General features: G+C 38.5%; 4 protein-coding genes and 1 long non-coding RNA gene across 5 annotated transcripts in view; 2 read left to right on the top strand and 3 right to left on the bottom strand.

Moving 5' to 3' along the window:
• LOC139714238 (calcium-transporting ATPase type 2C member 1-like) overlaps positions 1 to 29,667 on the top strand; it is a 31,224-nt gene extending 1,557 nt beyond the window's left edge. The window contains exons 2-23 of the mRNA XM_071625954.1: positions 11,226 to 11,423; positions 12,627 to 12,716; positions 13,959 to 13,994; positions 14,417 to 14,478; positions 14,882 to 14,990; positions 15,647 to 15,802; positions 16,650 to 16,718; positions 17,138 to 17,280; positions 18,579 to 18,589; positions 19,240 to 19,337; positions 19,766 to 19,861; positions 20,411 to 20,500; positions 21,053 to 21,329; positions 22,071 to 22,241; positions 23,094 to 23,191; positions 24,231 to 24,281; positions 24,829 to 25,064; positions 25,414 to 25,530; positions 26,876 to 27,023; positions 27,803 to 27,898; positions 28,712 to 28,853; positions 29,376 to 29,667. Of these exons, the coding sequence (XP_071482055.1) occupies positions 11,226 to 11,423; positions 12,627 to 12,716; positions 13,959 to 13,994; positions 14,417 to 14,478; positions 14,882 to 14,990; positions 15,647 to 15,802; positions 16,650 to 16,718; positions 17,138 to 17,280; positions 18,579 to 18,589; positions 19,240 to 19,337; positions 19,766 to 19,861; positions 20,411 to 20,500; positions 21,053 to 21,329; positions 22,071 to 22,241; positions 23,094 to 23,191; positions 24,231 to 24,281; positions 24,829 to 25,064; positions 25,414 to 25,530; positions 26,876 to 27,023; positions 27,803 to 27,898; positions 28,712 to 28,853; positions 29,376 to 29,500 (2,619 nt within the window). The 3' untranslated portion in view covers positions 29,501 to 29,667. The remainder of the gene's footprint in view (positions 1 to 11,225; positions 11,424 to 12,626; positions 12,717 to 13,958; positions 13,995 to 14,416; positions 14,479 to 14,881; positions 14,991 to 15,646; positions 15,803 to 16,649; positions 16,719 to 17,137; positions 17,281 to 18,578; positions 18,590 to 19,239; positions 19,338 to 19,765; positions 19,862 to 20,410; positions 20,501 to 21,052; positions 21,330 to 22,070; positions 22,242 to 23,093; positions 23,192 to 24,230; positions 24,282 to 24,828; positions 25,065 to 25,413; positions 25,531 to 26,875; positions 27,024 to 27,802; positions 27,899 to 28,711; positions 28,854 to 29,375) is intronic.
• Positions 29,668 to 38,590: 8,923 nt separating this feature from the next.
• On the bottom strand, positions 38,591 to 41,600 carry LOC139714237 (N-terminal EF-hand calcium-binding protein 1-like). Its single transcript, XM_071625953.1, has 5 exons — positions 41,481 to 41,600; positions 40,872 to 40,981; positions 39,912 to 39,989; positions 39,480 to 39,571; positions 38,591 to 38,647 (listed from the first exon to the last, which is right to left on the bottom strand). Exons 1-5 carry the CDS (start codon positions 41,598 to 41,600, stop codon positions 38,616 to 38,618), a joined length of 432 nt encoding a protein of 143 aa, XP_071482054.1. The 3' UTR covers positions 38,591 to 38,615.
• A 5,859-nt stretch (positions 41,601 to 47,459) lies between these two features.
• On the bottom strand, positions 47,460 to 48,944 carry LOC139714234 (uncharacterized). Its single transcript, XR_011709688.1, has 3 exons — positions 48,811 to 48,944; positions 47,912 to 47,936; positions 47,460 to 47,579 (listed from the first exon to the last, which is right to left on the bottom strand). It is a non-coding gene; the product is annotated as an uncharacterized lncRNA (long non-coding RNA).
• A 31,299-nt stretch (positions 48,945 to 80,243) lies between these two features.
• On the bottom strand, positions 80,244 to 121,869 carry LOC139714236 (NXPE family member 3-like). Its single transcript, XM_071625952.1, has 6 exons — positions 121,688 to 121,869; positions 101,927 to 102,169; positions 101,193 to 101,390; positions 93,438 to 93,604; positions 88,266 to 88,327; positions 80,244 to 81,040 (listed from the first exon to the last, which is right to left on the bottom strand). Exons 1-6 carry the CDS (start codon positions 121,865 to 121,867, stop codon positions 80,250 to 80,252), a joined length of 1,641 nt encoding a protein of 546 aa, XP_071482053.1. The 5' UTR covers positions 121,868 to 121,869; the 3' UTR covers positions 80,244 to 80,249.
• Positions 121,870 to 136,190: 14,321 nt separating this feature from the next.
• On the top strand, positions 136,191 to 138,901 carry LOC139714235 (uncharacterized; the record flags this gene model as incomplete). Its single annotated transcript, XM_071625951.1, has 3 exons — positions 136,191 to 136,254; positions 137,281 to 137,613; positions 138,567 to 138,901. Coding segments are annotated over exons 1-3 (732 nt in total), but the record flags the coding sequence as incomplete, so codon positions are not given.
• Between the last annotated feature and the right edge of the window lie 5,278 nt (positions 138,902 to 144,179).

Genomic DNA, 144,179 nt, shown 5'->3' with positions numbered 1-144,179 from the left:
TATGAGCTAAGTTGAATGAAAAATAAAGTTCGTAATTCACACAAATTGCTAAAATCATGACATTTTTTATACCCCCGCCAAACGAAGTTTGAAGGGGGTATATAGGAATCAGCGGACGGTCGGGCGGTCGGTCGGGCGGTCGGGCGGTCGGTCCGTTGCAAATCTTGCGTCGCGAACTACTTCCTCAGTTTTCAACCGATTCCCATAAAACTTGGCACAGATGTGTGCCTTGGGTTGTAGATGTGCAAGACGTATTTTTTGACAGTACCCAAAAGTACGTTGCCATGGTAACGGCATATTATGGGCAAAAATGGGTACAAATCTTGCGTCGCGAACTCCTCCCACAGTTTTTGATCAATTTTTATGAAATTAGGTACAGATGTTCGTCTGAATAGGTTAATGTGCAAGACACATATTTCCAAAGTGGCAAAAAGTGCGTTGCCATGGTAACGGCATGTTATTGGTAAAATACAGGGCAAAATGCTTCATGGCAAAACTGCTTCATCATTGTTCTTCCAATTCTCATGGAATTCATATTGAATGTTTGTCTTAGGATATAGGTCAGCATGACACATTTCTTGACAGTGACAAAAAGTATGTTGCCATGGTAACAGCTCACATATTATGAGCCAAAATGATGGAAAATTTTGTGTTGCAAACTACTTCCTCAGTTTTTGCCCAATTTCCATGAAACTTGGTACAGATGTGTGCCTTTGGTTGTAGATGTGCAAGACGCATTTTTCGACAGTACCCGAAAGTACGTTGCCGTGGTAATGGCATATTAATGGCAGAAGATCAAGGAAAGATCTTGCGGATTTAACTACTTCCTCAGTTTTTTGACCAAAGCTTATGAAATGTGGCTCACACCTTGATCTTGGTGGGAAGATGTGGAAGACATATTTTTCGGACGTGTGGGAAGCTGCGTTGCCATGGTAACGGCATATAAATGGCAGAAGATCAAGGAAAGATCTTTCGGATTGAACTACTTCCTCTGTATTCGACTGAAGCTCATGAAATGTGGCACACACATTGGTCTTGGTGGGAAGATATGCAAGACATATTTTTTGGACGTGTCGGAAGCTGCGTTGCCATGGTAACGGCATATTAATGGTGGAAGATCAAGGAAAGATCTTGTGGATTGAACTACTTCCTCAGTTTTTGACAAAAGCTTATGAAATGTGGCACACACAATAGTCTTGGTGGGAAGATGTGCAAGACATATTTTTCGGACGTGTCGGAAGCTGCGTTGCCATGGTAACGGCATTTAAATGGCAGAAGATCAAGGAAAGATCATTCCTTGGGTAAGACTGTCGTCACGGGGCGTGGGTATTAATCACCTTAAGTGATATTTCTAGTTTAATTTAGTTCCCGCGTAAATTCCCCGTTCGCACAGCACTAGTCGGCTAACTTCAGTTTTAGATTGTGCATATCGCGTTTACCAAGATCTCTTGCGAAGAGTGAGGTTTTTTTTAGTGACATCTTGAAATTCGGCGTCAATATTGATACTTCTCGATTACAGATTTCGTTCAAATATAATACGGTATTTTGAAATATGCTTAGAAGTATATCCTGTAATTTTGGTGCGATTTGGTTCAGCGAAATTTGAGACAGCTGCATGGATAGGACAGTACACAAGTGCCGCCTGCTAGCTAAAATTGGGCCTAAGCGTCGTCTGCTACTCGGCACGATTTAACGCACGCGTATGCAAGGGCTTGTAATCAGTGAAACATTTGGCACCTGTGACATCACGACATCCGGGCTCGTCAGCTCATTAGCATAATTCTCGCCCAAAAATTTTCATTTTCAACATGAAATTACGGACTAAATCGTTATGAAATTTTGATTCTGTTTGCACCGCTGGGTCTTTTAGAATTAAAAGAACAACATATAAAAAAATAAAAAACCGGTACAATGCCCTTTTAACATAAATATTGTGTGTGCACTATATCTATCAATGACCTCCTTAGATATTGCCTGGAAATGGGTGGTAAGTTTGAAAGGGTTTCATAATCATATACATTGTAGAACTGATTTCAAACTTTTCATGCACTGGAATGTCACAGCATCAAAGTAGAAACACCCATTATTGGCTTGTTATTTTGAGTGACGTGAAGTTTGTGAAACTGTGATGCTTTTTGATTGTATGAAGACTTCTCACACGTTGCATTCTAATATTTTTTTTTTTTTAATGTCAGAAATGTTAGCAAATTCTAGTGGGAGCATGCTCACAATTAAACAGTTCTGATCAGGATCATGTTCTCTACAGAGTTTTGAAATTGTTTTTAATTACCACAATATCAACGTACATGCTCCAGGCAGACTGGTTGTTTGGAGCTGGCTGCAGCTATAGTGAGTGCGAGTTTTCCAACTTACGATATACCAACTTACAATATATCTTCTTGCAATAGGCTCTGTTGTATTCGTGAATTCTGACCGAGATTTAAAATATATATATATATATATATAAAATAAAAAGCAATGTTTGGGGTTTAAAACTTTTAGCACTAACCTCATTTGTAATGTCAGTTCATTTTTTAATCAGATATGTCATTTAGTATGTGTGTCTCAGCGAAGTACCTCACATTTGTACTGTACAAGCTGTATTGTAATTACGTGATCAAGACAGCCTTTTTTGCCATTCAGAAAATGAGGAATTACAAGTGTTGATATTACATATAGGATTCATGATGTTTCCATTATTTGCTGGACATACCCAGATTTGTGCTACCTGTATTCAAACTTGTCCTTCAAATGAAAGATCCCTTTCTAACCTCTCAGGGATGAACTTCTTTCTTCACAAATAAATTATGTGACTGATTTGCATAATGCAAGAAGACAACATGATTCATATCTATGCAGTTGTCAGGTTTTAGCTGGGACTTGGATAGATGGAACTAATTAAGGAAACAACATTACTCTGACACTTGCAAGGCCTGTCAATATTGCCACTTATATGGGACAGAAAGTTGATTAAACAGGATATATTTTTCAAATGATATTTTTGCAGAACATAAATTTTGTTTAGGATTTATTTCACAAAGACAAATAATCAGTGATTTTACTTAGACACATGCATGTACCTAAAATTGTTGTCTTTGATGAGCGCATATAGGTACATATATGACATTCTGAGCATATTAGTAATATTCATCAAAGTATCGATGCAAGCTATGGTATGATGTGAATGCCTATTGATATGTATTGAACTTTGCATAGTTTGTGGAAAGCTCAATTTTTAGATTGGGACAAGGAGAAAAGTCTATACCTAAGTTGCCCTAGTCATGGCAACTGTACACACTTTTGTGGTCATTGATCTAATGCCACATGTGCAATATGTTGATTAGATTCATTGGTTTGTAGTACAGCTGTACGTATGATTAAAGTGTTTGTCAGCTACAGTTGTACAGCGTATGCATGATGTACCTGTGCCATGCCTGTAAAATCTATGAAGTATCACTGAAAAGTGAAAGCTGAGCAAATTGTTAACATGTGGGCACCAGTTATGACTCAAAGGGTCTAATAAAAACTGCTGAGCAATGTCAAAGTGAGTTTCATGCTGGCATGCATGGTTGCCAGATGTGAATTGATTGATTGACTTTCTTGAGCAGATGTTCAGCAGAAACATTGTAGCACCTAAGAGATACAATGTACATGTGCAGCACTCAACTGTTTCGTCATATTATTTACCATTCCCATCAAGATTTGTCTAGATATTGGGAACACCCTTCTAGTTGTAGATTCTATTCTATGGATATCAAATAAGACAGTTCGTACATGTAGTTCCACTTTGCATATGAGCAGAAAAAGGTCATTTGTACCAAGAGGCACGTTCGTTTTTAAATTCACTGAGATAAGCATCTGTCATATAATGATTATTCATGCAATCCTTGTAAATGTTGCTTGCTAGTTATGTATCCACCTGACAGCAAGCCTGGTATTTGGCAATATGAATAATTAGTTTTTTAATGCATTCAATGCAAAGCAATGAAATGGATGCTTCCCCAACGGTTGATTGAGGGACCATTCTGGTCACCTGGTCTATGCAAGTTCATTCATTCTTTGAACACGTATTCCATGAATTGTTACGTTGGGCAAGCTTAACGGTAAGCATAATGTCTCTTTGAAAATGAATGAAGTGCCTAACCAACTGAGAAAAAAGAAACGTCATTTGTACCAACAATGGCAACATGCCCATGAGCTAATTACGAACTGGCTTATAGATTTGGTTTGATTGTGGCAAGGTTCCACATTATTTCATCCTTTCATATTTATATTGCATTAATCGTTCACACACAATGGAATTGTTCTCTCTGCAAAGATGAGCACAGGCAAGTCCTGAGTAAGCAGGATGTAAAGTTATACTAGTGTTGTAAACAATAGCCAAGGTTATCACAGGATCACATACGTGTACAATGTATGGCAAAGAATGATTGTATCATGTACAGTATATCACTGTAAACTGATCATGTGTAACCACCCACCCCTACCCTTCCCATTTTAGGTGACCCGAGATAGAGTGTCCCGTGCACTTTTGTGCCTAGATTGGTTGCCTTGTATCAAGCAGTCTTGATATAAAAAACCTTTCCTAGCTCTGTGTTGTTGAAGGCTCAAATGGGTAGGAATCATCCTTGGATGAAGACAATCTCAATTTGTCTATAAAATGGTATTGCAGACTAACTCCAAGTGTCAAATTAAGTTTCAAATTCCTCTCTCTGGATTTAAGGTATTGGAACATTTAATTTCATCAATTAAGTAGTTGTTATTGGATTTTTTTTTTGTGGGTGGGGGGGGGGGGGTAGGGAGGAAATGGTAGTGTCATAATGGATGAGAAGTCAAGAGTTGTCTTCAGCGCCAAGGGTTAAGTACCGAATTACAAAATATTTTCACATTTTGAAGGGACAATGGAGAAATACAACACTGTGTGCATTGATCCTGTCTGCTTGTCTTATGTTCATGGAGATTAATGCAATCTCAATGCAATGTCTACAAGTGGCACTTGCCCCCCCCCCCCAAAAAAATACAATTTTGGGGGGCAAAAAGAGTTTTTGCTCCCCCCCCCCAAGTGCCCCCTGTAACAAATAATTAATCAATTATTTAAAGACCAATATGAACAATAAAGGCACTTTTCTTGTCTAAAAGGTGTCAATTTCATAACCGAAAATGCAAAATTTTTGCTCCTAATGGGGCAAAAATCATCATTCATTATTAATATACACTTTAATATCTATACACTAATATTTACTTATGAGTAAATTTAGTGTAAAGATGGTAGCCTCGCGCTCACGTCCTCGAGTGTGCCCCCTGAAACATACCTTTAGTAAACCTTAGATTTTCCCTTCTATGCTTTTTAGCAATATAAGAATAATTTTTATTGCTCGAACTATGTGATCAGGTTTAAGCTTTTAATGAATACATTTCAGACGAATGGCAAAGTGAAAGTGGCTCGCTCGCTCTGCCCGTACATGGTAAAATAAGTTATGATGATAGTCCTTCGCAGTGATGTTTGTTTTACCCCCCTCCAACACCCTCGCCAAGAATCTCACACCGTCACATAATGTACCCCCGTATGATATAATAGTAGTCCTTCACACTATTATTTTTTTTCGCCATGTTTAATTCCCTTGCAATTTGTTTTTAAATGCTCTATAGACACTGTCATGATATGACATGTTAATAATGAAGGTGGCATACATTTGTACACTTATTTTTTAATTGCCTCTCCAAAGGCATGGCGTGTTTGAGATATTGCTGACTGGAAGCAATTATTATAAGTTTATACCCATATCTTGCCATTTGTACACTTCTTGATACAGTGTTAACTGTGCTTCATATAATTTGTTTGGATAGTTAAGCACGGCTGGTGAAGAGACTAGCGTGCGTCTGGCGTGTTTTATGATGCATCACCACACAGCGAGTATTCGAGATGAAGCACTCATTCGCAACTTCCAGAACCGAGTGTCTTTTTGTAAGATTTATGCCAGTTAAGAAGGTGGGATTGTTAGACCTGAAAATCTATAGTTTTGTGACCCTTGTGGATCAATTTGAAAGTGCAAAGGGTGATTGTTAGATTTGTGGTTTGCTCGATCAGTTAGCATTCTTAGCTTCGATCGTTCATGACATTGACATTGTGTGCACATGCCTATTGAAAGTTTGATTGACGGCCCTTGAGCGTGCTGTAACTAGTGCAAGTTTAAAAGACATTTGGTGTCTGATTGGGGTTTGAGAAAGCGATATGGAGTGTTATTGATTGTTTGAAGAACAATTGTAAGGATTGATAATTGTGTTTGAGGTGAATTCGCAGTTGCAGTAAAAATAATGTGAATTCGGTCTGTTCAGGAACTATTTTATTAGTAATTAGCTGGCTTGGTGTTCCTTGGTAACCGGTTCACGCCAATAAAAGAGGCGGAGTGATATTTTGGGGTAAATATAAGGTGATACGGCTTTCGCATAGTCTCAAATTAGGCGCTCTTTGGTAATAATCACATATACTGTATAATGTCATTGCAGACGTTTATATTGGGAATAATTAAACAAAGTAGTGGCACAGTTTATTATTTCAGCCTGTTTCACATGAACAAACTCCTCGAGTGGCTGATTTATGGTAGTTAGGCAGTCCTGTGAGATGCAATCAAAGAATCATTCACATGTTAAACTTGCAACTGGTTTACCTATTGGTAAAGGTTGGATAATACATGTATGTTGGATGCAACAGATTTCTAACCAGTGATGTATTGATGATGAGCAAGGACTGTTTATGTAAAAACAAAGAACAAAACCCTGTATGAGCAAAAAGATATTTCATTGATACCTTTGGACAATATAACACAAAGATATAACAGCAACAGCTGATGTCGATTATATCATGACTTGCAAGATAGTTTAGACATGTGCATGAACATGAATGTGTGAATCTTTTTTCCTTTGGTGGCACATGCACATGTGAAGGAATTTGGTGCCAAAATTTAACAGAAGTTGAAAGATACACTTCAAGTGTATTTGTTATAGCATTCAGGGAAAGGTGAATGCATGTACAGTTGTATTGATTGGCATAACTTGTACACATAACAGAAAGTTGAGTTAACTGTGTTTATATTATGTGTGTTTGATCATTATTTCAGGTGTAACAGACACAGTTGTTGAATTTTACTACTGCATATACTACAACTAGCTACTAGTAACAGTATCTACAGCTACTACTGCTACTGCATATCGTACCATGCACCGCATACCACCGCACGTTACTGTTTTACGATATCATACCTCACTGTACTGCATTGCGTTACATTGCATCAAGTATTGTACGTCATATGCAAGAGAGAATAAAGGAAGCTACAAAGGTCTTTTATGGTAAACGCTCGTCCTACATCTCTTTATTGCAACAACGTGTAAGCCTGGAAGTTTGCTGAGTGAACCACAACAGACACGACTTTTGTACTCTGTTTTTACAAAAAGTCCCTACCGTGGGAGGGGGATATCCCCCTCCCACATCCTTTCCCCGCTCGGTTGCTTCGCTCCCTCGCCGAGGATCTCACACGTTCACATAAATGTAACCCCGTATGTTATAATTACAGTCCTTCGCACTATTTTTTTTTCACTATGTTTAATTTCCTAGAAATTTGCTTTTAAATGTTATATAAGCTCGACTTTTGTACTCTGTTTTTACAAAAAATCCCTACCGTGGGAGGTGGGGATTCCCCCTCCCACATCCTCCCCCTGCTCGGTTGCTTCGCTCCCTCGCCAAGGATCTCACACCGTCACATCAAAATGTACCCCCCCGTTGGTATCTTATAATCATAGTCCTTCGCTCTAAATTTTTTTTTTTACCTAAGTTTAATTTCCTAGTTTTAACTTTTAAATGCTCTATAAATGCGACTTTTGTACTCTGTTTTTACAAAAAGTCCCTACTGTGGGCCCCTCCCACTCCCTCCCCTGCTCGGTCGCTCGCTCCCTCGCCGAGGATCTTACACCGTCACATAAATGTACCCCCGTATGTTATAATCATAGTCCTTCACACTAAATTTTTCCATTACACTGTATGTGTAATTTCCTAGAAATTTGCTTTTAAATGCTGTGACTTTTGTACTCTGTTTTTACAAACAGTCCCTACCATGGTACCCCCGCTCGGTCGCTTCGCTCCCTCGCCGAGGTTTTCACACCGTCACATAATGTGCCCCCGTCGAGATTTTGCCCCTCACCCCCAAAAAACAAACAAACAAAGAAACAAAAACAAAAGTGTTCCCGCGCGCTTGTATGAGAACAATTCAGTATATAGGCACGAAGATGATCAGAGACTTTTCTTCATGGCTGATACATGTGTCAAACCGAACTATTAAAGGTGAAGAATTGATTGTTTTTACGTTTGAAAATATACCCCTCCCAGAGTGAGACCCTATCCTGCTTGGTTGCTTAACTCCCTCAGAAAGGTCCTCTATTTCCAATTTTGAACCCCCACCCCCATAAAAATCCTAGTTACGGGCCTGATATATGTGGATTGAATGGAATACAGCAATATTTGTAGAACACACAGTTCGCTCAAAAGTTTTGATGTTTCAAAGTTTCAAAGTTTTGGTGCAGCCATTGTTGGATGAGAAGACTACAACAGTTTGTGACGTCATTACAGAAAGCAAAATATAAAGAGAATTCAACAAATATTTATTTCATTAAGAAAAGTACACATTTGTTTGACCTGTCATGGACATACATGTGATGTACATACCAGTAATATTAAGGGTAATATCATTGCCTCTGCCTTCTGAAAAAGGTAAGTCAATTGCTCTGTCATTATGCTAGAAAACCGATTTTGAGAAATTAAATGTAAAATTTCTTATATTGTTGTTCTGCTGTGATGTCACAAACTGTTGATATTCTTCTCATCCAACAATGGCAGTACAAAAACGTTAACAATTTTTAACATTTGAAGAGGTTGTCCACATTTTCTCAAACTTGACTGATGTGTTCTACTATTGATATTGCTGCATTCACTCAATCCACATGTTTATTTTGGGGAATCTTCCCTCTAATGTCCAGTTCTTCTATGATGTACATGTATATTATGGATTAGTCTGGTATCCAGTACAATGACAGTATAATGGATCTAGGCATTTCCTCTATTACCTCAGCCATAGCAAACTGAAGTAGAGACACGTTTCCCTCTTCATCTCTGTAAATAAATCTCCACCACAGTTGGGCCAGGGATGTATCAATCATTTCCAGCTCAACCATATTGCAATCACTCACAAGTCCTATCTTTTTTGTTTGATTGTTTTATTGTTTGTTTTTTGTTTTAAGGATAGTTCTGAGTGCCTGCATATTTCACAGGGTAGAAATTTGTTTTGCAGAGCTGAAAAAGAGGATGGCATTTGATATGGCTGTGCTCTCTTACCTTGATGGCAATGTTGTGTGTCTGTGCAGTCTGGGCAATCATGTGCATGTAGTACATATTTTTCACAAGTTGTGCCTTCAGCAATTAATTATTAGGTGGATTTGGTACCTTATATACATCTATGTACATCATTATCATTACTGTTATTATCATGAAAGTACACATGACTTGTATCAGTCATTCTGTGTGATTATATATTGTTATAAAATGGGCTTTAGAATCTCTGCAATCTGATGGGTCAATTGTCATGCATTGATTTTTACTGATCCACAGTGAGCCATGCGTCCAGTAAAATCTGAACGCATGGCCATGCGTCCGGTAAAATCCGAACGCATGTCTCAAGTCTTGTACAGTGTTGTAGGTGTACCGGACGCATGATGGGGGAAATGGTTGTATTTCATGAATTTACGGGCCCATCTTATAACACAAATGATGCACAGGCCTATTTCGTGGATCAATGAGAATTGGATGCTCTCGTTTAAATTTGGAACAGTCTAAAACCCACTCGCTGTGCTCGTGGGTTTAAACAGTTCCAAAGTTAAACTCGTGCATCCAATTCTCACCGATCCACTCTGTCCTGTGCATCATTTGTATACTAATATCCTGATAGTAATTTGTATAGTATACAAATGACGTATAGGTCTGAGTGTGTCAGTCGGAATTGTGTGCATAAGGTAACTATGGAATGCTTAACCCACTCGGCTTCGCCTCGTGGGTTTAAGCTAAATTCCATAGTTACCGCATGCACACTATATTCCGACTGACGCACGAAAAGACATGTGTGTCATCTGTTTTATAGAATGGGTAATTTTCTTGCCAAAAACCCATTTTTCTATCGTGTTACCCAATGACAAATTTACTGGATGCATTTCCTTTTGGCTTGCCATAGATGAGAGCCCGAAAACCATGCATCAGTTTTTACTAGACGCATGGTTTTTCTTCAGAACCATGCATCCAGTAAAAACTGATGCATGATTGTTTTAGCCAATAGACGTCTCGTACTGAGTGCGCGAACGCTTGCTTAGTGTGCAAACCTTTGTTACAAGTGCGCTTACTCTTGCTACAAGTGCGCAATAACATGTTTACCACTGTGACTCAGCGTGCGGCCAGAACAAAATTAACACATAGCTCTCCATCAATGAGATCGCAGGATTCTCGCTACCCCACAGAAAGAGGTTGTTGCAAAGTATCACAAGCTCATTAGCACATTGTGTGAAATAAGAAAGAAGGAATAAGAATTCATTTCATACATCTTGATGGAATAAGAATAGTAGTTGGCTCATAGTGAATGTGCAGTGACTTGTTGACTCTCTTCCTAGCATTGATACTTGTTTTACCGACCAATCACCACTGAAGTTGAGTATACAGTATGTCCCCCCAAAAAAAATCACAACCGGATTTTTGCATTGATAATGTGATTAAACTGTCTGCATGCTGTTTCAGTGTCTTAAGATATAACATCTTAGCTCTATTTTGCAGAAAACCCCATTCAACTTCATTAAGTAGTCACAGAGAAATGCGGGTCATTGTAAGGCAGGTCATGGGTCTGATTCTTCCAAGTTTTGGATGCTCTTGGAACTGCATATCAATGTGTGAACACAGTGGACAGAACTTGGAGGGAAGGGATTCCTGACATGCTGTACAAAAATCCTCATTTCTCTTTGACCACCGAAGCAAATCGAACGGGGTTTTCTGTAAAATGTGGGGGATAAGTTATAGTTTCGCCCTGAAAGTATATTTGAATTGATTAAACTATTTTTAAAGTTATTGGTGCAGAGGGTCCCGTTGTAATTTTTTCTTGGACATACGACACATGCGTGCAATGCCTTTGATCTTTTGATAGGAGGATGATAAAATGATGCAGTTCCTCTCGGCCAGTGAAGCTGCTGGCCTGTCAGTGGACGATGTCATTGACCGACTCGGTGCTGACCCAGAGAAGGGCTTAGACGAGCAGAAAGCACAAAGACGCCTCCTGCTCCACGGCCCCAATGAGTTTGAGATCACCAAAGAAGAACCCTTGTGGCAGAAGTACTTGGGGCAGGTGTGTGAATTAAAGGGGAAGGCTAGTAACTGATCAGTGGGAATCAGTGGAATTGCTGGGAGATAATTGTTCCAATCCTTATGGGATTCATTCAAGAGTTCATGGTATATATATTGTTGTGTGAAAATGATTTGCTTCAGAATGGTCTCATATTCAAGTAATGTGCAGTTTAATGCTTCCAGGTTAGCGTCCCTGGTCAGTGACGGAGCATTAATCTGCACATTACTTGAATATGAGACCGTTCTGAAGCAAATCATTTTCACACAACAATAGAAATACAATGAACTCTTGAATGAATCCCATAAGGATTGGAACAATCATCTCCCAGCATTTCCACTGATTCCCATTGATCAGTTACTAGCCATCCCCTTTAAGTTGGTTGATCGTGTCAGTTATTTGTTTTTGTGTGTAAAAGTGGAAATTCTCACGGTGTTCAAATTTTTGCGCATTTCGCGCAACCAGATACTAGCGTGAAAATAAAAGCATGTGAATGTTTTTGCATGTCATATGTTCCAGTGAGTTAATGTCCTGATTCCGCGGAATTAAAAACATGCAAAACTCATCTTACCCAGCCAAGTGCGAAAGTCACTCACACAAAAATATCCACTTTTACAGTACCTGACATTCTCTCTGTCCCATGACGGATTCGGCCTAATTTATGTTATGATCAAGGAAAGATTATTCCATGTAAAATGTCACATGTTGATGCGGTAAAGAGATTTGATCATTAATATTGTCAGTGAATGTGGAGGTCTTGCAACTAAAAGTAAACAGCCTATCCTGTGAAGATTTATAATTAGCATAATCAGGCAATGTATGGCGTCACTGGTAGTTTAACATAAATTGAGTGTGTGTGTGTTTTGTTTTTTTGTGTTGTTTACCAACCTATTTCGGAGGCCAAAAAAAAAAAAGAATGAAAGAAAGAAAAAAAATAAGATGTAAAAGAAATTAAAAGAGGACAGGGCATTACTGCCAAGTATGTGTATTGCATTTATCCACTGTGGTATTGAAATACACTTCACCTTTACATTATGACAGATACGATGTGTTGTAGAGGTGCCTTTGTACTTTACTACATCAAGATTAGCTCTGCAAGGTAGAAATGTGTGTATGATTAAAAAAAAAATAGTGTCTTGAAAGCCAATTGCTACAGTTGCATTTTTATAAACACATAATACTGGAATGATCACTTGTCTTCTATAGTTCAAGGACCCCCTCATCATGTTGCTACTAGTCTCAGCTGTGGTTTCCGTGGTGATGGGTCAGTTTGATGATGCCTTCAGCATCACAATGGTAAGATGAGTAAGGCTCTGCTTTTCCTACTCCAGTACAATATTTGTTATAGAGGCCAAAGGATATATGTGCATGTATTTCAGTGAATAAACCATCAAGTAAGCACTCTGTAAACATTAAAGACCAAAATAAAACAAAACAAAAAACAAAACAAAACAAAGCAAAACCCAGCTCCATTCAGTGGAAGATACAAACACAAGCTATCTTTCATATATGATAGCATTTTGTCTCCTTGTTATGAATGTGCTTTGGTCGATTGTACATCATCTGTAACAGCATGGAAAGGAGTGGTTCTCTGTCCGTGAAAACTGGTGTGTACGTAGACAAAGTCAAACATTGTATTAAATGCTTCAATATCAGTGAGCTCAATGGTTATGAGCACGCTCTGGAAACTTACAGCTGTAGTATTGTGCAGGTTTTCTTTGTTTACATCTGACTGGATAAAGAAGACTATGCAAACTATGCCAAAACAGTGTAAATGGGAGTCTCTGATCTCTTTCAAATTCCATCACAGGCACATTTGTAGAATAAACTCTGATGTCGTATGGGTTTTCTTTGTACCGGTATCTGTTTGATCAAGCAGTCTGTATGGCAATGTCATGTATGAGTTTAGTAGTTTGTCAGAGCTATGAGACTGGCAGGAGATAATGCAGTATTCTGGTGGATTGTTGTAGTTTCTACGCATATAGACAGGTTTCTTTGTTTTTGTAGGGGATTGCTATCATTCTCCTGTCAGGAAGTTTTATTTGCTTTAAAACATCAAACAAATGACTGGCTATGTCTGTGAGGCGTATTTGTTTTAATATGGGCACAAAGACAGTTAGCAAACTGTGCATGTATAGAGCTTTGTATATGTACAGTGGACTCCCATTGTAATGAAGTCCTAGAGACCGGTAGTTTTCTTTCGTTATATTGAAATTGAAATGTCATTATAATCGAAAAAATAAGCAAAAAAAACCAAAGAGTGGATAATGTTGCGGACTGAATTTTTACTTTGTTGTAACCAGAGTTTCATTATAACCATGTTCGTTGTAACGGGAGTGCACTGTATATCCTTGCCTCTATCCCTTATTTTCAAGGGATGTGGGGGGGGGGGGGGGGGGTGGGGAGAGCAAATGAGGGAGAGATGCAATGGATATAGGAATCATGTTGAATGCACCTTTTCACGTTTTACAATCATTAATCTATTGTTTTTAGTCGGTTCAAGCTTCTAACCCATTATTGACTTTTCCCACCATACAGGCCATCATTATAGTGGTCACTGTGGCATTTGTTCAGGTGAGTTAGTTTTATGGCAAAAATCTTGAAATCATTTTCACACTGTGAAGATAAAGCTGCTGTGGCTGAACCAGAATTTACTAGTCTTGATGGTTGCTTTGATTAGTTGTCGATTGAAAAACAGTAGCTGTTACTATAAAATGCAACATGTAGTGTTTAAATACTAAGAGCAGCAGTAGTGGTATTTGTAGTTAAAATGCTATCATAGTCTTCAAGACCACTTTTGTAAATTTTTATTTACATTGATTTTTTTTTAAACATTAAATCATGACTAGAGAGTAGATCTTTCATGATGAGCGACACATGACTGCAGTGAAAGCATTAAATATCCCTCATTTTGCATTTTCAGTAAATCCAATCACATGAAATTCACATATATTATGAATTGTGATTATTCTAATGTTTTTCCTATCTTACTGTAGGAGTATCGCTCTGAGAAATCTCTCGAAAAGCTGAGTAATATGGTGCCTCCAGTCTGCCGCTGGTAAGTCTCTAACATGTTAGTCTTTACTTCAGCTTTAAGCCAGATACATGTCAAGGCATGCACTAAATTGTTTAAGTACTGAAGATTAAGATAAAGCAAGAAACAAAACGACTAATTTTGCATACCAGGTAAATACATTGTATCAATGCTTACCAGTATTCCAAGTAGCAGTTGCATTGTTTATTATTTTGCCCCTGACATGATTATGTTTGTTTTCCTTATGGTACTATTTTTCATAACTATTATGAAAATTCATTTCAATAGATTTATGAAACACTTTGTTGATTAACAATCAGGTGACTGAGCTTTAAACCCTTCAGTACTATTTGCTCCTGTCATCTATTTTCTGGAGGTAAGGACTGAAATACAATGATTTTGTTTTAAATTTTAATCTCTTCTTCAGTATAAGAGATGGTCAGCTGAAGGAATTCCTAGCAAGGTCACTGACCCCAGGTGACCTTGTCCAGCTGTCCATAGGGGACAGAGTTCCTGCGGACATGAGGCTCATAAAGGTTTGTTGGTTCAGATAAGATTGTGTGAGGAGTCAAACAGTAGGGCATTTAATAGCAAGATGTGTGTCATATTTAGTACTGCACTGCTATGGGTGTATGATCTAGATTTGTCCATTGTATTTTACACCGCAGTCTCAGTAGCATAGTACATTGTATTAATGGAATATTGAGTGTTTGTGTGTCAGTGTGTGTGTGTGTGTGTGTGGTGAGGGTTGGTTGGGATAGGGATTTGGGGGTGTTTCAGTCCCCGGACAATAGAGATGAATCTCGCTGTGAATATGTCACAGGCCATTGATTGAGGATGCAAACAACCATAATGTACCTACCGCATGAATTATTTTCTATTTAAACACACACACACACACACACACACACACACACACACAATGTGCTGGGGAAAAAAATGCTGTATTTACTTTGCATATGATATCGTACTAATTCAGGAGCTTTATGAAATGCACCAACATATTTATTCTTAATGGCAAATTAAATGCTATTTGTAATGCTGGGACTAACCGTGTAAGTGACTTCTTTGAGTATGTCAATTTGTGGATGGCATCTAGTAAGAGATTTTATTGTTTGTATTCTCTGGAACAAAATTCACTATTCTTCAGAGAAGCCTTTTTAAAGTCTTATTTTCTTTTTATCTATGCCAGGCTGTTGACCTTGCTGTTGATGAGTCCAGCTTCACAGGAGAGACCAAACCCAGTCATAAAACCATTCATGCTCAAAGCAAGACTAGCAGTGGCAAGAGGACAACCATGAAGAACATTGCATACATGGGAACTCTTATCAGAAATGGGCACGGGATGGTGAGTTGGCTTCATCTTCTCTTCTTTCTGTCTCATATATCTTCCTGTCATGGACTTCATATATCCTCTTTTGTAGTGATAATAATATTGTTCATTCTCCTATTCCACTCCTTATTTCTTTTCTTAAAATATGCTGCCTGTTGCCATTCTTATCCTTCTTGTCTATCACATCGTAAAACTGACAGTTAAACTCATACTTCAGGCTCTTGCCTCTTGGCTTGATGATCAACAGTCGTAAAGCCCCTCCCCCCCCCCCCCCCCATTGCCACTACCAGCTCTGTCTTTATCAAAACAACCAATATTACCAACACTGCTGTAATTACTACTATCATTACAAATATGAACCCTCTTTTGAAAGTCTACCCTCTGCGCAACCTCTGGTCAAAACTCCACAGGAAATGTTTGGGAGGTCTACTTATTTTAGATCCACGACCACCACTGATACTACCATTTGCTCTGCAGTTGCTGCCACCACCAACCTCATCAACACCACCAATGGTACTGTTGATCTACTGCTGACCTGCCACTGCCATCACCATCAGCACCAATACCTCCAGTGACACCGCCTTTTACCACTCATCTGTCACTTCTTGACATTGCCAGCGCCACCTCTCACTCCTAAGTTTACCCAACTTCTACCACCACCTTCAACATCATTGCCAACATGGCCGATGACTGTTACGTACCATAGATCTTACTCCATCACCACCATCATCACTTTTACAGAGTCTGTTTACCATTTCTGCCAACATTGCCATAGTCACTTACCATTGCAACAAGAAAACATGATGAGACAAGGGTTGCTATGACAACCTCAACTAGTATCTTTTTTTTATGTCCACTGTAGGGTATTGTCATCGGAACTGGAGAGAACTCACAATTTGGGGACATCTTCAAGATGATGAAAGCTGAAGAGGTTAGTTCCTGTAAAACAACAAATTTGATCACATGCAACATATGTACTGTGTATGTATCATGTCTTTTTTATATACTGGTAGCCCCACTGCCATGTAACTCTTTTGGCCAAGTTAGTAATTGAGACGACAAGTTAGTACCCTGAAACTTTCAGCCCATCAAAGTAGTGTACATCTGCAATTAGGATGATTTGCTCTTTTCTTGCATTTCCTGCAAAGGGTTTTAAAGATGAATATTTTTTTTTGGAGCTTTCCTAGGTCCATCAATAAAATTATGTGTTCTACATAAGAGTTAATTGCAGATATAACTTGTATTAGAACATTCAAGTTAAGTAGCGTAAGGTTTGACTGCATCGCTGAAGACTTCTTTGACATTTGGTGCTTTGGTAACCGCATCCGTTTTTTTTTTTTTTTTTTTCAGGCCCCTAAGACCCCATTACAGAAGAGCATGGACAGCCTTGGCAAGCAGCTGTCTTTCTACTCTTTCTGTATCATTGGTGGTATCATGCTACTGGGCTGGGTACAGAGTAGGAGACTCCTAGACATGTTCACCATTGGTGTAAGGTAAGATGCCCACTCCACCTCTCCACAGTCTTAGCTACAGCTTACATCACTGATCAGATGTCAAGATATAAAGGGGCATATGGATTACATTTGGTGCTGCAGTGTTTGTGTGCACTGTGACCATGCTATAGTGTGCATTGCCAGGATACAAATATGTCAAACCTGCTCAATTACTATGACAAGAATTGATAAATGCAAAAACTTGTTTGTAGCTTCCCCACTTTTTTAGCAAGTAAGTCATGACCTTTAACTGTGAAATGCTGTGAAAACCTGAAATGCTAATTACAGGATAATGTTACCAAAAAAATAAAGACAAGAAAAGAAAAATGTTGATCAATATTTGTAAATGAAAGACTACTGATTGTGCAGGGTGGCACTTCTAAAGACACATCTTTCTTGAAAAAAGAGCACCAAATTTGACATTTCAGGTCATTCCCACATTCCAAGACGGTGTAATAGAGAGCAGTGTCAGAGTGATGGATATGTTATTTGATCAAGTTTATACATGACATAAAAGATTATGAATAATTCTGATAGAAATAAAAGTTATGTGAACCTTAGACGTTGCAAAAATCACGAAAAGTGTCATCAATATTATTTTGCCAATCTTTCAAAGAAGAATTTAATTATGTGACGTAACTTGTAGAGTCATGGATGAAGCATCAGTATTTCTTGATGTTTAACCATCTCAAATATCCGTATGGGAGTTGAAGTAATCATAGGCCTCAAGTTAACATGTCCTTCTGAGTTATCAAGGCTGAGAAAAAATAAATATTTATAGCCACGTGGTCAAATGAATAATCTGTATATCTTGTATCAATGAAGGAAACTTATTATTGGATACATTGATTAACTATTAACCTATTGGCAATTGAAAGCAAACATTCTGTTGCTAATAAATTTGTTTGCTCACCATATACAAATATATATTACTGATTCACTTGTACATGCTTTGGTAAGAATTATTGACCGGGAATTTGAACAGCTGTAAGCCTTCTGCTGTTAGGTTATAGTATATCAACACAGTCTAAATTCAGAATGAGATATAGATCAAATTGCATACTCATATTCCATGTTTTGAAGTTTACATAAGCCATAAAACACTCGCTCAAGATCCATTAACATAACATACATGAGCCCTAAAACATTAACACTAACATTCAATCATATAGGTCAATATTACATACTCATAGTCCTTGTTTTGAAGTTAACATAAGCCATTAAAAATATATAGTCGTTCTACATTTGCATAATGTCATGTGAACCTTATTCTAAGACGTATATGCTGTGTTCTACAGAGCAGAGGAAGGCAATATGCATGTCAGGTGTCTCGATGCTTGTTTGACCTCTGACCTTTAAATGTATTCAATGTTTGTAGTTTGAGTCTAGTTAGCAGCGATCCCTGAGGGCCTTCCCATCGTGGTGACAGTGACGCTGGCCTTGGGTGTGATGAGAATGGCCAAAAGAAGTGCAATAGTAAAAAAACTCCCCATTGTAGAAACACTAGTGAGAACTAGAACTTTACTCTGTTTTAAATTTGATGCTAAGTGTACACACACGTTAACGCATTTCATTCATGTAGTGGATTTTAAATCCACCTGTGCAGGAGTAATCTTGTGTGTGTAAGCAATTTCAAGGTCTTTACTGCTCACTTGTGTATTCCTATCTACCAGGAGCCTTAGAAACTGCATATGAAGATAATTTTTGCTTTTTTTCCTTTTTTTTAAAGTGATAAAGTCCTGATATTCTGAATGCAGCATTAACAACTATATGATATCACAATAAAGTTTCAGTTCTTATTTTAATTTGTCTGCCATAGATTAAGTCATTTACCAGGTAGTAGGGTCGGTTTGATTGAGTGCATTAAAAAAAAAAAAATCTATCTATCTATCTACCTGTTTTTTCTATCTATCTATCTATCTATCTATCTATCTATCTATCTTTTTTCTTCACTGACAGGTTGTGTAAATGTGATATGTTCCGATAAGACTGGGACACTGACCAAAAATGAGATGACGGCCTTGGTGGTACAAACTTCGGATGGAACCAAGGCTGAGGTAGGGGTCAAAGCCATCATGACTTTTGTGCCTACTCTAGTTGTGTTCTCAATTCTGTGTGTTAGAGGTTGAAAAGAGGTTGGTCATACATGTCAAAATACTTTGAAGGATATTTTAGAAAATACTTTTTGTGTGTGCCACATGCCACATCCATTTGATTGTATTTTGGTAATATTTCAAGCAAGTAGAGATGATTTTAGCTTCATAATCTCTTGTTAACCCAAAGTTCTTGTACCTACTTTAACCTTTTGAGGACAGGCTGATTTTGCTACAACTTGCATTTCCCTTAGACACTTGCCCTAGTACCACGGTATACTTTGGACTCATCCTGAACAGGTAAATGAGATGTTTCTAATATGTTTAACAATCATGTCAGATATGGAGGAAAAGGTGTATTATTTCATGCGTCGTGTTTTGATGTTTATCAGGTGACTGGAGTAGGCTATAATGGAGAAGGAGAAGTCTTGATAGAGGACCAGTACATTCAGGGATACCAGCATCCGTCCATTGCTAGAGTCATAGAGGTCAGTCTCACTTTATTGGTGTATGCCATGGGAGATGTTTTCTTGTTTGGTGGAAACTTCAAGGACTTCAAATATTGATTCAGTTTCTTCATAATCAAACCTTTTGAAACCATCTGTAGATTTCATTTATTTCAGCCATATGCAAAATCAAATTCTGAATTGCAGTGTTCAACAGGTATCAAATGTTTTGGAGGAGTGTCTTGAATAGAGATCAGAAGAGACAAAACAAGCAGACAAATATTTTGAGTTGCATTCAGCCATTCACTTCTATCTGTGCGAATTCATCATCTACAGATTGGAGTAAGCAGAAGAAATGCTGTAAGAGTAGAACTTTGTTCCAACATTTTAGTAATGCATCACAAATACATGAAATGTTGTGGTATATGAATGTATAACTTATAATACAGAATTTGATGTGTTTAGATGTGTGGGGGATAGATCGTATTTACTTGCAAGTGAGTTTCATTATGATGCAGATTGGAAAGCCTATTTGATCCTGATCTGTCACCTTTATATCTGTGTAACTTTATTTGTTTTGTCTTATTTCAGGCTGGCTGTGTGTGCAACAATGCAGAGATTCGAGACAATGTTTTATATGGTCAGCCTACAGAGGGCGCCCTACTTGCCTTAGCCATGAAGGTTTCTATCATGTTTATGCCACCACTTGTTTTGCTTTGTTATGTATGTGTGAGCATGGGAGTTTAAACGTGTGTATACATGTGTGTGTGTGTGTGTGTGTGTGTGTTAGCGTATTATATTTGTATATGTGTATATATGCTTGCACTTGTGAGTTTGTTTTATGTGTGCTCTAGTTAGTGTGCACGTGTTGTCTCTTTTTGTGTGAGTATGAATGGTAGTGATGTAACTGACTTGATAATATGAAGTTTTAGGTCTTTTCATCATGAAGTAAGTGCACTGACAGTTATCATGTTAAGAAATAGTGCGGGATATCTTTAAAGTAAATCGCTCTTTGTGAGTTATCATCATCATTATTGATGATCCTATTTGTACCTTGCATACCATTTTGAATGATAACTTTGTTGTGTGATAATAGATTACATCTCTGTCAGTATTTTTCGATTCAGAGTAGAACAGTCACGATGAAAGTATGAACTCATGTCAGCTGACAAGTAGAGTAGTTAAATGCTTGAGTTTCACTTAACTGTAAACTTTTTTTTTTTTTAATTCCAGATGCAATTACACCACTCTCGCAGTCGCTACACAAGGCTATCGGAGATTCCCTTCAGCTCAGAATCCAAGTGGATGGCAGTCAAGTGTGGAGTCCACGACTCCACACTCCATGTGACTCCCAGCCAGGAGGAAGTCTACTTCATGAAGGGCGCCCTCGAGAGGGTGCTGGCAAAATGCACCCATTGCAACATCAGTGGGAGATCGGAGGCACTGGACAAGCTGAGGAGGGAGGAGTACATGGAGGAATGCCGAAAGATGGGTGTGGCAGGATTGAGAGGTGAGATAGAGAGATGGAAGAAAGATGGATGGATGAATGGAGTGATAGTAGGACAGACAGAATAGGACTTAGATAAAGGATTAGCTGCCACATGACAAATTCAGATAACTGTATTATTGCTTTGTGCAAAGATGTGATAATCACTCAGGGTTTATAAGAAGCTACAAGGGAAGCTACAAGCATGAAGGATTGATGTGATTTAAAGATATGTTGTTGTTGTGGTTGTTGTTGTTTTGTTTTGTTTTTGTTATTTGGTTTTTTTTTTTTTTTTTTTTTGGGGGGGGGAGAGTTGTTGTTGTTGTAGTCATATTGATCATAGTATGCCATCCTTAGTAAAAAAAAATGTGTCCCCCACTCCAGGAAATAAGCCTAATATAGTGATAATGATAGCATGATAATAATGCTTACCTACATTCAATTTTTCCCCTTTGGTTTACACTATTTCCAGAGTTCTAAATAAATGGCTGAGGATTTATGTTCATTTGTGTCTTTAGTCAGAATGCCTATGCCTATGCCTATTGTGTAATTTTTTCCGTGATCCCATTGATACAATATTAGAGCAGCACACAGCATAGGGAGAAGGGAAGTTGTGATACCTTGCTGGAAAATTGTGCATTTTTCTATATCTTGGTGATTGCTAGTGAGAAATTCAATTGGAAAGCCTTGATGCTGGTGTGGTCTTACTCTATCCCGTCCCTCCTACCCCCCCCCCCCCCCCCCCCCCCCCCAACCTCTGTCCAGTCCTGGCCATGGCTGTAGGCACCAATCTGGAGAACATGACCTACCTAGGGATGGTAGGGATCCTGGACCCCCCAAGACCTGGGGTGAGAGAAGCCATCAAGACTCAAATCAGCAGTGGAGTGGCACTCAAGATGGTGACCGGGGATTCAGCAGAGACTGCTATAGCTGTTGGTAAGGCTTCCTGCTTCTTACCACTCACTGGTACTCCCAAAACTTAAAGGGATCGTATAGTTTTGGTTGAGACGTAAATTCAGATTTCTAACTTCTTTTTTTTTTTTTGGTGAGGTAATGAGAAACTTCTTATGAAATGTAAAAGAGCATGTAATTCCTAGAGGAATTCAATGTTTATTTGATAAAAATTGGTTATGAAATGGCTGAGTTATCCAAAACAGAGTGATCCTAATAAAAGGTGGGACCCACCTTTTATTACGATCACTTTGTTTTACTTTGTTTTTGTATGTCTCAGCCATTCCAAAACCAATTTTCATCAAATAAGCTTTAAATTCCTCTTAGAATGGTATGCTCTGTACTATTTCATAAGTGGTGTCTTGGTATCTCACAAAAAGTTAAAAGGCCAATCCTCGTCTCCACCATTACTATACTATCCCTTTAATATACCAGGGAATGTAGACCATGATTATAATGGCTAGTACTCTCAAAGCACTTCAAGGCAGACCTAAACTGGAGACTGAGTGAGTGAGTTATTTTACCAATTTACAAAAAGTTATGGGTCAGTGTTGGTCTTTAGTATTATGCTTCACTAGTTCTTTTATTGAAAATGGAAAAGTCAATGTATTTTCCAGTGTCTGAGTTAATGACAAAACGGATTACCACATTGCAGGTGCATTTAAGTAGCATTGAATTAGGTATATTGATTAATAATTTAATGATTTGTTAAAGTGGAAAAGAACATATATTCTTGGGTTTGTTGTTGTTGTTTTTATTTCTTTGTCCCTGATATTACTGAATATGATAGTGAATGATGACAATATTGTAAGTCACTGGTATGTGTATCCACCACAGGAAGCAGACTTGGTCTGTATGCTGAGGGCTCTACAGCTATGTCTGGTGAGGAGGTGGAGAATGTGGAATTTATGCAGCTCTGCAGGATTATCAATCATGTGAGATTTACCACAATTTTCTCAATTTTATGTACAGTTGATAATTTTTTTTAGAAAGTATGTAGACAAAACAAATACTGTGGCTATAATAATGATTGGATTTTTGAATTGATTGATTGGATTGATTGATAATGTTGTATGGTTAGAAAGATTTGAAGGCTGTATAGATTGAGCTGGCGGTTTTAGGGAAGGTTTTGTATTATTGCAGTTGATGGTGTTTATTTTATGATAAATGCAATATGTTGAGAAGCTGGGGGAGATTGAGTCTGATCAGAGTAAGAATATTTGTTATATATTCTTTTTCATCTGGAGATTACAATAAATGATTTGCAGGATTTGTATACTGTACCCCCAAGACACGGAAATAAACCACCCATATTAGTTATGTTGTATTCATAGTTAATGTTAATCATATAAAGATATATTAACAGGTTGAATGTTTGAATATTGATGTTGATACAAAGATATGTTATAAAAAAATTTATGTTTAAAATGTTGGCAAAAAGATACTTTTTTATGTCTTATATGTCATTTAAATGTTGTTTATGAAATTGTATTGTATATTTTCTTGTAAAGAGCATGTGAACATAACAAATATCCATGATATGGACAATACATGATTGAAATAAAATGAATGAAATAAAATCTCCCCTTTTTTAATGTCCTCTGACTTTATTTACACAAAAACACACAATCATATGCAGTAATGTTTGCTTATTTTCATATTCTCTGCATATTTTTGGTTGGAAATTAATATTTTTATTACTCTTATGCACAGATGATTTATATGCAATTTGATATGCAATTTTTTTTCATCCATGCAACTGAAGGAAGCAGTGTCACATGCAATGACACACACACACACACACACACACACACACACACACACACACACTCACACTTCCATTATCTTTCATGCATGCACATGCTCAGAATGTATGTTTGTGATTATTAAACCTGTTGTCATTATGAGTCAAGTATGATAGAAATTGATTTTATGGTAATTACAACAGATATTCTGCATTCTCTTTCTTACCAGGTGTCAATATTCTACAGAGCAAGTCCAAGGCACAAACTGAAAATTGTCAAGGTAGGAGCGATTATACTCTGAGAGTAGTTAGACAGATTGTGCTCTCAATGCATGAAATCGATTGTTGAATATAGGCAAACATATCCATATGTTTCATTGATAGAGAGAATATTAGCATGTATGTATACCAGTATACATAATGCCATAGTCCCTATTGGTGTCTTGCACCTTTATAGGATGCTTTTCTGTATCATATTTAAGTATTATTGAATTTATCACTAGTCATTTTTAATACTACAGTTTGATAAATGTCCCACTGATCCAGTGTTCCGAGGAGAAATTTGAGTTACCCGGTATATTAAAGGAGTTATTGTTTTTCACACAACTGCTGCAAGAGGCTGAAAGCAGGTCTTCAAGAAGCCTTAACCCACTGAGGATGGACTGATTTTACTATAGGGGCTATCATGCATTTCCCATAGACACCTGCCCGAGTATTCTTGGGACTCATCTTCAACGGGTTAAAATGTCATGTGAAGTGTCATAATTGAATAAGGAAGTAAAAATCAAATGAGGAAGAACTTCTCTACTCTTCATACCTATGTGACAGGCACTGCAGGCCACTGGTCAGGTTGTTGGGATGACAGGAGATGGTGTAAATGATGCTGTAGCTCTCAAGACAGCAGACATTGGTATCGCCATGGGACTGACAGGGACAGACGTCAGCAAGGAGGCAGCGGACATGATCCTCGTCGATGACAACTTCACCACCATCCTGTCGGCCATTGAGGAGGGCAAGGCAATCTTCTACAACATCAAAAACTTTGTCAGGTTTCAGCTCAGCACGTGAGTAATATCCAGTCCGAATTTTATGTCTGTGTGTGTGCATTGCGTAATGAAAGGATTTCTTGATTATGCAGTCATGCTTAAGATATAGGCTACATATGATAACAAATATCTAAATTTGCAGTATATAAATGATGACTAGTAATGTATGAACCATCACTGCCTGAACACAATCATTTTATTTATAATTTGCAAGAAATCAATTGAAATTTGAATTTTTAATAAACAATAACTCCATAACTGACCAATTTGCATGGATGTGTTGAATGTTTTTTTCAAAAATGTGAAGTGAAGAAGTTTGATTGTAATTTATGATTTTGTTTGAATGTTTGTTTCTCTGTGTTGGTAGGAGCATAGCTGCCTTGACCCTGATAGCTCTGTCTATCATCATGAGGTTTCCCAACCCACTCAATGCCATGCAGATCCTTTGGATCAACATCATTATGGATGGACCACCAGCTCAGAGGTAAGCCACAATGTGCCCACATCATGAGGTCTGAAAGTATCCTGAAGGGGGAGGGCAATTATGCTGGCAGTGCTGTTATTATTGATAAAACTCCCTGCATATATCAACCAGTTAACCTGTTCCATACTGAATTCTGAAATCCCCATAGACTTAAAAGGAAGCAGTCCTGAGATTTTCACTGTACTGATAATTAAGAAGAGTAAAAAATATAACCTTTCACCAATTTATACGCGTGGACATCAAAAATTGTCTCCGTACGCGATTTTTAAAAAATAATTCCTGCAAGCGATCGTGTAAGAGCCTGCCAAAAGGTGCAACGTCATTGATGCCCTACTCTCAAGTTGACAGCCATGCCTCAGAAAACCAATTTAAGTGTTCAAAATGATCATATCTGATTTTTTCATGAAATGTGACAATATGTGGTTTTATTATTTCAAACAAAATATTTCAAGCTTATTTATATATACAATTAATATAAAAATAAATAGTAAACATGTATTCATAAATAACTAGGGATGACGAGCAGAACACCGCTGGAAAGAGTTGTGCATCGATGACGTATGACTCTCCGCCAAGACTTGCTCATTTGCAGAGTCACACTTTTTTAACCGAAATGTACGAGCTTATTTGGTGATTTGAAAGTTTGTTTTTGATGAAAGTAGTTCAATGGAGGTACCAACAACAACAACATATATTTTTAAATTTTGTGAGGACTGTGTCCCTTTAATACACAGGTTACCAGGTTCCTGTATGGAACGGGTTAAGAGTACTTAAGCGTAGCACAGTGTGTATGTCCATGAGCCTTCCCAAAAGAATCATTGTTTTGTGAATTTAGATGTGCAATGAAAAAAAAAAAATGTGATGCAATGGCAAGTATCTTCAAACATCACTGAAGTTTTGGTTTCAGAATATTACATTTTCCCTTGTCATCGGCTAAAGCAGCATCTTAGTGAGTAATGACATGATTTATAGAAGTCTGCATTCATGGGAAAAATCATTTTGTAAAAATAAAAACAGAATCATCACTTCCTCTCACATCAGCAGTATTTTGGAGTTTCATTTGTATGCCACTCTCCCTTACTTTGTGACCCTTCTGATAGGAAAGTATGGATGCCAACTATTTTAACTCTACACATTAATGTTATTGTTAGTTATAATTCATTTCAAAATGGCAAGGGTATATATTGTAACTTTGGATAAAAAGACAAAATGTTTTTCAACACTGCAAAACAAAGATTGTAATGTATCATAGATGATAAACACAACTTACATCCAAAGAATTGTCCTAACTATATTTTACGTGATTGAGAATGATGTTTTGTCCTCATTCCACTCCTCTGTCCAGTCTCGGAGTGGAGCCAGTGGACAAGGATGTGATAAGGAAGCCTCCTCGTCAGGTCAGGGACCCCATGATCACCAGACCTCTTCTTATTAATGTAGTCATGTCTGCCCTCATCATCGTCACGGGAACACTCTGGGTCTTCTGGAGAGAGGTTAGTGCTCCCTCTATTGTCCATGACTGTACACACATTTCCATTAATATTGGTCAAGTTCTTCCTTTACATAATCGTAATATTATGCTCTTGCTACATTGTGCCGAGTGATTACATTAGTACATTTAGCAAATCTCCTGTCAGATGCTTCTTCATGTGGATTGTAATATTAAATAATGATGCATGTATTGATTTGATTAGATTTATTCATTGTCTTAGATACTTGGCCCTGTATATTGGTACATGTAGTAGCAGCATTCATCTTCACATACAGTATGCTGAATTGTTTTGCTCCATGAAGCCTTTTCAGAGTATAAGGACAAGCATGATACTATCTTGAGCTGGGATTTATCACCTTCTGCCTGTCAAGAGTCCAGATGGCAGTGTAATGACTGCTGCTCTCAATCATAAGCAATCCTGCCTCAGCCTTCTCTGTGTCAGATAGTCATATAAAGACGTGTAGCATATGAATACAATACCATACATACATTCTGATGCACCACTGGTGATGAAATAACTCAATTGTGTACATACTTTGTACGTTTCAACATAAGTAATGTCTGGTAATTTTGATAAGTAATGTCAAACGTGCAGATCACGCCACGGTTAGCTCTCCCTCAGGATGTAACTGGAGATGAAATCATACTGGCTCTGGTTTAACTGCAAAATTTTCATTGTCTTGACAACTATTCACAGAAGCTTGAGGCTGGGAGGTCACGGTTACTTTATTGTCATCTGTAATCAAAATCATATTTTGTTTCCCATTTCTTTGCCATCAGATGCAAGACAACATCATCACCCCAAGAGATACCACCATGACCTTCACTTGCTTTGTCTTCTTTGACATGTTTAATGCACTCAGCAGTAGGTCACAGGTCAGTATCTAGGTTGTTGATTTGTGTTCACCTTGTTTTTGTCATTACATTATCTCATTTATGGACTTTCTCCCATGGTAATGCCTCAATCCAGGGACTGATCTTCCAAAAGTCTGTGTGGATAAAATGTTCACCATAAATGCAACACAAATGTAAACAAACTCATGTAGGAAACAAAACAAAAAAAGATTTAAAAGACAAATACAATAATCCTAGCTACTGTATAAGCTGATATTTTTGCAAGGGTTTAATTTTGGAATTTCGCGAATCACAGTTGGATCGCAAATTTAACAACACGCGAAAATGCTCTGTCTCCATGCCCTTTGTTAATAGAGCATTAACGTAAGCATCGGCGTCGGTTTGCGAAAATATCTGTACGCGAAAATAACAGTGTATACAGTACTGTAAACATGAAGACAGATAAACATGACCAGTCAAGGATTGGAGACACTTCTGAATGAAGGTAGACCCATACTGTAAAAGTGGAAATTTTCGCAGTGCTAAAATTTTCGCACATTTCGTGCAAACAGAAACTAGCGCGAAAATAAAAGCACGCAAATATTTTTGCTTCCAATGTGTTCCAGTAGTTGATGTCTTGATTCCGCGAAATTAAAAACACGCGAAACTCTTCTTTTCTCACTGAGCGCAAAAAATTAGTCGCGCAAAAATATCCACTTTTACAGTAGTATCCAATGCCGTATATTGCACAAGTTGACCTGTATAGAGTGAAATCAAGCAGACAGAATAGTAGAAGTATCAAAAATTGTTTCCTGTAACTTTAGCATGATCTGTGTTTGGTTTTCTGTTCTACAGACGAAGAGTATATTCAGCATAGGTCTGTTCAGCAATCGGATGTTCCTGTATGCTGTAGGGGGGTCCATTATGGGCCAGATGCTGGTTATCTACTTTCCACCACTGCAGAAAATATTCCAGACGGAGGCACTCTCCATATATGGTGAGTGTGGCATGAACTTCCCTCCCCCTCTCCCATCCCACTGGTGTTTTCGCACACTATTGTTATGTTATTGTTGAAACCAAGAGTCATCATTTCAATATCAAATCAAGGGCTAATTTTTAATTGTACACATTGTAAGATTATTGCCCATTGTACACAATGTGTACAAATGTGTCCTTTAAGAGCAAAGAGCGTGAATGAGTTAACTATGTGTAAATCATATGTCAGTGTAATTTTATTTCTTCACAACTAAACCTCAGCACTTCAGTGAGATTTCTTGTATTCTACTCCGCAGCGTGTTTTGAGAAAATGAGAGATTTCTTATACTTTTTCACTTAATAAGATATTTGTAGGTAAGTAATGCTATATTTGGTATCATAGGCTCCTAAATTTAATGTCTAATGGACTTCATTGACTTCCATGTCTGTAATTAAAGGGGCAATCAAGCACAGTTTTACTCTTCTCCATAGAACTCTTTAATATGACTTACTCTGATTGACTGACATTTGTTGCTCATTTCAGATATCTGTTTCTTGGTGATGCTGACTTCTTCTGTCTTTGTTGTGTCGGAGATTAAAAAGTGGGGTCATCGGCGGTTGCATCGGCGTCACATCGTCAAGCAACCGTGTGATTTTGAACTTGTTTGACCTGACGATGGTCTCATTGATACTTGGCAGCAATCTTGTGTGGTTTTGCAGTATTTCTGAGGCATTCAATCTGTCAAAAATCTTCATGCATGTACTGGTGGACATTTGTTTTGGTTTGGGTATACTCAGTGAAAGTCATTAATAAGTGAAGACTGTGGCCACTTGTCTTGACATAATGGAAGTGTTCCTGTTTGCACAAGGTTTTATATTTCAGTATATCTCATGGTTCTTATAATGGGCATTTACCTTAAACAATTATGACTGATAATGGTTTATTTGATGATGAAGGCTGCCAGCAATGCATTTATATTGATTTAATTTCTTTGATCCGTAGCATTTGATTTGCATGTATTTGAAATTTTGCAATTGGTACATGAATGCCAGCTCTTTTATCTACACTCTTGCAGTCTTTCAGCAGTTACAGATTTGTATGATGTTAAGATGACAAGAGCAGTTTTAATGTGTAATGCTGCTTAAAGGGACGAAACAAATCATGCCCCTATGAACTTGAATTCATGTTAGTTATTTCCCTCCCCTCCCCAATTACATTTTCTGCTAGCATTGTTATTGATATGTTTGCAAGTTATTTAAGACTGGCTACTCAGAGGAATACCAATACCAATGTCAACCCATCACTCTCGGTCAAGACAATTTTTTTCTTTTAATAGCTGAATAGGGGAAGGGTTAAGGTTAACTGTGTGGATCATTGCCAATCATTCCAATGTCTAATCCACTCATAGTGTATTTATCACATCGTCAGTCATCATGATGTCAAAATCATATCTTTGTATTATCTTTACTTTATGACATCATTACATCCCTATCACATCACCCACTCATCATCGACATCACATCCTCACATCATCTTCATAACATCATCAATCAACATTATATCATTGTGATGCACTATGACATCACTATCATCATCATTAGATTATCATGACAGAATTCTGATAGCTGAATTACATTCATTGATGTGAACAGGACCCACGAGGAGAACAGTGCAGAGATCACTGAAGTGGCTACCCTCTATGAATAAGACTAAATCATTCATCATCATCATCATCATCATCATGACATAATTCTGATACAGTGGACTCCCGTTATAACGAAGTCCTCGGGACCAGGCAGTTTTCTTTCGTTATATCGGAATTTTGTTATAACCGAACAAATAAACAATAGAAATACATAGAGTGGATGACATTGCAGCGCAAATTTTTACTTCGTTATAACCAGAATTTCGTTATAACCGTGTTCGTTATAACGGGAGTGCACTGTACCTTCATTACATCATGGCATCATCCTCACATTATCTTGACATCATCACCAAACATTGTGACATCATCCTGACACTATTGTGACATCACATCATTTTCCTATCATTCTTCATATCGTCCCTAAACCCTGACATCATCCCGCCGTCATCCTTACATCGTTTTCCTTTTACCCACCCAAATGAATAGCATTTTTAATGGAATAGAGATTTTATAGTCCCTATGCAAGAGGTAGACCCATTTTATCCTCTATGATATGAACAGGTGTAGCTCTGTAATAATATTTGTTATCACCTTGCTCAGTAGAAATACTGTCTGTAGTGTTGTTTCTTCAGTATTCTGACTCTTTAAATTGCCAGAGGATACAATGTAAGTATCTCACAACTGCTCCATTTTTAACTGAATCAAATTTTATGATAAATTCATTTGATCACTGTGGTCCAACTGAAGTGTACTTACATTGTCAGATTACATGATATGATTTGGAGGACCCCAGACTGTAAACTAAACTGCCATGTGTAGCTTGTTTAAAATAGTAAGGTTTACAATGGAAAGGCGGGATTTACATCCTGGTGCTGGGAAGAAAAATTCACCTTCCATTTTTCACATTTACTGTGATAACCCTGACACAGAATGAATAGTATTTTTCTCTCAGTTTTCTAGGGCTTTTCCATAGTTCAAAACAGTGATTTAGTCCACAATGTAAACAAATTCCTTCATAGGCGTGTGACTTGTGTGTCTGTCTGCTTGTCAGTGTTGTTGAGTGTATGTGAATCTTTCTGTTGGATTCAGAAATTATTCGTATATATACAAATTATTGTCTTCTTGTAAACTTTTTGTTTAATTACTTAGCAATGTACAATCCATACAGGAGTGCCTCTCTTGATCTTGTTTTCCAACTTATCTGAGATTCTAATGTTATAGATTTTCTGCAGCAAGTTTAATTGGGTGTGGTATCTCTAGACTGACGAGTATCTGCATAGTTCTATTTGTCTCAAAATTTAATTTTAAAGGGATGTTGACTTGAACCCTGTTTATATAAGCGATCAATGTGAAATATTTTTTTTTTTACTTACGGTATTAACGATTGTTACTTTGACAAGAAAGACAATGAACAAAGTTGTCTACAATATACACTGGAACTGGAAGTCATTGGCACCTTCATATCTGTATGGTGATATTTTTGCTGCTGGCCACGTTGGGTACATGTGTTTTACACTCTACATCTTTATCAAAGTGGGACATGCAGAATAATATATGTGGTAACAGTTAACCCGTTGAGGACGAGTCCCGAGTATACTCGGGCAGGTGTCTATGGGAAATGTGTGTTGTAGCAAAATCAGCCCGTCCTCAACGGATTAAGCATTGATGTTCATAGGGCCTTGTATGTATTCTTGACTTTCAGACCCACCTTTTCTTTGACACAGTTGTAGTCTGTATCATGTTAACTCTGATTGTTTGCAGGTTGTTTTCACAGTGAAGTACACAGCATGATCCTGTATAGACAATTGACATGCAGTAGTCATACTCAGAGAATAGGACTACATTGAATGATACAATATTTTACATTGATTGTCTTTGTCCTGTAATGGCGACTGACAGTAGACTGGTGTAAGCCAAGTTTTCATGTTGACAAGAATCTGATTATGTGTTCAGTGCCTTCAAAGATCAGTGTACCACTCTCAAGTAAAATTTGTTTATGTCTGAAGGTGCTTCAAGTCTGGCTTGACAGAGTTTAGTGTCATAAGCAAATATCTGCCCTCTCTGATGGAAACAGGCTTACAGTATACAGCGTAATGTCATAACAAGCATTGTACTTGCCATTTAAAATTAGCATTCATTGATTATTGTGAGACTGAAATAAAATGAATTTGAAAAAAAAAAAAAAATCAAGATATGTGACAAGGCATGTACATTTCTGCCAATCACTCCATGTAGATTTAAAAATAGAGCCGGATGTCAATTACAAGATTACACGGTCATGCAATAGAAAAATATTGCCTTTCTATTTTTAATGAATTAATTATGCAAATTTATGCATGAAATCATATTTTCACCTATAACTTCATTAAAAAGACTGAAGGACTGCTAAATTTTTGTGTCAGAATTCCTCAAGACACATCAATTTTCTTGAAAAAAGCACAATTAAAATCAATTTCTTTTGTTTTTTATTGTTTTGTTAATTTCTTATGTATTTTATTGTTTTTTTCGACCATTTGTTTTCTATTGTTTTTTTGCCAAAATTTGTTGCAGGTACTTTTTCAGGCTTATCTACACTAGAATTGATTGATTTCAATTGTTAAAAGTTGAAATAATCTAATTTATATCAATTTAACCAAAAAACACAATTTGCATTGGATGTGCACATGATATCATGAATTTGAGCTGTTTTGGGGTTGACATGCATATGCAAAACATTACGTAACTTCAGAACGGTGTTCCCGGACATGGCAAATTTGGTCTCCAAATATGCAGGAGACTTCAAAGAAAAAAGTCATGAAACGACGCGGCAAAATTTTTGCGCGTTGCGGAATCGTGGCGCGAAACGTCGAGGGGGGGTCAATTTGACCCCCCCCCCCCCAGTTAAAATAGGGTTAAAGGGAACCCAAGCCCAAATAGCACTGTGGATTGAGTGAAAGCAGCAATATTAGTAGAACACATCAGTTAAAGTTTAAGGAAAATCGAACAATCGATGCAAAAGTTATGAATTGTTAAAGTTTTGGTGTTGGAACCGCTGGATGAATAGACTACTAGAGGTTATGATGTATGATTGGACAACAATATAAAGAAAATATAAAGAAAATTTCACAAAAATTCACTTTTCTAGCGTTATGAAAGAGCACTTGACTAACCACTTTCAGAAAGCAGGGGGAGTAATTGCTGCCCTTAACATATGTCAGTATCAAGTTGATAGAATGTGATTTTCATGAAAAATGAATTTTTGTGGAATTTTCTTCAGTGTACAAGTATTGCCAAACAAGCCTCAACCACATGACATGTAAGAAATATTGAAGCATGGAGGTTGAAGGATCTGTCTGGATAGAACAGAAAGATCCCTTCCGAGATGAATCAAAGCTGCATTAATGACTTGGGACTGTTTAACGTGTAATATTTCAAATATTGACACATGGTGTCTGGATGTGCCATGCCTACTAGTCCACTACATGTTAGATTTAAGTGGATCAATGCTGTAATTGTTGAAGTGCTGTGTGTCTTTTTTGAAAAGGCACTATGTACTGTAATTATTGGTTATCATATTATTATGTTTTATCTGTGAGTGTCTGAAGAAAATTTAGTGTTTTAATATCTCTGGTGATTCAACAGAAGAGATACGGGGGTTATTTCAGTGCATATTGTGATATACAATGCAACTTTTACAACATAAGCATAAAAGCTTTACCTGGTAATACATGTACTCAGTAATATTCTGTAATGTTCAGACCTTACTCAGTAAAAACTATGAAAAAGCAATGCCATGTCAAAAATAATGCCTGCTGGCTCATCTGTTAAATTACTGTATACGCCGAATATTTTGCAAGGTTTTTATTTTTGCGAATTTCGCGAGACAGCTGCTCTTTGCGAAATAAAAAAACACAAAAATATTGACCCTAATGCCGATATTCATTCATTCTTTCATTCTTTATTGGTCTATGTCAGACACAGAAATTTGGCTTCCACTGGCATTACATTGTACTGAAATGAACATGACAATACAAACACATTTTGCATCACAATTACATAATTACGTCTATGATAAGCACAATGAATACAAACAACACCCTACAAATCTATTACACAATTATACATATACAATACATCATTGTATGAATGTGACATACGCATTGTCACATTTCTTCGTTCAGTAGAGGACTCCACGATGGCGAATTTAATCACTCGCGAAATTATTAGGATGTCCCGATTCGCAAAATTTAGACTCGCGAAATATATAGCGTATACAGTAGTTCAGCCTCTGAAATCTTATTACTCCTGGCCATCAGGGGGCGATACATGACAAGAAACAATTTACCCAAAGAACTGAGTGACCTTCAGATCTGTGACATCTCTTGGGTCTGTTGTGAGTGGAAAATATGGACTGATAACAAAGGGACTGTTCCCAAACTACTGTGAAAGCAGTGTGGTTCAAAGCTCTGAGGGTTTTACACTGTAGTAGGTTGTGTGGAATGCACACAACAGCAATGTGAGCTGTCTTGTTGAATAATGGCAAGCCAATTTGAATTTACAGTGTGTATTTACAGTGACTTTGTATTTCCAGCATATGTCAGTTTTTTGCCCAGAATTGTTAATGACTGTGATTAAATTTCAGTCTTGTGATTGGTATGGCATGAATATCTTTCCCTGTTAACTTGGCATACAAAGTGAAAGGAGTGATTGAATGAATGAGTGGATGAATGATACACAAGATAAATTGATGATTGAAAAAGTGAGATAGTTACTACTACGTACATCATACAGCTGTGTAAACAACTGAATGACACCATCCCACAAACTGTAAGTTTTCTATATACAATGTATTGTAAATTGTGCTACTGGACACAACCAGTTCATTGTAAATGGGCAAATTAGTTTACTGCTGCTCAGAAGAGAGTGTGCTAAAGGTGAATGACTGAAAAAGTTATAGAGATTTTTTCATACAAGATGCAGTGCAACATACTACTCGTGGAATAATAACAGTGATTAAAAGTATGGAGACCTAAGTGAACAAAGCATAAGAGCAATCAAATGAAAAAACAAAAACAAAAACAAAACCAAAACACACACAAAAAAAAAACTCGGCACATAACAGCATATATGTTCCTTTTCAATCCATGACTATGACTGTGATGAAATTAGTGTATAATACTTGCAAGCTTTATAAACATGGATTTTAAGTTTGTATCCAACTTTACTCAATCTTGGCTGCTGCAAAAAGTTTCAGCATGAATGAAAAATTATTGTTAATCAGTCACAATGAATGAAAATAGTTCACCATATTCTACAAACTTTTATTGACACTATGACACTTAATATGTTTGCAGTGGTTCATTGACACTTTCACTAACCACAACACGACAGTTCTCTCATCTATTCAGTCATGAAGTTAATGACCATCTCCTAGTATACAGATATGAAATGCTCTTCAGGGTATTGTTGATATCATTAGCACGCTCGGCTCCATGCTATGACCCAAGGAACCTTAGAGGGGGGATAATAGCAACAAACGCCTTGAAGAAAAGCAGTTTATATCTGTATTATATAATGAATAAAATTGTAATGAAAATTTAGTACGTTGATGGCAATAGCTCTAGCCAGTTCACACATCTGCACTGCCATTTCACATGCATTGCGATTGTATTGGACATTGGTCACCTCTCGCACCATTGAAGCCAAGTGCTTACTCTACGCGTACGTATGAATGTGTTGCTACAAATTAAAAGAGGGCCAGTTTAGTACTATGGGGCAGTTTGGGTTCTATGGGCTACAGGAAATTGTTGAGTTTATGCCCCAAATTTCAACCAATCAGAATTGAGGATTCATCAAATGAGGTAAATAACTGGTTGTATAGTGAGAGTGGCAAATTAGTAACTGGTTGAAAACTCATCTCTTTCACCTCTCCCCATATTCACTCCTTATACTACCCTCATGATGTCTCTTGCTGTATACCATACCCTCTTCCATCATACTACCTCCCTCTCACACTACCTCTCTCAGATTTTCTTTTCAGAACAACCACATACACATGATAGACTGCAAATCTACAATATACCAGGTAGCTTCATATCATTTTTAACGACCAGCAGCAAATTGTTATTTATTGTGCAAAGTTGCATTACAGTTGTTTGAATTGTGTCAGCTTTATGTGTACTTTACTACATCACCTGTAATGTGTCCCCCCCTTAAGATCTTGGCCGTGGATCGCGCGATCGCCGCGAAAATTTGCACGATGGTAGTGTGCGATGTAATCTACAAGATCGTATATTTAAATTTTCCAAAATAGTCTTCTTTTATTTTATTTTGATTAATTATGCTAATTTATGCGAGAAATCAGACTCTTTGATCTAAATCACTAAATAAAGCTCCAAAAGTGCTCATTTTTGGTCTAATTATTCTTTGTGGCATTCTTAGCAAATGCACTTGAAAAAAAATTCGGTATCAAAATTAATTTCCTATTTATTTTATTGTTTCATGAATTTCTTATGTATTTCCTTGTTTTTTCGACCTTTTGTTTTTTGTTGTTTTTTTAACAAAATTTGTGGCAGACACTTTTTGAAGCATAATACTCCTAAAACAAATTAATTTTAGCCATTGAGAGTAAAAATAAGCATATTTATATGAACCATGTGAAAAAAACTCAATTTGCATTGACCTTGTACACAAAATCACATTTTTGAGCCATTTTCGGCCTCACATGCATGTACAAAATGTCATGTAACTTCAGAACCGTACCCCGGGCGTCAGAAATCAGGTGTTAAAATGTGCAGGAAACTTGAAAGAAAAAAGTCATAGAGCATCGCAGCGAGAGCATTGCGTGTTGCAGAGCAATCGCGCGAAATGTCGAGGGGGGGCCTTTTAGGCCCCCCCCCCCCCCCCAGTCTTTTTAGGGTTAATGTTATGTCAGTGTCACACCAGACAGGTACAAATTACATACAACTGTTGTATAAACTTGTGCATATTTTGTTCTCGCAAAACAGAGCCTCTTAGTTCTTTAGCATACATACAGATGCAAAATGGTATTGCTTTGATATCACTTAAATATATAAGATGCACTTAACTGTTCAACATATCTACATGACATAAAGACACAATACTACCATTAAGGTTATTCAGTATCAAAAACTACACATAAATACCTTGTTTGGTCTACGACACACAAACCTACAGAAGAGTTTTCATAGCTCTCGTGCATCTGCCTCTAACACCACATACTACTTCAATCATTTCCTCCTTTCATTATTGAAGAGACACAAAGTAGCCTTTCATCATTGGAAAGAAACAAAGTTGCCTTTCATCATTGAAGAGATTCAAAGTAGCCTTTCATCATTGAAGAGACACTAAGTTGCCTTTTATCATCGGAAAGATACAAAGTTGCCATTCATCATTACAAGATACAAATTAGCTGTGCATCATTGAGAAGATTCAAACTAGCAGTTCATCTTTCAAAAGCTACAAGGTAGCCTTTCATAACTGAAGAGATACAAAGTTGCCTTTTATCAATGAAAAGAAAAACTGACTTGCCTGATATACAGAACATGTCACTAGAGTAGTAGGACTGACCTTATGCACTGATCAGGGTTTTCCACCTTCCTGCACTGATAAAGTTGTCTATCAAAGTGATAAACAATGGAATGTCTTTCTAACCCTATGCCTGCAGGCTATTTACAGTACACAGCAATACAATAACACTCATCTTTAGCAGTTTGATAATGAAACCATTTCTGTGTTCAATCATTTAATACACTTAAAGAACACATTTTCCTCCTCCATGAATATGATTAAGAATAGCATAAAAATGCAGACTACTTCATTCTTCATTTTCATTACCATACTTTGCACCAAAATATCTTGCAAATCACAAGTAGAATAGGCAGTCCTAGTTTATGTCATCTGGGCTATCAGAATGCAATCTGTTTACTCTAAAGCAAATTGCTAATTGTTAATTAATCATTTAAAAACTCAAACATACCGACAAACATAATATTTCATGACACTTCTTTTGGCCTGCAGAAGATAAATATTGGCATGTGCCTTATCACAGAAACGCATTGTACACAATAACACAAACTAAGCATTAGATCTGATGAAATAAACCAAGGATTCCAACAAAAATTGATTGCATAAGTTCATCAGTTTGCATCAGTCTTGATGATCCATTTGGCTGTGGGATAAAAAGAGAGAAAGCAAAGTGTCAGGGTTTTGTTAGCTGAGCACATCTTGAGTAATCACAAAAATGAAACAAAAATGCAAAAATAAGAAATCAATACATGGTGACTGTTGGAGAAAAAAAAACAAACATCAATCTACTTCAGTTCTTCTGTGTAAACACTGTTTAGAGAGTCTTCCATGCCTGTATTTGAATAGTTACTCCACCATATGATTATCTTGAGCAGAATTAAGTATACAAGTCTTTTGTTTTGTCATGCAAATGCAAATTAAAGCAAATATAGCTAACCATAAAAACCAGAAATGTTCATGTGTATTCTAATTTCACAAATTTCGTGAGAGATTCACAAATTTAAAATGCACATGAAAGATCTTGTTTACACTATATGCATTGAATTCTAGTGGCATGCCGCCAATATTCCTTGCTTTACAGTATGCACAAAATGACCTCCATTGGATGTAAGAACAACATTTTGTGTACGAGAGAACAGAGGATGTCCTTACGAAACCGGTACAAGCTTTTGAGTATTGCAACACAAGTCAAACACTCTAGAATCTACAAGAAACATCTTTACATCATTCTGTCTTCATTTCTTCCTGAATCTAAAGCTCCTTAATGATTAGCTGATTTACATAACTACCTTTTGGTGAGTCGTAAAATTTTGATATGTACACTGATCAGGATCCTCTGATCAAATAGTTAGCATTGCACAAATATGGCTCCTGTAATAAATATATTGATTTTAAACACAATTTTCCCACTATAAGCCAGGGTTAACAAGAGTTGAATTTGACTTCAGCTATCATTGGGGTAACATGACTCTCACCTGGTATGGCCATTGAGGACAGCTGCTCTGGTTTGTCCAAGAGATCCACGTTCTCTCGACGGAAAGACTTTGACTTGGCACCAGCAAAGTTCCTGCAAGAACACAAGACAAGCTTATCAACAAAGGACATGATACATAAATACTACAAAAATACCACAAACCATGAGCAGTTACATCTGGTACAGAAATCCAAACAAACAAACAAACAAACAAACAAACAAATAAACACAAACTACAATAACAGTGAACACATACTGAGCAAGACTCTTTTTTTTTTTCTTTTTATACTGCACAATTTATCCTGACAAGCAAAGTATGGAATTGTTTGGTTGATTTTCTGCTGAACTAAATATATGTAATATGGAGCTACCAGAGTCAAACCTTGGCAAAAGCCACTGCTGGATCAATAGAGATCAAAACAAAGTGACTCACGTTTTCCAGTCCTCTTCTGTTTCCCAGATCTCGTAGACGGCATAGTTACAGGTCCCCTCAAACATTCTCACACTGATGCTGCGGTTGTGTAGGAGTGGAAACAATAGAAATACAATGCATGACATTACTGGGTAAGTATACCTTTCTGAACATAATTTTATCAACATGTAATAAACTTGATGTTGAGAAGATGAACTGAAGTGTTTCCAATTAGTACCATATTGTTGTACTTGTATTAAGGTTTCTCTAGGTATTGATCATTCTTACGACTATTATAGTTTGCCTACAATATATTCAGATGAATATATTGCAATTCTGCAAGGGGGATAGCGATGATAAATGATGATGATGATAATAATCATGACTACAAACATCATCATTTTCATTATACTAATAATAACAATAATGATAATAATAATAATCGTGAAAATTTTATTATGACTACCATCATTACTTTACTATTCTTGATATCATTATTACTAGCTTTGAAGAAAAAAACAAATCACTATATTCCAAGTTTATCACAAAAGTAAAAACATTTAGAATGGGGCATCAAGTCTTGACTTCCTGAACTTCATCTTTGAAACTTTAGTTTCAAGACACACACACAAAAAAAATAAGTAAAGAGGCAAAATTAGAACACAACAATTTTCAAACAGTACAACTACTTGACTGGATTAGGCATCCAGAATTCTGCTTTGTTGAAAGATAGTGATGGCTGTTTATATCAAGTATTTATATATCCTCTGAGAATTGTTCACTCAGCTTATTCAATCTTATAACTTTCCATAAGAACATCCTATTCATAGAAGAAAAAACAGAAATAAAGTCAATTTCCCTAAGTCTGTGATTAGTATACTATTACTGAAGCACTCTCCTTTCAAAATATCACACCGGTGATGCACATATAAGTCTTAGACTGACAAGAAAAAATCTTGCAAAGAGGACACAATAGCTTACCTCACACATCCATCATCTCTTCCTGCTGCATCAACGTATGTCCTCAGGTTGTCACGGAAACTTCTATCCTTTTCCTCCAGTACGGCGAACTTCCTGCTGACAATGAATGCCTGTGGAGCGTAATCGTGAATAGCTGCAATCAGCAACATATAATACTGACCTGTGACAGTAAATCTAGTCCTGTTGGGGGGGGGGGGAACAACTAGCAATCTATATTTCATGAGGAGTTATATCTCACATCCTAATTCATGACAGAGATTACGAGAGAAATATCTGTACTTGTTCCACTGTCTCTTTGTAAGTTAGTGTATACGCTGTTATTTTCGCGTACAGATATTTTCCTGAATGAGGTCATAGACATTTTCGTGAGATGTTGTTTTTGCGATAATGACGCTGCCGCTATTAAACATAAATGTGCTATTACCCTAGCGCATGGAGACATTATCGCGTGTTGTTAAATTCATGATCCAACTAAGATGCACGAAAATTAAACCCTTGCGAAAATAACAGCTTATACAGTAGTAGATTTGTGGGAATATATCCTTGCACCCGAGACTCTGGAATGATGTCAACAAAATGTCTGAACATCAGGAAATAAGCTTTTCTCACCAGAGATCCTTTGTTGGTCTCAGTCACAGTATCTTCATCCACGGGATCAATCTTGACCTTCTGCTCCAGACGTGCCACCAGGTCAGCAAGACGACTGACCTCAGCAGTCAATAGATTCATCCCTATAAGTGCGGGAGAAAAAGACAATTACATGAGTTTGTGTCCGTGACCTTTGACCTTGTGATGAACTTTCAACTCCCCAAAGGACATCCACCATCCAAGTTTGGTCACAAACAGACATATGGATCAAAAGTTTGGAGCCATAATCAACTAGAAATGTCGCTACAGCGACTGGTATGCCTCCACCATAATGCATGTTTCTCCTAATAGGTCTATAGCACAATGTCTTGACAATGTGTGATGACAGTTTCACATAATTGGCAAAATATTAAAATGACAGGTTTGTCACAAATGTGCTGAATGTTCACTTTCCTTGAACTATGTTTAATTGGATGAATGACTAAATTGTCAGAGTGCAGGTATTTGGGGATTTGAGGATTTTTACTTGACTCTGACCCTTTTATAAGTTTATGCACTGAGTAATACACAATGTATGGAGAAAAAGTGTAATTTCAGTATGGTAAAATATTTGTATTTAAACCTGGCCTTTGACCCTTGACCTTTGGCCTTAAAGTTTCAAAGAGAATGCTGTTTGGTAGAACATGCATAAATATGTAATAAATTTCATGATAATACCTTGATGATTTTCGAGATATGGAGGAAGAAGGGAAATCTAGCACTTTCACTTGACCTTTGACCTTTGTGACCTTTTGGCAAGAAACTTCCCACAGAATATCTATTGGGTAATACATGTATATATCAAGTTTCAAGAAAAATCCTGCAGGCATTGCATAAATATGAAGGAAGTAGTGACATTTTGAGGAGTTGACCTTGACCTTTGACCCCCTGACCTTTGATCCATGACCCCTAATTCCCTAGATAAGCACTGCCAGTCAGTACATGCTTATATTAAGTTCCACGAAGATACCTTAAACCATTTGCGAGATATGGAGAAAAGCGTACAATTTCAACATTTTGACTTGACCTTTGTCCCTCAACCTTAGACCTCATGACCCGAAACTCTCTATGGAGAATCTTTATTTAGTAGTACATATATACACAAAGTATCAAGAAAATACCTTCAGGCATTGCATGGATATGGGGGAAATAGTGAAATTTTGAGCATTTGACCTTGACCTTTTGACCTTTGACCTTGAGCATGTGCACCGAAACGTTGATAGGCACAACTTCGCCCATTCATAAATGTACATGCCAAGTTTCATTAGGATACCTCAAAAACAGTTTTTTAGTTACGCTGTCCACAAAATTGATTACGGATGGAAGGACGGACGGACGGACGGACGGACGGACAACCTGAAAACATAATGCCTCCGGCACTTCGTGGCGGAGGCATAAAAACTTAACATAGGGCCCTAAAAGTTCATTGACCCCTGTCTATGACCTTTGACCTTGTGGTGACCTTCAACTCCCCAAGGGACATCTACCATCCAAGTTTGATAACAAACGGACATATACATCAAAAGTTATGAGCCATAATCGAAACGCGCCGTAAAAACTTAACATTGGGCCATAAAGTTCATTGACCCCTGCCTGTGACCTTTGACCTTGAGGTGACCTTCATGTTTGGTAAATTGTGTAACTTTGAATAACCACTCTTCCCTCCATGTTTGATTGAAATTGAAGTCCTCAGTAGAGAGTTATTCAAGTGTTTGTAGCGTTATGGACGGACGACAAACGGACAGATGCCGCAGGCGATCCCTTAGTCTCCCCTCACCCCTGGTGGGCTCGACAAAAATCACTTCCTATCTAACCACATGAGACCTTTTCTGAAGAGCTATGAATAAAGGTAAGAGCAATAAAAATTTCTTAAAATCTACTGAAAAGAAAATACTGTCTGTTTTCCCCAAATTATGCCACCTTTAGATGTCTTGGATGGCATTCACTGCAACTACCAAACAGAACCATGAGTGTTTAAGACTTTAACACTACCCCAGCCGCCACAACTACACTGCACATGTGGGAGGGTATTTGCTGATTGCTTGATTGAGTTTGTGTGTATACCAATGTACTCACCTTCTCCTGGCACACTGGTCTGTGTGGACAGTTGACGTCTTGTCCGTCTAGCTACCCAGCCAGCGCTGGAGCTCCGGACGGGCTCTACCACCGCCACCTGACTACTTCCAGGTCTATTTCAATGGTGATACAAGTTGGAGATAATCAACAGTTTTGACCACACACTATCTATACAGCCATGAGTTGTACAGCACTTTCTTTAAAACAAAACATTTACATATTTAAAAAATAAAATTATTTCAGGAATATTCCGGCATATACGGTATATTCATATTCTGAAATATTTTAATCTGTAAATATATAAAATTGTCTGAACCCGTTATTGTCTATCTGATAAATGAAAGTCACTATTGTCTGAACCCGTTATTGTCTATCTGATAAATGAAAGTCACTAAATACTCTTTTTATCATACAGCTAAATGACCAAGTTGCTCTGGTCATCTTCCACAACAGATTGACAACTCAAATAGCAATCTAGTCATCTACTTCCTAATATATCAGACATATTTGACAAACTTGGCTGTAATCAAGAGACATGGTTCCTGTCACTACACCTGACATCGACTCCTAGTCTTGGACCTCACCTGTCCTTCAGGGTTTCATGTTCCAGGTGGTCACAAGCAAAGTCCAGATTTTTGGTCAGGGCCATAAACTGTCCAGAAACTTCCTTCAGCAAGAAGCGAGTAGTGAACTGTTGGTGGAAGGTCTCCGTAGGATACTCCTGGGAATACAAACAAGGCAATTCCTGATTAAGATAGAGTTTGAATTCAGGACTACTGAAAATACTGGCTGTCCAAGGGCGGATCTAGCTTTTTGCTGGGAGGGGGGGGGGGGGGAAGCCAATGACGATGGGTCATGACAAGCAAAAAAAAAAGTCTTCACATCTCTTGCTACCACTCTTCTCCCAAAATCGGCTGACACAATGATGAGCAAACAAACAAACAAAAGCAAAAACAAAGAGGAGGGCCGGGATTTAAACCACTAAACAACAAAACAAAACAAAGAGAACAAAAAAAAAAAGAGAAAACCACGAATGGGGTTGAAGATGACTATCCCTCCCACTGATCTGTCACTGCTGTGATTCTTGTTTTCATCAAAGGGCACGTCAGAACAAATCTGACTAATGACACCAACAGACTTTTAACTATAATCACTTGCACATTATCCAGCAGCAGTTCAGCTATCATCCATACCAGGTACAGAAGCACAAAATGTACGTGTCTGAGGGTGCATTTGTCAACTCCTTTTCTCGGCAGAAACAGGTTATCCAAACAGCTTTCAAGGAATTTTTAAGAGTTGATAAACGCAAAGCTGTTTTGAAAGCCCTTTAGGAAAGCCTTTACGAAAGGGTGCGTTTATCAACTCTCCTTTCTCGGCAGAAACAGGTTATCCAAACAGCTTTCAAGGTATTTTCACGAGTTGATAAACGCAAAGCTCTTTCGAAAGCCCTTTAGGAAAGCCTTTTCGAAAGCCCCAAATTTGTGGCTATCCAAACAGGTTTCCTAAACAGGTTTTCAGAAACCTGTTTGTAAAAGCCTTTTGGAAGTTGATAAACGCAAAGCTGTTTTGAAACGGCTTTGTAGTCTTGTACTTCAGTACTTGTACTTCTCCTCAGGTCGAATAGCGCAATGCAGCTGTGCAGTGACAGGCCAGTTAAAAAATCGTTTTCGCGAAGAGAGTTGATAAACGCAACTATTTTGAAAGCCGTTTCTAAAGGGCTTTGGAAAGGGCTATCAAAAGCCGTTTAAACAGGGGAAAGTTGATGAACGCAGCCAAAGTCTCATGCCGCCACTCAGAAATATTTGAAGTATGTGCTAAACTGGAGCTGCCTCACAGATAGTAAGACAATTGATTCATGTGGCATTGCATCGTGACTCGTCACTCTCAAAGGAAGATATGTCTTTATGATGGTAATTGCTTTTCGCCGTCCCTTCTTAGAAAACAAGCGGCACTTTAATAGTACAGGCAGTCAGGGCTTTGGAAAGGGCTCTCGAAAGGGCTATGGAAAGGGCTTTCGAAAGGGCTATCGAAAGGGCTATCGAAAGCCGTTTAGAACAGGGGAAAGTTGATAAACGCAGCCTGAGACAGATTTTTGACACTCACTTTCTAATTCCCCAAAACTGTATAGCTAGGTATGTCATAGTAGGGAGGTGGAAGAGAGATGGAAAGTGCTCCTTGGGAAGCTACCACAGGGTGGGATTAAATGGGATAAAATTCAGGATTTGATTGCGATAACAGCTCAGATACCTGTCATCATAAGGCCAAACTGACCGCAGCTGGCCGGAGGTGAGCAAATCTTGAGTAATCTCTCCTCCACTTCCCTGGTCATAGCACTGACATAACACACTTTTGTTCATTCAGCATCAAACATTATATACACAAATATTCACAATTACACTCCATATTCACACTTGTAGATACAATCTTTCTGGTTCTGAAGTGATCTTTATATCTATGATTCAAAACCAAGGGAAGACCTAAGGGGGAGCCCTGTACAGACCTTTATATTTCTGGAAAGCAAGGTGCTTACTTACATCTGCCATTTTCTGCAGAGCTGATGACACAAAGCCAGAAAGGTCTTCTAGGCTGGCAAAAATGTCCTTAAAGGGTCCCAGGTGGCTCTTGAAATACTCTGGGAGGGAAAAAATGGGAAAATAGAATTAACTTCGAATGACAACCCCCCCCCCAAAAAAAAAAAAAAAAACAAACAAACAAACAAACAAACAAACATATTTCTGTTCAAGCGTTTTTTCTGTTTCTGAAGATTTCCAAGAAACACTGTAAATATTTGATTCACCAAAGCTTGATAGATTCTACGCAGAGTGTACAATAAGTAAATGAAAATTTCAACACCACGAAAATTTCCACTTTTACAGTACTTTGCAGCACTCATCAATTGCTTGTTACCCAAGGAAAAAGGTACTGCTAACTTCTTGACCGAACTGCAACATGAAATTAATTACTGCTCTACCCATCATATCCAATGTTAGCTCGACCTGATGTCATGCAGAAGCACGGCATCTGCCTATCGCGACACTTGTGTACAGCGACAGGGCTGTGCATAGTTAATCCAATGTGGGAATTCACTATTTTTTCTCATTGAAAAATGATGATTCTCTGTCATTCTACCATGTGGTCCTAGATACGGAATTGAACCACTTTGACTTGTGATATTGTCTCACAAGTCCAAATTTTTAAAACAATTATTCTATTTGCAAAATATATTGAACCAGTAACATTCAGAATAAAAATGTATTTTCCTAAGTGACTGGATCAAAGATAGAATACACAAATGTAAATTTTATGTTTCAGATGTATAAATCCCCTAACAAGAATACAGAGACTCCAACCCAAAGCACCCTCTGATCTGGAGATTCTCCCGCCTGCAACCCCTAGCAAACGGGAGACTCCATGTTGATGTGTGCGAAGTTCCTAGGGTTCTAGATGGTCTCTGGTGTTATCTAAGGCTTATTTTTTCAACGTACGATAGCAATAAGTAAGAACTCCTTTCCAACGGGAGACACAGAGCCAGGGTGGGAGAAATTAAATCTCAAGCGGGAGAACGGGAGATTTTGCAAAAATGGGTTTTCGGCGGGAGATCTCCCGTCGAAAACGGGAGAGTTGGAGTCTCTGAGAATAGCTAGCAAAATCTCAAATGTTCAAATGCAGAATTTTTTATTACACATTTTACATGCCTTAATTTCACATACATTCAAAGGATTACCATAAGTTGTTGTTGTTTTTTTTTTGGTCTAATTGCTATAAAAATATAAGCATCACTAATATACACCAACTGTGGATTTCATCCCAATTCTTTCAAAATATAAGCAACAGGGATCAATGACATTACATGCAGATAAATGTACACTCACCGCATAGCTCCCGTGTCAATGTTGTTGGTGTTGTGGGTATCTATTTGATGAAAGAGGTTCTCTAACTCCTCATTCGTCAGGACCCCATCCCCAAAGAAGGATTTGAATTCATCCAAAGAAAGACAGTTGTCATCTAGCAACAAACAAGTAAAAACAAGGAAAAGATGAGCAAGACATAATGAATGAAGTGAGGTACAAGTTTAATCTTCATCACCACCTTTCACAAACTGGAATTGTTATTGACCATTTTTGTTTTCTCATACAGAAATCTGCAAGTTTTATATAATATGTCTGAGAAAAAGAGGGAACAGGGTCTACCCCATGATGGAAAGAACAAAACAAAACTGAGCTAATCTGGCAAACACAGGAAATGTTCTTTTAATATGTACTCGTCTCTAAGTTGTCAAAGTTATTCATCAACTTTATTTTCATTTGCTTTGGAAATTATTTCTTTGTTCAACTTACCATTCTTATCTGCCCTTCTAAAAACCTGAGAAATTCAAAGCAGAGAGAGAGAGATAGAGAGAGATAGAGAAACAAACAGTGAGAGAAATACTTAGTCAAACTACTTAGTGCTTTTTGATCAAAGTGAGTTGAATTTCAAGAAAGAATGGATTTGTTGATTTTCTTTATTTGTTGATTTTCTTCAAGGTTGAATGACAACCATAGGTATCAATTACTGAACTCATTTTAACTACACATTTGTATCATTGATGGCTACTGAAAAAAAAAAAAATACAGCTGAGATAATTAAAAGTGTGATCCACTTAATGCCGCATATCCCTGTCACACCAGTCACAAGGAAGGGGGGGGGGGGGGGTGTTTCATACTTTTAGAGTTTTGAATGACCTAAGAATGACTGCAACACTATGGAGAATTTCAATAATTCAGCACAAGAACTGAACACTAGTCGTTCTTTTAATCCAATGCATGGCCTACTCCTTATATTATGAATGATGTTATCTATTTTATAATTTTAATTTTATCTTGTAACGCCACGGTTAGTGGAGTCTACATGGCTACATGAAAAAGTCTCCAAAATCTTCATTTTCATTAGTAGGTGAGTGTAAGTTGAGCAACATTGAAGACATACATAGCACACCATTTTTTAGTAAATCTTTAATTATAAGATCGACTTTGCTTCTTTGTGAAACAGGCCCCTGGTCCTGAAGTTCTACACTAGAAATAGGCGTCCTGATCGACAATTTGGCTTACTGACAGTGAAACAACAACTTGGACGTTAACCGCAGCAGCGACCCCAATACGTACCCATTTACAGCTCCCCGCGCCGGGGTTACTTGGACGTATAAAATGAAACCTCGTCCTCTGAATGACAACTTAAATCAAAATGTAGCAATACTCACATCAAGGAAAACAGACATTCCCTTCTCTATTTCACCAGACATTGTAATTTTGCTTGTGACAGTGTAGATTTCCGACGAAAAATAATTTCGAGCTGACCCTCAGAAACGCAGGAGCACTCAAACAGCAAACGCGCCACCGGTTGTCTCTGCATGTGTGGATACTCAATACGTACATGATTGTGTACACCACATACTTTATCTGTGTAGAATATCGATAGAGATCAGGGCCAGGGGGATGCGAGATACATTTAACAACAGGAAAATCGTGCGAGTTGTGGATTTGATCGCTAAAGTGATAATCACCATTTGGGCGGAGTTGTAGAACGGCAGCTTTTGGACTGTAAAATGTAAAATTTTCAAGCTCGCTCGCTCCGCTCGCTCGCATGTAATCGTTATGCTCTCCTGATATTGCTGCCAGTAATTGCTAGGAGTTGCGCCCGATGCGCCCCCTTAAATTCCAAAGCGAAAAAAATATAGCAACAAACGGCAGGGGTTTTTTTTTTTTTTTTTTTACTGTAAAATGTCAAAATATTCAAGCTCGCTCGCTCCGCTCGCTCGCATTTGATTGTTATGCCTTTCTTCTTATGTTGCTGCCAGTAATTGCTGGCAGTTACGCGCCCGGTGCGCCCTCCCAATTCATTTCCAGAGCGAACTGTAAATATAGCTCCAAATGTTTTTTTTTTTTTTACTGTAAAATGTCAAAATTTTCAAGCTCGCTCTCTTCGCTTACTCGCATATAATCGTTATGCCATTCACCTGCAAGATGTTGATGCCAGTAATTGCCAGCAGTTGCGCGCGGTGCGCCATCCCTTAATTTCCAAAGCAAAAAAATATGGCTACAAACGGCAATTTTGGGACTGTAAAATGTCACAATTTTAAAGCTCGCTCGCTCCGCTCGCTCGCATGTAATCGTTAAGCCATTCTCCCGATATTGCTGCCAGTAATTTGTCGTTTCACACCGTCATTCCATAATCCATTTGTAGGGGGACAACCCCTTCCAACAACCTCCCCCCTTGCTCGTTTCGTTTGTTCGGGCTCGGTCGCGTTCATGACATCAGTGTAAGAATTATTACTAGAAGTTTATTTGAATTATACAATTTATAGGCAACTTGTTCAATAACAATTTACTTCAAAATGTACTGATACCTTAAACAAGTGGGACTGTTTGAAGTCGATAAAACACGCAAAATACCTGCATCAAATTGCACCATTTACAACATCAAAATGCAAAAAGTGCTCACCGTGGGAGGGGGACACTCCCTCCCACATCCTCCCCCTCGCTCACTCCTCTCGCTCTTGCTCGGACGCGTTCATGATATTCAGTGTAAATATTAAAACAGGAAGTTTATTTGGATGATACTATTTTATAGGCAAATTGTTCGATATCAATCTATACATCAAAATATACTGCTTTACTTTAAACAAGTGGGACTGTTTCAAGTCGATAAAACAAGTGGGACTGTTTCAAGTCGATAAAACAAGCAAAACATGCATTAAATCCCCCTTGCTCTCTCCGCTTGCTCGGGCTCGGTCGCGTTCATGACATCAGTGTAAGAATCAATTCAAGAAGTTCATTGAAATGATATAGTTTATAGGGACATTGTTCAACAACATATTCCATCAAAATGTACTGCTAACTTAAACAAGTGGGACTGTTTCAAGTCGATAAAAACACGCAAAAAGTCTGCATCAAATCGCACCATTTACAACATCAAAATGCAAAAAGTTCTCACAGTGGGAGGGGGGGGGGGGGGACAACAGGCACTTCCACACCCTCCCCCCCCCCCCCTTGCTCGCTCCCTCGCATACTAACACCCCCCCCCCCCCCCCCAAGATGAAATCCTAGCTACGCGGCCGGTGCCCTTTCCCCGCTTGGTTTCCCTCAAAAACAGTAAAAGTCTAGGAATTGAGAGCTTTCTATATTCCAAATGTCTGTTCGCGTGCATTTCAATTTCGCGAATTTCGCGAGCGCCAAGATTCGCGAAATTAAAATGCACGCGAAAGTTCTTGTCTACACTATATGCATTGAATGCCAGTGGCAGTTCGTGAAAATATCATGCCACAAAAAAGGCCGTCGGCTCCAATTCGCGAAAAATTCATGCCGCGAATATATCATGTTTTACAGCATGCTCACGACTGGAGACCCCATGGAAGACCATCTAGTGCAGGTGTATATATCCATGCATCTTGTCACGTCGAAAATGAAGGCAAACAAACAAACATAACTTGATACCTCTCCACATGAGGGCGAATACTTTCTGAGAGGAACTTCCCATATGCATTAAACACACACACATACACACGTACACACACACACACACACACACACACACACACACACACACACACACACAAAAATTAACCAAGGAGCCCGACCAGACGCCTTGCGAAGCACGGCATCTACATCAGCGACAGGGCTGATATAGTTTGCACACAAGTAACAATCTTTACCGTCTATATTTTGAATTGCAAGAATGACCAATACAACTTGCAAAACTGTATATATCACATTTACTATATGATATCATCGTGACGTAAAGTCCCTCTACCCCTCGGCTAGGATAACAACACACACGCTTCTTTAAATCTTTATACGTTTATACGTTTTTGAAAAGTACATTGTATAGTGTTTTTTACCTATATAATAGGTATGATTTTGTCTGAAATGCAGTATAGGCCTAATTATTCTATTATACTGTATGCATTCACAGGTGCAAATTCAAAACATACCATATGAGCTATGTGGCAAGATTTGCGACCGACATGACAAATTTGTAGCATTGATAATATAACACTTGTGAAATGATTTTTTTTAATGATTATCATTATACTTTTGGCATTTAGTGAAAAAAAGACATATAAAATGACATCTTTTACGCTAGACATTTTGAGTTTAGGAGGAATGATTTTGCTAAGAGTTAGCGCGAGTGATAGTATCATGGTATATCGTATAAAATATACCGCTATATGATATGGCTCAGTGACGTGCTTTCGTGCAGTTGATTGTCTTTTCTTATACGTGTACCATAATATTGCTAATGGCGGCGGGTCGTTCAATGGCCAGCTTTGTTTACCTGCTCGTGCGTACTCTATAGTATTGTAAGGCTCGGGTTCTCTCAGCTCTCTAGCACTCATCACATGTACACCAACAGCAGACTACAGCAGCACACACGTGGGTACACCAACAGCAGACTACAGCAGCACACACGTGGTACCTGGAAGGAGTCCCCTGGCTAACTAACTTGTAGCCAGTTTATTCTTCGTAATTTAGCATGGGTTCACATGAAAATCCAGGTTGTAACATGAATATTCATATACAGAATCAACATAACAAAACATGCAAATAAGGAAACAAAGGTTACAGCTAAATATTCATAATATGTAAGTGATGTGTAGGCTTGGGTGACTTTGGCATGTTTTCAGTATTACAGGGGCCAATGGATGTGAAGTGAAAAGAGCGGGAAAATGTCATGTGATATGTGGTGTGTCTGTGATAGGTGAGGTGCGTGGATGCATGTGGATGTGAATATGTATGTAGTGTGGGTTGATGTATTGGTGTGTAGAGGGGTGGTACATGTTATAACAGAAGGGGGAAAACACTGATAATAAATGGTTCAAAATAAGTCCCTACAGTATCAAATCTCTGTGGAGCGCTATTTGACCGCAGAGAGTCACATGATGGGAGGTTACGTAAGGACAAGTAAGTCTGTGATACAGGTACGTACGTACAGTATGAAAGTGCCCATTGTTGTACCGCTATATGTGGCGAAATAGGGGGTTCCGCAGCTTGAAACTGTGCAAGTTTACGGAACGATTACACATCATAAAGTATTAAGTAGATCGAGCGAGTCCACAGGCCACTCCAAACTACACTTGACATGCTGTAAATAAACAATAATAACCATTATCGCCTTCTCATCATGCATCTTCATTCCCCACAGCATCCGTCTTTTTCAAACATTGATTAAGTTCAATAGTATGTAGGCCTATAAAAATAATAATAATGGAGAGACTGTTATAAAGTGCTCACTCCACCTAGGCCTATAGTATTCCTATGCTATAATACACACGATCAGAACGGAACATTACATTGATTTTGATTGACTTTTAGACGACATCTGGTATACAGTATATCTATCCATTTTGTCTAAGTACCCTACTAATCTATGCCCAATTCATATCAGTGGTGGATCCAGAGGGGGGCGCATCGGGCTCGCGCTCCCTTCATTTTTTATTACAATAAAAGAAATAAAATGAAAAAAAAAAATGAAAGGGAAACCCGGAAGTGCAATGGCATCAATTTTTTGCCCCCCTCCCTTTAAGGATATCCTGGATCCGCCCCTGTATATTAAGTCAAAGTTGAAAATGGTAGGCTCTATAAATATAATATCATAAATTCACCTCGTGTGTATAATGTTACGTAGCTCCACGGCCACTTCGTCCTCAATTTATTATCATACTCGTGTTATCGTCCTCTTTTGGCTTGTGTCATCTTTTCTTTTTTTTCTTTTTTGGTGAACACTCATCATTCAGTTCACGATCAGATGATTGTCGAATCGTGTGATGATGATGACGTAAAGACGGTAATTCTTAAGCCTTTAGTAAGTTTTTTTTTCTATTATATTTCATGGTGGGTATAGGCTCTGTAGTAGAAAATAAAAAGTATGATAATTTTGTATTTTCCGGAAAAATAAGCAGAGCCTATTTATAAGAATGTGCCATCGCAAACTTGCATTTTCGGGAGATTGTTTATTTCTTTTATATGAGCACTGATCAGACTATTACAGCATTTTGTCGAGACAAGTGAATAAAAGTCGGATGCTGTAACAGCAATATATAATAAGCATGGGAATCAGTAAAAAAGCATCAATATGTCGTAATTCAAATTGCCGCATGCTGCGCCCCCACCTCCCCCCCCCCCCCCTCATCGATGACTGCTGCAAAGAGTTTGCGAACGGACGAGACGCTGTTTTAGCTCTCTTTGAACCATTTGACTTAGGTGCATGAGAATATCCAGGGAGGTGAGACATCTCACCTCCCTGGAATATCCTAGAAGGGGGCTCAGTTTATACAGTCTATGTCATTAAAAAAAAGTGTCAAAAAGGATAGGAATAGGCCTACAATAAAAATCAAAGACTATCTCAAAACAAAGAACCAAGCAGGGGGATCTCTTTTCGGGGTCTCTTTTCATTGCATAAAGTTTATACCACTTTGTTAATAAGATGTTAGGCTATTATTCGCCTTGGGAATAACGGAACTTGGTCAGTTGTACAGCAACAATAACGCGCTGCCCATTATGGTGGTTCAGCATGCTCGTGGGAAAAATCTCCGATTGAATGACACTGTGAACGCCATGTGCAACGTCACCTTCAAGTTTGTTTTTTTTTATAAAGGTTCTCTGGTACACACACAAAAAAAGATTACCTGTAGTTGTAGCAGGTTGATCCTCGTGACTCAATAGGTCCTGTGTTCTTGTGCGACGAAGGATCATGCTGTTTGATGCCCGAATGGTCCAACGCATTTTGCAAAGAGTGGCGCTCTAGGCGGGTACATTAATCTCCACCATGCACATGCCGCTACCCACTATTGTTCTTGTTCTTTTCACCCCCTCATCCTTTTGTCTTTCTTGCAGGCCTACATACCCGTACCTCTTTTTGTCGTTTGCATGAAAGTTCAGTTTAGTGATGTGTGAACTTGGGAAACGTCAACTCGTCTCGCACAATGGCCTAGCATAGATAAGTTCATATGCTTGGTGCAATTAGAAAGGCGTACAGCACATCAGATTCTTGGTGCAATTGCCATGGAGCTACTATAGTAGCCCAATGATGTAATATAAAAAATGTAATTTCATTTATGTATGTATGTATGTATGTATGTATGTATGTATGTATGTATAGGTATGTACGTATGTATTCATATGCGTATTTGTGTATTCATTTATCTATTTATTTTACATTCATTCATTCATTTTTATTTATAGGTTTTCCCGGCCAATTTCGCACTTTTGTCAGTCTATTTGATAAAAGGTTCATTCAATTTAGCGAAAATCCTCGTCACTGCACATTCTGTCATTCAAAATTGCAAGTTGGTCATTCAATTTAGCATTTCGATCAATGAAATTTGCTCACGTGCCTTTCGAATTCGTATAACGGTCCTTCAAATCGGCACATGCTCTTCAGTCATTCAAATTCGCCAGCACTGGCCGAAAAGGGTAATTCAGTCATTCAATTTCGGGTATGGGCAGTGAAATTCCAAACATGTTCATTCAAATTAACGTCGTGTTATTTCTTTTTTTGAAAAGGTGAGAACATTTAAACGCGTATTTCTATGTGACTTTTTGTTTCATCCACGCACTGTTAGGCAGTAAAAGTATCATATATTTGACCCTATATAACTCGAGTTTGTTGTTCTAAAGCCACTTTTCTTCATAAGTCATTTTAGGCCTACATGTACCAGTACTACAGATCAACTTGATCTTCTTACAGTTACGACAGCACACGTTAGATACAGACGTATTTCTCAAGAAGACAGAAAAACTATTATAGGAACATATATTGATGATCATAACCATGACTTCGTAGAACTGGCCGACACACTCGGAATAAAGCACTCAATTACGGCCAGATAAGTTCGGATTGAGCAAAAAAAAAAAAAAAAAATGTTGCCAAAATCTCTCAAATAAATACGCAAATATGAAATGTAATGACGCTTGCAAAACAATAACTATGTTGAAAAAAAGGAAGAAAGAACCGAAGCATAAAATCATACGTGTTAAATTGACTGCAAAAGATGTAAATTAGATGCCCAAAAATGAATTCGAATGAACGAGTGCAGCATGTCCCTGATCACGTGACTATATCATTCTAAATTGAATGGACGAATAACAAAATGGTGCTTTTTTAACGAATTTCAATTGAAAAAATGCTAGATTGATAGAATGAGGCTAAAGGTAATTTGAATGCTCCAAAATGAATTTGAACGAAAAGATCATGAAATTGAAATACCAAACATGCCATCTATACTCTAAGTTTTGCTAAAGTGAATGCAGCAATTAGGAATTGGACTTACAAAAGTGCGAAATTGGCCGAGAAAACCTACATTATTTTATTTATTTGCTTATCTATTATTGCCAATTATTGTGTCTGCACCGTAAGAAATATTATGTCTATGGTGGAGCAGTGAACAGCATGTCTCATTCATTCCATAGTCATCCATCTCACCGCCACCCTTGTGTAGCCGGGAAATGTGCAAACGCCGGGAATTGTGCAAACGTCTCGCCAGGAAATGTGCAAACGCGGGGAAATGTGCAAACGTCTTGCCAGGAAATGTGCAAACGCCGGGAAATGTGCAAACGTCTCGCCGGGAAATGTGCAAATTTCATCAACGGAAATGTGCAAACATGACGCCGGGAAATGTACAAAAGTTCAATTTTGCCGGGAAATGTGCAAAAATTCGCCGGAAAATGTGCAAATTATATAATTTAGCGATATTGTGTATAAAGATAGTAGATAAACTCCATATCAAAACTGCCCATGAACTTCCACCATTTATATTTTCTTAATGAAATCCTTGACAGATTTTCAACAAAAGTGGCAGGTAGCACGATTATGGCAATGGGATCTCGATTTGTTTATAGTAACCACCCCCCTCCCGAAAAAAGGGGGGCCTCAAAGTCCCAGAACTACGGTTTTATCGAAATTCTTCTTATATTCTCTAACCAAATAAGAATGAGCTAGGTTGGTTCTATAAAGACATTGATGACAGTAGTTCAAGTTTAAAGGCAGATCCAGGGATGCAGGGCACTGGCCATAAGTAGGGAGGAGGCTTCAAATTGAAGCCTCAGAGTCCCTAAACTAGTGCTATGAAGACATCAATGACTGAAATTGCATGTTTGATTACGACGGAATCAGGGGTGCCCGCATCGCGGGGGGGGGGGGGGTGATGGGGAGGAGAAGAATTTTCTACATTTTCAGTATCTTCTTGAAAAGTCTACGACAGATTTTCACCAAACTTGTCAGATAGCCTCATTACGGTGATATGATCTTTATAAGTTGAAATTAGCCACCAAGTAACCCCCCCCCCCCCGGTCGAAGGGGGGGGGGGGTTGAAGCCTCAGAGTCCTTAAACTCTGGATCGTTAAATCTTCTTCTGTCGAACAAAAAAGATAAAGTGCCTTAAAGTTAGTGCCTTGAAGACATTAATGACTGAAATCTCATGTTTGATTATGGCGGATCCAGGGGTGCCCTGATTTTAAGGGGGGAAGTGATGGACAGGAGGGGGGTTGTCCACATTTACTGCATCTTCTTTATAAATCTCAAGAAGGATTTTCAACAAACTTGGCAGATAGCATCTTTACGGTGATATGATCTTTATTAAATTTTGTTAAAATGAGCCCCACCCCCTCCCACCGCCGGGGGGAGGGGGGGGGGTGTTGAAGCTTCAGGTCCCTATAAACTCTGGAATTTGTAATCTTCTGTCGAACCAAAGAATATAGTACTATGTTATTATGAAGATACTAGTTACTAAAATTTCAGGTTTTATTATGACTGGTTCAGGAGTGCCCTGATAAGGGGGGTGAGGGGAGGAGGGGGATTTTCCACATTGTCTGCATACTGTAGTCTTGTAAAATCTATGACGGATTTTCACCAAACTTGGCAGATAGTATATTTATGGTGATTCGATCTTAATTTGTTAATGACCCCCCTGAAAAGGGGGGGGGGGTTGAACCCTCCGAGTCCCTATACTCTTGATTGTTTGTTTGTTTGTTTTTTAACTTCTGTCGAACCGAAAAAGTTCGTGCGATAAAGACATTAATGACAGAGATATCATGTTTGATTATGGCGGGTCCAGGGGTGCTCTGGTCGGAGGTAGGTGGGGGTGAGGGGGAGGAGGGGGATTTTCAAAATGTTCTCCATCTTCTTGAAAACTCTATGACGAATTTTCACCAAACTTGGCAGATAGCATCCTTATGGTGATACGCTCTTAATTTGTTAAAAAGAGCCCTCCCCCCTCCGCCGAAGATTGAGGTGGGGGATAAGGGGGGGGGGGGAGTTGAAGTCTTCCATTCGCTAAACTCTGCACATTTCTGATCTGTCGAACCGAAAATAAAAAGAAGATAGAGCTAAGATAGTGTTGTGAAGACTTTCATACCTCAATTATACCGGATCCAGGGGTGCCCTGATGGGGGCGGGGGATAATAAGGGGTGTTGCGGGATGGATGATGAAGAATGTATTTTCAGCATCTCCTTAAACAAATCTATGACAGATTTTCAGCAAACGTGGGAGGTAGCATCACTAGTGTAATAGAATCTCACTAAACGGCTACAAACCGGGGGGTGGGGGGAGCGGGCGTGATTGGGGTGAGACGAAGGCTCAAACCTAAGGGATTGAGAGTGAGTATATATCTCTCTCACCATACGTATAAGAGAGATATAAAGATAGTACCGCGCTTTTTTAGTAAGTACAGTTAATGCATGGAGTATAAGGTTCACTAAGGGATGCCCAAAAAGGGGAGGGGTATTAAGGAGGCTTAATTTTCACATTTTCGTCTTTTTCTTGAAAACTCAAGAAGCATCACTCGGGTAATAAATTCCATTTCAGCTTAAAAAAAGCCTTCTGTACAAAAGTGATGGAGCTAATAGAGTGCTGATAGTAAATTCATGAATTAATTTCAAGGGCGGGGGAGGCGGATTTTTCACATATTCAGCTTCTTCTTGAAACCCTTAGATATTCGCCAAGCTTGGCACGTAGCGTAGCGTATTTATCTGGCGATATGACCTCAGTTTGTTTAAATGAGCACTGCCCCAACCCATAAGAAGGGAGGAGATGGAGCTCCCCCTTCCCACCATCTCCGCCCCTTGAACAAGACGAGGGGAGTGGGGTCGTTCGCGTGGAATTCAGAATTTTCTGGAAAATCCTATTATGAAAATAGGAATACATTCTTGAAGAAATTTTCTTTACAACCAAGAGTAATTGAACACAATTTTATCACATTTTTAGAAGATAGACGTATACTTTGATGAAATTTTACGTCTGCTTATGACGATCTGAGGGGGATACCTTGGTGTTATCCCCCGCTTTGGGGAAGGGTAACAAATTGGACTTGTTGCCCCTTCGAACAAAGTGGGATTCTATTACCCTATAGAGATGCTACCCGTCCCACGTTTGGTGAAAATCTGTCAAAGATTTCTCAAGAGGATGCAGAATATGTGAAAATCCCCCTCCCCCTCACTCACCCCCCCCCTTATAGGAACACCCCTTTATTCGCCACAATCAAACGTGAAATAAAATTTCATGGCATTAATGTCTTCATAGCACTAACTAAGCTCTATCTTTTACGATTTGACAGAAGAAGATACAAATTCCAGAGTTTAGGGACTCTGAGGCTTTAACCCCCCCCCCCCCTTCGGCGGTGTGTGTGTGTGTGTGTGTGTGTGTGTGTGTGTGTGTGCGTGTGTGTGTTTGTGTTTGGTATGGGAGGGGGCTCATTTTAACAAATTAAGAGCATATCACCATAAAGATGCAATTTGCCAAGTTTGGTAAAAATCCGTCGTAGATATTTCAAGAAGATGCTGAAAATGTGGAAAATTCCTCTCCTTGCCCTTACCCCCCCCCCCCCCCTCGATCTGGATACCCCTTGATCCGCCATAACCAAACATGAAATTTCATTCATTAACGCTGTGTCTTCATAGCACTAACTTAGCTCTATCTTTTTCGGATTGACAGAAGAAGATTAAAATATCAGAGTTTATGGACACTGAAGCTTCAACCCCCCCCCCCCTTCGGCGGTGTGTGTGTGTGTGGGGGGGGGGGGCTCATTTGAACAAATCAAGATCATAATTATTACCATAAACATGCTATCTGTAAAGTTTGGTGAAAATCCCTCTTAGCTATTTCAGGGAGATGCTAAAAATGTGGAATATCCCCTCCACCCCTCCCCCCCCCCCCCCCCCCGATCTGGGCACCCCTTGATCCGCCATAATGAAACATGACATCTCATTCATACATGTATTCATTGCATTAACTTAGCTCTATCTTTTTCGGTTTGACAAAAGAAGATTAAAAAAAAATCAGGATTTTAGGGACGCTGAGGCTTTAACCCCCCCCCCCCCCCTCCTTCGGCGATGGGGGATGGGGGGTCATTCTAACAAATCAAGATCATGTCATTACCATTAATGTGTCTGTACCTGCCAAGTTGGGTGAAAATCCTTCCTAGATTTTTCGAGAATATGCTGAAAATGTGGAAAATCCCCTCCCCCTCACCCCCCTGTCAGGGCACCCCTGGGTCCGCCATAAACATGAAATTTCAGTCATTTATGTCTTTATAGCACTAACTTAACTCTACCTTTTTCGGTTCGACATATGAAGAAAAAACATCAAGCGTTTAGGGACTCTGAGGCTTCAACTCCTTCCTCCCACCTCCTTCTTGGTGGTGGTGGTGGTGGGGGGGGGGGGGCTCATTTTAACAAATTACGATCATATCACCATTAAGATGTTATATGCCAAATCTGGTGAAATTTCCTTGTGGGGTTTACAAGAAAATGCCGAAAATGTAAAAAAAAAAAAAAAAAAAAAAAAAAAGAAAAAAGATTGTCGCTTAGACAGGTGGTAAAGATGATAATGGTTCATGGGCAGCTTTGATTGAGAGTTTCTCTTCCGTCTACGAGTATACATAATATAGGTGAAATTAATGGTTTGCACATTTCCCGGCAAAACTGAACATTTGCACATTTCCCGGTGTCACGTTTGCACATTTCCCGTTGATGAAATTTAGAGATTTGCACATTTCCCGGCAAGACGTTTGCACATTTCCCGGCGTTTGCACATTTCCCGGCTCCACAACCCTTCCACTGTCACATTCTTATCGTTCTCTGGTTTCTTTCTCTCATCACGATCTTCTGATATGCTGACAGCCACTTTCTATTCCCACTTCCTTTCCGCTCCTCCTGTCATTTGTCTTCACCTCATCTCACGATATCAGCGATGTAAATGTAAACAACACCGGAAAGTCACCGGGACATGTTTTGTAAACATGATGTACAGTGATGTATCAAATGTAAATGTGTTGGAATAATATGCTGGAGAACAATGAATAAAGAACACTTGCATTCTGACTCCAGAGCCAAGCAGTCATGACTCCATTATTCTCCTGAGTCCACAAGCATCTAACTTCCTCCCACAAAGCATACAAATGGCGACGAGCATGTAGAACTGCTGCGTGTACAACAGCTGCCTCCATCATGGAGGAAAGGGAGGAGGAGATCGACGAGGACAATGAGTAACTCCGAGCTACAGCTGAGACAAAATGTGACCATGGCCCTTGCACCGCAACCCACTAACAGACTGTGAACAAAAAAAAAAAAAAAATGACTGCATGCGGGCCTGCAGAGAAGAAACCGATGTGCCGACGATGATCACAGGAAAATGACCATGACGAATACTTGACACTGCCCGAGGACTTCATGACCAGTAATATTCTGAGAGAACGATTTCGACATGCAAGAGACTTTGCTGACAGAGCGATCACGCATCGCCGAGTGGACCAGCCATCCACGGCCCGGGCATCGAGAGTAATGCAGCATGGCCTGACCAGCACTTCACTGACTTAACTGAGGAAAACCGCGATCGAGCATCGCCGAGTGGACCAGTCGTCCACGGCCCGAGCATCGGAACCATGCAGCATGGCCTGACCAGTACGAGAGAAAACGCGATCGAGCATAGCAGGGTGGACTTAGATTTTCATCCACGGCCCGAGCATCTGATATCATACATGCACTTCCCCACATGCAGCATGGACAGACAAAGAAAATCACAACACCGGACTGCGACCATACGGGAAACCGAGATAACAAGTGTGGACTTAGATTTTCGTCCACGGCCCGAGCATCCAATACATGCAGCATGGCCAGACTACAAAGAAAATCATATCGGACAGATGACTACAAGAAATCACCATTTATAGACATCGGAATGACGACTACATCGGAGTGATGACTACATTGGAGTAACGACTACATCGGAGTGATGACTACATCGGAATGACGACTACATCGGAGTGATGACTACATTGGAGTAACGACCACATCGGAGTGATGACTACATCGGAATGACGACTACATTGGATTAACGACCACATTGGAGTGACATCTATATCCATTCAATTGTGCATCAGAGCGACGACCACGACCGTGACATCTGTGACTCTGTGACATCAGTGACTAACAGGAAGACGCTAATTAGTTTACCTATGGAATACATGAACATGGACTGCCCCTGACTACTAGAATGTGAAAACTGTAACTTAACTTTTGTGTATATAACTGATCCAGTCGGACTTGAAGTAGAAAAAACACAACTTGGACTTATAAAAAAAAGTGGACTAATAGAAGCGAAGAACACTCAGCGGAGAATTACCAGTGCCACAAGAACTTTTAATACACTGTAAATAGATGATGATGGTTTTTGTTTTAGGACTGTGTGAGAACAAAGTGACCGGCGAAATGTTTATAAAAAAACAGAAGAAGGGTAGAAAAAGGGCCAAGGGGATTCCAAGACAGACTTTGTAAAGAAGTGTAATGTTCAATCATTATGTTTGATTGAAATGTGTAACCCTTTATTATGTTTATAAGATGTGTATTCACAGACTAAGTTAGGACAACTTGACCCCTGTTTATATGCTTGTAATGAAATCCATATTGCATTGCTCGTATGACATGATTTCCATTCGTGCATTGTCATATTATCGGAAATGTTCACAAGTGTGCTAAAAAATGTATTCACGTTTAATAGCAGACAAGAAATGCAGTCTTCGTACTCTGATATTTGGCTTTTATCTTCCATTCTACACTCTGTACTCTTATCTTCTGTTTCTATGGTTACGATACGATGTATATGAAAGTTTGTGGTACAACTTTGTTGGTATACCAAGTCAAATGTAAGTATGCAGAGTACATAAAAACTCATGAAGTACATTTTGATGTATTGATTTCTATCTTCACAAGTTGATGACTTTAGATATCCTTACATATACAAGTACATGTATAACACAGTGCATGGATTCATATTCCACTGAAGTTTGACATGCAGAACATAATTTGTTTCAGTCTATCATGACGGTGTTTTGCTTGAAAATCGCTCGTGACTGTATTCCGTATATTTCTATGTCTATTGCTCTTCCTTAACTCTTGGCTATCATTTCATTTTCAGACAACATAAGTCATGTGTTTCTTTTCCAAGAAGGGAAGGGATAGTGTGTCCGCACAAGAAACATTATGTCTATCTATGGTGCAGCATGTGAATAGCATGTCTCATTCATTCCATAGTCATCCATCTCACCGCCACCCTTCCACAGTCAAGCTCTTATCGTTCTCTGGTTTCTTTCTCTCATCACGAACTTCTGATATGCACTTTCTATTCCCACTTCCTTTCCGCTCCTCCTGTCATTTGTCTTCACCTCATCTCACGATATCAGCGATGTAAATGTAAACAACACCGGAAAGTCACCGGGCGGGACATGTTTTGTAAACATGATGTACAGTGATGTATCATAACAAATGAAAATGTGTTGGAATAATATGCTGGAGAACAAAGAGTAAAGAACACTTGCATTCTGACTCCAGAGCCAAGCAGTCATGCCTCCATTATTCTCATGAGTCCATAAGCTTCTAACTTTCTCCCACAAACACAAAACCAATCTATCTATTTGTCTTGTTTTCACAGGGGGCTCCATCAGTAAGTTGGACACTGATGTTCTGGAGGCCCTGTCAGTGGACAATAAACACATGTATTCATAGACATCAAAACAGCATGATATCCACAGAAATAATTTCAATACACATAAGATACATACAATCAATGTACAATAACATACAAGTAATTATATAAAATTTGTGATTACAAAACATATATGTCTACTATATAATACAGTATATCTGATATATCACGTCACCCCTCCCCCCCCCCCCCCCCCGCTCCTATATTCTCAATTCTTTGGCAAAATTGCTTTACTTAATTTGTTTTTGGATATCTCAGTCCCGCATTTCTCAACCGATTTTATCATCTAAACATTTAATTCCTCTAAGAATTGTAGGCTCTGTTTATTCCTGATAAGTTGTTTCTAATTAAACCCGAATATCCATCTCGGCCAAAACCGTTATACAATCCCTTAAAAGCTGCATCACAATTAGGAAATTAAGAAAGTGACGGGTTTTCAGACCTTGATTATGGGAGTGTTGACGAAACAGTAATTCTATCTATCACTGCTTTCACACAAAAGGTATAGGAAAACATACGCCTATAAATAGGCCCTTTTGATTATCCGAAACTATGAAACTGTTGCTGAATGAAGACAATGCCTGACAAGTTGGATTGCTGTGATGGACAAAGATTTCGTCCGTAGGAATTCATCAAGAAAGAAGAATTCATAGAAAACTTCCTTGCAAGCCAACAGGAGGCATATTATTTTATAGAGGTGGCTACGATTTTTACATTGTGACATGCAAGCATGTCTCAAAAGAAATGTATAATTTTGATGTCAATTTAGCCAGTATATGAGTGGTAAGCAGACACAAAATCACATCAATAGTCAAGAGCTTATGCCTCAGTTCCCCACCTCAATTTCAATGACATTAATCACCCCGCCGAAAATGTAATCCCCTCGAGGAGACCTAGGCAGTCATTCAGGGTCAACTACATTATCAGATTCAGAAGTTCGCTAGTGGTCAGTGCTATATACTTTTCCATAAAACAATAGCTTATAAAAAGAAGTCCAGATGGGATGGTGATTAGTCAAAACTTTCCCCCAATGTACATTGAAAGTCAGCCAGACCAGTCGAATACAAGTTATGATTCCGGCTACTACATGACAGTACTCTGATTGGGTAAAAGACTCCAGAATGTTTTTTTTTCAACCTCTGTCTTTGACCACAGATTTTGCCATACAATACGTTAGGTAACTCAGGCGTGCAGCCATATGGGCTTGAAGTATATTTTCTTTATATACCTTTATGTTATTAATTTGTCTGATTGTGGGGTATAGAGTGAATATGCTGATATGCTTAGCCTTGTCTCTTAACTTTCCCTTCATAAGAATTATGTTGCTGACGATCGATTCGCACATTTTTTTTCTAAAACTTCATTCTGGGAAATCTCGCAAACCATAATTCCTTGAGATTTTGTAGTGTGTCCACAGACCTTTCCATCCCTCTCCTTTTTCTTCTCCTTTTCCTTCTCTATTCTTCCTTGCTCCTTTTTCCTCGTTCTTCGTTGTCCAGTATCTGTCTGAGTGCATTTCCTCAAATTCTGTTATTTGATTTGATTTGATTTGATTTGATTTTATTGTTCCACATTTCAAAACATCAAACATGATACGATCGATTGAACATAAGATTGAACATAGCGTCGTAAATTACAAAAAATACAAGAGAAGACAATTTAACAAACATGAAATGTGGGGACCTACTAAAAAGCAAAGCTTGTAATGTATAGGTCCCTGTATATATGAAAGTGTTGGTCTTCTTAAACAACCTAGAAACGAAAACTATGAAAGGAAGGAAAGGGACGTAAAAGAAAAGAGAGCAAAAAGAGCAAAGGAAAGGAATAAAATATACGAAAGCATAGCGAAATACAAAGTAGCCACCTGTAACGCGTTAACAAGACTCCTTGTCACCCGAGCAACACAGTTACGTAACTGTAAGAATGCGCAAAAACGCACATGATACATAATGATTCATTAATTCAGGAAGGCCTTGACATAAATGACTCAGTAAAAAAAAACCAAAAGGCAACCATGGAATACATATGATAAACAACGAATCTGATAAAGAAGAGGGAGTTCAAATAAAATTGCATGTTGTATTATTAGATATAAGCCTGCACAAGGGATTTTTTTTAGTTTACGTTTAAAACAGTTCAATGACAACGATTCAATAATGTCGGAGTCAAGGCTATTCCAGAATGTTGGACCTGTATGTACTATTGTTTTAAGAGCAAATGCAGTTCTCACGGGAGAAAAGTGAAATGAATTTTCCTGTCTTGTAGGGTAGGAATGTATAACTTTATTTTTTACAAACATGGGAGTGAAAGCATAAGGTAATTCGTCTTTAGTTAACTGGTACATAAATATCCCAAGGGAGTAAGAATGTATATCAAAAATCTTTAAGAGGTTATTACTTTTGAACAGAGGGCTTGTCGGTGCTAAATAATTGGTACAATTGATAATCCTTACAGCTCGCTTTTGTATTCTAAAGATAGACTCCAGGCGTATTTTGGAACAATTCCCCCAGGCCAGTATGCTATAATGAAGATACGGCAATAACAAAGTCGAATATAAGGTACGTAATATATATGTGGGGAAAACATGCTTAAGCTTCTGTATAACACCCAAATTTCTTGATAATAACTTACATAAATGATTTGTTTGTTCCTGCCAAGATAATTTACAATCAATTAAAAGACCAAGAAATTTAACTGAATTTGTCTGTTGTAAGTTTACTCCTGTGATTGAAATTGAGCCAGGTAAACAAGTGATTGTATTACTAAACACCATAAAATTAGTTTTGTTTAGATTTAGAGATAGTTTGTTACTTTGAATCCAATCATTGACGTGATTCAACTCAGAGTTAAGCATATCAAGTAACTCAGTAGGATTTTTGTGCGTCAAAAAAAGACTTGAATCATCCGCAAACAAGAGGAAAGAAAGGAGTGCTGACGACCTGGGCAAATCATTTATGTACACAATAAAAAGAAGTGGTCCCAAAAGGGAGCCTTGTGGAACACCACACGTTATATTTGCTGTGCTTGAATCAGAATCATTAATGTGTACAAATTGTGACCGATTTGTGAGGTAATCTCTGAACCACTCCAAGGCGCTGCCACGAATCCCGTAATGAGACAGTTTGTACAGTAATATTTCATGGTCAATTGTGTCGAACGCCTTGGAGTGGTCCAGAAAAACTCCAACAGTGTGAGATTTAGCTTCGATAGCTTGAACAACTTTATCTATTAACAACAAAACAGCGTGAGTAGTCGAATGTTTTTTGCGAAAACCAAATTGAGTGTCTACTAAAATATCATGGTCATTTAAAAACTTGATAGTTCGGGAGTAGACAACTTTTTCAAGTACTTTGGAGAATGATGATAAAAGAGATATAGGTCTATAATTGCCCAGGTCGTCCTGTCTACCTTTCTTAAAAACAGGAATAATCTTGGCAACTTTCATTTTACTAGGAAAAACACCAGTCATTAAAGACAAATTGAATACATGGGTCAAAGGTGCGGCTACTTCATAAATGATTTGTTTAAGAAGAAACATTGAAATACCATCATAGCCTGAGCTTTGTTTAGCTTTAAAATTATTTACAATATCTATGACATCCAATGCATCTACGGGCGTGAAAATATAGAACTAGGATTGGGATTCACAAGAAATGAATGAAATGTTTTTTCCGTTAAAGGAATATTTCTGGCCAAATTTGACCCAATATTTACAAAATACGTGTTGAATGCTTCAGCAATACCACGGGAGTCATCAATTATCGTTCCATTTTGTATTATTTTATCAATTCCCAGTTTCTTTCCATCATTCTTTTTTAATACATCATTTATAACTTTCCAAGTAGACTTGATATCATTTTTATGGATTTGAAATTGTGCAGAAAAATAATCTTTTTTTGCTTTACGTAGCACAGAAGTCAAAGTATTTCGGTAAGCTGAGTATTTACGTTTTGCTTCTTCTGTACCACTAGACTTATATCTATAAAATAAATTGTTTTTACGATTTATAGATCTCAAAATTGATTTGGTGATCCAAGGACTTCTTGGGATTTTTTTATAATTCAATTTGATCGATGAAACTGGGAAATGAGCATCATATAAACGCAAAACAATTTCATTGAATATATCAAACGCTATATCAGCGTCATTCATATTATAAACAGCAGACCAGTCGGTATGATCAAGACTCATTTTAAAACTTTCTATACGTTGTTGTGACATTACTCGAAATCCCTTTTTATTATAATTTGTTTTACCTTTTTCAAAAATATCGTGTAACGTCACAAATATAGGGAAGTGATCCGATATATCAGAAACAATGATTCCTTGATCAGCAACGTGAGATAAATTTGTAAATATGTTGTCAATTAGTGACGAAGTTGTATCAGAAACCCTTGTTGGTTTCGTGATACAAGGTATAAATGAATTGTACATCATTGTATCTAAGAATTCCTGACACTGGGGCTTTTCATTATAACAAAATAAATTAACATTAAAGTCTCCCATCAATATACAATGCTTGTTCATAAGAGAGGGAGAGTCAAGTATAGTTTGCAGTACACCGACAAAATCGTTAAAATTACTATTTGGTGGCCTGTAAATTTCTCCAACTATAAGGTTTTTCGCATTCGGTATAACAATTTCTATAAAGACACATTCAATCATATCAGAAACTTGGCAAAATGTTTCCATAACATTAAACTTGACATCATCTTTAACAAACAAGGCCACACCACCACCATGCTTACGTGTTCTATCCTTTGAAACTAAAGTGTAACCGTCAATACATACCAGCGAATGAAGCGGATCATGCAACCAAGTTTCGCAAAGACCAATAACTGAAAAAGTAACTGATGAAAGATTTAAAAGTAATTTTAATTGATCAAAATTTTTACTTAAACTTCTCACATTATGATGCATTACAGAAAAACTATTACGTGAAGAAAAAGTTTCGCGGTGTACCAGTTGTTGTGGTAAAACATATTCAGTGGTTATATGAGGTACAGCTGCATCATTTTCGTCATATATTAAATGTAAGTCAGGCATTTGCTCATGTAAACGATGAATAACATCAGACTGAAAATACACCTCATTTGTTTTGTGAGACGTAGTATAATTACTGGCAAGAACTGCTTCTACAAAATCATCGTTTGACAGTGACTGCATTGGAAGACTATCCATTACGATGAACTATCGGGGAATCAACACAACGGATTGCAAAAGTGTAGAGAATTCCATCTCCATGACTACCACGCAATTCACGAATAGCAAAGAACACTATCAACAAGTACTCAGTGTGCATGAGTAATATCAATGCTTGCTTACAATCAGTGTTACGTAATCGAATGCTGATGAAAAGGAAGGTAGGTTGCTCGGGTGACTCGGGCTTAATGTGAATACATGAAATTTGGTTACGGCGCACGACATTTACATATCGTATAACAGGTGCGAGAAATGGTACTCGGTCATTTACCAGTGAGAAGGATTCATACATTACAAAGTAAATTGCTATCACTAAAGAATAGAGGGAGTGGAACATTGTCATATCGTCACCCTGTGTACGAGGTAAAACTCCAGGTACAAACTCAAAATTTGTACAGCACAGGGATTCACAAAATGAAATAAAGAATGCTACCGACACGATACGAACGCACAAAACCATGGCCTTAACGGGTACTGATTGAGCTAAAAAAAACAACAACAACAACAAAGGAGGTTCAATCCACCTGTATCAGAATATGAATATTGTGCTGTTACATTTATTTAGAAGCAACAACTACGACAAATATCATGTGTTATATGCTGCTATTTTAAGAGAATAAAGTAAATGTGCCTACTTTACATGAATATCAGCAACTTTCAATGTAAATTAAATTTACATATAGTATCATACGGATGCAGTTATCCTGTTGTTCAATTCACTTGAAGTGTGACATTTATAGCTTGTATAATTTGAATCTAAAATCTAGTCTGAATTACACACAAAAGCAAAAAAAAAAAAAAAAAAAAAGGCGTCGGATTGATGTAACAAGCAGAGTGTTGAGAAAAATAGCTATGATATCACATAATAGACTCAGACTAGATGTGAATTTGACAACTACCTGGTAATCAGAAATGAAAATCTCTCACCACTTATTCAATGTAATGGTCCCATGGCGCTGTTTTCTGGCCCTTATCGCGTGACTCCAGGATAAGTTGGGTTCCTACCAAGCGGATTCGTGTAGACTTTCCGTGGTCCTTTCTCAGCTTGTACGCGGCGGATTCAAGTTCGTAGCGACGGGCTTTCAGCTTTGGGGGGAGGTCTGTTTTCACGTTAAAGCATGGCCGGGTCTCAGGCGAACGATGTCTGGTCTCAAAAGCGTGAAGAACGGCGTTCCTATCAAACATCGAGACGAATCGCGCGATAATCGGGTCGGGGGTCTTCGGGGTATCTCCACTGGGTCCTGTGAGATTTGGTCGGGGTTTGCGAGGCAGGCGATGTACGTTCGCGAAAAGCATCGCGGAGGTTTCTTCGTCAGAGAAGCCAAGCTGCTTGATGGCGCCACGAATATCCAGCAGTGCCTGGTTGGATGTGGGATTCTGGGTTTCGGCCTTAATCCCATAAAACAGCAAATTTTGTTTCCTGTCGTGTATTTCCATTGCTGTCATTGCATCAAACAGATCCTTTTCCGTTTTCTTCCTGTCTTTCTCTAGCTGAGGTAACTTCTTGTTCTCTATTTCTGTGTATTGTGTTATTGTTGTTGTTGTCGTCGTTATGTTTTTTTTTTGTGGCCGATTGCATATCTTCCTTTCCGTTTAATTTTCCTGGCACACCTGGCCCCATAGTGTCTGTGCCACAAATGTGATATGTTACATAGTTTATATGTTTGCATTCTAAAATACTAGTAAGTATTGTTTATAGTATCAGCATCATATATCAATGAGTAAAATGTACAATAGTATATAGAAGAATTTAAAATGAATATGTCTTATTGGTATAATAAATTGGTGCTGTTGTTGTTTTGTTCCAGTGTTCCACGTCTTACAAGCTTGGCTTTTTTAGTGGAACACTGTTTTCCATCATTGTGATTATTTACTATTTTTGTTGCCATGGCAAAGTGCATTGTTTCCTTTTTACGACATCATTCGTGTATAATATACTTTATATTGTATTGAAAAAATCCTTTATCAGACGAGTGTCAGAGAAATGAAAAAAAATTGTATCACTTTGGATTATGTCAACTTTTTCTTTTCTTTTCTTCGTGATGATGGAAATAAATAAACTATTGAATTGAATTGAAAAAAAAAATGGGATGAGAATGTGAATCTGCTCAGACGGGGAAGACGAGAAAGCTTGTGTGCAGATGAAGACGTCTCAACACACATGACTATAGCTTTATATGACGAAAGGGCTCTCACGTACCCGGCAGGGAATGATCAACCAATGTAAACATATGAACTGCAGTGTTCTGATTTCTCATTCCTGTGCTAGAAATGTGGCTTCATAGTGGTATGCATTTTTGAGAAACTGTCAGCGACAAAGCCAGTGTCAGTTTTGTCACATATAAATTGATATACGAGTATAGTGACCAAAAGGCCCTATATACTGTCCGTGAAAGCATGTAAAATTCTATACTTTAAATGTTTGTCCGGTTTCTGTCAAATTCAGTTATCTATCTATCAATACTCTCAAGTCTGTTTGAATGTGATCTATTGAAAAAACAAAAACAGTCAACTTAAAGGGGAAATCCAGTCCAAATATGAATTAGTCTGATAAAAAAGAGTATCGACAAAGTAAAATCTTACGAGTTCAACGGTAAAAATTTGACTGATATCGGATGAAAAATAAGGAAGTTATGACAATTTGAAGTTTTGCTAATTTCTGCAAAACAGTTCTTATTCAGTGAATATGAATATGCAAATGAGTGAACTAACCATGTCATACCTCACAATTTTCCACTGATCGTGTTCAAAAAAATTATGAAAAGTCAATGTTTCTGTCACTGAAGTCTGAAACATGATGTTATTCTTGGTTGAATAAATTCAGAATAGTGATCAGTTAGATGTACTAGGATTTGAGCCTCAGGCATAATTGCGTTTGAATGAAAAAACTGAGCATTTTAAAATTTTCTGTACAAACTATATGGCAAGTTGTGAGGGGATAATATGCTCGCTTTTCCATTTGCATATTCATATTGACTGTTCAAGGACTGTTTCCCGAAAAAATAGCGAAACTTCAAAACGTCATAACTCCCTTATTTTTTCATCCAATTTCCGTCAAAATTGTACTGTTGAACTCGTAATATTTTACTCTTTCTTATCAGACTAACTTATATTTGGACTGGATTTCCCCTTTAATGGAGCTGACTTTCCTAAAGGTTAACGAACCGCCACAAGTGGATATATATGTAGGCAAAGATTATGAAGGTTTCAATCGTTTGAAAGAATGTCAAGTGTGCAAAAAATGCATATCAAATGCGACTTTCTTTACTAGCAAGGGGGACACTTGCCCTCCCGGTGGGTAGCAGTCTTTCAGTTTGGACCCATGGGACTGGATCTTGAGCATTATCAAAGTTAAAGGTCCTGTTAACCTTTGGTTGCAGTGATTTAGAAAATGTTCAAGATATCACATTTGATGCATATAATTATAGGGTCTGTTGTATCACAAAACATCCTACCATATGAAATTTTCGCAATAAATCCTAAAATATAAGGAAATATCAGTATTTTTCTAAATAAACCATAACTGTAGACGGTTTTGTTATGTAACATTTCTATTACAATTATTGTTCACATTTTGTGTATTTAACAATACTTAACATCAATAATACGGATTCAAATTTTTACAGTGGTTGTTTCTATCCCTAACTCATACTTTAGAACTATTCTAAAGCACTTATGCGGGGTTTTTGTTTTTTGTTTGTTTGTTTCATCTGCAAATGCAAATGGTAAATTATGCTTTTAAGATGCAGCCAGTCACAACCATGCACATCAGGTTCGTGCGATCGCCTGCAACAACTATGAGTGCTCGCAAGATATACCAAGCGATCGGTCGTGCGATACCTAGAAAACAAAAGAAAAAAAAAGGAAAACTGTCGCAAGCGGTCGCAAACTGGTTGCAGCGAAAGCCCTTTGAGAGGGCGCTCTTTCGCGGACAGAACAAGATGAAGATTGAAGATGCAGTTAAAAAAGTATCCATATAGGATCTCTTCCAAGGACCGCATGGTCTCTGCAGAAATATGCAGAGCCATCAGTTTTAGGATGATATCAGAATGATGCTGAGCATTTGGACCATCCCTTTAAAGGGATGGTAAAGTTTTCGGTTGAGATGCATGGGACTTCGGTTTTCCAATTTTTATGATGATTTTTTTTTTTTTTAATTCGAGATGAGACACCTTTTATGAAATAATATGAAAGAGCATAATCCTAACACGAATTCAACGTTTATTTGATAAAAATTGTTTTTGGAATGGCTGAGATATCCAAAACAAAGCGATCCTAATAAAAGGTGGGACCCATCGTTTATTAGGATCGCTTTGTTTCACTTTGTTTTGGGGATAACACTTCCCAGCCATATACATGTATTCCTTATATCATTAATAATCCTGATGCAACATACGCACAATAAAGAACAAGCAGTCACTATAACTTTTATGTAAATATCATCTTGATAGATTGAAGAGACAGCAAAAGAAAGGAAAATAAAGATGCAAATGACTCAAAAGGGACGTCTCTGTGTAGTAAATGATAGTAATAATTCATAAAGCGGAAAGAACATTCAGGAACACGAGTACATTGTGCGAATTTTAATTTCAATTTCAATTTGATTGTCAATTTGATTTTATTATATTTTTCTTTGAAACAACAAAAGTAAACGTACATCATAACTGCAATTTATAAAAATTCGAGTCTACATGAAAATAAAAGATGAGTCCTACATAACGCATAAGCTACCTTCTTAAACATGATTTTCTATTGAAAACAAAGGAACACTTTTAACCTTATTGAAAATGACGTAACTCGTCTAGAAGCACACAACTACAGCAACTAGGCCAGAATACAATGATTACAGAATTAAGATATTAGTCCATCATTTTCTGCAAAAGCCTTGTCAAATCTATGATTGACGTCAATGATTGATATACCTTTAGTGATTCTTTTTCTTTCTTAAACGAGTGATCGGCTACTTTCTAACATATTTTTTCTTCTTTCTCTCTTTCTGTTTCTTTACATTATCATCATGATCACTGTGTAATTCTCACTGCACGTCTCCTCTCTAGCTCTTATGTTACAATTTCTGTCATCATTAAACCTATAATTTCGTAGCAGCACTTTGGAGGGGTATGTGTTTAATGTTTTCTCTGTTTACTGGTGTAAGAAAACATATGATAATTATCATAATAGTCCGCTCCTTGTTTTGTGACGACTGTTAATATTGCTTGTTTGCGTGAAAAAAAAAATAGGGAAAGACTGTTTATATGGATGAAGAACATGGATTGGATATAGCTTGCGGAGCTCAAAATAAATTTCAAACAAGACCACCTCTATCAGAGACACAAAGTGAAGTAATTAAAAGAAATTCAGATATATATTTCGTTTTGTACACCAATCGGGATTGCAAACTTAAGATGCACTTAAAAACACAATGATAGGGAGCTTTAGATTTGCGACGCGGACGTTTAAGACGACAATTGCGTTGGACGTTCTCCTCTCTTCCTGCGTCTTGTTGCAAAGTAGCTGTAGATTTTGCGACGCAGCCTAAACAAAGTGATATGGTGTCCCATTGATCGGTGCATCAAGAAGCTCTCTGTGTCATGAATTGAGCGGACGCAAACACACGTGAAAACTTAGCCAAAGCGAGATCAATTTTGATAAGCGGTTGTGCGCATGCGAAGAACAGTTTTTTCCTCTGAATGTCTGTGCGCGAAAATCTAAAGCTTCCTAATGAAAGGAAATGAAGATTACAATATTTGCTGAGGAAGGCCTAGGGAATGTAAGGACACTTAATATATATATACTATTATATATTTTGTCAGCATCATGAAAGACACTCGTGAGCATTTTAAATACGTCAGACAAATTATTCCCACGACAGGTTACTTGTACACACTATCAGTTTACATCCCGTATTGCAATTCCAAACCTTTCTAGTAATTCCTATGATGTTATTTCAAAACATCATCTACATTATATCTTAAGTAATTTAGTATCGCGATATTGAGAATTTCTAACTCAAAAAAAGACAAGAAGATTGATTGCAGTTACATTAAGCATGCATTCAGATTTATTGCTAATGTATTGTTTTGCCTCATTTGAAGAAAAATCATCGATTCTAATTGGTTGTGTCTGAGGGGGATAAAGGCTACAATAAATTGCCTTCGCCAGCCCCATAGTACTGAACCATCCTCTTGTGGTGCATAGAGGAACGCACTATATGCCCCATGTTCGTCTCATAACTGTAAATAATTCTCCATTTACACAGATGTAACAATTTTTTTTAAAAGCCCAGAAAATTATATGAAAATAGAAGAAAGATTCAATGTCTTTCAAGTTTCATCGTGGAGTTACACGTAGCTCCACTCTGGTTTCATATTTGATATCCTATCAATTATTTATACAACCATACAGGCATAGGAGCAATCCTTTGATTCTGTTCATACAGAGGGTAATCTCCCCCTGAGACTACATACCAAATGGCTAATATAGAGGCATAACAGTCATGATGATTTTATGGTAACATATACGAGCGCGGGAGAGCTTCGAACACAATAATACACATAATATTCATCATTGAATTCTGAATGTCATTAATCCTATCCGATGTGTCATAGTATTACTATAGTGAACCATATTTGCCTTTTTATATGCTGGTCTCCTCTGCCTGTACCTTAAAATATATGTTAATGTAATTTCTCTCATGTATACCTGTATGTCTATCGAGTAATTTCGATTAACACTGATTAAGTTTATTATATACGGTGCTTATATAGAGCATATCACTACCGTAGTGTTTCTATGCACTTTAAGGGAGAGGGATGAAAATGAAAAAAAAAGAACATTAATGTAGGACCTACAATATATGTACCGTAGATGCAAACCAAAACTCATTCATAAAACTTTTAAAACAGAAATGTCTTGAGAACAGTTTCGAACTTTAAGACTGTGGAAGCTTCCTTTATATAACAGGAAACAATGTTCCACAGTGTGGGAGCAGCATGAGCAAAAGATCGCTCACCATGATTGGCTTTGATAACAGGACATTGAAGATTTTTCTGAGTCGATCTGAGATTACGAGAGGGGGTATACCTTACCAAGGACTCACTGAGATATTCTGGTACTATTGAATGCAGGCACTGGTAAGTCAGTAACAGTATCTTAAAAACTATGAGTGATTGGATGGGGAGCCAGTGAAGCTGCTTCAAAATGGGGGTTATGTGAGAATTCTTCTTCGTGCAGGTAATCAATCATCGATTCACCATATCAGAGATAAATCATTGCTGACTTGTCACATTTCTTATTTGTATGATTCGCAAGTGGACAGAAACATAATGCAAAACTTCCAGAACATCTCTGTCTCTAACTTAGGTAGCATACTTTCAACTCGGGTATTTACATGGCCGACGCCACGTATTTAAAAGTGGGGGCCCAGTTCATATATTTTTTATGCCACTTCCGGGTTTCCTCAGCTGACAAAAAAGAAAAAAAAAACATCTTCAGTGCAACTTACTGCTGCCACTTTCGGGTTTCTTCAGCTGAGGATCAAGAAACAAAACAAAACACAATACAACAAAAGGGGCTTGCATGCACTTCTAAGCCTCTGGTATACTACACACACACACACACACACACACACACACACACACTTTTTTTTTCTTCTCTCTCTCTCTCTCTCTCTCTCTCCGGGGTAACAAATACCCAAGTACCCGGTGGAGGGGGGGGGGCGGTTGCGAGCCCCCGCCCCCCCCCCCGGTTCCGCCGACCTTGTTTATACGTATGCTCCTTCAACCCACTCAGCTCAAAGCCACAACTCCCGGAGCACTCTAAACTAGTGATAGCTTATAGGCAGAGTTACGATGCTATCTAAAAAACCTAGCCTCGAAAGGGGCACATTTTTAGAGCGTTTCAGGGCCCCAATTGTCTGTTCACTTATGAGCGCTCAGGAGCGCTGCAGGAGTTTCACAATTGTTTTTCCCCCATTTTTCTCTTCGGGATATTCAAGACTATGTGTTGAATATGAACAGAAAAAAAATGGACTGTGTTGTGTATGATGGACTTTGTGGGAGAGACCAAATTATCGGACAGGTGGCTATCTTAAAGGTTATGGACCCCCCCCCCAAAAAAAAAAGTAAAAAAAAAACAACAACAACAACCCTAAACACAAACCTGCAGTCGTGCAGGCTGACCTGTTTATTGAACCACTTTCACTGACAGATCTCATCCATTTCAGTAAAACATTCAATGTTTCTCCATGTTAATAGTCAAAATTTGAAAAAAAAGTGCAACCTGCCATTGTTATATTTAAAGTTAATTCGCTCAGTCATCCATGACATTTATCAACACGTACAATCATGTACCAGCAGTTAAGAGAAGAAGAGTTTTTCTTTCCTCACAACCAATATTACGCTCTCCATTTGTTGACAATAATGAAATAGTAGCCCTCTGATGTTGGATCACTTTTTTATATGACCTATTACACTAAACAAAAAGTAAGTTCCCCCTAAAACAAACATCAATATTTTATGAATCAGGAACCTTTGAGGAAATCTGAATACAGGATCATGTAGCTGTAGTTCTCGGCTACCTTTCATGTGAAATTCAGTGGATATCACTGGGTCACGCTTGAGTGAGCATGACTTACAGTCAAAATGGTCACTTTTTGAAGTTCACAAGCCCAATTTTGCAACTTTGATTTGGTGATATCGGAACGAATTTCAATTTTCCACGATAAAAAGGCATGCAACGTAAAATTTATGTGCTTCTTATCATACCATGTGACTTGTGCTCAAAATTTCACGGTTGAGTGAACACGGGGTGAAAATTACCAAAATTGCCGATTTGACATGTTTCTCGTGGTAATTTCCATCAATTGAGATTGAATTCGGGTGTTGAACAGTTTTTACACACAATTCACATATACTTTCACGGTTGAATGAGCACATTAAAAACAAAGAAAAATAACAATTTAAATTGTGCTGTCAGAATTGCGATAATTTTGCGCACTGAAATCAACTACTAGTACATGATGCTTTTTTATATTGTGCTAATACCCAAACGCATATCAGTGACCACCTGACATTTCAGTCACGCTTCAATAAGCACGTGAGGCTGGAAACCCTTTTTTTTTTAACCTACATAATGAAAAATTGGCAGTTTGGCCATAATCCCCATGGTAAGTTCATGTGAAGAGGAGGAATCTATGCTTTTCAAAGCTAACAATGGCTTTTGCATGCAATGTGGTTTATTTTACGGTTGAATGACCACATTATGAAACAATGATTTATCTTATTAGAACCATCCAGCAGGTGTTGCATTGATCTTCTGCATTTAAAATCAACTGAAAAACATTTCATTATTGCGTTTAGGACCGATATAAATGTCTCAGTGATCCTTGGCATTCCTTCAAGATCTTACACGTCAAAGGGTACATGGTGCCGGAAACCCTCCTTATAATCCATGGTTACCTTTGATTAAATATTGAAGTATTCGTGGGGAAATTGGTCTGCCTTTAGTTTGATGAAATCCCGTTGTTGGAGCAGAGATGACAAATTATGCAAATTAAATCTTCGGGCCTTTGTTCTCGCTACTGAATACTAATTTTGGCAAATTCTTTGTAAAGTCATGAAGTCATGCATTATTCAAAGGGAAAATAAATGCAATTAATCATTGACATGGTACCAAATTTCACTTTTGTTCAACATCAATATCCTTCCGTGCTGCACATATGCACTGAGAGTCTGGAGACAGATATTGATTGTGGTGAGAAACATGTAGTGGCCTTTGTTGTTCATGTCGTGTTGATGATTGTGAGGGTGATGATAGTTGCTTAAAATGTTGGTTGACTATTGTGCGATCGTTATGGCAATATAACATAGATTGGGGAGCATCTGCACTCACTTTTTAGGCTCTATCCACTAACACCGCTGAACACGTCTTCAAAACCAACCAAAAAATGGGAATTTCAGCCACGAAAACGGTTTTGACCTGCACACTTTGCTCATCTTATGTGCTCACTGAAGCATGTCACAATGTCATTTTTTTAATCGAAATGTTATCTTTTCCATTGAAATCAGAGTAATTTCCCAACATATCAACTAAAACATAAAAAACATGAATATTTCTTATTATATAGGGCAAAAAAGGGTTTTCCAGCCCCACATGCGCATTGAAGCGTGACTAAAATGTCAGGTGATCACTGTATGCACAGTGGTATTAAACACAATACAAAAAGCATTAAAACAATTGATTTCAGTGCGCAAAATTATCGCAATTCTTACTGCATAATTTCAATTGTTATTTTTCTTTGTTTTTAATGTACTCATTCAACCGTGAAATTACGTGAATTGTGTATGAAAACTGTTCAACACACGAATTCAATCTCAATTGATAGAAATTACTACGAGAAACATGTCAAATCGGCCATTTTGGTAATTTTCACCCCGTGTTCACTCAACCGTGAAATTGTGTGCACAAGTCACATGGTACGATGAGAAGCACATAAATTTTACGTTGCATGCCTTTTTATCGTGGAAAATTGAAATTCGTTCCGATATCACCAAATCAAAGTTGCAAAATTGGGCTTGTGAACTTCAAAAAGTGACCATTTTGACTGTAAGTCATGCTCACTCAAGCGTGACCCAGTGATATCCACTGAATTTCACATGAAAGGTAGCCGACAAATGCAGCTACATGCTCCTGTATTCAGATTTCCTCAGAGGTTCCCGATTTATAAATTACACAAGTTTGTTTTAGGGGGAACTTACTTTTTGTTTAGTGTATATATATACAGTGCGAGAAGAAGAGCAATCGTGGACGTAGCTAGTGGTCAACGTGCGTGTTTATTGCCGAGCTTTCGGTCTGATTAGGACCTTCATCAGGGCTGTAACGATACGAAAATGACTCACTCGTATGGCTACACTAATAAATAAGTAAATATGTATAGGCCTACTAGTATAAATCTAACTGGTGTGAGTCTATAATGACTATGTAATCAATCAATCCGTAATTATATATTTGTAGATATTTGTATATATATTTGTATATATTTTTGTATCGTTACAGCCCTGATGAAGGTCCTAACGGGACCGAAAGCTCGGCAATAAACACGCACGTTGACCACTAGCTACGTCCGCGATTGCTCTTCTTCTCGCACTGAATATAAATAATGAAGGAGCTACACTGCAAGGTGCTGGAAATGGTCGAGACCCCTTCTCGCAGTCTCTATATATGTATATATGTATATATATATATATATATATATATATATATGTATATATGTATGTATATATATATATATATATATATGTACATATTCATATGTACATGTATATATATATATATATGAGATATATATTATAATGTGTGTGTGTGTGCATGTGTGTAGGCTAGGCCCTATGTTCGTGGAAACTTATTTACAGGTGTGATGAGACACGCAAGTATAAAAGTACAGTGTACTATATTCTGTTATGTCTTTACTCCTCTGGGCACATGTAAGACAGTAGAGTTGTTATGCCGCTGGAGATGACATCGCTGACTGGGTGAACCATATCTTTGTTGGAGTACGCTACAGTCATAGACCACTGGTCGATGAATCCTATGTTGGAGTAGTTTGCAAAGACTTGTCTCATTTTGAGGTCCAGCGAGCGGGCGTACCAATCGCTGACAGAAAGAGCGGATCCCGTTCGTGTGTTGGCGCTTTTCAAGACGACGAGCGTTTTAGGACTACGTTTGTGTAGTCTTTCCACAGCAGCTCGTATCTGTTGAGCGCGATCTTCGTAGTGACTCATGTTCACAGTGGTGAGATGTGCCCAAAATGTAAAGGAATATACCGTGTCTGGTGTAGCGTCTAATTCATCCAGTGCATCGACAATGTATTTCACCTCTGTCGCATTAGTCAAGTTGTTACGTATAGGATAACCATGATGGCGATAGTGTACCGTGAAATTGTGTTTTTTACTTTCAGCTAACGATGGACCTACCTTCCAATTCGATTGCTTAGTTGGTGGATTTGGGGTGAGTTCCTTAAGGTTGCTGACAAGAAATTCATAGTACTGCCTGGATGTGGAGTCACCATGGAAATACAACGCTTTGTTTCTAAGACATTTGTAAGCTTCTGGGCTCTTGAAAGCACGCAGTTGGCAGTAGTTGGAATACCATCTGCCTTTGAGAAAAAAGCCAGCAGCCATTGAAGAAGAGTTGATGAGAGATCCAATTCGACAAGGAGGAAGGTTCTTGTTTGGGCAACCACGTTCATCAGAGTATTCTGAGAGTAAAAATGTGTGGAAAGCAAGATATTATGAAAGCAAGATATTATTCAGAGGGGTGAAGGTTCAGGTGTGAGTTTCTTCCATTTGTCTCCCTCTACCAATGAAATTTGTTTAAGATCGCAACTGCTAATCTGTAAATTAACAAACATGTCGGAAAAAAGGAACCAGTGGGACTCGAACCTGTCATATATTGCTTTCCGGGCAGCGACACTACCACCAGGCTGTTCCTGGATACCGGCAGTGACACGATTAACATGGAACAAATACCCAAGCTCCGAAATTCCGACATTGTTGTGTTAAGTAGTCCAAGGCGGACAAGGCATATCAAAAATGAAAGCAAGATATTATTGGATTATAACAGATAGTTACAACAGGGAGGTGCACCACCTTGGTTAACAGGAATGAGAGCAACAGTAGGAATAGTAATAAAAAAGAGTTATAATTAGCGGGCAAAATGAAAAGAAAGAACAGGAGTGACAAGGATGAACACGAAAAATCGAACAATCAAAATACACACGACATACTGTATTTGCAACTTCAGAAAATGAAAGTACACTGTATGTTCAATGATCAGAACAGACAAGTTGAACCATTACAATATTTAGCTTTCTTGGACTGGACACCCAAACAGAAACAAGAAATTGGACATAGGACCATCCTGTCATACTATATTTTAGTGACGACGCCTGCCAAGTTCAGTGACAAATATGAGCACGTATTTTCAAGAAGAAGATGAAAATACAGACAGGTCCCCATTTGATCCCTCACCCCCTGACAGGGTGACTGGGTTTCTCTCGGATCTGTCATGAACAAGCTTGAAACTACAGTCACCAACTTATATAATATACTCCTAGCACTAACTTAGATTATTATCAATCCTACATGGTTGGATAGAGAAAATTTCTCAATTTTATGAGGGGGGGGGGGGAGGGGCATGGTGCACATTAATTGAACGAATTGAAACTCCTTGCCCCTAGGAATGATATACCTGCCAAGTTTAGCAAAAATTTGTCATGGGGATTTCATGGTCGACAGCCCCCATTGCTCCCCCTTCCTCCCCCCGGCTACGTTTTGTTGCATTTGTTCAAGTATACGCTTCATGTTAAAGGACAAGTCCACCTTCATATACATAAGGATTAAGAGAATGCAGCAATATTAGTAGAACATATTAGTGAAATGTAGTGGGGGAGGTGGTGTCCTCTCGGGGGATTATTGGGGAGTGTGGGTGTGTGTGTGTTGAACTGGATGATTAACTAGATGTGTGAGGGGGTGCTAGGTGTGTGGGTACGCCCTACTGGTTCTCTGTTGCGGGGTTCTTATGGCGATCCAGTGGGGAAGGGGCGAACACGGGGCACCATGAAAGATGACCGAGTGGGAGACGGATCTGCCTGTATAAAATAATGGGAGAGGTGCCCCAACAAAATTGACAGAGGCCCTCTATAGTTCAATGACAGCATATTGTGATCATCACATCCCCCACCACTTAACTATGTCATCGTCCCTTGATGACATAAAAAAGGAAATGTTTACTGTAAAACATGTAATAATCCCTGAACCTAGAAGGTGGTTGGCCCCGACCAAGTCTCTCAGGATACCGACGAAGTTGGCCATCTTCACCAGCGGGACTGCTTGACCTGGCATCAGTGTTTCCAGTGTCATCATTCCTTTCTTCAATCTCATCATCTTCAATCCCATTCATGCTCTCTTCCTCTACTTCATCATTTCCATCGACAACCGGGTCATCATCATTGGAAACTAGTGGGAAATCACCATCCGGTCTCCCACGTGAGGGCAAGACATATGCTGCAGTGGCCACTGGCCCAGAACCTTCACTGTCCAAAACACTGGAAGACTCAACCTCATGATGAACAGAACCAGGATCCTCTGACGGAAGCCAAGGACAAAGTTTCATTTGAGTGCGGTGCAAAACTTTCTCTCCAGACTTGTTCCTTCAAACATACACTGGCCGATCTGGAAACGGTTGCTTCACCACAAGATAGGGCTGCGATTCCCAGCAATCTTGGATCTTATGTCTACCCTTGAATGCTTGTTTCCGAACAAGGACGTACTGACCCAATCCAAGTGGTGCCTCGAACACTCGCTTAGCCTGCTTAATCTGTCTAGCAGCTATGATTCCTCTTGCCTGTCTGGCAGCAATGGCTCGGGCTGTTTTCAACCGACTCTGATGTCTCCTGACGTAACCAGTCAATGTTCTGTTACGTCGAACCTCCCCACTTGGCTCAATACCACATGGTGACCGTGCGTTTCTCCCAACTTCTCTCACTACCTCGTCTGACAGTTGCTGACTCCTAACTTCTGACCCAGTATCAATCTGGTGTGTGATTGCATCAGTATATCCCACATCATTATCCATTGTAGAGAATGCTTCCTGATGCTGTATGAGGAGTTGCTTCAGTTTGCCCACTTGTTCCACACCCAGACCGGAACAATCTACGTCAACGGGTACAGGAAAGTCATGCTCGTCCTTTGTCTCAGCTGATATCCTGCAAACACCAGCAGCTCCTGAGACGTCCTGCACAGGCTGATCCTGACAATACCTCTCCCCAAGGTATAAGTGACCAAGTCTGGTGGTATCCGGTAGAACCACTTGAGATTCACCCTCATTGTGTACTGCCAAGGAGAACTTGCCATCCTGTACATCCACGAAACAGGGAGGAACGATTACTCCACATAGTATGGCGCCATCATGGTCGGGCTCCAGAACAGCATCAAACTCGAACCCATTGCCTGCTGGAATCTGGCCTTCAGTGATCACAGACTGTCGAGCTGAGATCACAACACCTCCACTCAGACATGCCTTGCCAACTCAGACTACCTTTGCCAACTCTGCCATCCTCATCACCTAGTTTGGATCTGGCACTCATAAACTTCATCACCTTTTGCCAAGCTTGCTTAGAGGTAGGCTGATTAAGTCTCGTAAGGTATCCCTGTCCTGGCAGCTCAATCCTCTCCCAACATTCCTGTAGGACATTCATACCAAGAATCCCTTGGACCGAGTCAGGTTCCCTTCTTTCAGCAGAATCAGCCAGGACCAAGACAACCCTCTCCTGGACTATCTCTCCCAGGACCTTGATATCGGTCTCAAAGCATCCGACGTAGGGGATGGTACTGCCATTGGCAGAGACTAGGGTGAATGGGGAAGGAATCTCCTTCAACACTATGCCACGCGGTTCACTGTAGAAACTCTCACAGATCGTTGTAACTTGAGAGCCTGGGTCCTGCAAGCACGATACTTCAACACCTTCAAAATCGACATCAACTGTGTAACAATCTCCGACTGTCTTGGCCAGGAACTCAGTATCCCCATTCTCAGAACTTGCATCAACACGTGAGGTTCCAGCCCTAATTGGTCCTTCATTCCTCCGATCTGGCTGAGGCCTCTGTTGGTCTTGAGTGACCCTCTGATCTGGGCTAGATGCCTGCTGTTCTGGTCTCCCTGACCTGGCAATATACTGGTTCCGTGTAAGACTTGGCTGATTCACTCCTTCAGGTTGAGACCAATGCTGATGCTGTTGCGCCTGCTGATCTTGGAACCGCTGTTGATCAGGTTGAGTAAAACGCTCGCCAGTCTGGAACTGTGGTTGGTACGGTTGATATACGTACTGACTAGGGTAAGGCCCCTGCTGACACCTTTCAGGGCACTCTCGTGCAAAATGCCCATACATCCCACAGGCTCCTCTTGGTTGTCTCATTGGGTAGGCAGGACGAGGACCACCAGTACCAGGGGGAACTGAACGAACAGGTTGCACAACTTCACGCACTCCTTGCACCAGGTTCTCTCCCATCTTCTTGAGGGCCACCAATATCTCAGACGAAGGGGTTTGGAGCCCAACCTGTTTGGTCTGTAACGCCGCTTGTCGTGCACTGTCATGCCCTGTAATTCGCGACTCCTCCCGTCCAGACCTCCGGACTGCGAACTCTCTTAGGTCTCGACACTTGACGGTGCTATCTCCCTCGTAACGGTCCCGGCAAGCATTCCGGAGGATCTGGTCATCCAATCCCTCGATGAACTGCCTAACAAGAATGATGTTCGGCTCTGAATACAGCTTTTCATCTCGGCGACAGAGATTGTTGAACCGTCTCTCCAAATCGATGGCATTGTCTCGTAGAGGCTCTCCCCTTCTCTGTTTCCTTTGCAGGAATAACCTCTGCAGCTCTCCAAGGTTCTGAGCACTCGAATAAGAGTCTTGCAAAAATTGGAGGATCTCCTCTGCAGTCTTCTCGTCCTTAATAAGGGCCTTGACCTCAGCCTTGGGGAGTCCTCGCACAAAATCAAGGAGGTACGAAGTTTTTTTCTTCTTTGGAGATGTCGTACCTCGAGAAGGCAGCTCTGATACTGGTGATGAAGTCGTCCACCTCCGACGCCCTTCCTTCGAACACAGGGATCTTCCGTTCTGGGGCCATTACAAACTTTGAAGACTTTCTCATGGACAGCTCCTGGAGTTGCGTTCTCAGGTCTGCTAACTCTTTGCTCGTTGCATCACCGTCTGCATGACCAGGAACAACAGGGACGTAAACCTTGTCTTTCCAGCCGCCAACTGGGGGTGGAATTTGCCCTTGCACTGCCATGGCTCGTCTCTTCCTATCATCCTCCTCTGTGAAAACCAGACCAGTGGCCTGAGGATGAACACCTTGTAAAACTTCCAACAACAGGTGTCCCTCACTTTGCAAGGGATTTTCAGAGACATCCCCGGTGCATCTTCAATCTGAATGTAAGCCATCTTCGACAATATTATAACTTGCTAGTTATACATAAACAACAAAGGTTTAGCCTTCTTTTCAAGGAAAGAAACAATCGAAACGTTTCTTTTCCTTTACAAAAAGAGGTACACTGACGGGAAAACCTGGCCCACCTCCAATAACTTGCAGTCACAATGGCAATTGAATCATCCCTTGTCAAAAATGATCTTACAATACTCTCAAGGGGAATGGCATTAACTGACCATCACAATCAATCAATCCCCCTAAGTATACACAGATGCATGGGTACCAGCAATATCACTGTGACATGACAAGAAGTTATGAATACCATCACATGTAAACATGCAATGATATAGATATATAACTGTAGCCCTACAATACACTTTCCTCATTCATACATGTACAGAATAGCATGTCATACCAATCAGTTACAGACATGTGTGGAACTATACCAATGACCTAAACCAATCAGTTATAGACATTTGTGGAACTTTGGTTAATGCTGTCCACACCTGTCCAATACAGTTTTTCAGCCTGTAACAATGTCCTGTCATTTCGTCCTTCGCGACAATATTGTCCGCTCTTTGATGGTGTTGAGTCCATGGAACTCCTTAGCAGTAATTCAGTCTTCACCACTACACATTCTCAAAGTTCCATAAGATAGCTGTCACCAAAACGTAGCCACATCACCGCTAGCAGGATGCTATCAGTCTACGTCATATACCAGCATCAGTCACAGTGCCGAACAACGGTAGCCCCACTGGTTCAATGTTCCTCTGCTGCTATTCAATTCCGTCGCTAAATCACTGCAGCACCACAGTCAGCAGTCACCCAAAATGCTGAAAGTTACATCAGTTCCAATTCAATCCCCTTCTCGCTATGAAGACATGTCCATACGTAAAATCAACTCCCTTCCCGGTACAATAACAGTTTGCACCTGCTGTACACGAATGCTACATCTGTCTGGTCTGCTCCCTCACTACGAAGTCAGGTCCACGAAGACATCCAACATCCATCCTGCTACAGCAACAGACTCATGGCGCCAACCACGAGACGTAAGGTGCGTCCAACTCTCTCAGTTCCTACTGTAGCACACCGCCATCGATATCCTGCATGGATGGGTATGCAAAGATCCGTCTCGAATCCCATCCTCGTCGCCAAAAATAGCTGTAGTGGGGGAGGTGGTGTCCTCTCGGGGGATTATTGGGGAGTGTGGGTGTGTATGTGTTGAACTGGATGATTAACTAGATGTGTGAGGGGTGCTAGGTGTGTGGGTACGCCCTACTGGTTCTCTGTTGCGGGGTTCTTATGGCGATTGGACAGTGGGTAAGGGGCGAACACGAGGCACCATGAAAGATGACCGAGTGGGAGACGGATCTGCCTGTATAAAATAATGGGAAAGGTGCCCCAACAAAATTGACAGAGGCCCTCTATAGTTCAATGACACCATATTGCGATCCATCACAGAAAGTTTGAGGAAAATTGGACAATCCGTTCAAAAGTTATGAATATTTTAAGTATCTGCACAGTCACCGCTGGAAGAGAAGACTACTACAATGTATGATGTCACATGCGTACAACTATGTAAGGAAAATAAAAAGAGAATTTCACAAAACTTTACTTTTTGAATAAAGTGCACATTTCTTCGACTTGCTACTGACGTATATTATGGGTAATATTATTCCCCCTGCCTTCTGAAAGAGAGAAGTCGAGTGTTCTTTTGTTATGCGAGAAAAATGGAAATATGCTGAATTTTCTTTATTCTTTCTTTATATCGGTGTAATCATGTGACATCACAAGCTATAGTAGTCTTTTCATCCAGCCATGACTGAGCAGAAACTTCAAAAATTCATAACTTTTTAACGGATTGTCCGATTTTGCTCGAACTCTCACTGATGTGTTCTACTAATATTGCTGCATTCACTCAACCCACATGTCTATGAAGGTGAACTTGTACTTTAAAGTCAATTTGAATTTAAGTACAGATCTCCTGCTATCCTTTAATATCCTCCATGCGTTTAATATGTTTGATGCACCTCTTACAGATGTGTTTTGTGGCAATTGAAAAGGAAGAAAATCATGAATATGAATAGGTGTCAGTGTAATCCATGCACTTGTCTTCATCTTATTGCGTCACACCATTCAAAGAGAAAGCTGCTGTGTGAAGGTTTCCACGATCACACATGCAGAACGACCAATTGCATGCAAAATTAGGGAGGCTATTAAGTCATTAATTTCAGTTTGTTATAAACCAGAATGCACCTTATTTTGCTTTATATACATTATCAAACTTGCTCGTGTCACTCTGACCCTCAAATTAACAAAGACTCTCTCTCTTGTCTTCAGTTCCACCCACATATTGCCCAAACGATACAGGTTTGAAATTCATGCTCTAAGGTCATTACCATTTCAGAATATCTTCTACTTTACAATCCAGAACAGATATAACAATGACAAACCAAGATTATACCTGTGTTACACTTATCATAATCTACTTACCGCTGTACTTGTTCGTCACAGTCACATACTGGGGTCCATGCACAGGAATTGCTGCCTTAACACTATAAAAGTAAATAGTGGGATAGAACACACGCAATATACCTCGTTACTTTGGAACACCAGTTCTGGACATGTAGGATGTTACTGGTCGGAAGGGGTAGGCCTACATAAACCCTTATTATATACGTTATCATAGTGATTTCTCAGCAAACAAATCCAGACGTCTGTTGTTTTCATGCCATTTATTGTTATGTGATGATCTCTTTAATGATAAGGATGATGTAACATATTACGCTTGGTTTGTGCTGTCAATCACTTCATAGAAAATTCATTGTACCTGTATTTTGCCTTTGTATTCACGTGTAAATAAAAAAAAAGAGTAGGCCTATATAGTCATATTTGTGGGCGTACAGTTGTATATATATATATATATATATATATATATATATATATATCATCATCATCATCATCATAGTCATCATCATTATCAAAAAAACAAAACAAAACTGCAACCAAGTTCATCCTGTATTCACCAACAGTTTATTTCGGCACGCAATGTTTTTGAGCGCTTCGCTTTTTCTAAAGTGTTAATACTGAGAGAACATTAACAACTCTCTCAGCATACTCAGTATCAACACGTGTGTGTGTGTGATACATTCACCCACTTTTTTTGAATAGTGCTAGCTCTTTATCCGCAATTTGAGTAGTAGTTTACGTATTGTGTATGGTACATGTACTATAGGTGTGTTTTCCAAATTTGATCCTTAATAGTCCGAAAATTAGGCATATTATATCAGATAACACTGTCACTAATATGAGTAACAGCCGAATGGTGCACAATTTAGTTTGAGGTGATTTGCACGTGACAGCATAAATCAGTCTCATTAAATCCATGATGGATTTTAAAGCTAGGTTCCAGATTTTGGTCAAATTTTAACCCTCTGCTCTACAAAACTTGAACTTCACACAGGAACCAAAGATGTGTATGTGAATGTGTATACTTACGATGACCCTGAACAATGGACATGAATAGCATCTGTTCAGAGCTCTGCTTCTGGCTTCTGGTATCTTGCTCAAAGGAACATGAATGCTTTATTGATAATTAATGCATTATTGCCCTGGGCACTGATAGTCTGAATTCATGGTAAAGGTTAAAATGCCTGCTAAGAAGTATCCATATGTTTTCATGTGGTTGCATACACTACTAGTCCATGGGCCAAGACCCGAAAATGGGTTACTGGTACCACCTGAGGTGACAAAACCTTTTTGGTGTCATTTTGTTTGTCGGGCATAGATATGCTTATCAAACTATGATAGCATTTCCTATAGCTTAGTCATAATAAATGAAGTTTTAACCAATTTGGTCTCATTTTTATATCCCTATACTGCTGAATCGAAACTAACCGCTATGCAAAGAAGAGCACTGTCTTCTGTATGTCCATGGTAGTAGCTCCATGGTAATACTATGTCCACAGGTGTTCTGTAGTAAACGCGGTGCGCTCAGTCTTTATTCAAGGCAGCGAAGGGAATATCCAAAGTGCTATGATGTCCACAGCTGTTCTGTTTTAAACGCGGTGGGCTTAGTCTTTATTCAAGACGGCGAAGGGAATATCCAAAGCTTATGAAACAGTGTATATCCCTTTATCTAAAAAAACCGCAAAACTCGTAGATTTTGCCGTATTTTTCAATTATTCATCATTTTCCGGTGAAAACGCTACGGTGAAAACGCTGATGCCACACCAATGCCGCTTTATTTCTATCCAACAATGAAAGATAATGCAAAAACAATGTACCGGTATACACTACAATACATTATGATAAATAATATTGTAATTGAACATAGTGATTTTTGTTTAAAACTGATGTATTTGTTGAGAGGGTCACTCTGCTCATTTACAATATAGTATTTATTATAATGTATTGTAGTGTACCGGTACATTGTTTTTGCATTATCTTTCATTGTTGGATGAAAATACAGCGACATTGGCGTGGCATTAGCGTTTTCACCGTAGCGTTTTCACCGGAAAATGGTTAATAATTGAAAAATACGGCAAAATCCACGAGGAATTGCCTTTTTTTTTTGTAAGATAAAGGGATATCGGAATACACTGTATCATAAGCTTTGGATATTCCCTCCGCCATCTTGAATAAAGACTAAGCGCACCGCGTTTAAAACAGAACACCTGTGGACATACAGAAGACAGTGCTCTTCCTTGTATAGCGGTTAGTTTCGATTCAGAAGTATAGCGATATAAAAACGAGACCAAATTGGTTAAAAATTCATTTATTATGACTAAGCTACTCATTTGGAAATGCTATCATAGCTTGATATGCCCGACAAACAAAATGACACCAAAAAGATTTTACCACCTCAGATGGTACCAACATCTGGCCTGGCCCATGGACTACATTTCAGGATGATAAAAACTAGCAGTGATAATGGAATTCCTAATGAATAAAGCATTAAACCCTGGCCATCGTCTAAGACCATTGTCTGGCTGTTAATGACACACTCCCATAAACATGCACCAACAACGCACGACCACCGAGCAAAGTTTTATACATGCAGAGGGTTAAAAGTAGGCAAAATTTGAACCCTAACTTAAAAATTGATTTTGAATTAAATGAAACCGATTTAAGCTTAATTCCAAATTACCTTCAATAAAATTGTACACTATTGAGCTATTGCTCATATCAATGTCAGTGTTATTTGAAATATAAGTTTTTAACTATTAAGGATCAAAAGTGGGATATGTTTTTTGTAACACCTATAGTACATTACAATAACACCATTCCAGTTATCCTACTAAAACGTAAGTCATCGTTTATACTTTGACACACTGTTATGAACATTGTCGTGTACATTTTATATATTCGGTAAAATGTTGATATAGAAAAACTACATAAATCTTGAAAAGTCCAAGTTTGCTACACATACAAGATAGAAGAAACTAACGTATCCGGGCAATTACCCCCAGAGGGCAATTACCCTCTGGCTAAATACTGGTTAGTGGTAAGGTTAGAGTAAAGATCAGTGGCGGATCTACAGGGGGGGTTTAGGGGGTTTAAACCCCCCTCTTGGGCTGCCAAGTAAAAAAAAAAAAGAACATACAAACAAACAACAACTAATGAGTCAATTATTTGAAGACCAAAATCAACAATAAAGGCACTTTTCTTACGTAAAAGCTGTCAATTTTAAAACTGAATATGCAAAATTGTCGCCCCTAACGGGGCGAAAATTATAATACACTATCAATATACATTATCATATCTTTATACACTAATATTTACTTTATGAGTAAATTTAGTGTATAGATGGTAGCCTCGCGTCCTCGAGTGTGCCCCGTGGAACATACCTTTAGTAAAGCCTACTTTTTTTCTTTTCTTCTATGCTTTCTTGTAATACAAGAATAATTTTTATTGCTCAAACAATGCGATTACGTTTTAGCTTTTAATGAATACATTTCAGACGAATGTCAAAGTGAGAGTGGCTCGCTCGCTCTGTCCATACTTATAATAGAATGAATAGTTTGCATAATTTATGATCATAGTCCTTCGCGGGGATTTTTTTTTACTGTGTTTAGTTCCCTAGGAATTTGATTTAAATGCTCTAGAAACGCGACTTTTATACTCTGTTTTTACAAAAAGTCCCTATGCGTGGGACATGGGAAGAGGTATATCCCCCTCCCACACCCTCCCCCGCTCTGTCGCTTCGCTCTCGCCGCGGATCTCACACCGTCTCATGAAATAATGTTATACCCCCGTATAATCATAGTCATTTGCAAATGATTCTATCCACTTTTTAATTTCCTAGAAATTTGCTTTTAGATGCTCTATAAACGCGACTTTTGTACTCCCCCTCCCCCCGCTCGGTCGCTTCGCTCCCTTGCCGAGGATCTCAAACCATCACGTCAATGTGCCCATCCCCGTCGAAATTTTGCCCTCCCCCCCCCCCCCAAACCAGACATGTTCCACTGCGCTTGGGGCGCGGGTGGGGCTGCACCAACCCCCCCCCCCCCCCTCCCAAAAAAAAAAAAAAATATATATATATATATATATACATTGTATATATGTTTGGCAAAAAAAGAGAGAGAGAGAGAAAATAGAGCATGCAAAGTAATTAATATGCTTAAAATTGCAAGCTGGCAATCCTAAAAATTGAAAATCTCCCTACTGTGGGAGGGGGGATACCCCCCTCCCACACCCTCCCCCCCCCCCCCCACTCGCTTTGCTCTCACTCACTTTGCAATACCCAGCTCAACCCTTAAACCCCCTCCTTGGAAAAAAGCTAGATCCGCCCCTGAAGATTAGGGTCTGGGTTAGGTCTAGGATTAGGAATTTGGGTTAGGGTTAGGATTAGGTTCAGAATAGGATTAGGATTAGGACCAGGGGAAGGGTTCGGGGTAATTGCCCAGGGGGTAATTGCCCTATAGACCCGAAACTAACGCCTAGTCTGCGCAGCGAAAATTAATATCTTGTAAAATATTGATCGTGATACACTACCCTTCCGCATTCTTATCAGTGACTAAGAACGTATTGGTCGCATTTTTCGCACTGAATAGCGTTATGGGCCAAAAGTCCAATCTCGCATCGAAAGTGTAAATGCACAGATTTGTTGCTTATGCTTGATTTTAACGAAAGATTCGTTAAAGGGATAGTACAGTATTGGTGGAGATGAGAATTGGGCTTTTAACTTTTTGCGAGATACCAAGAAAACATTTATAATATAGTACAGAGCATACCATTTTAAGAGGAATTCAAAGTTTATTTGATGAAAATCGGGTTTGGAATGACTGAAACATCAAAAAACAAAGTAAGACAAAGCGATCGTAATAAAGTGTGGGTCCCACACTTCATTAGAATTGCTCTTTTTTGGACATCTCAGCCATTTCAAGACCAATTTTCATCAAATAAACGTTGGATTCCTCATAGAATTACATGCTCTTTCATATTTAATAAAAAGTTTCTCATTATCTCACCAAAAAATGTGAGAAACCTGAAATTAGGTCTCAACAAAAACTATACAATCCCTTTAAACAGTTAAAGGCAAGCAAATAAAAGCATGACACAATAGACAAAACACACATAGGCCATACAAACCACTTTAATTATGACATTCGCATCATGGCATGAAACATGAATATCCTGAAAAGTGCAGATCTTTTTATTCACCCGGTAAACAACTTCTTGTCCATCTTGCGCAGCCTCGGCTGTAAAATCTTGCTGGCATATTTCTTATTTGCGCAAGTCCAGGCGAAGTCGGAACAATTGAGCGTTGGTGGCGCCGAGCAGAACCAGGGTCCTCTTGCCCTGTGGTTGCTAAAGTCGCACACTGGTCCCTGGTATGTCGGGAGAAAACGATTCATTCAATTTTATCTACTCATTCATTTATTTTCTTCATTTCCTCCTGCAGGTTGGCCTGAATTCCGATTTATTGGAACAGGTAGATATCAATCACATGGTTTCTAGGTTCAAGTCACCTAAATGCAGGGGCTCATTTCCCATTATATCTATATAATAGGGCCTATATATATATATATATATATATATATACTATATATATATATATATATATATATATATATATATATGAAGAGTTTGTTCGCAAAAACCGATAAGTCCATATTTGCCAAATGGAGATATTTGCGAATAAAGATCAAGAAAAATAAAGAGAATAATAAGAAAATTTTTGCTTCTTTTGACCATGACTTCAAAAATGTACCTTATTATGTAGTGACCAATATATCATTTAAAAGGTATTATTTTGTACTTTATGACAGAGACCGTACTTCAAAATCTTCAAAAATGGACTTATCGGTTTTTGCAAACAAACTCTTCATATACATATATATATATATATATATATATATATATATAAGTGACAAAATCAATGCATACAGTTGTACAGAGAAAACAACAATGATAGCAAAAAAAAACTAACAGTATAGCGATACATTGCAATAGTGGCTAAGATAACGAAAGTGAAATAGTTTTCAATATTATGCACTGTGTGAAAAAAAAAAAACCGGAGGGACCTACTAAAAAGACAGAGCTTGTAGAGTGTGGGTCCCTCTTTTATTAGAAGTCCGATGTAAAAATTGAATTGAAAACAGCAAAAAATCCGCACAAAAAGTTCGTCACAAAAAAGTTTGGCAGCCCACTAAGAGACAGACGAACAAACAGTTATACATAAAACAACTACAAACAGAGTAATGAACATGCAACAGGACTGGGACAGCAACAAGACTACTTGTATAAAGGAAAAACAAGAAAAAAAAACTGACTTGACGACACAAGAGGAAACAAGACTATAGCGTGATAAAGAGGTAACAAAATAGACAGGAATATGCAACACAGATGACGATCCTCGGAGGTTTGAGGAAGAATTAAAGAGAAGAAGAAAAAAGAATATAGAACAAACCCTGCAACTGCGAAGTATAGGTTAAAGAAAATCTTATAATCAAGGCTTGAGCAATAGTTACAATGATAAAGAGAACGGCAATGCCGATATTGCGGATGAGAAACAAAGTAAGCCTATAAACTAATCTGATTCTGCGAGTCGTCATTATAAAATTGCAAAAGAAAAGACTTTAATCTCCTTTTAAATGAGTATATAGATGGAGCAGATTTTAAATCATGATTCGGGGAATTCCAATAATTTGGTCCAGTGTAAATAAGTGTATTCTTTGCTAAAATCGTTCGAAGAAGTGGTAAATGAAACTCGTTAGAACGTCAGGTGGGGTAATTGTGGAATGATTGATTTTTTTGAAACATAAAATCAAAAATAGGTGGGAGTAAATTGTTATCATACATATACATAAATTGACCTAAGTTAAATAAGAATAATTCGTTGATTTTCAATAGCTTATAACAGTCAAACAATGCATTTGTATGTGAACGTGTAGAAGAATTAGAAATGATGCGGAGGGCTTTCTTTTGCAATAATAACACTCTATTCAGCAGTGTCTGATGAGTATTGCCCCAAGCTATAATTCCATAATTCAGGTAAGGGAGTATCAAAGAGGAGTATAACACTAGTAGGGTCTTTTCAGGAATAAAAAATTTCAGTCTATTCATAACACCTCATATTGCGAGAAATAATTTTGCAGATATGATCTATATGTATTTTCCAAGAAAGTTTATTATCTACAAAAAATACCAAGAAATTTAAAATAGACACACTTTCTAAATTACAATCATTCAGAACTATTTCTGAGTTCAAAGAATCAACAGTACTGCTGAAAAGCATATATATTGTTTTTTGAACATTCAAAGATAACTTGTTAGCTCTGACCCAGTTGGTCACTTTTTTCAATTCCGTATTTACTTGTTGAACTAGAACATCGATATCGTTATGGGCAAGAAAAACACTGGTATCATCAGCAAAGTGTATAAAAGAAAGTAGCTCTGAGACAGACGAAAAATCATTGATATGAATGATGAATAACAGCGGCCCTAAGAGACTTCCCTGTGGGACGCCACACTTAACATCTCTTATAACTGAATGATTATCTTTAATTGACACAAACAGTTTTCTGTTAGCTAAATAACTCTTGAACCACTCCAAGGCCTTCCCACGTATTCAATAGTGCGATAACTTATGGAGCAAAATGTTATGATTAATCGTATCGAAGGCCTTGGAAAAGTCCAAGAATATACTAATTAAATGAATATACTAATTAAATGAGAATGTTTTAGTCATACGTACACTGTATTTGTAAATGTTTATATTTTGTATGCTTGTTTGTGATTGTATATCTGCATGTTATATTATGCAAGATTGATGCATACACTCCCACCTGTGTAATTATTCCCTGCCGTCTCTGTCTCTTTCACTGTAGTTATTTTTTTGATCATCATTATTATGTTTTGTATCTTGTCCCCAGTCTTGACAAAGGGCAGGAAGCCCGAAAGCTGAGTAAACTCACTTGTGAGGATTAAGCAACGTCTACCGCCTCTTTACTCTCGTTTACATACACACTCCAAAAAGATGCGACGACCCAGGGGTTCATCATTAGCTGAAGACACACGACTCACACCTATATATATATATATATATATATATATATATATATATATATATATATATACATTCAGAATGTTGACTTAACGTAAGGAGTTCCGTAGTTTGCTCGAACATCAACATAAGCAATTAGTTCGGCAGCAGTCACGTAGAGCAAATATATTTAAAGAATGATACGAAAAAATTGGGAGTTTAGTACACCTCACATACTGTGGATGACAACTGGTGTTTTGATGGTTTGAGTCTGACACACCCTACATTCACGTCAGCTGCATTGGTTCAAACTCCGCTCCATCAGACACAATGAACATGAGTCAACAGTGATAGTCATACACACTGTCTGCATCAATATACATGATTGACTCGGAGTAAAGGTCATTCCTGTTGGGAAACCCGCATTAATTTACCTTTGTGACTCTAACATAAACAACAACAACCAACTGCAAAAATCATATATTAAACATAAATGTCGTTTCCAAAATCAAACTAAATAGTGCTGTGCAGGTTAGTGTTGATCAAACTCTTTTATTGTGTTTGACGAAATGGCACGTGTATTTTTTATGCCCAAATGCAGGTGTGCATTTTGAGACGTCGTTTACCCGACCACGGATCACTTCAACGTTTTGTATGCTATTTGAATTTGTGCCAAAGTTTAGCAACACTGCAACTCTTTAACAGTGCAGATCATTGATAGTTAATGTTTAATGGCAATACATGTGTTCTTTTGTTCTTCTATAGATTGAGAGAAAGATAGAAAATCACGATAACACCAATGTAAATTTTATACTTGCAGGAGCGAATATGCTCACTTTACAGTGTGATAAGGGTCTATCTTCCTAAAGATCCAGTTCTACAAGCAATAATAACCATGCTTTCATCAACGGGGGTAAGGGGATTTAACCCCCTCCCTTCCCGGCTCCTGTTCGTTTTGTTCTTTGTTTTTGTTTTGTTTGGGGGGTTTAGGGAGTTTAACCACCTCCCCTCGGGTATTTTTGTTTGTTTGTTTGTTTGTTTTTTGCTTGTCAGTTGATTTTGGGAGGGAAGTGGCGGCAAAAAAAAAAGAAGAATGATAAGACCTTTTTTTCCCCTTGTCATCCCTCCTCCCCTGGCAAAAAGCTAGAAGATCCCCCGTATTGGTGTCCTTTTTACAACATTTAACCTAACTTAGTGTTCTTTAATATTTTTGAAGGCTTTTTTTTTTAGGTTCGGAGATGTGTGTCCAGCCTCTGTTTATCTGTCCCATTATATACCTCCTCTCTATGCCCACCTCTATACCGCAATGTTCCATGTTTTAATATAGTACCTCAAATATACGGTTTTGAAATATCATTTATCACATTAAGAAATAAGAATTGATAATTGGGAATAATACCATGAGTCAGCGTTAGTTTGATTTCGATTTCATTTCTGCATTTCCCAAGGATATCATACAGGAATTGAAAAATTTAATGTAAACCAAAGCAAGATATTATTCACCGGGGTGAGGGTTGAGGTGTGGGTTTCTTCAATTTATCTCCCTCTACAATAAACAGTGTGATAAGGGTCTATCTTTCTAAATAATGATAATAATAATAATAATAATAATAATAATAATAATTATTATTATTATTATTATTATAATTATAATAATAATAATGATAATAGTAATAATAACAACAATAATAATAATAATGATAATAATAATAATGATAATAATAATGATAATAATAATAATAATAATAATAGTGTATACTTCGGGTGCTGTTCGCTATTCCGAAGGTTCGCTTTTCCGAAGGTTCGTTATTCCGAAGGGTCGTTAATTCGAAACACGCAAATTCCCTATACCTACAGGTTCGTTAATCCGAAAATTTGTGCCGTTATTCCGAAGGTTCGTTATTCCGAAGATTGGTTAATCCGAAAATGAAATTCGGAACAATGAACCTTCGGAATAACGAATCTTAGGAATAAAGAGTCTTCGGAATAACGAACCTTCGGAATAACGAGCTGTAACCTATACTTCTATAGCGCAACAGTCCATCAAAAATATGCTCATGATGCTCATGGCGCTAAAGATCCAGTTCTATTTCTACGAGCCATACTAACTATGCTTTCAAAACACCCCTGACACTTTCACTGATTTTTAGAGCTATTACAGTGGCGGATCCACGGGGGTAAGGGCCGGGGTTTAAATTTCCGCGATGTGAAAACTTCTGCACATGGCACACAATCAGAAACTAGCACGAAAATAAAAACGTGCTAATATTTCTGCTCACTACATGTAGCACTATCTAATGTTTTAATTTTGAGGAATTAAAATTATGTGAAGTTTATCTTACCTGACCGAGTTGAGTTGTGTGAAAATTTCCACTTTTACAGTGTCATAATGACTTCTTCTTTAATTCCATTAGTAGATTTTCAGTGGCTTTTGTAAGGTTCTGTTTTGATTTGGATATTCACTTTGCCGATGACAATGTTACACCGATTTACAAACCCTTTGTATTATGGGAACTGCATGTCTACGCGGTGCAGATGTTTTGAGTCATCACGTGATATAAAAAGACTAACGTCATGTATTTAAGAACGAGTATCTACCCTGATACAATACATAATATACTTTGAATTATGGTCATCCATTTGTGTGTATGTGTTCACGATTTTGGGTTCTCGAATGAATTTCAAATAGTAACAATGAAAATAATATCAATTTATAAAGCGTAGAAGATGTAATCCTTAGCTACAATGCACAGCTACATGAAATAATGTGCTTTTTTGTTTTGATTTAAAGACTGCGACTGTTAAGGAATTCATGGTTTTTAATGGTAAGCTATTCCACAGTTTAGGAGCTGCACCGAGAGGAAAAAGTCTCCTATTTCTTTTGTGTATATGTGTGTGTGTGTGTGTGTGTGTGTTTTACTTTTTGGGATTTGTTAGAAAAAGAGTGTCTTTCAAGCTGAGAGTAAACAAAGAAGGCCAACATCCAAAGCACATGTTGCTACTTTGCTCATCTTTTCATATCGCTATCTTGAATCAGTCGTCTATCAGGTAGATGAGAAATCTCGACCGTATCAATTAGAAGCAACATTTTCTCCTATCAGACGGTCAGAACTTGGCAAGGAACATTACCACTCACTCTCTACATCCAATGAGAGGCCATGGTTGACATATTTTATGTCGTATCCGGGCACTTTTGCCCCCTGCATGGGCAACTACCCTCCGGAGAACCCCCACACGGATAATAATCCCCACGACTATTCCCCCTGTAGGGCAACTACCCCCCCCCCCCCCCCCCCCCGACAACTACCCTCTTAGGGAAATCACCCCCCCCCCGGGCAATTACCCCCTAGGAAAACTACCCCCCCCCCCCGACATACCCTCCTAGTGCGATCACCCTCCATGGCAATTACCCCCTAGGACAACAACCTCCGTACATCTACCCTCCTACAGGGCACCTACCCCAAGGGCAATCCCCCGCTAGTACAGCTATCCCCTGGGCAACTACCCCCGGGGAACGTACTACCCCCAGATAACTACCCCCCCCCCCCCCCCCCCCGATAGCTAGAACCTACCCGGATAACTACCCCCGATAACTATACCCCCCGGATAACTACCACCCGGATAACTACCACCCAATCATCAGAGACTAACAAGTTAATTGGCAACGTCTATCAAACGGTGCCCTGATCTTTCCTAAGAGTATAATTACAGCTTGTTTTCCATACATGTATATTGTGCTAGGTTTCAAATGAAATGTTGTTGATACTTTAAGGGATAATATGGTGGAGATGAGGATTGGGCTTTTAATCTTTTTGCAAGATACCAAGAAACCAGGGCGTATGCATACAGAGCATACCATTCTAAAAGGAATTCAAAGTTTATATGATGAAAAGAGGTTTTGGAATGGCTGAGACATCCAAAAAACAAAGAAGACAAAGCGATCCTACTAAAAGGTTGGTTATTAGCAATATGAAGGGACAGTTTCGTTTTTTATGAACATAGAGTCAAATACAAAAGGGAGAAATTATGCCTTGTTCATCAATCGTCCTAAATACAAACGATACAAATCGTAAATCTGTAAGATGTTGTTTTCATTAAAAGAAGCATCAGCATGGCATCTCCATGATTCCTGATAAATAATACAAAGAACTTCGTTTTCTCTAGTAATAATATTCTTTCTTTTAAAAGTAAGAGCTCCAGGGGGAGTTGCACTCACCCGGGTGGTAGTTATCCAGGGGGTAATTGCCCTGCGAGGGCATTGTCCTGCAAGGGGGTAATTTTCCTCGTGATAGTTATGGGGGGCGGTTGTAGTTATCAGGGGGTAATCATCCATGGGAAGTTATTGGGGAGGTTTAGTTATCGGGCGGTAGATCTGGGGGTAGTTATCGGGGGGGGGGGGGGGAGTTAACCCGGGGGTAGTTATCCCGGTGGCAGTTATCTGTTGGTAGTTATCCGGGGAGGGGCTAGTTATCCAGGGGGTAGTTATCGGGGGGGGGGGTAGTTATCGGAAGGGAAGTTATCCAGGGGGTAGTTATCCAGGGAGTAGTTTTCGGGGGGGGGGGGTAGTTATCCAGGGGGTATTCAGTTGTCATAAGGGGGAATTGCCCTTGGGGTGATTGGCCCTGAGAGGGTAGTTGTCTGGGGGGTAGTTCCCTAGGGGAAATTGTCCTGGGGGGTAATTATCCGGATGGTAGTTTTCCGGAGGGTGGTTTTCCGGGGGTAGTGTTCCTGGACCCATATTATGTATGTAAAGGCCTTCCACTGCAATGTGAGATTGCGACTGTCGTCATCAATTTGTCGCCACGCAAAGCACAGACCATGGAGCTACTATAGGCCCTACATCTGATTCTCTATAGATGAATAGACTGGGGACAAGTTGTGACTCGTGAGAGTTTTAAATCATGATTATGAAAGCTTTGATAGGAGCTTACGTTTCCTGGTGGTACGATGTTGCAGAGAGTGTCTTCCGTGATAAGTTTGCCATCGATGTTGCGCTCGAAACGACCTAGGTAGCCGTACCTTGTTGGGAGGTCCTCCTGAGCTTTTTGGAGGAAACGAACGGCCTCTGCAGAGTGTACCAATATGACTCTTACGAATGCTTGTCCGGCCCAGCGGAGAGTGAAGTATGCCTATAAAGAGATAGATAGATAGATAGATAGACAGATAGATAGATAGATAGATAGATAGATGGATAGATAGATGGATAGGGGGTGGGCATCCCAATCATATTTCCATCCACACTCGAACAGAAGCACCATCTATCATCAAAGCGTTGACGATCCATCAGGACAATAAGTCATGTTAATGTATAGTACACTAATTCATTTTTTTTTATTTTGCTTGCATGCACACATATTATGTCAGTACATACATGGAATGCGTACACACAGAGCAAAAAAAAAAATAGATACTTAATAGACCTTTAATAGACATAGAAATATAAAGCAATACAGTATCAATATCAATGTAGCTGTTCTTCATGTAAGTAATAACTTTTCAATTCCATAGCTTGGCTTTTTTGTCACTTGTCTCCAAATTAACATCATTTTCTAGACTTCTGTCTACAAATGTTGGACAGGAACTTGCTAACAAGAAGATCTGTTGTGCATTGTGCATGATTGATGTTTACCATTTTGGAACAGTTGAAACCAACATTGCTTTATACCTTGTATCGTCCATCGCCAACGTATTCCACATCACGGTCGGCTGACGCACCGGCCTTAAGTTTGTCGTTGAATAGTCGGACACGAAAGTAGTCCCCTCCCGTCATCTTCCGCTGGTTTTTCTCATCCCTAGCTTCGATTACTACCTCAATTTGATCACATAGTTGATACTCCTTACCGGAATCAGAAATCATGAAGAACGAAAATTTGGGGCTTGTAATTCCTTGTATTCCAGTGGTATTTGGCTGTGGAATAAAGATAAAAGATGAGTAAACACGAGGTCATTATGGAAAAAGTTAACTGAGAGAGAACAAAATTAATGATTGAAGACAGTAGGAACTGCCACAGGGTGTGGTGTTAGTAGTGGGTGTGGTAGAAAGCGGCATGCATTTGGAGTCTAATTGCTTCAAAATGTAATTTAATATCAACTTAAAATGCTAAACTGCTAAAGACGCAAATAAGTGAGTAATAGAGTATTTTACAGGTTTCCTATTTGGGTTGAGACCGCGAATGAGAAGTAGCTTACTAGAATTGATGATTTGGTAGATCAAAGGGGGCGCTATGGCAGTTGTATGGCATAGTGGATAAGACTCCTGACTCCCAAGCGGAGGACCCGAGTTCGATTCCCGCCCAGTGCTATAATACGTACTTTGACAATATGTTTTTACCCACTACGTCCCTCTCGACCCAGCTGGGGTAGTAATAATGACAGGGCCTTCTGGTAGAGCAGTGACAACAGTAAAGAGGCTATACCCTGGATGAATAAGATCTTATTATTATCATCTTACATGTCCCATTATCATTTTGGTCGAAGGTACATGTTATTACAAGTGTTTGGTCAAAACATGTAGAGTGAGTGTTATCATTAGTGTTATAATTTTTGTCAATATTATTATTTGTATATTTTTACCAGGCAGTTGCATAAAAGTGTATACTGAATTATGTGTATTTCATAAAAATAGGGAGTTTGTTCTATTCTTTTCCTGCTTTAAAAATGAAAATACGATCCCCGCCTTTTTGTTGTGTATCTTTGTTTAGGTCCTTTGTTTTCTTTTTCTTATTTAAGATTAAACCTTTACAGTTCTGCTTGTTTAATTTTACTGAGTGTGCTTAAACAGAATACCGGAACGCATCGTGAGACAAAACAAACAAGTACGTTTGTCTTGATTCGAGATTGTGATAAGCATGTATTTTAGCCTTGTAACAGTGTGAATATAAGAAGACAAAATCTAGATAGCCATGAGTATAAAGAGCATGATCCACCTCTATCTCTCTCTGTAGTTGACAAGACATTGATTGTTTTAATGAGTATTAACAATCAAAGGTCTTATCTACCTTGACGATACATAAAAGATAATAATGTATGACTTATATTGCGCCAAATCCGCTCTTTGCGCAAGGCGCATATTCATTCACACATTATTGATAAATGTCTGAAAAAACAAACATCTCTCAGATACCACATAGTGCCATTTATTTGATCATGATATCAAATATACCCCATTCTGCCAACGTGGCCTTGCGAAGGATTTTTGTTTTGTTTTTCTTCTTCTTTTTTTCTTTGGCGATGGATTGAACGTGGAATGTTGTGGGAGGGGGTATACCCTTTTGGTTTAAGTTATTCCGAATTCAGATTATTTATCTCGAAGACTTGTTAATCCAATCATGAAATAAATTTCGTTATTAGAAAGATTTAAAAAAACCGAAAATGCCAAAAAAAAAATTGTTTCTTATTCCGAAGTTTGATTAAACCAAAAACAATATAAGATTCGTATTTCCGAAAGTTCGTTTTCGTTTCATTTTCACTTCAAAACTAACATTCGGAGTAATTAAAGAACCTTCGAAACAACGCTACAATAATGTACGGATGAAAGGAACCTCTAAACGGTCAAACCTGCCTCAGCGACCACCTGCGTATATACGACCGCTAAAAGCAATTCCCTCCGAGAGAAAAAAGCATATTAAAGAACCTGTCTGTAGCGGTCACCTGTCTATAACGGCCCCTTTTTTCAAACTTGGGTGGCCGCTATAGGACAGGTTTGACTGTATGCGGGTTAAGAGGGGAAGACACAGTGGTGTGTTTTGGAAAAACGAAAAACGAACCTCACTTCCCTTTCACCTGGAACTCAGACGGGAATAGCAGAATGTTGTATAACTTGAATAGTACCACAGTCAATTTATAGCGTGCTAAGGGTGGGATTTCACGGAGCACGCGAATGATTTGCGAAGGACGCGAATGGCAAAATCCAGCATTCGCATTTTGGTCTGCAAAAGATCGCCAAACGAACGTGAGGGTTCGGAAGCGTCGTCAATTGTTCGCGAATGTCGTTTTTACTTCGGCGAGAATTTCAAAAAAGTTTGAAATTTTCTGCGAACCTTTTCCGCACACTTGGTCGTGATTTGCTCGTGAATTGTTCTCGAAAGTGTCTTTAAAGCCTCGTCATATGCGCAAGACCTTCGCAAGACACGCGCGATGTTCGCAAAATGTTCGTGAAACCCCAAACAGACTCCGAAACTTTGGAGAATGTCTCGCGTATGTTACGCGAAATCTGCGAAGTTTTTCCGATCATTTTACGACGTAATCACAAACTGTTCGCGTACCTTTTGAGACATTCTCGCGAACGTTTAGCGCACGTTTGGGGGATGTATGACCTATACGTTTTCTACAAATAAAAATCGTAGCATACACCTAAACATCAAACAATTATTAACAACTTTAGTAACAAAAGAAATTAAAGACTAGCAAAGAGAAAGAAATATTTGATATACAAAAAAAAAACGCAGAATACAGTTAAAATTAATCTAAATAAAGTACAATTTTATTTGAAGTGTAGAGATTAAGTGTTGGAGGAACTGCAAAAAAAAAATGCTTTACATAGGGAGATACGTCCTAGGAAAAAAATGTAGGCAAGCACACAATAGAAAAATGAGAGAAAAAGAAAGGAGAAATAGAGGAAAGAAAAAAATTCAACTCAAGACAGCTTCCACCTCTCCTTGGGTACATTTTCTCCCATGATTATAGAAAATTTTTCGTTGTTCGCATTTCCGTCGCGTGTTCTTCGTGTACGTAACATGCTGTACTTTAGCAATGATACACACGACATTCGCACATACGTCGTGGAAACTTCGCACAAATTGCGCAAGAATAGTTTTTGGCTTCATTGTCGGAAAACATTCGGAGAAAAACTTTTCCGAATGTTGGATTTTGTCATTCGCGTCCTTCGCAAATCGTTCGCGTACTCCGTGAAATCCCACCCTAAAGGTGTGATTTCACGGAGCACGCGAACGATTTGCGAAGGACGCGAATGGCAAAATCCAGCATTCCTATTTTAGTCTGCAAAAGATCGCCAAACGAACGTTCGGAAGCGTCGTCAATTGTTCGCGAATGTCGTTTTTGCTTCGGCGAGAATTTCATTAAAAAATTGAAATTTTTTGCGAACCTTTTCCACACACTTTGTCGTGATTTGCTCTTGATTTGTTCTCGAAAGTGTCTTTAAAGCCTCGTCACATGCGCAAGACCTTCGGAAGACACGCGCGATCTTCGCAAAATGTTTGTGAAACTCCAAACAGACCCCGAAACTTTGGAGAATGTCTCGCGTATGTTTCGCGAAATCTGCGAAGCTTTTCCGATCATTTTACGACATAACAGCAAACTGTTCGCGTACCTCTTGAGACATTCTCACGAACGTTTCGCGCATGTTTGAGGGATGTATGACCTACGTTTTCTACAATTCACAATCGTCGCATATACATCTAAACATCAAAGAATTATCAACAACCATAATATTTTAGTAAAAAAGAAATGAAAGACTAGCAAAGAGAAAGAAATGTTTGATGTAAAACGATTCGCAGAATACACTTAAAATGAATCTAAAGTATGCCAAAAATTGAAACTAGAGATTATGTGTTGGAGAAACTGCAAAAAAAAAAAAAATCAAATGCTTTACTAGTGGAGATAGGTCCTAAGAAAAAACTCAAGGCACGCACACAATAGAGAAATGAGAGAAAAAGAAAGGAGAAATACAGGAAAGAAAAAAAAATCAACTCTAGACAGTTCCCACCTCTCCTTGGGTACATTTTCTCCCATGATTATTGAAAAATTTGCGTTTTTCGCATTTCCGTTGCGTGTCCTTCGTGTACGTAACATGTTGTACTTGAGCAATGATACACACGACATTCGCACATACGTCGTCAGAACTTCGCACAAATGCGCAAGAATGGTTTTCGGCTTCATTGTCGGAACACATTCGGAGAAAAACTTTTCCGAATGTGAATAGATTTTGTCATTCGCGTCCTTCGCAAATCGTTCGCGTGCTCCGTGAAATCACACCTTTAGAGTTGGACAGGTACACTGTATTAGCAAAATAATCATTGTTATAGCGCTCCTTGAAGAATGACTACTGTATTGATAGTCTAATTATTCAAAGTTTTCCCTTTCAAAAGATTCATTGCCTATTAGAAGATTCATTTAAGTATCAGTTTTCTTTTTAAGAGCAATCAAATTCAGAGGCACATATCATTATTACCTTAAAACTCTTACGGTTTTTATGTAAATTATCATTACTATTATTACTACTTTACATAGATGCATTCCTATTTTTATTTTATCACTTTTTGGGGGGTACTTTGATCGATATCTGCTTATTTATTATGAGCTATAAAATGTTAGCAGGAGTATACTAGTTGTGAAGAACTTTATTTGAACACGAAAGACCGAGACTATGCATATAGGGGTAAAGAAACGCTCTGCATGTTGTCATAGTGCTGTGACAATAAGAACAAGTCAAAGTCTGATTGATGTGATTCCTAGTGAGAACTATACTCATTCACTTCTCTTTGATTAAATTCAGTCACATGGCTTCAATACACACAGTCATACAGGAAGTAAATGTTCAGCGCTCATGCTTTGAACATTTCCAGGTCTTGCTCTCTCTCATTTTCTTTTCCATCATGATTTTTTTCTTAATGTATAAATTCCGTTTGTTCTTATATCACAATTTGCTTCGAATCTGCCCTAAAATATTGGCCATCCTTTAAAGTTGAAATCTAGTCCAAATATAAGTTAGTCTGATAAGAAAGAGTAAAATATTACGAGTTCAACGGTATAAATTTTCGTTCGCGTGGCTGGGATGGAGATACCCATCAACCCCCGTACACCTATAGTCGAACGGAGCTTTTGCATTTTTAGAAATGAAATAATAAAGATATCGCGTATGCACATTTTGATGAAGTATTTAGGAAATTGTCAATCAAAAAGGCGTGCTACAGTCAGACCGCAGCACCCGATAATTCGCTCGTATTTATTCAACTCGTATGCAAGCCCGCTCTAGGCTTGCATACGTAATGAGCTGCGGAAGGGGATTTGTCCTTGGGCTTTCGGCAGCAAAATACACCTTATATTCACAAATTTGGTATCAAATCTAAGGAAAATATGTAAGCTATTGTCACATGTTACTCAAATTATTGTAAATGAAAAATATCATAGCGTAATTTGAGCTTGAAAAATGATGAAAAAAGTAATTCGTGTACTACACGTTCAAGACGTCAAAAGAATACCAAATTCACCTTGCGTCTCAATGAAAATGCATTGGTAGCCCGGCCATCTCTTAATCTTTGTATTCATGTAAATATCTTGACAACTGGAACCAGTAAAATACATCGATGTCAGTGCTAGTCAGCTTGAAACAGAGCAATCTCATGAGTATAAGCTCTCTCATTGGACAGCGCTTGCATTCAGCGCTTGCATTACGTCATTACGCTGCTACGGTTTCATGCCACGTGTTGTGAGAGCGCATGCTTGCATAGGCACGCGTGTAGATTTCTGTGCTTCGGACAGAAGTTAGAAGCTAGAAGCTTGGTACAGCGCTCGCGAATGCAAGCGCTGTCCAATGAGCTAAGAGAGCTCTTTCGCGCCACTGTACACTTTGAGTGGAGCATACTTCCGGCTTAGGAGTGAATTTTACAGACATTTCAAAATGGAAAAAACTAGTATAAATCATGCTTGCGTCTCCTTGACTCCAATATATGAGTATCTAAGTTTCCTCTCTACGAAAATGCCAAAATCAGAAACAACAGTTTCTTAATCCGGTCAGGAACCAAAAACGAACTTTATTGAGATAACAAAATCTGCCGTGAAAATCAGGCGAAATTTATCTAAATTCAACTGATTATAACGTCATGACAAGAACCGACATTATACGCAAATTTGGTGTCAAAATAAAATCAAAGTCTGGGGAAAAACTTATCGTGACTTGTAACCACAATGAATGCATGTAAAGGTCGCTATATTATACACTGTGAAAACCAAAGCCCTGCCAAACTCTCGCTAAATCTCGCACTCAAGAGACACATTCGGAACGCAAAAGATCGTCAACGAGAGTGCTGAATAAATCTTGCTGGATCGGCTCATTAGCATACGCGCTGCGGACTGACTGGCTAGATCTGTTGGGAACCGAGCGGGGTACTGGTTAAATTGTAAGGGGATATCCCCATCCATCATGAGGGAACTTTTGACTTTGTTGGAATTGAAACGACAGATCTGGTGAACTCTTTTTACTTAAATATTCGGAAATTCATTACCAAGGAGTGTTAAGTGTATGGAGGTATTATAGGCCTACACCTAACAGGGGAGAGTGTATCCTTTCCACGTGAGGGAGATTTTGCGTTTTCAGAATTGAAATTCAACAATTTGGGCCCATTTCATAATCAAGTTCATGACAGCAACTCTTGAACGGCAGTTGTCAATAATGACAAGAATCTAGCTTCCCGATTGGCTGTTGATACGGAAAATTGCCATTCCAGCAAGATTTGCTAAATTCTAATATCTTTTATGAAATGGGGTCAGGTGCACACTTTGGGTGAGATGTTTGGGCCAATTTCTTTCCAAAAAGCATTCCATATTTTCGGAATTATGGGGGCTAGTGGATGTTTCAGTTGAGTTAATCCATATAAGTATTTTAATATTTTAGGGGTCTAGTAACTTTGTCCAGATCCAGAAAGACCATTAGAATCCTACAGGGATAACATCAGCTATCCTAGAATGAAATAGGACCCTCCTGTTTCACACACGTACAAAATACAGTGCTTGAGGCCGGCCTGCATCATGAGGCTTTTTTTTTATTTTTTTTTTTATTGGTACCAAAAATAATGTGGTCTCCTTTCGTGAGGTAGTCTCGGACTGGCGCCTGATCGGCTCCAGGCTAGCCCACTTTAGACGTAAACGCACGCAGGTCCATGAGGGACCAAAATACATCAAATATATATATATATATATATATATATAGGCCTAGGGCTATACTTTCGTGTAAGGGGCAAGTTATGCGGATCATGATGCCAACCGTATAACAACACTTTAGCTGTCTTGATTTTCGTCCGTCTAAGTTTAACACTCACTTTTAAAAAAAAATCCAAAAGTATATCATAATTTCAAAGAATCATTATTATTATTTAAAAAGTCGGTTAGATTTTGTGCTCTTCTTTGCGGGAAATTTCGTTGATCAACTGTGTGTAAGTCGCATTTGCAAGCATGTTCCAAACTCGACACCATGACATCATAAAAATTGTATTACTAAATCAACAGGGGCGTCACCAGCTTTTTTTCGAGGGGGGTGCGTTTTGACACTAAATGTAACGAGATTTTTTGGACAGACATTTGGAACATAGGAAGCTCTCAATCCCTAAACTTGTACTTTTTTTTTTTTTTTTTTTTTTTTTTTTTTTTTTTTTTTTTTAGGGAAGCCATGCAGGGAAAGGGCACCGGCGTATCTAGGATTTCATCTTGGGGGGGGGGGGGAGTGTTAGTATGCGAGGGAGCGAGCAAGGGGGGGGGGGGGTGTGGAAGTGCATGTTGTCCCAACGGTGAGAACTTTTTGCATTTTGATGTTGTAAATGGTGCAATTTGATGCAGGCTTTTTGCGTGTTTTCGACTTAAAACAGTCCCACTTGTTTAAGGTAGCAGTACATTTTGATGGGAATTGTTGTTGAACAATGTGCCTATATATTATATCATTTCAATAAACTTCTTCCATTGATTCTTACACTGATGTCATGAACGCTGATGTCATGAACATTTTACAGTCCCAAAACTGCCATTTGGAGCCATATTTTGCGCAACTGCCGGCAATTACTGGCAGCAACATCAGGTGAACTGCATAACGATTAAATGCGAGCGAGCGAAGAGAGCGAGCTTGAAAATTTTACATTTGACAGTCCAAAAACTGCCGTTCTTAGCCATATTTTTTCGCTTTGGAAATTAAGGGAGGGGGGGGGGCACCGGGCGGAACTGCTGCCAATTACTGGCAGCAACATCAGGTGAATTGCATAACGATTAAATGCGAGTGAGCGGAGCGAGCGAGCTTGAAAATTTTGACATTTTATAGTAAAAAAACTGCCGTTTGTAGCCACATTTTTTTGATTTGGAAATTAGGGGGGGGGGGCGCACCGGGCGCAATTGCTGGCAATTACAGGCAGCAACATCAGGTGAATGGCATAACAATTAAATGCGAGCGAGCGAAGAGAGCGAGCTCGAAAATTGTGACATTTTACAGTCCCAAAACTGCCATTTGGAGCCATATTTTGCGCAACTGCCGGCAATTACTGGCAGCAACATCAGGAGAATTGCATAACAATTAAATGCGAGCGAGCGGAGCGAGCGAGCTTGAAAATTTTGACATTTTACAGTAAAAAAAAACTGCCGTTTGTAGCTATACTTTTTCGCTTTGGAATTTAAGGGGGGGCACATCGGGCGCAACTGCTGGCAATTACTGGCAGCAATATCAGGAGAGCATAACGATTACATGCGAGCGAGCGGAACGAGCGAGCTCGAAAATTTTACATTTTACAGTCCAAAAACTGCCGTTCTTAGCCATATTTTTTCGCTTTGGAAATTAAGGGGGGGGGGGGGGGCACCGGGCGGAACTGCTGCCAATTACTGGCAGCAACATCAGGTGAATTGCATAACGATTAAATGCGAGTGGGCGAAGAGAGCGAGCTTGAAAATTTTACATTTTACAGTCCAAAAACTGCCGTTCTTAGCCATATTTTTTCGCTTTGGAAATCAAGGGGGGGGGGGCGCACCGGACGCAACTGCTGGCAATTACTGGCAGCAACATCATGTGAACTGCATAACGATTCAATGCGAGCGGAGCGAGCGAGCTTGAAAATTGTGACATTTTACAGTCCCCCAACTGCCGTTTGTAGGTATATTTTTCGCTTTGGAAATTAAGGGGGGGGGGCGCACCGGGCGCAACTGCCGGCAATTACTGGCAGCAACTTCAGGAGAATGGCATTACGACTAAATGCGAGCGAGCGGAGCGAGCGAGCTTGGAAATTTTGACATTTTACAGTCCCAAAACTGCCGTTCTTAGCCATATTTTTTCGCTTTGGAAATCAAGGGGGGGGGGGCGCACCGGGCGCAACTGCTGGCAATTACTGGCAGCAACATCATGTGAACTGCATAACGATTAAATGCGAGCGAGCGAAGAGAGCGAGCTTGAAAATTTTACATTTTACAGTCCCAAAACTGCCGTTCTTAGCCATATTTTTTCGCTTTGGAAATCAAGGGGGAGAGGGGGGGGGGGCGCACCGGGGGCAACTGCTGGCAATTACTGGCAGCAACATCATGTGAACTGCATAACGATTCAATGCGAGCGGAGCGAGCGAGCTTGAAAATTGTGACATTTTACAGTCCCCCAAACTGCCGTTTGTAGGTATATTTTTCGCTTTGGAAATTAAGGGGGGGGGGCGCACCGGGCGCAACTGCCGGCAATTACTGGCAGCAACTTCAGGAGAATGGCATTACGACTAAATGCGAGCGAGCGGAGCGAGCGAGCTTTTAAATTTTGACATTACAGTCCAAAAACTGCCGTTTGAAGCTATATTTTTTCGCTTTGGAAATTAAGAGGGGGGGGGGGGACGCCCGATGCGCCACTCCCCCTGGATCCGCCACTGGTAGTCAAGGGTGTCGGTTTATGTCCACGACTGGGGGAGGTATGACCAGCGAGGTGGCGTCGAAGTGACCAAGCGGGGGAAGGATGTCCAAAATCTGCACTTTAGAGCATCCCCTGCTCCGTATCGTACGGATGTACAGTACGTTCGATAAAACAGAATACTGGTATAAGATATGTATAATATCATTGCTGCCAGAACCAGGGGTGCGAATTGTGTTTGCCCACGAATTTTTTATTTCTTTTTTTTTTTGGTCCCTGGTGCAAAAAAAAAAAAAAAAAAAAAAAAAAAAAATAGAAAAGAATAATTATTTAGCGTCCGGCGTTGAGGTCGCTCGCAGACTGATTTTTTTTTTTTTTTTTTTTTTTAAAGGATCTGAAGGGGGGTGCGTTCGCACCCAACGCACCCCCCCTGGTGACGCCCATGATCAATGTCCCACGCACCTCTCTTCTTGTAATGCACTGAAGTGTAAAACACAATTTAGGGAAAATCGCAGGAAAAATACAAACTGTAATTCGAGATAATAAGAGTGATGATCATTCGATCCATCATCGATGGACTAAGTAAATATGAGAGTAAACAACATTCTCGTATATTACCACTATACATGACATCGCTGCCAGGAAAGTTGGCCCGAAATCGTTGGCATAAACGCACATATTGGGGGCACGAGTACCGCAATTGGGGCCATGCCAGCCTCAGGGTCCAAGTTCTTGATCGAATTTATAAATACCGGTAGCGAATAAGAACTCTCCCAAAATGCATTGCTTGTCAATTCTCGTGACGCCGCAGGCTTATTTTAATTGCTGGCGCAATGAAGTTAAGAAATACTCGAATCCGAAAGTGTATTGTGCTTTCCTGATATTATTCATTACACAAAGCTGCAGGGGCGGGTCCATGAATTCCGTAAATAGGGGGCGCAAACAACATTTCTGGTGATACTTCCAGGTTTCATCTCTCTTTTTTTTCTCTCTCTCTCTTTATCTTCTTTGTTTTAACAACGGTGGGTCCCCCTCTTATGGATCCGCCAATGAGCTGTACATTTTCTTATTTCGAGGTGTGAAAATTTGATATGATCAGACACTAGGCCTATTCTATAGATTCTTCTATATCCTGGCGTTGAGGTATACAGGATAGAAGAAAGGGGAAAGGGAAATGAGAGGTTTGACTGCTTTCATGAAGATTTAAAGAAAAATGCAGTAAAATGCAGTAGTTCTTTTTTGTCCAAATATTCGCATTTTTCGGAAATTTAGCTTAAAGCCCTTATAACAGATATCGAAACGAGTATTTTGTTTATGACTTAAATGACAGAGAAAGGGACACCTTGACCTTGCAATTTCGAATCAAGAAAATGGAGTGAAACTGAGGATTGGGAATTCTGTGGATCAGAATCTTATATGAGTCCTTTGTGAATTGGCACTCATACTCTCGCTGGATCTGGATCCAACACGGACGCGGACCACATCTTTGGAAGATGTCCATCACCTTGTTGCATACTAGTATGCAGTGTGTGTTTGTAGCATTAGGCTCCTCGGAACGGTCTTAAGACGACCTGATTCTTGCAAAGTGAGTAATTTTCGTACCAATTTCGTACCAATAAAATCGCATACCCGTAAACATGAACAACCTGCATTTTGATCGTAGGCCCTTTATGTATTATAGCCTGCGTCTGAAGTATCAAGGTAGAATACATGAGAAATATCGATTGCATGCCTGCTTGTGGCTGAGCCCTCTACAGGGTGTCTCAAATAAAACTATACACTTTTGAAATGGCTGCCAAATAAGAAATATATAATTCTGGGGGAAAAGGTTTGTATGTATGGATAGCTTATGGACTCAACTTTCATATGACACCAAAAAGTCTACAAATGATTCATGCTTGAATGAGCACTGCTTACTTTTGTAAAGGGTATGAAAATTAGGCTGCGCAGGAATTAGCCTTTTAAATTTCCAACAGGTGAGTCCGTTGGAGCTTACAAAACTGAACTTGATATGATAAATTTATGATCGATTGCGATCAGTTTGGGTTTGCTGAGTGAATTTTATGGTTTATTAAACCAAACTTTTATACATGAGTAAACCGCAGTTGCATTTATTTTATTTTAGCATTGCAAATTTCCCTGGTAGACTCAGCGGTGTGTTCATATGAGTCAGGATGAGGTGATGGTACAAAACCTCCAACCCACATTGAACATCTCATTGGTTTACTTGATACCCAGGTAGGGATTATGTATTATACAACACCTCAGAATGATCTCGAATTGTGATTGGCCAAGAACATGTCACATGACATTCAATAGAAAATACCTATCAAACTCATTGAGAGTGACAGCCATACAATAGGCCCCTGGCATGGGCCTATTGCACGGCTCGACGGTACTATAGCACGGCTTCGCGGGGGGCTACTAATGCATGGCCGCTCACAGAGTTCTGTGGCTGGCTCACAGCAGCAAAGCGCCAGCAATCTACATTGTACGTGCTGGCCGGCTGCGCTGCGCTGCCGGTAGCGAGTCTCACAGACCAGGCGCCGCGCGGAGTACTGCAACGTTAACGTGTACGCGCAGCTGCTTTACCTAGCTAGTTGCATGTATTGCGGCCTTTATACCTACTGCTGTGTTTTTACTTTTGACTCTGATCTGCTACGTGGACCACAGTGATCCCAAAATCAAGACTTCATTTCAAGTTGAGAAACCGTAATTTGATTATTTTTCTGTGTTTTTATACAACTATCATTTTCGGAAATAGACAAAGTCTAGACCTACTACTAGACCTACCGACATCTCAGATCGGCCTAACAGTCAGGCCTAACTCGATCTAACGTTAGCGTAGAATGGGTATAGACCCTGCGGAGTTTGTGATTACTGTGACTGTTGTGGTCGAATCATGACGAGTGTTTGAAAGCAGTACACAGGGTGGTTTACAATTCTCGGCCTAATTGTTACATTCATTTTTGGGCCTTCCTGAGTTGGCGGTCACTAATTTAGTTGTGGACAAGGTGTTGTATAAAACGAATAATTTATGATTTTGTTCGTGCATTGGGGCACGTAATACCGCACTCGGCGCGAGATTCGCCACTGGTCTATTCAACGCGGCGCTACGCGCCTTGTTGAATAGACCAGTGGCTTATCTCGCGCCTCGTGCGGTATTCGTGCCCTATGCACTCACAACTCATAAATTATTCGTATAATATACTAATGATGCACAGGATAGAGTGTGTTAGTGAAGGTGCGGCGCGCTCGAGAGTATTGACAATGGTGCGACATGCACGAGGCGCAGCCGAGTGCATGTTTGCAACCGTTGTCAATACTCGAGAGTGAGCCGCACCTTCACTAACGCCACGAAATAATCCTGTGCATCATTAGTTTTATAAAATGGGTCGAAAACTAACAGCATTATTCACGTACCTTTGTGGGTCAATACCAGTCAGCTACATGTAGCACTCGCTCAAAAGTCAAGATGTCCGAAGATGTTCGTCCCAAACATTTACGCACGTCGCACTCGGAAATCCCGCACACATGATAAGTACTGTACGTACGTATAAGAGTATACCATAGAGATGTATACTAAGAACACTAGAGGGCGGACTCCGTAAAATCCCTGTGACCGATAGAAGGTGGCGTTCGCCATTTTGGTCCGGGCAAATTTCGACTAGCGACCGTACCGATAACGTGTAGCGCTACGGAGCATGCAGGGAGATCGACGACGGGATGCAACGGCAGTAGGTTGGCATCTATGCCAAGGTCTCCATCGGAGTTTGGAAATCGAAAAATGTTCTTAAATTCGCAAATTCTACTTAAAGTAGCATAGATCTATGTTGCAAAATGCCTGGTTCATGTGCTGCTTTTGGATGTAGAAACAGGAGAAAAGAAGGGGAGCGGAGATTCCTTTCACAAGCTAACTAAAATTACATTTATAGTGTGTGTTAAACAGATTGATTCAAGGCAACAAAAAAAAGAAGGAAAAAGAAAAGAAAAGGTCTTGCAAAATTCGTCAGGGGCACTCCACCCTCCCTCAGCTATTCTCGATCTATTGCTACTATAATATAGATAGCTAATACAGTACATAACTACAGTATATGCAAGGTCGGTGGAACGGGGGAGGGGGCATTTGCCCCATTTCAAAAAAAAAAAAAACTCCCCTTTTTAAGTTAAAAAAGTGCTCATTTCTAAGTGCCCTATTTGGCCCTTGAGCCCCCCCCCCCAAAAACAAAAACAAAAACAAAAACAAAACAAAACGTTCCTCCACCCTTTGGCATACCAGCAGTTAATTTCACTAAGATAGTGTGAGAAAAGCTCAGAATACGTAATATATGCCCGGTGACAGGACATAATGCTCCGGCATTGATATCTTTCTGAAAGTAGAATTACCATCATGGGTCTGATTGGGCTTTTGGTTCTTGTAAGAAAGGCAAGGTGAGGATTAGGATTAGGGTCACCGTGGGTGTTATGATTTGGGTTAGGGTTTATGTAAGCTTCAACATTAGCATTTCGAGCTTGAACATCAATATGTCATGGAACCAATATGCCTACACGTACTTATAAAAATGATTTATTTCATTTCCACCACCACCAGAAAAAAAAAGAAATACAATGAAACACTCGTATACACAGATAGGACTATAGAATGCAGTCCCCTCATACAGGAAAAAAAAATATAACTGCAAAAAAAAAAAAAAAAATTGACGCAGTATACTGTATCACAAGGGGCATCCGGCAGTCTAGAGACCAAGAGAACCCTTTGTATTGCATTGACCATGGTCGTGTTGGTCGGCTTGAAAGTATTACCTCGTTGAGAATAAAGTAATTTTTTTTTATTTTCATTTTCTTTACCACTCATAATAAGAGATTGCTAGCAACTTAAATTTTTGAGTTGTTTCCTTCTCTCATCTCCGACCCCCTCATCTTTTTGCTGAAAGGCAATACGTGTTTGAGCGCTTGTTGTATACGTGTTCACGTGTCCACCACTACTGCGCTGCCCGGACCGATGCTTGTTTTTGCCCGGACAAAGATGGCGCGCGGCCTAGACATCTCGGCACACGAGCACTGCGTACGCGCCACACGCAGTCCGCGCTCTAGTATATTAGGGAGCTTTAGATTTTCGACGCGCGGACGTTCAAAGGAAAAAAACATGTTCTGAGCTTGCGCAGTAGCGCGCGTAAAGTCAATCTATTTTTAGCTTGCGTCGCCCGAGTTGTTTACTACGCGTACTGGGCTATTTTCACGTCCGCACAGTTTGCGACGTAGAGAGCTTCTTCATGCACTGATCATATGGGGGCGCGATTTTATTTTTTATACGTTGCGTCCCAGCGTAATCTAAAGCTACTTTTCCACACGACGCAGGGAGAGGAGAACGTCCAGCGCAAGCGTCGGCTCAAACGTCCGCGCGTCAAAATCTAAAGCTCCCTATTATTAGTATACATCTCTATGGAGTATACGTACGCCACGTACTGCTATGCACACGCCGGCTGTTGTGGCAGCCCGCGGCCCGAACTAGAAGTTGTTTACAGGATTGACAGCGCGTATAGTAGCGCGTGACGCACTTGTAACAACTGATTGAGTGCGCACTGCTAGTGTAAAACATTGTGACGTACGTCAGGCCAGGGAGGTGGAAGAGAGACTCTTCTTAGTGCTTACCTGAAGAAAATAATGCACGCACACGTGACTCATTTCAGCGCTTCCAATTGGCTACATTCTTGAACCCATTTTATAACATTGAATATTCAATTACAGATTGTCAAAAAAAAAAAAAGAATGTGAAAGATCATGTCAGCTATCTATTCTTCAGGTCAATGGGTAACCTAAATAATAAGTAGCCATGTAGCTGTGACATTCCTTTTCAACAAAATGTATTTACATAATGAATTTACATAATCCCCATCTGGTTATTAAGTAAATCAATGAGTTATTCTACTAATCTGAGAATAACTGCAATGTGTGGCGAAGGTTTTCATTTCAAAAAATAAGATTGTGTACCATGGAAATTGCAACATGTACCATCACCTTATTCTTACTCACATGAAGACACCACGTCAGCTGAGTCTACCAGGGAAATTTGCAATGCTAAAATAAAATAAATGCAACTGCGGTTTACTCATGCATAAAAGTTTGGTTTAATAAACCATAAAATTCACTCAGCAAAACCAAACTGATCGCAATCGATCATAAATTTATCATATCAACTTCAGTTTTGTAAGCCCAAACGGACCCACCTGTCGCAAAATTTATAAGGCTAATTCCTGCGCAGCCTAATTTTCATACCCTTTACAAAAGTGAGCAGTGCTCATTCAAGCATGAATCATTTGTAGACTTTTGGTGTCATATGAAAGTTGAGTCCATAAGCTATCCATATACATATAACCTTTTCCCCCAGAATCATATATTTCTTATTCGGCAGCCATTTCAAAAGTGTATAGTTTTTTTTGAGACACCCTGTATAACAATTATAGTAGACAAGTACGTCACACGATCAAAGTCATGAAAAAATGCAGGCATACAAAAAAATTTGACATTAATAAGTACTGACATATAATATCATTACAAATCATTCTGACAGATCCATTCTTTAACAAGACAAATATGTCGAATGTCCGATTTACGTCGAATCGTGACAATCTTGTGATTTTGTCAAAGATCGTGGGAACCAACACTCTGAAATACTGATTAACGATATTTTTGTGAATCAAGTTGAAAGCAAAACAAAATAATGACAATAATCATATGCCATATCGGCTAACATAAAATGACACCCATATGGAGCAGAAAGGAACAGGATACAAAATTCCTAAGTTAGACGTGATAGTTATCATGAGAGTGGTAAACATCGAATGAGAGATGGAAGTATGTACATAAGGTCAACTTATCGTTCCTTGTTAGTTGTGTGTGTCCGTGTGCAATTTGGAAGTGTATAATGACGTGTATTTTTTTTTGTGCAAAGGCAATATTTGAGTTGTATCAGCGTCTATAATCGTAGAATGTGGTCAACCCTGACGTGACTAGAGTAAATTGCTTGATGAAATGATGAAAAAGTTTGGAATTCCTACAGTGTTAGCCTATATTTTATATGAATTAACAAAATGAAACATTTGTATGTGTGTGTGTGTGTGTGTGTGTGTGTGTGTGTGTGTGTGTGTGTGAGCATTTATAAATCAATGCATTAAGAAAATAGCTGCATTAACATCTATAGTTACCCTAGCTGGTGTAAATATCCGAACCTGACCTGCAATCGATCTTTGCTCGGATATATAACGTTGGAATTATTTGCCTGACCAGTTGGACTTCGATATGAGCATTGTGATTCAATGTACAAAATAACAGAGTGTAGGCCTGTATATACTTGAGTTACTCTCGATGTGGATTCCTGTCTGCAATGCAAAGATGCCATTTGCTGTTAGGTTTGTTTGCTCACACGGTGCTATTTACTTTACAAAACAGATAATTAGGCCTATACAGTGCGGTAGGCCTATGTAGCGAGATAGAGAGTACACATTTTGGAGAGGTCACGTTTTAAATGCTGATTTATTTCCAGTTTTGGTTTGTTTTGTTTTGTTTTTTGCTGCAGCAAGTCCGAATAAGTCCCAAGTATGAATGATAATGAATCAGTCCACTTTATGAAGGTGAAAAGAGAGATTGAAAAAAAACCGGCTTTGTTTCTAAACAATGGATGAAATTGCATGTTTGCGTCTTTTGAAATATATTCAAAATAAACCATACGCGTAGAGTCAACAACACAGAAACAATAGGAATACCAACAGGTGTGAGTTCTCAACATAGACAGCCACTGACTTTGGATGATCATGTAAAACAGATGTGCAAAAGTTTAGTTTATAAAGTGTTTTCTGTGCGACGACCTAGTAGCACCCTTGATGTGCTAGCTTATTCTTAACTATACCATTCAACCGTAAATTGACTATTATAAATGCGTGTTCTGCGTGCATGGGGAAACTGCTCCGTGAAAAAACAACAACAACAACAAAAACAAAACAAAACACGCGAATCTATAAGCCGCATTAAAAAGATAGCTGCCCGTGTAGTTTCAAAACAATGTGGCTTTTGTGATATATGTATCATCATTAATGAATTACTTTAGCAATTAAAAGGGCAAAGTCTGGAAACCCGACCGGGGTATTGTCTTTGTATGCTCATTGTATCAATGCATTCATTGTACAGCACCAATCAGGCTTTGCATTGAAGTAGAAATGTATTTTGATCGACAAGGAACGCAAACTCGAGTACCCGTACATGTACCGAAGCCAAATAATCTTTCAGATGCTCGGCCTCCAATGCCTGGAACTTTAATCCCACTGAATTGCAAAATGCACCCACTCTCTCAATTTTTCAAAAGGTCTTATTAACGTGTTTTTCTTTCCTTTAACACGTGCATTGTGTAACATACAATCATGTGCAGCTACCACATGCCTATTATTATAGTCTTAAAAACGTATCTTTTTTTAGCGCGTGTATTTTGTAATATATGTACAGCCACGACATGCCTATAGGAGCCTATTGTTTTTGCGTTGTTAAAGTCTACATGAAATTAAGACTATGTGTGCTTTTTTCTTGCACGAATTTCAATTTTGTGTGCCTCTTCCTGCACTGGGATTCCTTAAATATCTCATTAGTTTATGTTTCTATTTAATTGATTAATTATTATGATTTTTGAGGACTGCCAGACTGTCATTCTATACCAGTCACCAATACATGCATTATAGAACAAGTCGAAATGTATAGATGTGCGTTTGTTGTAACGCGTGTAAGCGGGTGCACGTCTTTTCAAAAATGTACATTGAAAATAATGCCCTCATGTCATATTGCTGTGTATTGTGTGTTCCTCGAATGTGTAAAATGTGTGTGTGTGTGTGTGTGTGTGTGTTTGCGCATGTGCCCTTGTGTTTTATCGGTATATACCAGTGTGTGCTCGAGTGTGTTTTGTGCGCGCGTGTGTGAGACAATGTTGCTGATTTTTTTTTTTTATATATAAGAATATTTGAGTCTTATATAATTATGTGTATTGTAGTTTCTTTTTCTTGTGTAGAAAACATTCAAAAAATTTTAAATAATTATTTGTACCTCAGTCGGGCAGCACTTTCAATTCAAATATGCTTAGAAATCGTTACATTCCTTTTCTCTTTTGCTGCTGTCTTTCTTACAGTAATTCCCTGTGCAGGAAATTGCAATGTCTATAGGGCTTCGATGTTAAACAGCTGTTCCCTGATCGTTTCTATCCTGTATGAATTTATGATCGAATAATAATAATGATAATGATAATGATGATAATAATAATAGAAATGATAATAAAATAATAATAGTAATAACAATAGTAATAATATTGATAATAATAATAATTATAACAACAATAATAATAACAAAGAATCACTCCTTTCACAAACATAGCTCGTGCGGATATAACATAATATTATTATCTAGCTATAGCTTTCTATACTGCTTTCCATACATATACATGCCGCTGTCGCGCTGGTCGTCATCTTGCACAATAAATGTGTTTCTTAATAAAATTCTCAAATGCTAGGTTTTGTTCATTAAAATTTGCGTCCATCAACCTCATTACTCGGTAGAGACGAAACTCCTTATATGCTTTATCCGTAAATTCACACTATAAATTCTAAAGGTTTATGAAATAACATGATCCGCATAATTGACACTATTTTACTATATAGTATACGATTCATTTATACTTGGTACGACACATACAATCCCTATAATCATATCCCCAAAATATTTTCCTTACCTAGGTGATTCTATGGTACATAGACAACACTACACCATTGTCATAACGTTTCAGTTAAAAGAACATGGACTTACAGAATCCAGATCGTTCGTCAGATTTGTAATTCCTGCTCTTAGTAGCGACAATTCTGATTTTGGTACCGGCAGTTTAACCCGAATATTAAAGTGCGATGAGTAAGATAAGAAGGCGCTGATCATGAAGACAGAAGTCACAATATTAAGGACAAAACAACTCTGCTTCCAGTGAGTATCCATCGTGCCAGGATATACAGTACTCAAACCCAAGCAACAGCGCCTCACACTTTACAACACCACCCCATGGGGTCAAGCAGACTCAAACTGCGCAGGCGCAATAATACTATCAGGAAAGGCGTGGGTCCTACTGGCACTCTTTGCTGCAAGTAAAGTGGATATTGTGAGGCAGCGTGTTATATTTCAATATGTAGAAAATGCCCAATCAAAATATGTCATTATATATATATATATATATATATATATATATATATAATATATAATGATTTTATACATTAAAATATATTTCAATTTATAGATATTAATATATATATACTTTATGCGATAAACGAACTATTGCGTAGATAATCTTATGGAGTATCATATCTCTTACATAATAATACGTAAACTAGAAAAGCACTCGGAGAGCGCAGACTCCGCCAAACAGCTCCCTTCCGCCCACAAAATATGCAAATGCTGAAAATCGCTCACACGCGCGCAGCTTGAACTCCCAATTTCACTTGACCCTATCCCCCACCCCCCCCCCAAAAAAAAATCCTTCAAAAATTCATAAATACCGGATCAGTACCAAAATCTAATCATCTGTTCCTTGTGTTATTATCAACTTCTCCTGCAAGTTTCATCCAAATTCGTATGCAACGTTTTGAGTTAGTTTGCAAAAAGGCAAACTAACGCCGACACAACATAACCTCATTCCTTGGCGGATGTAATATAGGGGAACTTTAGATTTTCAAGACGCGGACGTTCAGAGGAAAAAAAAAGAAGAAATGTTCTGCGCATGCGCATATTTGCTTATAAAAGTCGACCTCGCGTCGAGAATTTGTTTGCACGGTCGGTTTATACGCCGATTGTTCTGATCCTCAAATTCACATCGCAGAGAGCTACTTGATGCAATGATCTTATGGGGGCGCCATTTTACTTTGTTTAGTATGCGTCCTCGCGGATAGCCTGAACCAACTTCCAACACGACGCAGGGAGAGGAGAGAGCGGCCAACGTTAATCGCCGTCTCATACGTCCGTGTACATGTCACTGACATTTTCAAGAAGTGGAACGATCGACCAAATTCCCCTAAATTTTCAATTTCATGATTTCGGCGTAATTATACTGACGACCCATAGCAAGATCTGCAATATGACAACTACTTTTTTAAAACTCAAAATCAAGCTATTGTGTAGCAATCCTTTTAGTGTCATTTCGTGAAAAGTCAGACTCCGATAGCTGGACCGGATGACGAAGAGGCATCATCGCGTATACATACGCCAAACCTTAACGAAATCCATTACCCCTCTTGCACATTAATTATCAACCGACTTCTTACGCGCGCGTTACAAAATGGATGCGACCATGCACATTAGAACCGGACAGACAAAAGCAAGCAATGGTAAAAACATGTACACACATTTTTTTATCATGCCTTGTGTTTGGGGGTAATCCTTCATTCGAAATTTAGGAACTATTAATAGGTGGTAAAAGATCATACAGTAGACCTTTGTTAGTAAAGATCTAGATGACTTCGGTTGACTCGGTCCAGCTTCGTTGGGAACCCAGAGCAAAGTGGATCAAAAAAAGTTTCTCGAGCTAAATTAGGACTACAAGGCATAGTATAAAGCAACACATTATAGGTTTACAATTTCATAAACTTCTTTCATAATCTATACAATTATGTAAATTATTACATCTATAAATTTCTAAGGACTATACCTGTTACGAATGACCTCGGTGCAAACTGAAAACGTGGCTGGAGAGACAGGAACGCATCTCCTAAAGGTTGTATCCTGAGTGCCAAAACTATAAACCTCCTAGCAAATTTCAGTAGGCCTACATGGTCTTATAAACGTGTGCACAGTTTCGAAAGTCCCGTTTCCTTTAAAACCTATACTAAAATGGTTTCAAATCTAAAATTATATGGAGCATCTACACAAGATTTCTTTCACGTGTTATGATTTTCCGCTTAAAGAAAGTTTTAAACGTAACCTGTGACTGTATTCTATAATATCGAATAACAGAAAATTTGCAACATCATATCACGGAATTACTTATTATTATTATTATCATTATTATTACATGTCACGTCTCGTGACCAAATCCACGAAAGTAATTGATGATCACGGAGTGGAATTTAGGTTCAGCATTTGCTATAAGCGGTTTTATTAACTCTAGCTATCGACTCTAACATCATTTAATCCGATGTAACCCACCATGCGCCTGTTATGTCTTACTCTGACTTTAAACATACGACTCAGAGCCACAAGAGCATAGATTATTTAGCTTACTTTCTTTGAGTTTTATAAGGGCAGACTGGCCAAGGGTTTTTAAAACGGAAAATGTGAATAAATCAGATATTTTTAAAAGATATTTCATACACATTTTGATGTGTTAATCCAAAATTAAAAGATAAAAGAGGAGCAAATTACAAAAGAGCTCAGAGACTTCTGAGAAATTCGAAATCTATTCTTAAAAATGGGTCTTGAAATAGATGCGAGATTAGAAGCAAAACCTGAAGAATCTAAAAAAAAAATGCAATGGAGGAAAAATATTCGATTCAATAAGGAAAATCCATACTAGGAAGATACTGTAATAAACCATGGATATTTCAATAGAGAAACGAAATTTTACAAATATAGGATTTAAAGAGGAAATCCACCTTGGAAATAGACAAACTTCAAAAGAAAGAGAAATATATTCCCTATTAAGTACGATACAAAAGACGACAAAAATGAGATAAGAAATGAGAAAGATATGACATTTTGAAATCACAGATTTCTTTTTTTTCGGGAAACATTTTTGTTTCTTGACCAGTCCTTATACGAATATTCAAATAAACAAGTTGATAATATCATGCTCTCACAATTTCTTATTCATTTCATATACAGAACTGATAAAAATCTCATATGTCAGCACTATGTAACACTGGCCTTAACACCACCCAAAATATAAAAGAACAAATCTCTGACGTATCTTCGTATTGATCTTGGTATGGAGAACATGCCTTCTTGTATTAGCTATATAAACAACTTTTTTTTTCTCGAATTCAACCAAAAACATACATGAAAAACTGTGAAAGCATGGCAACATCAGCTTGGTCATTTGAGCATTCGTAAGGACTGGTTTCCGAAGGAATGTTTTCAAAAAGATAAACAAACAAAACAAAACAAAACAACGTAAAATTTTAAAATGTTATATCTTCCTTATTTCTTATCCGATTTTTGCCATTTGGATTTTGTATCGTGCTGTAGGGAATATCTCTTTCCTTGGAAGTTAACCTACTAGTATTTTTTTTTTTTTGTATTGGCTTTCCTCCTCTAACAATGAGATAACTGGAAGTTTCAGCTATACAGTCGATATTAGTCTGTATGATATTTAAGCAATTGATTGAATTTTTTTCAAAACATATAGCAGTCTGACTAGCACTTTTTTGTTTTGTTTTTAGGCCATTTAAGGTAATTCTGTAAGTTCCTTCTGTCGATTATGAACAACGGGTTACTGCAATGAATAACAAACACAGCGCAAGCTTTGATGATGAAGGTAATATTCATTCTAACAGGCATTATCTCTACTGTTGTGGATCCTCTCTCACATACATTTCATATACAGGTCTACATTTAATTATGTTTTCGTGACCACCTAAAAATTGACAAGGTTCTTCCGCTGTTCCTTTACTTTCATCCTTATCAAAGTCTTTGAAGAATTAATATATAGTAACAAGAACAATACAACAACAAACAATATTCTCAATTTTGATGACATTTTACCACTAATTTTCAATCTGGATTTCGACAGAAACACAGCCACATTCTCGCTCTTTGGCACTTCATTGATATGTCGCACACTTTATTTGAAATCGTCATATCATCGGTAATTTCCCGGACTTTTCCAGTTCATTTGGTGACAGTCATGAAATCTTACTATAAGCTAGCTCATTATGGCATACGTGGCAATTGTAGGCTTTTGGGTGGTTAAGGAGTTACCTCCAAAACAAATAACAATAAAGATGTACTTGACGCCGAGTTCCACGGGGTAGGTTTCTAAGCCCTTTATTGTTTAGCAATTTATATACATGTAAATGAATTTTGCAGATCTTCGAATATCCTTCTTTTGCAGAATAATCATTCAGGAGTGTCTTCTTTTCTCACCACAATCCAATTCTCGTGCGTACCATAGATTCTGAATAGCAAAAAGTGTTCTCTAGTAGATGAGAACAAATGAATTGTGCCTAGTAGTCTTTCAAAATGAATAAGTATATATATACATACATGCTTGTTAGCAATACGTTAGAAGTTCTGCCAATAAATATATGATATCACTGCTTGGGGAAATGCATCTGAAATTAAATTTCTGGATGGCACTGTCGACAATAAAGTTCAACTGATACGAGAGCACGTAGTCAATATCTGTAAAACAGTATTACGTGGCATTGTTATAATCAACAGACTAAACATCTTTTTCTTTGTTGATATCATAATCTGACTTAATTTTACCATAAATCATTAATTCACAGCCTATAGGGAAACACCCATCAAGATTTATCAAGCTGCTGTTGTCACAAGAAAGGCGCTACAATACGCGCTACGCCTACGCGTTATGATTTAGATGCATCATTATTTGATAGATTATGAGATTTTAACAAAGATGTCAGCGTCAGTTGAGACAATGCATGTTCAATTTCTAGTAATAATAGACTCCAAAGCATTTCAGGAACGTCTTTCCGAGACACTAATCATTTTATGAATATCTATACAGACGGTAACCTGACGACTTTCATATACCTCTTTTAAGGACTTTATCAGCTAAAAATACATTCATATACGCAGGCCGTATGAATTTTTGCAATTCTCTGGACTCCGAAATAAATCATTGTATTCTTAATGTGCAAGTTGATTTTTTGTTTGTTGAGTCCTAGCGACGCAGTTTTATTTCAACTAATCCATTAAAGATACAATTGTCATCATCCCCAGATAATGAAAGACATGCTTTATTCCATCAACAGCTCTTTCAGCCACCTTTTTATCATCTTTGCTCCAGTTCCTCAGAAGCAGCTGTCCGTCTTGTTTTGAATCACTTCATAAAATCGTTTTGTAGGATTAAATGAGTTGTCCACATGCAGCAGACAAAGCTCAGCTTTTTAGTAGACCCCCGACAAGTTGAGATTTCGATTCATCAGTTGTCTGTAATTGTTATTGTAAAAGAAACTATTGTTTATTTAAGATCATTCGTAATTTTCTTATACCATGTAAACGATGGCTATGTTCTTTTTTGGAAGAAGAAAATGACAATGACAATGACAATGAAATGAATTGGAGTGAATCGAGAAGAGCCCAGCTGAAGCGCAAGCAGCAGCGCTTGTACACCTGCACTGCCCGCCGAAAGCTATCTATAGCCATGGCCTCGAGTGTCGCAACGCATGGCGGTATGTGAAGGAACTATTACCCATGTGAAAGCCCATGATCTCGGTAATACTTAACGACCTACCATTAAGCAACAATGCTAGTCTAAAGAGTATAAAGGTGACAAATAAATGTTTTAGTACTTTGAAATGATAAATTCTGATGAAAAACGGCGAAAATTCCATGGATAATGTAACAAGTTGAGATTTCGATTCATCAGTTGTCTGTAATTGTTATTGTAAAAGAAACTATTGTGTATTCAAGATCATTCGTAATTTTCTCATACCATGTAAACGAAGGCTATGTTCTTTTTTGGAAGAAGAAAATGAAAATGAAAATGACAGTGAAATGAATTGGAGTGAATTGAGAAGAGCGCAGCTGAAGCGCAAGCAGCTGCGCTTGTACACCTGCACTGCCCGCCGAAAGCTATCTATAGCCATCGCCACGAGTGTCGCAACGCATGGCGGTATGTGAAGGAACTATTACCCATGTGAAAGCCCATGATCTCGGTAATACTTAACGACCTACCATTAAGCAACAATGCTAGTCTAAAGAGTCTAAGGTAACAAATAAATGTTTTAGTACTTTGAAATGATAAATTTTGATGAAAAACGGCGAAAATTATATCTGTATTCCAGCCTTGAGCCTCGTGATCATCGCATGCAAGCATTTTATTTTATACTTTCAGCTTGTAAAGAGAAATATTTTCACAAAACCTAGAAAACTAAAAATCTCTGAAACCAAGGTTCTTCTGACAAACTCTGCTGATTGCTTCTGCGCTCGCAGTTTCTCGTCATTTTAAGAATAAACTGAGAGAAAATATAAGCTAATTGTCATATAGACTATATAGAGCTAAGTGGAAAGAGCTGAGGCAAACTGAACTGAAAAGTGTTTCATTCTGCTCCATCTACTTTGGCCTGACCGTGTGATTTTTGACCCAACATGCATCACTGTCACGGCAGGTAATATTTGCTAGTCCTAGCTGTGCAATGTATGTGAGAAACCCAAGCCCATGCATTATTGATATGACTTTAGAGATAATTTAGCATATCATAAGGCACGGTGGTTTAGCAGATAATGCGTTTTTGACAATTATCAATTTTGATGTATAGGTGTTATAAAAACAAATCTCCCACTTTTGATCTTCAGTAGATCGAAAACTATCAGATAACAGTGTCATTGGTGTGAGTAATAGTTGTATAGTGTACAATTTAGTTGAAGGTGATTTGAATATGAAAGTAAAAATCAGTTTCATTAAATCTATGATTTTTTTAAGGGATCATTTTCAATAAACCTACTTTGTGTTTCTCATGATTCCGCCACTATCATATTTGACACCATGTATTTTTGTCTATTTGTTTGTTTTTAATGCAAAGTTTGTAAATCAATTATGAAAGTGGAAATAAATGAAATGATAATGAATATATATATATATATATATATATATATATATGTTTGCTCAAAGTTTTCACTGTATATATATATATAATATATATATATATATATATATATATATAATATATATATATATATATATATATATATATATAAAAATATCACTATTATTGTTATCAAATTACTATTATATAGATACACAAAAAGTAGTTCCCCTATCTAATCAAAAGAAAAGAAAAGAAAAGAAAAGAAATAGCAACCCCCTCCCAAAACTTGCACGTCTGCACATATTAACTCAACATCAGTAGGCCTACAGTTTAAAACTGAGAAGGATTTCCTAAATCGTGTGTGTAACGATTCCGTGCTCCCTGTATTGGATAGGCCTACATTGTATTAATTAATATATACACATGGTCATCCGACGTGAAGAACATTGCCCTCATTTATTTTTACACTCTCTCCGGAAAACGCTCATCTTTTGCTCAATCAATCAAAATTTCCCAGCGGTCCAACTCATCACCGAATTATATACATGTATGTACATAGCTCATCGCGGCGCCATATTGTATTTACAGGCACAGAGCGCCGTTGATGCAGACACTGATGCTAATACTGGCCGTGTGTGAACGTGCGGTATACGACGCATAATACGCCATTATAGCACAACAGCGGGTGATGCAGATGACTATCCGTGGTGAGTAAGGATGTTGTGTATGCCTGCAGAGTACGTGAGTGAAATCCTGAGCAGGGCACCTACAAAATCAAGCGGCTAACAGAGCATCAGGACGGCAAGAAATCCCCAGAATCAACGAAGTAAGTACATTGTATGTAGCCACAGGAGGGATAGTAGTGATGAGGTTTTTTGATGTTATCATGCATGCAGGTTTCATTGCTTTATTCGTATGAAAAACATACTGAGAAGCAGCTAAACGGGAAGCGTTCCGAAGAGTATGTGAGTATGTCTGTATGATGCTGAGACGAGATTGCAATATATCTTTACAAAAGCATTCGTAAGATATGCCTGCATAAGCTGCTGGCATTTTATAAATTTTTTATCATCTATAGACGGAATATTGGGGATTGTCAATGGAGAGTATAATATTGACGGTATGTATCGTCGAGATGTCAGGCGTACGTATATCACTTCAGATATACAAATATAATGAACAGTACTAAGATTGACGCTACATGGAGATCATTTTTTGTGACAATAGACGTTATATAGTAAAATGCACATCAACACCATGTCGAACGCTGTGAAGATTATCATGGCAAAGTCCGGAATAGTTACTATATTAACAGCTCGCACTATTTCTCATTTTCATTAATGAATGAGAACATGATCGTGCCTTTACTTACTTATTGTTGGAGCCAGTCACTGTCAGTGCTTTTATTTTTTTCTGCAACCTTCTCATGGTGCAAATATCGACAGAAAATACAATGGTCATAAAGAGTAGAAATATTTTGCGTAAATGCATAATGACAAAGCAGAATATACATTGATGAATCAAAGACGTACATGAAAATATACATTGACTATATATGTTTCATTTTGTTTCCATTTATGCAAATTATATGTATGAAAGAAGAAACCGTTTATTAATGACGTCACAAAGAGAAAGTTGCTTGACAAGATGACCACCCTATTACATGCCTAATGATAGTAATCAAAAAATTATGGAAAGTTAATCCATGGATTTAGAGACAAAAAAAGATCTCCCACAATCTAAAGCTTAAAAAAAATACCTGTATGCGTGTTGTAATTTTGCAATCCTTATGGCTTTGTTTCACATAGTTTGAGGTCATCAGAGCAAATTCAAACGTATCCAAACTGTGTTCAGTGATACGTTATGGCCATGTCTCTGTAAGATTAAACTTGTCACTATACCCTTAAGACAAATCTCAGTAATGCAGCTTGAAATTATTATGCATCTTATGTATTTCAGGGGTAATATCTATTATTACATGTTAAGTTCAAAATGATGAATGTGTTAACATATACCCAGTTTTGACCATGATATCATAGCAAAATTGTACAATGGGAATGATAAATCTTTTAGGAAATCTATATTTTATTACACCTGCTATTCTATACCAATTACGTCTATTCTGATTGCTTTTACTCATAATCATTGAACGAACTACATAACTCTGTACAGCACATCGATTTTGATACATCTTTTTTGTCTAATCATGATTGTATTTGAACAGCACATTCATTTTCTACATTATTGTACATACAAGCAAACATATGACCCACACGTTATTCAGTAAACATGGTAAATGTAGAATATGCTGTCGTAATAAAGCTACTTCCATGGTTTTCAGATATTACTTGTTACGTCATAAACGATAGAATTTTCGTCAGCTTTTTTCTTCTTTTTCCGCACTTGGAAAATTTTGAGGTGATGGCATCGTTAGCTCACTCATTTGCATATCTACATCACCTGCTCCTGTGCTGTTTTGCATAAATCAGCGAAATTACGCATAACTTCCCTAATTTTTGTCTGATTTTGATCAAATTTTCAGTTCTCTATGAGCACAACATGTGCTCTTGTGTGTGTCATACGATAGCTGTCACCCAAAATCCAACCTTCATGTACATTCCTCAGTATACCTATAAGAAGCTGTAAAGGGAACTCATAATGATATGACATTTTTCTTAAAGGAATACGGCATAGTATTGGTTGTGGTGAGGATTCAGCTTTTAACTTTTGGTGAGATATTCAAAAACCACTATATAAAAATGTTAAAAAGCGCACAATTCTAAGAGGAATTCAAAGTTTAATTGATGAAAATCGGTTTTGAAATGGCTGCGACATTCACAAAGTAAAACAAAGCGATTCTAATAAAATGTGGGTCCCACTTTCTATTATTGTTTTGGATATCTCAGCTATTGCAAAACCAATATCTATCAAATAACATTTGAATTCATTTCAGTATTGTACGCTCTTTCCCATTTCATAAAAAGTTTCTCATCATCTAAGATACATATATATATATATATATATATATATATGTATATATCTGCTGCCAATTATATATATATACATACATATATATATATATATATAGATATATATATATATACATATATCATAAAAAACGTTGGAAACCTGAAGTCTCATCTCAGTCAAAACATTACCATCCCTTTAGAGATCCAAAATTAGCGTTCATTATTGGAAAAAGATGTCAAAGAATTATTTGATCTATTTCGTATAATTTCGTTAAGTATTACTGACAGAAAATGAAAATAACCAATTGACTTCCAGGGTTGCAATAAAAGATCCCAGAATATTTCATGATAAAATTTTTTAAATTGAATTGAAATGGTTTATTGATATCAACATCGTCGCAGCCAAAGGCCGAATTGTGATGCTTTACAGCAAATGATAAAAAAGAATACATAAAAAAAAACTCAAAAGAGGAATACATGTACAAAAAGATGAACTATACACATAAATATCCATAACAAACTCAAATGAAGTGTACGACTTATTCTATGAAATATATATAATATTACAGTTGAAAAAAGAATCGCGAGATTAATATTGCACAATATCATGATATACATTTCAAATTGCAAAAAAAAAATATCAATCTTTTTTTGTTATCTTACTTCCCATTTCTCTCTCTCTCTCTTTCTGTCTTTCTCCCTCACTCCCTCCCTATCCCTCTTTCCTAGGTATGTTTCACTGTGTTTATATTTCCCTCCTTTTCTCCCTCTCTCCCTCTCCTCTCATCTCCCTCTCTCTCCCTCCCTCTCTCTCTATAAATAACTCAATATTCATATCAAATTAAAATCATTCGATATCAGCCAATATGGTAATTCTTCTAATACTTACATATATATATAACAATAAAAAATATTTTCTATATTGTATACATTATCATAGATACCTTATAACTTTGGATATTTCAAAAGATACACAAGCCATTATCAAAATCAGTGACAAGGACCCGAAAGTGTGAAATGATAAAAAACCAAGGATACCACTATTACATGTGTACAAAATGATATCTTAACCCGTGCATATCATTATATCTATCAGTTACACAAAAAAGCACAGTATACATAAAAAAAAATGCTAGGTATTGACCTCTATTCTCCTTCAATATCCTATGATATCGTCGAATTCATATAGGATAAAACATATTCTCTTAAACAAACACAAAATACAATCATACAAAACTGATAAACAAAATTCACTGTAATTGTAGTCATACAAAAGATTTGCCGTGATCAAAAAGGAAGAACAAAAAGGAGAAAGAAAGAAAACAAAAAAAAAGAGGGAAAAGACGGGAAAAAATAAGGAAAAAAATAAGTAAAATCAAAGCATTATTATACCCTGAATAATCTCAAATCACTAAATAACCAAAAAGATTAATTAATATTGTTGGTATGGGTAGCCCTCCTGTGAAATCCATAACATAACATATAGATGTGTAATTTTACGCATAGAAAATTCTTGCTGAATTCAAAATGCGTGTGAAGTGTGGTATCGGACTGTTTCTGAATCTACTTGTTCTACACCGGGGCTCTGAGCGTTGGGTGCCGCTCCTAGTGTTGTGATCATGAGTTTTCATGGGTGGCAGGAGATGATGCAGTTTGGATGTTGGGCGTTGCAATGAATTGGCAAAAGTCGTACCTTATAGCTGCTGTCTACGGTCGGCCAAGGATGACAGGTTGCACTTTGCCAATGATTCAGAATATCGGATATATGTGTTCCCAAGAATGATGCGACATGCTCTCTTTTGGATTTGCTCGATCACCTGGCGTTGCCGCTCTGTGAGACCACTAGACCACACTGGCACGGCGTACTCCAACACTGGTCTCACAAAAGTGGCGTATACCGTAACGAGGTCACAGACAGGGATACCGTGATGCTTCAGCGTGCGTAGGACATACAAACGGCTATTTGCTCTTTTCACCATGTACTCCACATGAGTATCCCACCTAAGATCGGCTTGTATGAAGACTCCGAGGAGTTTGACTGTCTTGCTATTGCGCAGCGTCACATCGTCTAACATGAGGGTGTTTGTCTCACAGCTGCTCCTTCCAAAGCACACATCCATGGTGACACATTTTGGGGGGTTAAGTCGCATCAGATTTGTTGCAGACCACTCTTGCAATGTTTGGAGTGCTGAAGAGAGGTGCGATTCGGCGTTTGCTGCACGTGTTTCTACTAGCGTGAGGTCATCCACATACTTGAAAGGTCGGACACGTCTGCCAAGGTTGTCGTTTTCGTCGATGTCGGCTGCAGCATCGTTGACAAGGACCATGAATAGAACAGGGCCCAATTTGGTTCCTTGCGGTACACCGGCTATGGTCTCACGCCACTGAGACATCTTCCCTTTGTATTTCACCCTTTGACGACGACACGACAGGAAGTCTGATATTCCACGTATCCGTGATGCACATTCATGTCCAGCAGTTTGGCGATAACTGTCATGTGGTCTACAAGATCGAAGGCCTTCGAAAAGTCAGTCATGAGTATCGTCGATGCTGTAGCGGGTTTATCTGCATGGCTGTGGAGCATATGCATAACGTCGACAAGGTAATGTGAAGTTGAGGCTCCTTTTAGGTTTCCGTACTGGGCTGGGTCTAATCGACTGATCATAGAGCGTAGTACGTCCTTAGCGATGAAGTGTTCTGCGATTTTCGCGAAGTGGTCTGTGAGGGCCACGGGGCGGAGATTGTGGATGGTGGCTGGAGATGACTTTGGCACAGGAGTCACATTCGCCTGCTTCCACGGCATGGGGACCGTTGCTTGTGCGAATGATGCATTAATGACATCTGTGAGGGGCTGGCTAAGTTCTAAAGCAAATAGGCTGATGAATCTTGATGGGATTTCACCTGGGCCGCTTGCTTTCTTTGTTTTGATTTTCTTCAGTTCATTGAACACCTCCCATGGTTGAATAGTGCGAATGGGAAGAGACGGGAGGTACGTCATCAACGCACTGTTGTCAAGGGGCTCCATGTCGTCTGCAATGGAGATGAAGTGATCATTGATAGCGTTTGCGATTTCCTCGTGGTCAGTCGCATCGATGTTATCAACGCTGATGTTTGTCAGTGAGGGATTTTTCCCGACATCACCCGAATTTGTTGGAACCACTTACTTGGGTTGTCCTTTTTCAGATGTCGAACGCTATCGACGTAGTGATGTTGTTTTGCAGCTCTGATTTCTCTTTTGACTTTGTTTCGCAGCTGAGCCCAAAGGCATCGCTTATTGTCTTAGAATGCTCTTTGTCTTTTGGCAATGAGGTGCTTGATGCGAGGAGTAATCCAGGCTTTATCCCCTTGATGCATTTTGACTGTGCTGGAGGGGAAAAACCTGTGGAGTGTTTGGTGGAGCGTGTCGTAGAGGGCAGTGCATTTTTCAGATACATCGTCGGCGGCGTAAACTTTTGACCAATCATGGTTCAGAATCCATGACCCGCATTCCCTGATCTTACTGTCTGGCATCGGGCGTACTACTCGTTTTCGTGTTGTGTTTCCAATCGGAACGTGGTTGTGAGGTTTGATCATCACACAGCGGTGATCGCTCAGGCCGATTGGTGAAATAATTTGAGGGTTGTCATACATGTCCGAGATGTTGGTGATGACTTTGTCAAGGATTGCGTTGTCTCGTGTAGGCTGTTTCACGATTTGCACAAATGAGTTTGAGACAATTTCTTGCAAATCCAGTCGATTGAAGTCACCAAGAATGATCACTCCCGTGTTGGGCTGAATTGTAAGGAGGCTGTCGATTGTGGTATTGATGTGTGCAACTAGGGTGGCGGCATTGGGGCTGTTTGGGGGGGGGGGGTAGTAGAATACTCCAACTGTGAGGTGTGCAGGGTTGGACGTTCGTGTAGGAGCAAACATGGCCGTTCTTCTAGTCAGAATTGGACAGATAGGTCGTTGCTTATGTATCCCAGCCCTGCATCCTCTTTTCGTGACTTTAGCAATGTTCAGGTCTTTCAATAAGTTCCATGTTTCTTTTGGTAGAAGTGGTTTTGCTGTCACTTTTCCAAATTGTCGTAGGGCGTGAACGGTATAACGAATAAGTGATGTCATTGTATCCGGTACACACTATGCAGTCACACTGTGCAGTAATGTATGATAATGTGCTATGGTACGGAGGCAAGTTCAATCACGCGAATAACATACCAGCCAGTGATTTACTTACATTTCACCCAAATGGCGTTGATTCTTGCTCAAAATGTCCTGGAATGGAGTCCTTACATACGTGAAACAACACAAATCACGGTTTCCTCCTATAAAGACGGTTTTGTAGCAAAATTCCACAACCTAACCAGGAGCCCTTAAGAAGTGTGTATGCAGCCTCTGAGGGCCGGAATTGTGCCGGAAAATGAATTATACTCGTGCCATATTCAACACTTGTGTGCATCACCATTGTGTGTTTGTGTGTGTCTTTTGCACGTTCTGATTAATCAAGAGGCTAACTTAAATCCGCTTTATCATCTTATCTATATCTTTGACACTTTGAAATATCTACAGCAGTAGAGACTAGGTGGACGTGGTGGAACACTCGAGTGGCCAATGACAACGTTGGTAGTCGTCGTCGTCTTCGTGTTGGCAGTCACTGGCCTCGCACTTGCCCAGCGTAAGTACTTCCAGTAGCCGTAACAGCCCCTCGGACGGCAACATGTTATTTATTCCTGTGTTTTCCAAAAGTGTTTTTACAATATGGAAGGCAACATTCGAGCCGAAAAAAACCCCTGTAAAACTGCTGTAATAAAGAAAGTTGTCAATTTAATGTTATTACCACTGATTACATGGACGTGTTAATGGATATGTTTTCATCACAAATTGACCTACGAGGGAGGGTTTGGGTACTTTATTGCATTAAAATTATCAGTTATAAGCTTCTTTTTTTTGTTGGAGGATCAATTCTGAATTTAGTTTTGAATTCTTGTCCCTTATTACTGGAAGTCATCATTTTATTATTGAAAGTGTAGAACATTATGAATGAACTTGCGATATCAGTTGCATGACTTGTAACCATAATGCTTTGTTTGATCCTAAGCTTAATCTAGACGAAGTGAAAGTAGTTTGGAGCCATCGCGATTAAGTGTATTGCAAGAAACTATTTTAATGAATATCGAAGGGCGCTATATTCTTGTTGACGTCAATTAAGGAAAAGATGGCATCTTTGTTTTTGTTTTTTGTTTTTGGAAATCCCAACCATAGAATAAGATATGCAAGGATTTTGGTAGGTGTCTTAAAGGGGAAGGCTAGTAACTGATCAGTGGGAATCAGTGGAAATGCTGGGAGATGATTGTTCCAATCCTTATGGAATTCATTCAAGAGTTCATTGTATATCTATTGTTGTGTGAAAATGATTTGCTTCAGAATGGTCTCATATTCAAGTGATGTGCAGTTTAATGCTTCCAGGCTAGCGTCCCTGGTCAGTGACGGAGCATTAATCTGCACATTACTTGAATATGAGATCGTTCTGAAGCAAATCATTTTCACACAACAAGAGATATACAATGAACTCTTGAATGAATTCCATAAGGATTGGAACAATCATCTCCCAGCATTTCCACTGATTCCCACTGATCAGTTACTAGCCTTCCCCTTTAAAGTGTGATCTAATCCTTTCTGCTTTCCCTTTTAATAACTATAGGTGATGGTGACTTGCGGTTAGTCGGCGGTTCGTCCCCTCGGCGCGGTCGCCTTGAGATGTTCGGGGGTTCCTCCTGGGCAACGATATACAACGGAGGCGACTTCGGACGTCGAGAGGCACTGGTCGCCTGCAGGCAGCTGGGCTTCATCGCCTATGACTCCGACAACGTCGACGTGTATGATGGCGGAGTGTACGCCAGTGGTTCGACCGGCGTGAGGTTGGAGTGGGTGTATTGTGATGGACGCGAGAGACGATTGTCGGATTGTATGTACAGCCTTTGTGAGGAAAAGAAATGCCCTGGTGGAGGGGACATAGCAGTGGATTGCGGTAGTGGTAGGTTTTGAGAATGTTTTATCGCTCTTTATTCAATTCTTTCTGCTTTGGTAGTATCTCCTTTATGTAAGCTTTAACATCCATGCTCTTCAACCTCCTCCTCATTTATTTATAAAAACTTCCAGTCTTTATTTCATGCAATTCTTCAATCTCTTTCTCAGTTATGAAGATAACACAACTGACGTTTGGGGTAAATTACTACATGCACCCTTAGAGAAAGATTTTACAGAACCATTGAACACAATACGTGAAAATACTTCTCTCAGTTATCTCCTTGTTCCTCTACATGATTATCTCTAGCATCAGATATTGCCTTGTTTGGCGTGGAGTACTAATAACAACATTGAGTTTTGTATCTAACTTTATCAACACAAACATCATAACCTCACTCATACAAACTATGGTGAACGAGTTTTAGATCCCATAGAAACTAGATAAAGAGAAGGTATAAATGAGGTAAAATTTATGGGGCTAGGGAGCTTTTTACGAGAGAAAATTGCATATAGAAAGAATTACCGAAATATATATCAAAGAAGGGGAAAACCTTTAAGTTGATTGAGGAGATTATATTTGATAATCACCTGTTCTTAACAAGGGAATTTTTTAGCCCGAATGGATTAATACTTGAGTTTGCGTCAGTCAAACAGCTTCAAACGTTTCGATAGATTCTTTATGAACGAATTGAACGAAAATGAAATAGTAACTTTGCATTGAACCTCCCCATGCTACATCAGAATTTTAGAGTACCGTGTTAGATTATTCATTTTATGAGAGCAGATATTATTGATAAACTTTCGTTGGCAATGCAACGTCTAACTGGTTCCAGCACAAGCGACAAATTGCCAACAGTAACAATCATAATCTTACTTTTAATGCTTAAAATAAAATGCTGAGAATTGCATAATATCCTTCAATAACATTTTTTTTTTGTGTGTGTGTATTCAATCGTAAAGGTGGCAGAGTGTTGAGTGGAGCAACTGAGCCTGGTCGTTTGAGTGGCTTCATGCTTCTGACGGTTGTAGTCTTCTTCTTTGGCCACGCCTACATGCGCCGCAGAGAATGGGGTCCCACTGGCCGATCCCTCCTACCAATCCCTCGCTACAGGCGCGGGCGTGTTCCTGCTCCAGGTTTGGATGATGCTACCACTACATCCCCGTCGCACGAGGCTCCTACAGGAGCAACTGAGAATCAGGTTCGGGATGATAGAGGGACCGACGCTGCAGGCGCTGGTTCCTCGCTGTCGACATCCGGGTCCGACGCTTTACTAAGAAGTTCAATGGTTGCCCCGGTAGTGCTTCAATCTTTTCCTGCGACATCGCCGACTGTTTGTACAGGACCGCCACCTAGCTATTCTGACGTTTCATCACACAGTTACTTGCAGAGCCCCAACTGTGACCTAACACAAGAAATGATGCCACCTCCCTCGTATGACGACATAATAGCAAAATGACGCAGTGCTTGCAAACCAATCCCTATAGCTAATTCTATGCTAGACGTTATATACCGATCCTGTTTTGGCCATTGACAAACAGTGTTCTTCTTGGACATTCATTTAAGCCCTGGATTGTACATCTTTCTGTGAATGGGTGTGAGTTCAGCGTTCTGCTCAACTTCCGCTTACTAGAAACGATATTTTCATTGAACTGACGTGGCCATCATATTCAACTCCACTGGAAAAATCTATGCTAGACCTTTTACCGATCCTGTTTTGGCCATTGACGAACAGTGTTCTTATTGGACATTCATTTAAGTCCTGGATTGTACATCTTTCTGTGAATGAGTGTGAGTTAAGCGTTTTGCTCAACTTCCGCTTATTGAAACGATATTTTCATTGAACTGACGTGGCCATCATATTTCCATAACTCCGCTGGAAAAGTCGAGCCTGAAGTCTTTTCAAATCTTGCGCTTACGCCTATCTGAAATTCAAGATTGTCCGAGTGCGGAAATTAGCACAGAAACACACAGCCCCTGTAGAGGGTCAATTAAAGTAGCCAGGACTTGGGTATCAAGCCTGACCTTTGTACCCAAGAACCGGAGGATGGTGGGCTCAAAATGTCCTGTGAACACTTACGTTGACTTATGTTTTTCCCATGCTCCCCTACTTATCTCCAGCCTGGACAATGATTAACCACGAGTTTACTTTTTCTGGAATAATTCAAGATAACATACGTTGTACTGGCCTACATTGCACTTTCATCTTCAACGTGTTATCTAATGCTTTGGTCAGGGTTAATCATTGGCAAAATGAATCTCCACACCATATCAATAGTTCGAGAAGAACCACGGTCACGATATACATATACACTGCAAAAAGTCCGGTGTTAAATAGTGAACACCGAGCTGGTGTTAAATTTTCGGTGCTCATTTATGGTGTTAAATTAACACCTACGGGTGTCATTTCCAAATTTTAAACTGTTTTTTGAAGAGTTTCTTAGTAACTGCACTTCTTCTTGATTTTTTATTTAAACAAGACGATCAAGAATTTTACATTGAAATACTAGATTTTTGAAAAAATGTGAAAATAAATTTACACCAAAGTAACACCAGCTGGTGTGGTCCCTTATTGAAGCTGGACGGGTGTTAAACCATTGATATTAACACCAGCAAATATCAAATCAACACCATGTGGTGTCATTTTTGAATTAACACCAGTACCGTGTCAAAATAACACCAGGTACAGTGTCAAATTAACACCACGAAGTGTCAGGTGAACACTTTTCAACACCATCACAGTGCATTTTTAACACCTGTGGGTGTGGTCCTTTATTGAAGTTTGATCGGTGTTAGATTTAACACCCGTGGTGTTAAATCTAACACCGATGTTTTTACAGTGTACATATAAATTATATATAGTGACAGCAATGGACTAAACTTAAACATGGTGGGGCGGTGTAGGCAATATATACCTAGGCCTATAAAAAGTGTGTATTATCTATTTATTTAATGAGACAGGAATTAAACCATCTTATCTTCTGAAGAAGTAATGATGGCATTCGTTATCACAAAAATACACACAGGTCAGACTTACGTGTGCCACGTGTGGCACCCATTTCTGCAAAGGCCTTCTTGAAGAATGCGAAATTCACACCACTGCAGACTATGCCTCGTTTTCAAGCAAGTGCATCGTTTTACTGGTTGAGTTCAACTTAGAAAGAGCGAGTACAAAGTTGTGGGAATATCGTCCTCCGTCCAACCATGATTACTGGACAGATCAATCCTGAGCTGTATTCAAACGTTCATTTCAGAAATTTCATATCTTCGCACATGAAGTTTTCTGCTCCCACTAGATATTCAAGGATTTTGCTCTCTTTTTTGTGCAGGATCAGTCAGGTTGAGGATAACAGCAACTTCACCTTAAAAGGTGTCTGTGATAATATCTATTTATTTATCTATTTATGTTTTCTTTAAAAGCAGGGTTGTTTCATTTAGAGCCACAAAGGCCTGCTGTACAAGGGATCGAGCCCTGCGTGTAGAAGTTACAAAATAAAATACGGACTCACAAATGATATTATCGACCAACATATATATACAAATGGAAAATAAATCAAAAAGATATGAAAACATACAACATAATAAAAGTGGTGGTCATATACAAATTAATAGTGAAAATCAAAAGATAAACTGGTGATGCCGGAGGAGTTTCTTGAAAATTTGTGAAGGGGATGATTGAACGGAAATTGGAAATGAATTGAACATTTTACTGATGGAGTATGAGAAAGAACGTTTTTTGTTGTGTTTTTAACTTAGGTAAGTATAGCTGATTCTTTAAAATATGTTTAGTATGTTATGGTTATGTTATGTCTGGTATATGTATGTTTTATTCAGTTATTCTCAGCGTTATTACAAGTATTTCCGTTATCATAGAAATTTGTTGCATATTACAGTTTCAAAGCCAAGCATAACAAAGTAAACACCTTTCAAAAACTTGGCCTATGAATCAACTCGTGTGAATCACAGCCGGTTTCTATTTTGCCTATCATTGCCTAATAAGCAGACGATATAATTCCAGATATAAGCATAATAATATAATGTATAGATTGATTAAAATGTTTCTTGTATAACTTAACATATCATGTGAGTTATGTTCCGTATTTATGGGATTGCTATTATTTTTTGATCTGTAGATGTTTTTACATACATCTAGATGTATTTGATAATCATATAGTGGATGTGAAAATGTATCAGGAAAACGTGCTATACATGTTATACCTGTAGGCCTACATGTCATATTCAATCTGATGCCATGATGTGCTGACGTATATTACTGATCAAAACGTTTTCATGGATGCTAGTTTTCAGGCAAAGGTCTGATGTATTTCAGACCCTCTCTTTCATTCTAAATGGCATATTATGTTTTAAGCATTTTTTTTTCTGTGTGTGTGTGTAGGATCAACTATAGAGCAATGTCATAATTGCAATCTAATTGACCAAAATCATCCATATGCAAATAGAAGATTGATGAATTTGAATGACAAAGTGTCAACGCTATTACGTATTCGGAATCTAATTACAAAATTCTTGAAGTAGAAGTTTTATATCACGCTTTAACTTTATTCAGTTCTCATCAAAAGAAAATCTTAATATGAACATGATTTATGATGCAGTTATAGTGCAGTGCACGCATTCTCATTTAAGCTTCGCAAGAGGCGAGAATGGATGATGTTAATGTCTAGGCACACATTTTAATGAATGTATGAATTTGAATACCATATGATCAATTTGAATTTATCTCTTCTCAATTATAGTTAGGATATAACTTTCGAAGAAAGAAAATCGATGAATGATGAGGTGTATTGATCCAGGAAGAGTCATGGATTTGAATGTCATGTATTTATCAGTAAGTCGTCCTGAGCAATATACAATTTTGTTGACGTATCAGAGGTAATTATAAAAGATCATTGCTGGAAGCTTGCAAAACACATTCATTCTTAGATTCATGCTTAGATAGATATAAAGCCTTGTCACCATCTCAAGACATAAATCAATACGCCACAAATGCATGCATGCATACTTATCTTCTTTCTTTCAATCCATACCTGAAGATCATAACGTTACAAGAATTTTTCCTTGTTGTTAACATATTTGGATTATCCCTAAAGATCATAATATTACAAGTATTTTTCCTTGTTGATAAGATATGTGCACTATCATCATAATGATTATAGGAAAAAGAAAAAAAAAGCCTGCGTAACAGCTGTATACATGTATTATCACTTCAGCCCAATCCCGTACTTTGAAAAGAACGCGTATTTACGCGAGTAAAAGCGTATACAGTGTCTCATTACAGGACCTTTTTGGGATGCTTTCGTAGTAATATCAAAATAATTATAAACTTTACGATTGACAATTAGGGATTTCGTTCAAGTTAATGATTCTTTTTCTTAAAGACCTCTTAGTAATCAGATGATACTCGGGTTGCAAATGAATTTCAGAGAGGTGTATTTAAATGCATCTTTCCACCAGCTCTGTGGACTTCATAAACCTCTTTCTCTTACAGATATTTTTCTTTGACTTCGCCTTCTTTGAAAATATTGCTTCCACAGCCATGAATGTAACATTTGAAATCACCATGGTGATCTGTTGCAACAGTAATATTGAATTTGTCATATAATATGTTATGTTTTAATGAGATTGTCATATGGACCATATAATCTTACAAAATATTTAATGGAGTAGTTCATTATGTACTTCAGCAAGCATTAAACAAATGATTCATTACATTCGTTTATTCAAGCTAACATTTCACCGTAAATACTGCAGTCTAAAACAAAAAAGAGAGAATATCTGTATCTATATCATTAAACCTTCATTGGTTTGTGATACAATGTATCCGGTTGTAGTCAGCAGTGTTCTTCACAAGATGCTGTTGCACATACAAATTAATAGTGAAAAAAAGTACTTGCGGTGTTGCTGTCAACAGCAGCCAACAGCAGCTAAAAAACAAAACAAAACAAAAAACAAAAAAAAAACACCCTAACAACAACTTTCAGCCAATGACCCTCAATTACAGAATTAGATACCAGAATTTGGTTGATGTTTGATAATGTGTTTCAGTTTCTATTGCTGCCAAACGTTCTAGGCTGCTGCAAAGTTTTGCCTTGTTAACCGAACAACATTTGAATTTGTTAAGTAAAGTTCGTGGGAAAATACAAGCAGATTGTAATATACCTGCAGTCGCCTAAACTAGATAATCAATTTAGCACTGTATTCCTATTTCACCATTGTCTAAATGATACCATAGAATGTGCCAAATGAAAGATAATATCTTGTGGACAATATTCCCACTTTCCTTGATGTTTGCATAGAAGCTGCATTAATCGCTTTAAGAATCATCACATTTTTACTTCCGTGTATGTTCCTCAGAACGTTTACATAATTTCATCACCATTGTAATGATTGAAATTAGACTAATTATTGCCTGGTCCCTTGAACGTTACACGGCATGACCATGTTGTTGCTATAATTCTGTGTTTTCTTCTCGAAAAAAAAAAAACATGAACGAAATACAACGATTTATGAAGTGACATGCAAGTAAGCATCACTCAATAGTTACACGAACTTACTCG

The sequence above is a fragment of the Diadema antillarum genome, unplaced genomic scaffold (genome assembly GCF_040938485.1).
Source record: "Diadema antillarum isolate AM-2024a unplaced genomic scaffold, OU_Dant_1.0 seq00002200_RagTag, whole genome shotgun sequence".
NCBI classification, from domain to species: Eukaryota; Metazoa; Echinodermata; class Echinoidea; order Diadematoida; family Diadematidae; genus Diadema; species Diadema antillarum.
Note: the sequence above shows the minus strand (reverse complement) of the source record. Positions and strands in the feature narration are given on the sequence as shown.

What these genes read in the sequence shown, in the direction of transcription:
- LOC139714237 (XM_071625953.1), bottom strand. Translation starts at nt 41,600, where the DNA reads ATGAATCTATTGACTGCTGAGGTCAGTCGTCTTGCTGACCTGGTGGCA. An exon ending in AGAGATGATGGATGTGTGAG is followed by an intron (nt 39,990 to 40,871) that starts GTAAGCTATTGT and finishes ACACAACCGCAG; the next exon opens with CATCAGTGTGAGAATGTTTG. An exon ending in GTCCTCAATGGCCATACCAG is followed by an intron (nt 38,648 to 39,479) that starts GTGAGAGTCATG and finishes TTTATCCCACAG; the next exon opens with CCAAATGGATCATCAAGACT.
- LOC139714236 (XM_071625952.1), bottom strand. Translation starts at nt 121,867, where the DNA reads ATGGATACTCACTGGAAGCAGAGTTGTTTTGTCCTTAATATTGTGACT. An exon ending in TGACGAACGATCTGGATTCT is followed by an intron (nt 102,170 to 121,687) that starts GTAAGTCCATGT and finishes TTTATTCCACAG; the next exon opens with CCAAATACCACTGGAATACA. An exon ending in ACATCGTACCACCAGGAAAC is followed by an intron (nt 93,605 to 101,192) that starts GTAAGCTCCTAT and finishes CCGACATACCAG; the next exon opens with GGACCAGTGTGCGACTTTAG.